Source organism: Lissotriton vulgaris, chromosome 8, assembly GCF_964263255.1.
Source record: "Lissotriton vulgaris chromosome 8, aLisVul1.2, whole genome shotgun sequence".
Classification (NCBI taxonomy): domain Eukaryota; kingdom Metazoa; phylum Chordata; class Amphibia; order Caudata; family Salamandridae; genus Lissotriton; species Lissotriton vulgaris.
Window position 1 is genome coordinate 1110222081 of NC_141696.1, and position 136449 is coordinate 1110358529.

Consider the following 136449-nt stretch of genomic DNA (forward strand, 5'->3'; position numbering starts at 1 on the left):
GGAGTCAAATGAGCGGCGCTGTTTCGATACTTCCTGGCTGTAATCCGGGAAAATCATTATGGTTGTATTCTCCAGACGGATCTCTCCCAGCTTCCTGGCTTCTCGTAGGATTAAATCTCGGTCCGCATAGTTCAGGAATCTCGCCATGACTGGCCGCGGTCTTGCCCCCTCCGGTGGTTTGGCCAGAAGAGCCCTGTGTGCCCTCTCAATAATGAAGCACGTGGAGAACTGTGCAGTCGGAAAGGTAGTCTTCAGCCAGGCGTGGAGGAAGGAGGCCATGTTCTTCCCCTAAATTCCTTCTCTAAAGCCCACAAAGTGAAGGTTGTTGCGCCTCGATCTATTTTCCGCATCATCCACCTTCCATTGCAACTGACGGTGCGAGGCCTGTAGCTCCGCCATGTCTTTCTTCAGGGCTGATATCGATGCATCATTTTCATTGACTCTAGCTTCAGTTGCTGCCACCCTGTCCGTCAGGTTCCGAAAATCCTGTCGCAGCAGTGTTATCTCGGAGCCCACTTCTCCTATCTTCACCTCCAGGGCTGCCCGAGATTCTTGGATGTCACTCCTGGACGCCTGGATGGCCGCCAGCAACATTGCTGTTTCCGTCTGCACTCCGGATATCCCCGGCCGCTGCTCCGCGGCATGTCTTGGCGCCGCAAAGTTGTCCATGGGGCCCTGCTTAGTGGATTTAGGCAGCGGGTCTCTTTTCCCCATGGCTGCCCGTGTCCTGGGAGGGGTCCCGCTGTGGGTTGCTTGCCACCAACTTCTGAAATGCCCAAGGCGTGGGTGAGGCCAATCAGGGGGCAGCGGCCGTCTGTCCTGCCGCACCGTGAGCCGTAGTGTTGTGCAATATGGTGTCCCTCGGAGTCTCCTCACAGCAGGACCCTTGCCTCGTGCCTCCCCTCAAAACCGTGATCTCTGTCCCGAATCTCCACACCGCTTGAATCGTGTTAGATGCCTCTTCGTGCACCGCGATGACCACCTCTCTTCATCACCGGCCGCCAAAGTCCTCCAAAATCCGTTCCTCCCGCTATTCCTGCGGGTGTCTCCTAGATCAAGGGCCCAGTTGCCAGAGCAGCGTTCCAATGGCGGGGGGCACGGGCGAGGGGGGGGCGAGGCGGGTAGAGCCGGAGGGCGAAATCAAAGGCTCTCACCCGCCGGCCTCCGCTGTTGCTGTGCGTCCCCCCGGGCTATCTCCACTTGCCGCTGCCAAACTAGTGCAGCTGCCCCGGACAGCCGTGGGCGTCTCAGACTCCTGCGCCTCGCTGTCTCCGCTGGTCGCCTCCTCCACCTGCGGGTCACACACCGCTCCTCTGCTCTCAGCCTCCGCCGTCCCCCAGCCCCGCCTCAATGTGTGGACGGCAGCGAACGGCCTCCGCCCCCCGTCACTGGGTATCGGTCGTGCCGGCCGCCATCTTGGTGAAGGTGGCCGGTCACCGGCAGCACCTCCGATCCCCCTCCGGGCACTCCAGTCGCGGTTATACTGGACCGCTGGGCGGGGCTGCTCGTAGCGGTGTCTCCACTTGCGGATTTCTTCTCTTTAGGGTTGCGGGTGTCCCATAGACCAAGAGCCTAAGCATGGGCGGAAAATCCGTTTCGCTCGCGGATTTTGCGGATTTTCGGGAAATTCGCAATCCGCGAGATTCGCGAATCTCCCGCAAAATCCGCAAATCCGCGAGCAGCGGATTTTGCTCGCACTGCTCGCACTGTTCGCGTGAGTTCGCGGCTTCCCAGTACAACTTCGCGCCCCGCGAATAAGTGCAAAATTGCAGAAATACGATCTAATCAAAACTGAAACTACTTACCAGGTTCAAAAGTTCAGGCTCATCATTAGTAGCCATTTCCTGTAGTGCTTGCTGAGGGGCCCCTCCAGAGTTCAGTTGCCAGTTGCAACTATTATGTGACCCTGCTCTGAACCTCAGAATAGTTACACATATGCCACAAAGGTCCTGAATTACAGCTAAGGGAGACAAGCAGGAGCCAGGCTGGCAGTTCAAATCCATTAATCAGCCCCTAATTCATTATTGTCAGTTGGGGCAGGGCAGGTGTTGTAACTAATTTTGCAACAATGAAAGCACTTAGCAAGTGCAAAAGTTCACTAATCAGGAAGCACTAAGGAAGCAGGTGCCAGCTAAAAAAATATTCTGTGACACATTAATCAGCCCCAAATTAATTCAGGTCACTTGAGGCAGGGAAGGTGTGCTTGCGTTGCCACAATAATGTACACTGACTGGACAACCAGAGGGTGCTGTGATGAAACAGAGGGTGGCATGGGTGGGCCAGAGGGTGGCATGAGTAGTCAGAGAGTGGCAGTGGTGACAGAGAGTGGCAGTGATAAAGAAGAGTGTCCCAAACAGGCTGGACACGTAGAAACAACAAGTTCGCGAAACTTGCGACCCGACAGGTAAGTTCGCAATTTGAGAAAGTGTACAAAACCCTCGCGAACTGGCAGAAACCCGCGCAAACACAAAAAAAAAAAAATCCGCAAATTCGCGAGAATTCGCGGATTTTGCGGATTGCGAGTTCGCAAATCCGCAAAATTTGCGAACGCGAGATTCGCAAAATTCGCCCATGCTTACAAGAGCCCAGGTGCCAGTGCAGTGCTCCGGTGGCGGGGGGGGCGGGCGGGTAAAGCCGGAGGGCTAAATCAAGGGTTCTCACCAGCTGGCCGCCGCCGCTGCAGTGCGCCCCCCCCGGGCTACCTCCATCCGCCGCCGCCACTTCAATGTAGCTCCCGGGCGGCCGTGGGCGTCCCCGACTCCTGCGCCTCGCGGTCTCTGCTGGTTGCCTCTTCCACCCATGGGCAACGCCACCGCTCCTCCGCTTCGCTCTCAGCTACCGCCGTCCCCTAGCCTCGCCTCAATGCAGGGACGGCTGCGAACGGCCACTGCCTCCCGTCACCGGGTATCGATCTTGCCGGCCGCCATCATAGTAAAGGCGGCCGGTCTCCGGCGCCACCTCCGAACCCCCTCCGGGCACTCCAATCGCGGTTACAATGTACCGCTGGGCAGGTCTGGACGTTGCGGTGTCTCCGCTTGCGGATTACTGCTCTTTCAGGGCTGCGGATGTGCTCCTCGGCGCCTCCGCATCAGCCGGGCGTTGCGGCCGCCATCTTGAGCTCACAGGGTTCTCCGGACCCGGCTTATTTTCTTTCTTTTTTCGGGCGGCCCCAGCGTGTTTCCGCCATCCCGGTGCGCTCCCCAGCTGCTAGCACGTCTCGGGCTCCGCTGGGTAATGTCCGTGCTTCCTGGGGTATATTTTCCGTCGGATTTCGATGCATCTCGGCCGGAGCTCCGGCAAGGCACGTCCTAGCCGGCCATGCTGCTGGTCACGCCCCCCCGGTCCTAGGATGCTTGATTCCGGTCCAGGAAAGACATGGCTTGGCAGTTGGGGCTGGACTGTTCCCCTGAGGCACAGGGTCAAGGCTGATTTGCATATGGCCATGTCTGAACTGGGGTGGTGTGGAGTGCAAAAAAAAGATGGATTTAGACCCAGATCTCTGTACCGGGGTGAATGTATGACATTGTTCTGCATTCTGTCCATCAATTGTTGTTTTTGCATTTGTCTCCTCCCTGCTTGAGCACAACTAGTCGGGTACAACTACTAAACCAAAGCCAAGTCAACAACAGTTTAATTTTGAACCTATTTGTTGTTTTTATCCTGTTACATTTTATTATGCTCTGGTTATGTACAAGTGCCACTTATTTTCCTTGAGGACAACAGAAAGTGATGGGTGGATTGCTTGAATTAATATCACTATGCTACAGACAGGGAGCATCCATATGGAAATCAGCCGTGGTCCTGTTCCTATAGGAATAGTCCAGCCCGAACTGCCAGTCCAGGTCCCCTGTGAGCGGGTAGACAGGGAGCAGTAGATAGAAGCACTGTATCAGAGGGAGCTTGAGCTATGCTGCATTGTTTTGTGGTAGGATTGCATGCATGCATTGAAAGAGGCTGAGGGAAAGGAGATAGGTGCTCCAACTTTAGCTTGGCAGCGAGGGTGCCAGCACACTGTGGATAAGGCCAGGGCTTTAAGTGAGAAAAAAACTGGGCCTGCTAGCTTTTTCCTAAAATGGATCATTAAATGAGCATTTGAAAAATGATATCAAGACTCAGCGTCTGTGTGTGAAGACACTAAGAGAGTTGTCTAGTTTCTTCGATTTGGATGGAATTGACTTACAAAGCGGTGCTTTTCCATATTGGACAAAAAATTGACTTTTGACCCCAGGTTTGGGTGATGCTCTTAGGGCAGGGAGCATTTGGAAATAGCACGCTAGAATTTGAAGACTAACTTGTGTGGTGAATTCAGGATTGGTGCTTTCCTTTTCGCTTTCTTGACAGGTCCACTGTACAAAATGTTGCTGTATAAATTACTTAGAAATCTATTGCAGGATTTCCCAAAACCCTTGCAAATATTCACTGTGTCTATTTTGCTGGGGTTTCTCACAACAATTTTCTTCAGCAGACCTTCTACCTTTTGCCAGCCAACTCTTTACATGCAGCTTTGCGTCAAACATTTCAAATGGAGGACCACTGAGTTTTACCCATGAGCATGAAGAAATGGTCTCTACAAGAAGAGAGGCCCTTGTTGGACAAGCAATTGTTCATTGCGCTAAAACCTCTCTCGCAATCCGCATTACTTGCTGGCAGGGTTTCCATGCAAACTAATAACTTTTTTAATGCTACACTAGTAACACCAAACAAACAAAAAAACAAGACGTCTGCCTTTCTTTGACCTTTGAGGCCTGAAAATAGAGCCCCCTAGAGCCCCCTTTCGAGACCCCCCCCCCAAAAAAAAACTGGGGGGGCTTAGCCCCCCACTAGGGTGACCAACTGGCATTGGTGCAAATTCAGGACGGTGAGGGTAAAAATTCAGGACAAAGGGTCAAAATTCAGGACACAAATTCAGGACAGAAGGTCAAAATTCAGGACAAAACTTCAGGACAATTGGATAAGTTTTACAGACACATCAGAGGTTGCGCAATAGTATATAAGTAAGCCCAGCCATATCCAAACATAGTCAACCATTTGCAAACCTATCCATCATGTATCCTTCCATCTATCCTTTCACTCATCCATCCCTTCATCCATCCTTTATCCATCCATCCACCCTTTCACCCTAGCCATCTGTACACTCATCCATCCACTCTTCTACCCATCCATTCACTCATCCATCCAGCCATTTACCCTTTCACCCATCCAGCCATCCTTTCACTTACTCATCCATCCACCCATTCACCCTTTCAGTCATTCATCCTCCTCCCTTTCTCTCTCCATCGTCCCTTTCACTTAGCAGTCCTTCCTTCCATCCATCCTTCCACCCATCCATCTACTCATCCACTCATGAGTCCATCCATTGATCCTCTCACTCATCCATTTATCCTTTCACTCCTTCACTCATCTATTCATCCTTTAGTCCATCTACCATCCCTTTCACTCACTCATCCATCCTTACATCCACCCTTTCACTCATCTGTCCATCCATTCACCCTTGCACTTATCAATTCATCAATCCATCCATCATTTCACTCATCCATCCACCCACCCACTCACTCATCCACCTTTTTACTCATCCATCCTTTCACTCATCCAGCCACCCTTTTACCCATCCAGCTACCCTTCCACCCATACATCCAGCTATTTACCCTTTCTCCCTCCCATCCTTCCACCACTCACTCATCAATCCACCCATCCTCTTTTATTATCCATCTATTCATTATATATTCATCCATTCACCCTTTCACTAATTCATCCAGCCATCCACCCATCCCTTCACTTACTCACTCGCTCCCCTTTTCATATTAATTTTGAGCTGAGCCTTTTTGAGCTGCAGGAGCCATTCCTCGACTGGGTCCAGGAGCCACCCAGGGCAGAGACAGGATCCACCACAGGTGGGGGGGGAGGGGGGAGGGACAAGAGCCATCACTGGGGGGAGGGTGGGAAGGAGGGAGTCCAGGATCCACCAGGGTGGGCGCAGGGGTGGGCATGCGGTATTCTAGTATCTTCTTGGTCTCTTCCAGGGTGGGGTAGGGCTCCTCACCCCCTCCTGGACAACACAACGAGAAGTCAGTCTCTCTTTCCAAAGTGTTACTTTTGCCAGCCCCCACTGTGATGTACAGCACTTAAAGGAGCTACTCCGAGAGAACTGATTTAACTGATTGTCCTCCATACTTTGTTAATCAGTGTGGGTTCGATTGTGCCATTTCTTTATTTTATTACATTAAAGACTTCATGTTTAAAGAATCGAGGTTTGTTTACAATTTAGTGACAGTAATTAAGCTCTGTGCTGTGATGAGAACCACGTGCTGCTTCGGTGTAATCCATACCGGTTGTAGGATGTTTGGGGCCCTGGCAGAAAGGGAATGTCTCACACGAATTGCAGATACAAGACGCATTCAGTGCTGTTTGCATCTGAATAGATGCTCCCTGCTCCGGAAGCTGCACCCCCTCCCTCTCAGTCACCTTCAAGCACCGCTTAACAGCTCATCAAGGGTTGGAGGTGTGAGGGGTGGGGGCTGCAGCTTTAAGAGCAGGGGCATCTATTCAGATGCAAACAGCCCTGAATGCGTCATGTCAAGTCAAGAAGGGAGGTTAGTGGAAGCTGTGCCAGCTTTAGGGAGGTGCGACCGGTGCCCGGTTAAAATTACGGACAAATGGCGTCCGTTAAAGAATCCTTCACGGACAACGGACAGACGGCCGAAATTACGGACTGTCCGTGAAATTTGTAGTGCTGTTAGCACTCTAGTGTACGCACGTTGCACGCATCCCCACATCCGCAGGCCAGGCGTGGCCTGCGGGGTTGAATAAATGGAGGGCGCGCGCTCGAGCACGTCACTTCCGACTAGCACTGGGTGTGAGGCTCACTGGTTGCTACTGCGCGCTGCCACCCCTGCGCAAGCGACTAGGCCGCTGGGAAGGTTCCCCACCTCACCCCACAACATTGGCGACGAGTGGAGGGAGCCCAACCCTCGCCTGTACGCTTCGAACCTGCTAGTGTGGCCTGCTCGCCTGCGCGGTGTCTACCGCGCGTGACCCGGCGACTCCACTTGCCTCACGGGAGCCGACACACTCCTCCCTGCCGGGCCCCCGCCTGCTGCGCGGTGCCGGTCCGCCACGAGAGCTCTTCGGTGTGAGGCGCTCCTCCTGCATGCTGTGTGCTTCGGCCTGCTGAGGCCTGATAACGCCCGGACGAGACGTTGAAGTCGAAGCCCCCCGGAGAGTGGACCCGGAGGGCTTGCCGACCACGAGGCGCGTGGTGTTAGCGGTGAACGCCTATTTGCCGCCATGGTGGATGCTGATGCTGCAGCACCCATTATTAACATCCCTTTCCAACACGCTGCGGCGGGGGTGCTACCCCCATTCAGTGAGGCGAGTGATCCATCCACGGCCTCACCTCGATGGAAAATCTGGCTGGAGAGACTAGAGAACTACTTCGTGGTCACGAGGGAGACGGATGACGCGGTGAAAAGATCCCTACTACTCCACTACGCAGGGGACGAGGTATTCAGACTCTTCAAGCACCTCCCCAACCCGAACGCAACGACCACCTATGCTGCTGCAGTCACTGCGCTCAATAACCATTTTTACCCCCAGTTAAATGTCGATTTTGAAGTCTTCAAGCTGGGACAAGCCCGCCAACGGGAAGGGGAATCCATGGATCAGTTCCACACCAGAGTAAGGGAGCTGGCCAGCTCTACCGATGAAGACCAGCCAAGGGCCATACGGTGTCAGTTGATCCAAGGCTGCCGCGACAAAACACTCAGGGGCCACATCCTGCGGAAACCAGGGATCTCCCTGGAAGACATCCTCATTTTAGCTAGAGCCCATGAACTATCAGACGCCAGAGCGACGGCCATGGAGCAGGCCCTGCACAAAACTCCCGCCAAAACTGAATCCATCAAAGTTGAACGCGCCGACGCAGTACGGCCTCGAACACGTGGCCAGGCGCCCAGAGGATATCGCAGGGACCCGCCCTCATCACGCTGCGGATACTGCGGCCATGAACCTCATGCGGCCAAAGACTGCCCAGCTCAGGGGCAAACCTGTGGGAACTGTGGGATCCCCAACCATTTTGCATCTGTCTGCCGGAGAAAGAACCAACCCAGAAATTCCAAAAAGCCGTGGACACCCTCCAAAACCGTCCGCCAGCTATCACTGCAAGACTCGCCACCAGAGAGGCCGGAAAAACACCCAACCAAGACTTATGATGACTCGGACGAGGAGGACGAGGAAGCGTATGTGATCTCATTTGCCAGGGAACTTAAACAGAGGCGACGGCCACAACCAACATGTGTGGTGAAAATGGGGGAGAACGAGGTAAAAGCTATCATCGACACGGGCGCCACTGTCAACGTCATGGGGCTGCAACAGTTTAATAAGCTTCGCCCCCGCCCTGAGGTCCTGCGCTCCAAGACGAGAATCTTCGCCTATGGAGCAGATACCCCACTACCCCTAAAAGGGAAAATTGTGATACCCATTCGGGCAGATGAGGCGGAAATATCAGCAACAATACACATCATTGACCGGGAGGCTGATACCCTGTTAAGCAGCCACACGGCTGAGGACCTAAAACTGATTGCATTCGCTAACCGGATCAGATCCCATCAAGTGGACGAACTGCTAGAGCGGTTCCCTGAATTGTTCAAAGGACTAGGCTGCATCAAGTGCGACCCTATCAAACTCCACATCGACAAGTCGGTCACTCCCAAGGCACTACGTCACCGGCGGATCCCGTTCCATCTGCGGCCGCTGGTGGAAAAAGAACTAGAAAAGCTTGAGAACCTGGGAGTTATCGAGAAGGTAACGGGGCCCACCCCGTGGGTTTCCCCCATGGTCATAGTGGAGAAACCCAAACAGCCAGGCGAGATTCGCCTATGTATCGATATGCGGTTGCCGAATCAGGAGAGAAAGACACCTGACACCCACTATGGACGACATAGTGGCCGATGTAAACGGCTCGAGATGGTTCTCAAAAATCGATCTCAACGCAGGTTACCATCAACTACCCCTTGCGGAGGAGAGCCGTTTTATCACAACATTCAGCACTCACCTGGGCCTTCGACGATATAAGCGCCTCAACTTTGGAATATCGTCAGCGGCGGAGGTATTTCAAAATACCATCAGAGAACTGCTATCAGGTTTGCCGGGGGTGATCAATGTTAGCGACGATATCTTGATCCATTCTGCCACCGCATCTGACCACTGTAAACACCTGCGGGATGTCCTGAAAAGACTGAGTACACATGGAGCAACTCTCCACAGGGACAAGTGTCAATTCTTTCAATCGTCGATTGAATTCTTTGGCTACGTTTTCAACCAAGAGGGAGTTCAAATCGACCCAAGGAAATCAAAATCCATCAAGGATGCCCCCGCCTCGAAATCACCAACAGAGGTGAGGAGTTTCCTCGGGATGGCGACGTATTGTGGCCGGTTCATACTAGGCCTAGCAACGCTTAGTGAACCTCTCCGAGCACTAACGAAAATGGATGCCAAGTGGCAGTGGGGCCCGAGAGAACAAGAAGCCTTCCAGGGGATAAAGGAGGCCCTCCTTGAACATGCAACGCTATCCTATTTTGACCCCGCCAGACGGACTGAGGTGATTGTCGATGCCAGCCCGGTGGGCCTCGGGGCAGTTCTGACTCAAGAACACGAGCCTGGCCAATGGACGGCCTTAGCTTTTGCCAGCAAGGCACTGACACCGACTGAAACCAGATACGCTCAAATTGAGCGGGAAGCCCTGGCAATCAAGTGGGCCTGCAGTCATTTCCACTTGTATCTACAAGGCCACTCCTTTGTCATGGTGACGGATCACCAGCCTTTAGTGCCCCTCTTCAAAGGCACTGCCCCACACCCACCACCACGAATTGAGAGGTGGGTGATCCAGCTTCAAGCCTATGGTATGGAAGTGGTATACAGACCGGGGGCCAAGAATCCGGCTGACTACCTGTCGCGCCACCCGCTACCTCCTGAGCCAGCACCCGTCGACGACGACTGCGAAGAATACGCCCGGTGGGTTGCACTCACCTCCTGTCCCCAATGCATGACCATCGAAGAGATCAAGGAGGCCGCAGTGGACGACAACCCATACATGAGGTCACTGAAAGCAGTACAGGAAGGGTCCTGGACCAACTACCTACACCCCCCAGACACATGGACAGCCTCAGACAAAGAAGCTCTCACGAAATTCTGGCACGTCCGCCACGACCTCAGCGCCACGGAAGAGGGTATACTGCTGAGAGGAACACGACTGGTGATACCACAGCGCCTTAGATTTCGGGCCACTCAACTCGCTCACGGCGGTCACCAGGGCTCCACGAAAATGAAGGCACGCATGCGCGAAAAGATATGGTTTCCTGAATTAGAAGCAATGGTAGAGGATTACGTGAAAACCTGTATGTCCTGCCAACTAACCAGTGATCCCGAGAGGCCAGCCCCGATAATCACTGAGGAAGCATGCACAACTCCCTGGACCAAGATCAGCCTGGACTTCAGGAGCTTCCCGGGGGAAGGACACACCCTGGTGGCCATTGACTCGTACTCCAAGTACCCCCTGGTGGAAAGGGTGCCCTCAACCGCCTTCACACACGTGGGGCCGGCGCTGGAAAAACTATTCGCCATGTTTGGTTATCCGGAGGAGATAAAAAGTGACAATGGGCCACCCATCCAGGGAGCAGAGTTCGCCACCTTCCTGAAAATCAGAGGCATCTCCCACCGACGCATCACACCTCAGTGGCCACAAGCCAACGGGGAGGCAGAAAGATTTATGCGGACTCTCAACAAAATGTTTCGAATAGCGGTGGTGGAAGAGGCTGACCCCGAACAACGATTACATGAATTCCTAAGGGAATACCGAGGAACTCCCCACTGCACTACCCAGAAGAGCCCGTGGTCCCTGATGTTCCAGGGCCGACGCCGAGACCTCCTCCCTACGGCCCCGGAGTTGGTGCCAAGCCCGAACAACACGGTGAGATCCAGGAACGTAGGCGCCAAAATAACCAGCGGGCGAGCCGACGGCGCAGAGCGACACTACGCCGACTACAGCGAGGGGATCAGGTGGTTATAAGGAGCAGACGCCCCGGAGGAAAGTTCCAGACCTTTTATGAGCCAGGGCCATGGACGGTAACAGCCACGAAAGGGACCATGGTGACTGCCAGAAGAGAAGGAGAAGAGGTGTCAAGGAACACGTTGTGGTTCAAAGTGGTCCCCCCTGGGCCGAGGATGGACATAGGCGACGCAGACAGAGTCGAGGAGTCACCCCAGCCCCGGACCACGACGCCCGAGGAAGACGAAAACCCAACCACGGACCATCGAGGGTCAGTACTGGAGTCGGCGGGTGGAACACCGACGATGCAGACACCCATCCGGAACCCATCCCGCAACAGAGAACAAGAGCCAGATAACACCCCAAGATACAATCTGAGACCCAATCCACCCCCAAGCCAGAGACTAATGCCCAGATGCATCAACCTTTTTAGGAAGTGCAAACGGTGCGATTCGCATAAATCGGCCTTTTGCACTTCCTAAATTGGTTACTGGGATGCATCAAGCATTTTTTGGAAATCGCTTTTTTTGCGAGTTCCAAAAAATGCGATTGCTGTTAAGGAATCGCACATTTGCGATTCCTTAACAGCAATGCATCATCCCCAAAACATTTGCGATTTCCAAAATTGCAAATGCAAATTACCACGAAGTTGAACTTCGTGGTAATTTGCAAAAATGTTTAAAAACGCATGAAAATGCATTTTTTAAACGTGTACGTTACAGGCACACATGTCCTTAGGACATGTGTGTATGTAACTCACATGTAAATGTGCATTTCATGAGTGCAGGGGGGGGTCCTTTGGACCCCCCTCTCCACCCTTGAAAGGCTTTGATGCATTCCGAATTGAAATTGCGAATTCGCAATTCCCATTCATTCCTATGGGCATTTCAGCCCATAGGAATGAATGGGAATATCGGATTCGCTATTTGGAACTCGCAATTTTATTGGAATTCGGTAAAAATTGCGATTTTTACCGAATTCCAATAAAATTGCGAATTTAATGATGCATTGCCATTTGCGAATCCTTAATTGCGATTCCTTATTTTTCGCAACTAAGGAATCGCAAATGACAACGTTGATGCATCTAGGGGTAAGAGACTATGCCTGTCAGCTGAGACCCTGAAGTCGTCATCCAAGGGACACGCAAGTACAGAGCACTGTCTTAGAAAATGTTGAATTGTGATAGACATTTATAAATGGGATATTTGCAAAATGTTCACGAAGTTGGATAGTGATGTAGTGCTGTTAGCACTCTAGTGTACGCACGTTGCACGCATCCCCACATCCGCAGGCCAGGCGTGGTCTGCGGGGTTGAATAAATGGAGGGCGCGTGCTCGAGCACGTCACTTCCGACTAGCACTGGGTGTGAGGCTCACTGGTTGCTACTGCGCGCTGCCACCCCTGCGCAAGCGACTAGGCCGCTGGGAAGGTTCCCCACCTCACCCCACAACAAAATTTACGGACGGTTGGTCACCCTACCCCCCACAGACCCCCCCCACTTAAAGCCCTGGATAAGGCGGATAAGGGAGACAGCCAGCAGTGGGTAGAGTTGCCGCCTGATAGGTTTACTACCGGCACCAACGGTATTCTGATATCCCTAAGCAAAATCACCCAAAGCCGGTATTTTTAGCCTCTACCTGTGCATACTTCAAACAGCACATATAAAAACAAACTTCTTTTTGAAGTGTTCTAGAGCTTCGTTAGAGATCCATGACTACTAATTAAAGTAAGTAAAGACAGAAAATTCACGTTGCAATAACATATATACGATTGTGTTTACTCTCCTATTTAGCATCGTACGGGCCTTTGCAGACTTAAAACAACAACAAAAATGTCTGGCATGTTTTCTCTTGGAAAGGTGGTACCATAGCAGCGGGTATGGAAGCTTGGAAGGCAGGAGGGGTACGGCTGGCAGGGGGTGCACTGGAGGGGGTAGGAGGCAGGACTTTGACGGACAGGCGCTGAGGGGGCCAGGGCGGGAGTATTTGGGATGCGAATGATTGAGCAGCGCTAGCAGGGATGGGAGGGGCGGGAGTTGGGTTTGTGACGGACAGGAGAAGTGGAGGTGCGCTGGAGGGGCAGGGGCCGGAGGGGGTGGACGGAGTGGGCGGGCGCAGCTCGGTGCACTGCGGGCAGAGCGGGGCCCAGGCTCAGACCCGGAGCTGCAGCCATGGCAGACAGTTCAGAGAAGGTGCCCATCGCCCTGGCGGGGCCCGAGGACGTGGAGCAGTGCCTGCCGCCCGTGAGTACCGCCGCCCGGGGGCGTGCACGGAAAGTTTCATAGAATGTGTGTATCATTTACAGCCTGAAAATCAAAGGCGCAGAGAGGGCGCCTAGAAGGCCGGCGTGCGACTCGCCGAAAGCACAGCTATATTTCTACTGCCCTTTGTGCGTGGTGCCTGTTGGGACGCCTTGTTCCCCGGACCCCGGTGCAACAAGAGCTAGATCCTGGGGCAGATGATACGAATAACGTCTGTCAGAATTCACCCCCACTTTAGGGGAAGGTGGTATTTAGGTTGCGGTAGCGAGGGGTAAATTTACTACATCGTGTATTGGAAAGTGCCCCCGAGAAGCGAGGAGGTGGGGGCGGGGGTGGATGGATGGACACGGGGTTCCGTGACAGCCAGAGGTGCGGTTTGCAAAGGATTGTGGTTGTCATTTGTATTGTGATAAGCTTAATTGAGGTGAATGAAGTGAGCGGAGATTCACTCCTTAAATTACAAAAAAAGTGTATTTGTGTCCGCACGTCGCTGCGGAGCTTCACCTGTCATCTCTGAAGAGGTTACGGGTGGGAACACGTCTGAGCAGCTCTGTGCTGCGGGGCCAGCGAGCAGACAGGCGCGCGCTCGCATACCAAAAGCAAAGAGCGCCCGGGCTGACGGTCAGACTAGAAATACAGTTCACACCCAGACAGTAATAACAGGAACGACAGCGATCAATGAATGTATTTACTGTTTTAGCTGCTTACTCGGGGTTGTTTGCAGATGCCCTTTGACAGCTTGGCAGCTGAGTTACTCAATGCTGGTACTGCCCCTCTGTACATACATCCATTCTGCCTAGGGCAGGTGACATGCTGCCATTAAACAAGTGTCAGCTCTTTTGGTGAGTGTTGACACCGCCCATTTTAAATGTCCGGCGCCCTGCCGAGGAGTGATTTTAATGAGAGCGCGCTCGCACGCCTCACAGCTCTGGGATAGGGAGTACACGCACTTTTATGGTACTGGTTCCAGCACCGGATATTGCCCCTAATAAACAAGCCAGTTCGGATGAGGAGTGTTGATACTGCCACATTAAAAGTCTAGAACTTCTTCTGCTGCCAACCGGAGTACATGTTAATACTTACTGCCCATTCAATAACTGGCACCTCTGTTGATGAGTGTGCCCTCGGCTCGCTTAAGTATGCGCAGGCCTGTGGAAATCATAGCTACTGCTCATTTACATTTCTGCCGATGAGCGTTGGTGGTGTCACATCATATTTGCCTGGTGTTGGCCCTGCCCACCATACCACACGCAGATCATGCCAATTATATACATATGTGTCAGTTCAGCTGAGGGATTTTAAAGCAGGTACATTGGAGGTGCGCAGGCATTGATTGTCTCATTAAATATGCGACAGTCACTCTGACGAGTGTACAGTGCTGCCCCGTGGCACATGAGGCAATCCAAGAATTGACACACCACATTTGTGGTTTTCTGGCCAGGCATGTGGATACTCGGTGTGTGAGGTTTGGGGGTGACGAGCGGTGGTTAGACTGGTGACCTGCCTGCGTATGAGGTGAAGTATGGTGCGTCCTACATGAGATGAGGTATGGTGTGCTCTGCGTGTGGTGAGGTATGGTGCGCTCTGCATGAGGTGAGGTATGGTGTGCTCTGCGTGTGGTGATGTATGGTGAGCTCTGCTTGTGGTGATGTATGGTGCGCCCTGCGTGTGGTTGCGTGTCGTGCGCTCTGCGTGTGGCGAGGGATGTAGTGCGCTCCTTGGGCGGTCATGTTTCTTGTTATGTCTGCCTTCTCTTCCAGGCCTACACGGCGGTGTCGATGAAACCCCCCGGCGGGGGTCGCCTGCTGAAGATAGGGGCCATAGCGCTAATCTCCGGGGCGCTGCTGCTGCTCTTCGGCGCCATCGGGGCCTTCTACTTCTGGAAAGTCAACGACAAGCACGTAAGTGACAAGGCCGCCGAGGGGTGTACACTGGCGAGGTATATTAATGGATGACGTCGGGGTAGGTGCTTGCTCAGAGGCCCATGCCACCCTGTGCAAACTGTAGGTATGCAGGGCGGATGGATGGTCTCCTCGGCTGCGCCAGGGCCGAGAGGTGTTTCTTTCGGAGCGTGCCTGCCCTGGAAACAGAGGGCTCTTTCATACCTCGAGAGCTCGTGTTTGCAGGTAGGAAAGCCGGAGGCAGACTTCTTTCAGACGCTCCCCTGGCCGCGGACCCTTCATTACTCATAGGTCACACATTCTCACACTCCACAGAAACTCTTTCACCGCAGGAATAAAAATTAATTAAAAATTCATCTTCAGAATGAGAGCAGGGCAGCGGGAGTTTCCTCTGCATACCAACAAACCCACAGCCGAGAGCACGAAGATCCCACACAGGAGCAGGCGCCCTTCCTGTCCACTCTAAAGCAAACGCGCGCAAGGAATCCATCCCCACAAACAAGTAAAAACAACCAATTACAAACTATTGCATATGGAAGGGGGAGGCGGGGGTTAGGTAACCTGGCAATGAACACCGTTTTCTCCGCCCAAATGAAAATTAAATGCTGCATAATGTGAATCAGTTGGGTCCCCATAATTTCTAGTGGGATCCCATGTGGCCCGTAAAAGGCCCCTTTGCTTAAATGGAACCATCACACAACATCAGTGACGTAAGTATAAAACAAGTGTAGGTTCACATCGATTTTTTTTATTGGAAACAGTTCAAACATTTATCGAGGTCACGATGGCTTTGTTTAGAATTAATTTTTCATGGGATCTTAAAACGCCACGCATTTCTGGAAGTATACATGCTGACGAATCCATGCTGAGGCGACTCATGTAAGAAGCGCAAGATTCTCCTACCCACAATGCGCAGAGAGTGCCAAAATTTCTTGCTGCACAGTAATAGAATTCGACAAAAACCTCCCCAGCTACCACAAGCAATCGTTAGAAGGAACCAGAGACTAAGCTGGTTAAAGGTTAAGTGGGGGCTACGGAGCAGGAGCAGTAGCAGTCTGTGTCAAGGGACTAGGACTCCCCTGTCATCAGTGTCACACAATGGAACTCTTCGAAACACCAACATCAAAGCTGCTTGCATCCCAGGACGCCTAGTATGCATTAAGCAAGCATGCAGAGGATTTCAAAGTGCATCCAGGGTGAGCAATTATTAAAAACATCGTGCACGATCTATTATTATCTATTTCTGAAAACTAAGGGTCCTATTCACAAACTGCATTTTGCGGTACTTAGTGCTACAAAAGTTCTACTAAATTACTAAAAAATGCTATTCACACAACCCCCACATCGCTTGTTTTTTTAGTGCAGCGATCTGTTCCCCGACTGCGGAGTCTCTTCCCCCATAAGTATATGTTTTAGTAGTAAATGTGGGAGGGACAGAGGTTAGTGGCAGGAAAACGAGGAACACTCAGGACTAAAGGGAAGGGAATAATGGGGTTTAGGCAGTGCTATGCATGGATTTAGGGAAGTGTATGCATCCACCCACACAAGAGTTAGCCCATTACTATTTCCAATATTACTACGGCTAAAAAGGAAAGCATTGAGAAAAGACATTGTGTTATACTAGGAAGATGGAAAGACCTGCAAAACATGACTATATCCTCAGTGTGTTTAATTGGTAACAAGGTATTCAGCGGTCAATCCTAGAATTAATATAGCAGTGTGTAAGATGTTGGTTGATCCTGCTAAAAGTTTTTAGAAACTGGGCATCCATCTGGGCATCCAAAGCAACGGTCTTAACTGGATCGCCTCCTTCTTTTCCAGCCGAACACACAGGATCCACTTACCACCCTTTTCCTCTGAACTCAAGAACATCCTCTGCATCATCCCACTGGGCTCCTCCCTCCACCCCACCCTCTTCAACACCTACCTGATGCCTCTGGCAGACATCACCTTCACCCACAGACTCAACATCATCTCATGCGCAGATGACACGTAGTTCATCCTTTCCCTCACAGAAGACACCGACACCATCAGAGCCAACTTCCAGAACACCTTTACTGACGTTGACAGCTGGATGAAGGCAAGCTGCCTGAAGCTCAACTCAGAGAAAACGAAGGTGCTCATCTTCATAAACACCCCCCTACCCCCCTCCTCCCCGGGATGACTCCTGGCGGCTCACCACACTCGGCCTGCTCCCTCCAACCCTGAACGCAACCTGGGAATCATCCAGGACAGCCAACTAACCATAAAGAAACAAGTCAACGCCGTCTCCTCCTCCTGCATCCACACCCTCCGCATGCTCCGCAAGATCTTCCTCTGAATCCCCATCTCCACCAGGAAACAGTCACCCAAGCCCTCATCTCCAGTCGCCTTGACTACAGCAACGCACTCTATGCTGGAACCACTAACCCAGCCGCCTCTAGACCATCCAGAACACCGCCGCGAGACTTGTCCTCAACCTCCTAGGGAACCAGCACCGCCCACCACCTCCGAGCCCTCCACTGGCTCCCTGTACAGAAGAGATGTCTCTTCAAGCTCCTGACTCAGGCCTACAAGGCACTCCGCGAACCTTCGTCTGCCTACATGAACCACCGCCTGACATTCCATTGACCCACCAGGGAACTTTACTCCTCTTTCCTCCCTCACTCTAACCCATACCCTCACATCTGCCGGAATAGCTGCAGAGATCGTTCCTTCTCCTACCTCACCACCAAGTCTTGGAACAACCTCTTCCTTCACCTATGCACCTGTCCTTTACTGGAAGAATTCAGAAAGAGGCTCAAGACATGGCTCTTTGACTAAGGATGTCAGGACCTAGCGCCTGGAGACCCCATGAGGAGAACAGTCACACTCTACAAGAACCCTTTGATTGACATAGGAGCATAATAACTTTTCTAGAGTAAAGAAAGCAACAATCTCTGACTACCGAAGACTCCATGAGGTTAGCAACAGTGAGTGATTCTGAAGTGACATTATACCCTCAAACTTTGTGCCCAAAAAGCTCACAGCAGAATAATGGCACATATTGTTCATAAAGTACTTGCAGATTGTCCCAGTTCTCCATTAGTTTTCCTGAAGCAAAACGTTTTTCTAGATGTTTTGGAAGCAGTACTACTTTGAAGAAGCATTCTCATGTCAAGACTGACTTCTCGAATTCCAGTTATATGTAAGAGGAGCTGAACAACCCAACTGGTAGAATCACTAGAAATGTTCAGTACCATATTGCTCACTGCTATTTTTGGTAGTATGCAATAGCTTTCTCTTTCTCAGGACCTTCTCACTGTTCATCCTCAAGAAGGTAGTTCCACAGGGACAGTCTTCAATTGCAGGACACTGGCCTCCTCCTTCAGTCCAGTGGGTGAGCAGGAACCTGATGCTACCAGTCATGGAACACAATCGTCATATCAAAAGTTCTGTAGGCAACTCTGGATAATGGGATCGCTAAAGCAGGAAGGGATTATGCAATGTGGCAGATAGGGTCAGCTTCTCTTTCTCGTGAGTGGGTTGTAGGATGGTATAAATACTAAAAAAGTCACTGTTTGGCGATGAGATCTAGCCAATCCAATTACATTTCCAGGTTTCCTATTCCTAGTTGTTCATCAAAGTGATCCCTTTCCTGTCCTGTGCATCTGCTGTGTGGTATCAAAACTATGCCGTATCCTTGCAGCAAAATCCCAAATACTGATGCCTGGTCTCACTGACAATCTCATCTCTCAACTACCAGGAAATTGATCCTCAGTGGCACTTGGCCTAGGCCTCCCGTGAATCCGGACATTATGTGAAAATGTTTATCTCATAACCTCGAAAAACATATTCTACAAATAAATCTCCAAGAAAAGCATAACCATAAATTCACGCAGAAAGCTGTGTATCATTGGAATGCACCACGTCTGAGGTGAAGTAGAATTTGAACTCTATATCATAATTGCTCTAAAGGGATTCAGTAACTGAAATGTAACTTCTCCGCTCCTGTTTTCAGCATGTCAGTCATTTCCCAATCAAAAGTTACAAATTAGATGCCACAGAACTTCTGTTTAGCTGTTAAGTTGTCATCTGACAGAGATTGACAATAAAAGTGATAGAATGCAGTGGCGTCACTGGGGTTGGTGTCACCCGGTGCGGGTAACTCATGGTGTCACCCCCTCAGGACTTACTGCATGGACCACCTCTGTCGGAAATGTACGGCGCTAGGTACTGTCTTACTCCCTCTAGCTCCCTCTCTCTGTCTAGCTCCCTCTCTCTGTCTTACTCCCTCTAGCTCCCTCTCTCTCTGTCTTACTCCCTCTAGCTCCCTCTCTCTCTGTCTTACTCCCTCTAGCTTCCTCTCCCTCCGTCTTACTCCCTCTAGCTCCCTCTCTCTGTCTTGCTCCCTCTAGCTCGCCCTCTCCCTCTCTTACTTCTTCTAGCTCCCTCTCTCTCTGTATTACTCCCTCTAGCTCCCTCTCTCTCTGTCTTGCTCCCTCTAGCTCCCTCTCTCTCTGTTTTACTCCCTCTAGCTCCCTCTCTCTTGCTCCCTCTAGCTCCCTCTCTCTCTGTTTTACTCCCTCTAGCTTCCTCTCTCTCTGTCTTACTCCCTCTAGTCCCCTCTCTCTTACTCCCTCTAGCTCCCTCTCTCTCTTACTCCCTCTAGCCCCCTCTCTCTCTGTCTTGCTCCCTTCAGCTCTCTCTCTCTCTCTCTCTGTCTTACTCCCTCTAGCTCCCTCTCACCCTGTCTTGCTCCCTCTAGCTCCCTCTCTCTCTTACTCCCTCTAGCTCCCTCTCTCTGTCTAGCGCCCTCTAGCTAACTCTGTCTTACTCCCTCTAGCTCCCTCTCTCTGTCAGGCTCCCTCTAGCTCCCTCCGTCTCCCTCTCTCTCTCTTACTCCCTCTAGCTCCCTCTCTCTCGGTCTTGCTTGCTCTAGCTCCCTCTCTCTGTCTTACTCCCTCTAGCATGGACCACCTCTGTCGGAAATGTACGGCGCTAGGTACTGTCTTACTCCCTCTAGCTCCCTCTCTCTGTCTAGCTCCCTCTCTCTGTCTTACTCCCTCTAGCTCCCTCTCTCTCTGTCTTACTCCCTCTAGCTCCCTCTCTCTCTGTCTTACTCCCTCTAGCTTCCTCTCCCTCCGTCTTACTCCCTCTAGCTCCCTCTCTCTGTCTTGCTCCCTCTAGCTCCCCCTCTCCCTCTCTTACTTCTTCTAGCTCCCTCTCTCTCTGTATTACTCCCTCTAGCTCCCTCTCTCTCTGTCTTGCTCCCTCTAGCTCCCTCTCTCTCTGTTTTACTCCCTCTAGCTCCCTCTCTCTTGCTCCCTCTCTCTCTGTCTTACTCCCTCTAGCTTCCTCTCTCTCTGTCTTACTCCCTCTAGCCCCCTCTCTCTTACTCCCTCTAGCTCCCTCTCTCTCTTACTCCCTCTAGCCCCCTCTCTCTGTCTTGCTCCCTCTAGCTCCCTCTCACTCTGTCTTGCTCCCTCTAGCTCCCTCTCTCTCTTACTCCCTCTAGCTCCCTCTCTCTGTCTAGCGCCCTCTAGCTCACTCTGTCTTACTCCCTCTAGCTCCCTCTCTCTGTCTAGCTCCCTCTCTCTGTCAGGCTCCCTCTAGCTCCCTCCGTCTCCCTCTCTCTCTCTCTTACTCCCTCTAGCTCCCTCTCTCTCTGTCTTGCTCGCTCTAGCTCCCTCTAGCTCCCTCTCTATCTTACTCCCTCTAGCTCCCTCTCTCTGTCTAGCTAGCTCCCTCTCTCGCTGTCTCACTCCCTCTAGCTCCCTCTGTCTCCCTCCCTCTCTGTCTTACTCCCTCTAGCTCCCTCTCTGTATTGCTCCCTCTCTCTCTGTCTTGCTCCGTCTAGCTCCCTCTCTCCCTGTCTTACTCCCTTTAGCCCCCTCTCTCTCTGTATTACTCCCTCTAGCTCCCTCTGTCACCCTCTCACTCTTACTCACTCTTACTCCATCTGTCTTCCCTGGATTTGTATAAACAAGAGTGCGAGCAACTGGTGGCACTGTAGTGAAGAGCAAGCTGAAATTTGGAACTGGTTCACTGGAAAACTGAAGACTGTGCAAGATACTGAAAAATAGGAAACCATGAACCCTCAGAAGAGCTAGGCTGCTATAGAATTGCCTTGTGAGCAAATAAAATTGCAGTCAAGCATTGCAGATCTCCTGCGATACGCTGGCGAGTGTGAACAGCATGAGGAACAGGCAGAGCTCTTGACTTAAGTTGGTATATCCAAAAAAGACATGAAATGTTAGGACCCCACTCGAGGCCTGCCCATGATTGCAACAGTGCCTGCCACATAATATTCAAAGATTGAATCTCTATCTTTATTAACACACCTGCATACAGTCCGCTGGCTTCAATGAACAAAGCAACCTTTCCCCTGCCGAGAGCTTAATAGGCACGCAGCAGCTCATTAACAAGCATTTACAATGCAATGGTCTCGGCAATATTATAGGTAGAGCTATTAGAATTGCTCATTATTTTTTTATCTTTTTTGTATCCCTAAATAAATGGCATTGTCATTTGTATTGGCATTAGCTTTGTTTTTGCATATGTGATACCTATTGCATTAGCAGAGAGAGAGTGAGGTAGTAAGATAGAGAGAGCGAGTGAGGTATTGAAATAGAGAGAGAGTGAGAGAGAGTGAGGTAGTGAGATACAGAGTGAGGTAGTAAAGAGTGAGGTAGTGAGAGGGATGTTGTGAGGTAGTGAGATATAAGCATAGAGTGATGTTGTGCTGTAGTGAAATAGAGAAAGAGGTAGTGAAAGAGAGTGAAAGTGAGTTAGTGAGATAGAAAAAGTGAGGTAGTGAGAGAGAGTGATTGAGGTAGTGAGTGAGTTTGTGAGGTAGTGAGATAGAGAGAGGTCGTGAAAGAATGAGGTAGTGAGGGTGAGAGTTGTTGTGCTGTATTGAGATAGAAACAGAGCGATGTTGTGAAGTAGTGAGCTAGAGTGAGGTAGTGTATGAGAGAGTAAAAGTGAGTTAGTGTATTTGAGAGAGAGAGAGAGTGCGGTAGTGAGATAGAGAGAGTGAAGTTGTGGGGTAGTGAGAGAGTGATGTAGTGAACTTTACAGAAAGTGTGTCGTGATATAGTGAGGGAGAGATAGTGAGGTAGTATATAGAGAGAGTGTGAGGTAGTGAGATAGAGAGAGTGAAGCAGTGAGTTAGAGAGAGAGAGTGAAGTTGTGAGGTAGTGAGAGAGTTGTGAATTTTTGAGAGAGTGTGTCGTGATATAGTGAGGCAGTGAGAATGAGATAGTGAAATAGTAATAGATAGAGTTAGGTAGTGATGTAGAGAGAGTGAGGTAGTGAGATAGAGAGAGTTACGTTGTGAAGTAGTGTGTTAGAGAGATATAGTTCCTGTGGTAGTAATATTGTGATGTTGTGAGAAAGAGAGTTGAGTAGTGAGGTAGAGATTGAGGTAGAGAGAGAGTGAATGAGAGATAGTGTAGTAGTGTGAGAGATAGTGAGTTAGTGAAAGAGAGAGTGAGGTAGTGATAGAGAGAATGAGGTAGTAGGGACGGTATAGTGGAGCTGAGGAGAGAGTGAAGGGATGGTGCAGTGAGAGGCTGAGGAGAGTGCATCAGTGAAAGGACGGTACCATAAGAGGCTGAGGAGAAAGTGCAGCAGTGAGTGATGGTGCAGTGGAGGAGTGAGGGCTGCAGCCTGGATGGGGGGCGGGGCTGAGCAGAGAGTGCAGCAATGAAGGGACGATGCAATGGGGGGCTGAGCAGAGTGCAGCAGTGAAGGGACAGTGCAGGGAGAGGCTGAGCAGAGAGTGCAGCAGTGAAGGGACGGTGCAGGGAGAAGCTGAGGAGGGTGCAGCAGTAAAAGGACGGTGCAGTGGGGGCTGAGCAGAGAGTGCAGCAGTAAGAGGACGGTGCAGTGGGGGGCTGAGCATAGAGTGCAGCAGTGAAGGGACGGTGCAGTGGGACTGAGGAGAGAGTGTAGCAGTGAAGGGATAATGCAGTGAGAGGCTGAGGAGAGTACAGCAGTGAAGGGACGGTGCAGTGGGGAGGAGGAGTGAGTGCAGCAGTGAAGTGACCGTGCAGTGAGAGGCTGAGGAGAGTGCAGCAGTGAAGGGACTGTGCAAGGAGAGGCTAAGGAGAGAGTGCATCAGTAAAGGGATGGTGCAGGGAGAGGCTGAAGAGAGTGCAGCAGTGAAGGGATGGTGCAGTGAGAGACTGAGGAGAGTGCACAAGTGAAGGGACGGTGCAGGGAGAGGCTGAAGAGAGTGCAGCAGTGAAGGGACGATGCAATGGGAGGCTGAGCAGAGAGTGCATCAGTGAATGGACGGTGCAGGGAGAGGCTGAGCAGAGTGCAGCAGTGAAGGGACGGTGCAGGGAGGGGCTGTGGAGAGAGTGCATCAGTGAAGGGACGGTGCAGGGAGAGGCTGAGGTCCTTATTTTTTCTAATTTGATTTGCCTTCTCAAGCTTTTGATTTTTAAGAAACGTACTGGAGTGGAACCCCAAACCAATTCCAAGCGCCTTGAAAGAGTCACCAGCATCCCCAGCAGCCACTGCCTATTGGAGCAGTACCAGGTCTGTCCTGAATATCTGGAGTGGTATAGTTGGCAAACACACATGTGGGCTGGCAGGGCGGTAAGTGGGCCGGGCCCCCCGAATCTCACACGAGGTAGTAATTAAAACTAATTTTGAAACAGGTCACCATTGGGCCCTATATTCAGGTCCTTAACTTCACTGGCTAAAAACACTGATTGAGTTCTAAATAATTCATGTAAAAAAATGTAAGTAATCCATGTCAGTATTTTAGTTCTTGTTTCTATTTCCCGTTTAACGTTCTTAAGAAATGCAAGATTAAGTAAACTATTTCCAGGGTGCTGTGTTTCTTTATTTTTCCATGAAACATTTACTCTTGAGTAGGTGTTTATAGCGGGCACAATTGAGAGCGCTGAAGGTGAGGCTGAAAGCAGTGCGAGTTTAACACAGTGCTTGTCAGTGACTTCAAAAGGTGTTCGGAATACGTGGCCATCCAATGCTTGGCCTCTTTGCAGGGTGCACAGAGCAATGGGCGGGTATTCCCGTTGCAATTGTAATTCTGTGAAAATGTGTGAGGAGGTGCACAGGAGTCTAAATATTGAGGTGGCGACAGTAAAAACAATATTGTCAGAACACAATGTAGCCAGCTCAAGGCTTTGTATGCAGTGTGCGAGCTGTGGCCTTAAATTCTTTCAATTGGACCAACTGGATTAACCTTCCGGAGACTAATGACTTGTGCACTGTACTCCTGTACTGTGCATACGCCGCTCAAACCATTAACATAACAAGAAGCGCCTAGAAGCACAGAGGGCTGAGCGCTTTACAAATATCCTCCTTGGGCACTCCCGGTTTTACAATAGTTAAGCACCGCAAGAAATGGGAAATATCCCTCCCCTCCGGTGGGTTGGAGTTGTGGGGGGGGAGGGGGCAGGTCGGAATTAGGGAGAAGAAAAAGGAGATACGAGATTGTAGGGAAAGGAGGGGAACCGAAGAGACAAAGAGTGTGGACAATGCAGAGGCAATAGAATGATGGAGGGAAAAAGGTGCCAGATGAGAGTGTCAGATAGATATGGGGAGAAGTGACAGGGGCAGGGGAGGAGGGACCAATGCACAGGTGACAGCAGATGAACCTGGTCAGAGTGGGAGAAACAAAGAAAACGATACAGAGGGTGCAGGAGAGAGAGCGGAAGGAGAAGTAACAAGTGGGATAGACAGAGAGAGGTGGTAATGCGGAGGGATGGGGGAGAAGAGGCCGCCAGAGCAGAATACAAAGAGAAAGAGAAAGAGAGAGAGAGAGAGAGAGAGAGAGAGAGAGAGAGAGACCTGTAGAGTGGGTGGGAAGAATAGTGTGACCGAGGCACAGTGGTGGGAGGGAGCGTTAGAAGCCCAGTAAAACACGTGTCTGTTTATTGGAATACACAAAACGTCTGCTGAGTACGAGCACAGCGTGCGACGTACTTTGAGCCTGAGGCCGCTCTGTGATGGGGGAGAGGGAGGGGCAGGTGTGAGAGGCGCCATGACAACAAAGAATGCAGGAAAAGCAGATGGTGCACGCACGTGCATTCATGCTTGTGGCCAGGAAGCAGAGGCTGGGTGGCACTTGAGCTCCCCTTTACAAAATGTCGCGGAACAAACGGCGCATGCGCTGTTTTAGCTCAACGTAAAAAGAGAGATGTACTAGACTTCCCTATTGGTATTCTGTGGTGCCATCCATGTACAATATTTTCTTTTGTGATGAAATGCTGCATTATAAAGATTTCATTTGTGAGGCTGCCAGGTCAGTAATGACCTCACTGTTGGCTAAATTAGATCATGTTTATACTGTTTATCTTAGACACTTTTAAAGAGGAGCCCCGGGCGCACTGGATAGTGCACGGCTCGGGGCACCTCTAGGACGCAAACCCACTCGGAACACCTGCCCAAGCGGGCAGGAAACAGGTGAGCCCAACCCCACGGGGAGGGTAGTGGGAGGGAGCAGGATCGAATCACGAGCTGAAAAGCGGGGAAATCAAATGCGGTCCGATGTGATCTTTAGCACGACGGAGGAGAGCTGCAGCAGAGGGAGGGGGAGGGAGGCGAGAGCGCGACGGAGGAGGGCAGAGGGAAGGGAGGAGGCGAGCGGAGCCGAGCAGCTCCTAGGGAGGAGTGAAGAAGTGGACCAAATGCGGTCCGATGTGATTTTTAGCACGACGGAGGAGAGCTGCAGCGCAACGAGGAGGGCAGAGGGAAGGGAGGAGGCGAGCGAAGCCGAGCAGCTCCTAAGGAGGCGAGCAGCTCCGAAAACACCACCACGTTTCTCCGAGGCAAGGAGAAAATGCCTTGGAGAAACGCACGGCCATTTTCGGATTTGGGGGCGTGTTTTGCTGTGCTGAGTGTCGGATGACGTCACTGTCTAAAGAACAGCAAAAATTACGCCCCCAAATCCGAAAAGGACGGGGCTACATCGGAGTGATGGATCTCTCCTCCAATGGCTGGCCTCCGTTTAGGAAGCCAGCCAATTGAGGAGAGGTCGAGTACAGAGGCGGGTTCAAGCTCCATACTCAAAATCATTAATTCTCTGACCGGAAGCTGGCAAGCCAGCATTTCCGGTCCGAGACCTAAAAACCAACCCATCGATTCCCTGCTGCCTTTGAGGGTTAGAAATCCTCGAAACCGGCCGCACGCTTTCTGATATAATGCAGCAATTTTGCAATGTTTGGCATATTTGGCAATGCAATAAAGGCCCTGGAAGCACTGGAGGGTGGGGGATGGGCTGGGCAGGGGCAGGCTACCTCGACGAAAAGGGCATGTGTGGGGCATAGGAAGAATTTAGAAAGCCAGCTTGCACCCGCCGAAGAGGGCCCTCAGGGCCGTGTTTTCATTTGTGTGCCACTGCACTGCTTTACTACTACGACAGTCTCATGTCATGCAGTCAGTATTTATGATAATGATATACAGTATATTATACATTAAAATTATACTATTCTCTATTGTCTCTACTACTAGTGACAGTCAGCAGTCTCTCACCGTTCCAAATTTGAAGGGGAGAGAAGATAGTACCTGAGTCGGACTCGCAAAGGCTCGGACTGGTGTCGTCGTCGTTCTTTTTAAGTTTATTCTCACGACGCACAGTATGCACTCTCCCTGGCGCTGGTGGGCGCCTGACCGCCGTGACGCGTCAGAGGCTAAGAGCAGCATGTGCAGTTGCGCACTGCGCACAGAGCGCGGGGGCTGTCCCAGGCCGGCACGTCATTGGTAGTAGGGCTAGATTGACGGCCCTGGGACCCAAACTGCTGGGCAAGTGTCAGTGAAACCAAACTGCAAGTCAACGATGCCTGCCTGGTATATGCATAACTGGGTTTGGTTTGGCTTCTGTTTCGTTTCGACTTTCGTCACAGAACAACAATGCAAACCCAAACCCTTGACTGTTGACTACTTGACTTCTGTGACCCATCCATTCCGTGCACGTGCAGAATGCAGATGGCGGATCGTGCCCGTAGCTACGGCAGGCCGGGTGCGGTGGTGGTGCGCTTCTTGCACTAAAGCAGGACGCAGGTAGACTTTTCAGTGTAGATTGGTGTCACCCCCCAGATGGGGTGACACCCGGTGCGTTCCGCACCCCCCGAGCCCCCTAGTGACGCCACTGATAGAATGCACACTTCTACATTTTCATACTTAAGCAATTCTTTTACTCAATTTTTTCAAAACTCTCTAAGGCTTGAGTTTTGGCGTGCAACTCCTGGTGCGAGCTCTGCCCTGTGCCCACTCACCAAATCAAAGCTGGTGGCCGGGTGGTTCAACAGTCCCAAGGTGCACAGCCTGTATGCAGGCCCATAGACCACTGAATCCCATAGTAATCCTAATTATAAACCTTTATCCATTCTGGTCCCGTTTTAAACACTATGAATCGACGATGTTCAAGATTTCCATTTTTCTTGACAACTTGATGATTCCAATGTTCAAGATTCACGATAAAAACTACTAAGCTTGGCTTCTATCTATGTCACACTTCAAAGTGCATCCATGTTTGTGAAACCCAAAGCATTTCGGGAAGGATCCCTTCATCAGGGGTTACTGGAATGTCAAGATTTAAAAAGGCCTGTCAAAATGAGCAATAAATAACATGTCTGCAACAAATAACGCCATACCCCCACCCCTCCAGCGCCTTGAGACCCTCACAGGTAGTAGCGCACTTTACAAATGTTGTGTGCATGTCATGCAACTATGCATGTATTAACACCAGAGACGTTTAAGGCATGGGCAAAGTGGGCTCTGGCCCAGGGCCCCAGACTTTCAGGGGACTCCAGGCTTTCAGGGGAACAGACTTTGAGGGGACCCCCTTATGGAGAGTCTTACCCAGGCATGACCCATGCCGGGCATTATACTGGGGCGGTGACGTCAGGCAGGGGAGGGTCAGGGTGGGGGGATGTAAAATACGGGATAAGGACCATTAGAGGTAAGTATCGAAAAGAAAAAAAAAACAACGAATTTGGTTGCCCACGCTGCATCACATTTGGCGATGCAGAGTGGGCAACAATTTTTTTTTTTTCGATACTTACCTCTAATGGTCCTTATCCCGTATTTTACATCCCCCCCACCCTGACCCTCCCCTGCCTGACGTCACCGCCCCAGTATAACGCCCGACACGGGCCGTGCCTGGTCTTACCTTGATGACCTTAGGTAATTCTTAAACAAATTGTTTAAAATACCGCTTTACTATAATTTATTTTTAATGTGGGTGATGTGAGAGAGTATATTAGGGACATTTTGAGGAGAAATGTTGTCTTTAACTTTTATGCAACATCCATAAAAGAGGTTATTTTTGCTCAAAACATGACCTCACATATTAGAAATGGGAGGGCGCCACAGAGCTTGCTTGTAGTAATATTAGTCAGCTGCTGCTATGTTAAATATTGAAAACACAAGTCACGATCCCTAAATATTAGATGTAAACACATTTAAAATGTGGACGTGTGCCTGTGCGCTGTCAGTGACCTGGCCAATGGGATCATGAAAAATCTGAAATTAAATCTTAAATTAAAAGTTGTTCTGAACAGGGCCCCCCGAAATTCTTTTGGCCCAGGCCCCCCGAAGTCCTTAAGATGCTTCCTATCCACCCGCCAAACGACATGCATAACCACCAACGGTTTAGTAATAGATCCTATAAACCGAGATGGACTCCACCCCATCACAATGAACTACACCCAGCGTAAAAATAAGACCCAGATAACCCACATGCAAACTGCTTAAATCCAGTGCTCACTCTGAAAACGAGTTTACCACTTATTTAAAATGTGCCTATGCTTGTGAAAAATAACCCTTACAAACAAACGCGGCAGAACATATAATGCGATGCTGATTATTTAAAACAATTAACTTACGATGTGAGGGGCATATTACCAAGCAATAGCGATAATTATCGCTATTGCTTGGTTAGAGACAAAAATTTACCGCTGAGCTGCGGCGATTTTTATCGCAAATAAACCTTGGTATTACCAAGGTTTATCGAAAATGCGATAAAAATCGGCCGCAATGCATGAATATCGCTGAAAAGTCAGCGATATTCATGCATTACCGAGCTAATGCTCTTAGGCATGTTATCCACCTCCCATTGGATAACATGGCTAAGAACTGCTCAGGGCAGGTGTTAGCTTTTGGAGATATTCGCGCTTAACGCGAATATCTCCAAAAGTTGGTAATAGGAGATAGCGATGTTAGCGACTGTTTCCAGTCGCTAACATCTTGGCACGCCCACTTTGCATGTCATTAGTGATAAATATCACTGACATGCAAAGTGGGGCCCAAGATGGTCGCTATCTCCTACCAGCTGTCGCTAACTGGTGTTAGCGACAGCTAGGTAATAGGGAGATAATTTTATCTCCGCTTTCTTGGCTTTTAAAGCCAAAAAAGCTGAGATAAACCCCCTTGATAATATGCCCCTATATGTCTTACTCACAAGATCTCCTGGCGCCTGGAGAACCAGGATGCCGGTTCCATCTCGGAAGAGTACAATGCAGAGATCGAAACAACTTCCACTGCAGCCACATCTCAAATACTGTCCCAGTGAAACTGGTGAAAACATGAGATCTGGATGCCAACATATAACCCCACCAGCGGTCATGCTGTTAACAAAGCAAAGAGTAGCCCATACCTGTGTGTTTTGAAGTTAATTAATACCACGTGATCCGCAAACTGACCTAAAACTTAACTGGAATAAACAAAGTGTACGGAGAACCCAACGCCGAAAACAGAGGTTGGCAGTAAAACATGCAATCTAGAATCAGATGGTATATTTTAGAAACAGGTGGGGAAAATAAATTGGCCACTCTTGCTCACAGACCGCTGCTATTCCTGAGTGACCATTAACGACTATTGGGAAATAAAACAGGGCACACTTGGCTGGCACAGTCAAAACACAATTGTTAAGAACAAAAATATCCAAATGATGGCTTTCTTTATAGAGCGCACAGAATTCACGGTTACCAGTGAATTGTAATAAAATGACAGGTGTAAACAGGAGAAAATGTGGCTTATACAAAGCTCTTAAGATTCCCTGTAATTATTCTGTCAACCCTCCCTCATGTAGAAATGAACTTTGCATAGTCTTTCAAACCTTTCCCATGGTTGAGGGGGGAGATCAGCATGTTGTATTGTGGAAATATACTGCAGGAGTTTAAACTGCACCAACCTCCCTGCCAGTAGATGGTCATAAACAGAGACTTTAAAAAGCCTCCAGAGTTTGTGTTCTCCCGCTGCTACAGTGAAAGGCACTTCACAAGGAGTAATTTTTTAAAAATAGAATGCAACAAGAATTACCTGCATTCTTCCACACTCAGTGGTACAGCCCCTGGTTTCCTCTTACGCTAATGACACCTGGAGATGAGAATAACCACAGGAGCTGTGGATGTAAATGATGAGCATTTGTGGAAAGCGACAAATATAACTTTAATATTAAGTGGGTGTAAGAAATTGGGTTATTCGTTGGGGAACACATGAGGCCTTCCCAATATTATGTCCAACATTTTGTCATATTCAACACACAAGTTCAATAAAGTAATTCTGAGCTCAACCCCTGGTAACTATGGCACAGAACAAACATGTCTAACTTAAGGAAAAGTGCTAAACGTTTTTAGCAGTACCAAAACAATTTAAAAGTGAATACTCCGCTCAATAAAAAGCACACTACTAATTTCTAAATATCAAGAAAAATGTAATAAGAGAAATGACATCAAACTGTTTAAAATCCGATGGGGGACTCTGCGATATGTATTTTTAAAGTTTTAGAGCAAAAAGGGCCAAGAAAAAGTAAAGTGCCAATCAGAACTCAATGTGAGCTTTTGAAGAGGACTTTGGTGCAATCTCAGGCTAACCATGATGGAGCAGAGATCGGATAGACCAAGCGGGTAGTTCCGGTCAAAGTTTTTACCTTCTGATGTAGTCTTTTTCATGGAAGTCAACATTTTCCAGTGTGGCAAGGTTGAAGGCTGTATCTGACTAGGCCCACTCAAAGTCAGATACCCGCTGGCCGTGGCCCCGCTATGGCCAGTTTTGGTGGAAAAGCTAGAGTGTGAAAATGTTAATTATGCACCCACTGCAGTCCTCTCATCGGCGGGTACTTTCAAACATTTGTCTGCTCTATATTTCTGGGAGTTAGTCTTTTTTTTTTAGCTTAAAAACCTCCTGAGGGATAAGCCTGGACACTGTGGCTGTGAAAGCCGCACCAAAGCCAAATATCTTAGCAGTGAGTGTCCACTGAAGTCTTCTTTTGGGCCACAAATCTCAGAGTGGGACAAACTTGATTCTCTTTGCTGCTGAAGTCACACCGTGGGCAGATAGTCATGATTTGTTAGCTTTCGTCCTCCAAACGGTGAACATTTTCTGATTCCCAACTTTTCCAGCTTTTTAGAGTAGCTCCTATTGGTCACTTGTAAGGCTTCCAGGGCCCAAGGAACAGCATATGGAGCCTTGGACCCACACCAACACAGGCCACAAGCACAGTTCTTTACAGGTCCACCAACCACTGGTCAGCCGATCACTTTAGGTAAAGGCCTCTTTCAGATTTCGATGTCCTGTAACCTCACAGGAGGTCAGCCAACTGGCCCTTAGGGTTCACTTCTTTGTCCTGTGTTGAAGTGGGAGCAGGCCCAGCCCTTCAGGTCTCCACACAGGTCAAAGACAGCTCATCCAGTCCTCAACTGTTCTTCTGCAGGTCCAGAAATATTCTGAGTAGCTTAGGGTGAGGTTCACCTTTTGTACAATTCACTAGCCAGTGGGTATGGATGACTCCTTGCCACTTCCTAACCAATAAGAAAAATGTTCCCAAGGGCAAACCTTCACCCTTTATCTGTTTTACTGCAAACTATCCCAAAACACACTATTCTAAGTGAAAATGACCCTGGAGGAGGCTATTGGCCCCAGTAAGGGAGTGTCTAGGGAAATGAGCAGTCCCCGCCTCAACCAAACTAAACTGGTTTTGGGATCAGCTCCCCCGCTCACTGTAATGGTGCCAGGATGGCTATACTGTGCCCTAGGACCAAAAGGTCTCACTTTACACTTAACTCTGAATTGGCAGGTCTCACCCTGGTGACTTATAAGTTAGGTTTCTGAGCACTCCCACAATTACACTGCACACACCTCACACCAGGGTCACACTACCAAAAGACTCAGACCATTGTTTCTGCTGTGGGAGCACTGACTTGGGACAGGTGATGGCAGACTAATGCTACTTAGCCCACTGAAGCCTCAGGCAGGCACATTTTAACTTTATAAAATGTACTTTTCCTGTCTATTTATTAAAAATCCAACTGCATCACTGAACTGGATTTTAAATAAATATTATAATGATTGGTTGAATAACTTTTGTAGCTGAAAAATTAACAAGAATAATATTTTTAAGTCACTGTAGGAACATGCCAACCTGAAATTCTTATATGTGTCATGTTTACATACTAGGTACCATACCTTGTGGGTTACAAGGTCTACTTAGAGGTGATTTACTTAATCATTTATAAGTAGGGATCTTTCCTGTCAAAAGGGTTATTTGAAGGTTTCAAAGCAGCAGCAGTCAGACTACACATGCAGGCCAGAGGTCATATTTTCCTTGTCAGCCTAGTGTATGTCACAATAGGTACTGCTGTCTACAGTTGGTATTCTACTTTCCATGCACAAGTATATTTTCCTTCACTCTATACTACGGCACTACTGAAAAGTTAAATCAGCTCAATTAGTTAGATTAGCTGTTTTTACCATATTTTAGGAGCTAGGGCAGATACACTGGAGACTCTAGAGGAATACCCACTACGTGCAGAGTTCAAAAGGGGCAATACCAGTCAGCAAAAAAATGGGGGTGACCACGCATCAGGAGGGGTTTTTCTCACAGTAGGATATTGCATGCTGATATTATGAAGACGTTTCATGATGACTTCATAAACATTTGGTGTTGATTTGTTCAGAAAACATTCAATGAGTGATGTGAGAGCAGTTGGACACTGGTATGCGGCCGATTCATGGTTTCTTTACACAGTAATATGCCTGTCAAATCACTTAAATAATGCACAATTTAGCCCTTTGGCAATTATTGTTAGGCAGAGCTTCCATCTACCCTTTTAACAATTACCTGTGGAATCTATCCAGTTGTAGCCAAAAGATTGACCATGAAATGCTTTAAACATCAATGAACTTCTTTGAAGATTCCAAAAGTTCTTTCAAATTTTCAAACCTTTTTTTCTACTTTACGTTTCAAGGGCGTGTAGATTGGTTCTTATGCCTTTTTTTTCTGTACTAATGGTTGTTTTGGTATATTTTGGACGATTTTCTTACCATTGACAAATCATAAAATAAAAATGCTCTGATTGGCTTGTAAATGCTGTGCTGTCTTGCCCTCTACATGCATTCATTCGCCCCAGGGTTGGATCATCCCATTACATATGAAACATGAGAGTTCACAGTACATGCTCCATCTTTTACTGTCTCACAGTCATAAACAAGAGCAATCAGATATACTACTACACAATAACCACTGGCTGCAACAACACACGAGAATCCTCACGCCAAATACAGGGTCCAGAATAAAAATGCTTTGGGTCCCACTCGTATGGCACTTTTATTCTACTTTTTCCCATCTATTCTTAATACCTCAACTTTATTTCTGGATCAACACTTTTAACCGCAATTCAGTGCTACAAGGGATGTTACTATTACTTGTTACATTTTATTTGTAAGCTGGAGAAAAATCACACACCATTCCACAATTGTTTGCCATCACACCAACATGATTGTTCACACCACTTCAAAGCATCTCACATGGTTTTATGTGAGACTATCATAAGGAGAAATATCGCCTGGGATATAATTGTGTCCTCAATATCGTTTACAAAAATATCATGCCATCGAGTGTAGATATTTTATTTTTAATGGCAATGGGCGATTTTTTGTAGACGATAGTTAGAAAACAATATATATGTCAGACGATGTTCTGGAACTACACCATCTGACACACACTGCACATCATCATACTCATTTCATTTCAAAATCTTTTATTCGATTAATCGTGTAGATAATCATAAAAAGTACATCATAAATTTAAATACATCATTATAAAGTAAGACACGTTATTATTATTACATTATACACTACAAATTTAAAAGATAAAAATAAAAAAGGAGTGCACTTTAGTTCATAAACAGACTTAATACAGATGATCACAAATTCAACTGGGCATCATTTCTATAGCTTTACGTATTGTTAAACAAGATTTCAGAAACATGGCTACATTCTTTGCCACGTATTGTGTTTCAAGTTGTTGTAATGCTAGAAATGCCGGGCGACAGGTCCTCAACCCCATCTGGCGCAACACTGGTAAGACCCAGCGTTTATGCACTTCAACGTAATAATGACAAAACAATACTACATGCATAGTCGTTTGAGGGGAGGCCTTGTCACAAGGGCATTTTACTAGTTCGTGTGACCAGTTTAACATTTTTGGGAAGGTGACCAATCGAAAAAACAAATTAAAACGGAACCTGGTTAATAAGTACTTTTCGTGATTAGATAAATGAAATGTAAGGTAAGGCTGTATACCCGGAGACACTTGGGCCATCAAAATGTGAGCGTTTGTTTGCTTGGATATTTCACCAGACAAACGCAATTCCCTTAAATGGTTTAGACATTGGAATTTCAAGGCTTTTCTACTTAACTCAGTGATGGATGGTGGCTCAATAACATACTGAATGAGATCTAAGTCTTTCAGGAAGTTAACCACGTACACCAACCATGGGATGTTTTTCCAAGATGTCAGCTCTAGGCATTCTGTGATCAGGGCACGTGTCAGGTGGCATTGCGGTTTGGTCCAAATACGTGCCATAGGAGAATTGGTTGACATTTGATGTAATCTGCTAAATAGTCAATCCCAAGCTCGATATGACAACCGTACGTGGGCGCACTCTGTGGGAGTGCCAACAAATATTTGGCAAAGCCATTTTGGATTTTTTGCAAGTCCGCCACATTTGCATAGCCCCATACACCGGCTCCATATGTGGCGATGCTCTGACATTTAGCTTGATGGATTTTGAGCAATACAGGTGGGGTGGGTTTTCCCATTTTTCTAGAAAATGAGACAAGGGCGGAAGTTGCACGCTGGTAAAGCAGTTTTCTAGTTACCAATGCCCTTTTCCAAGTTAGTTGTTCATCTATTAGAATACCCAGGTAAGGGTATTCCCTAACTCGTTCCAGTTTGGAATGCTCAATGTGGAGATGTCTAGAGCTTTTTACCTTGGGCCCTGTTTGCATGACGAAGGTCTTAGTCTTGTTTACTTTTAACCCAAGTGAGAGCATATAATTGCAGTATTTATTCAGCTGTTTTTGGAGCTGTACTAGGGTCCTAGCAAAAATTACGGAATCGTCAGCGTAGAGTAATGCTGGAATAGGGCGATGGTTGATGGTAGGTAAATCCTGGCTCCCTTCTAACATGGCTGCTTCCAGACCGTTGGTGTATAAGTTAAACAAGAAAGGAGCCAGGACACAGCCCTGTCTAACTCCACGGGTTATTGGAAAGGAAGATGTTAATTCTCCTCCCATGCCATATCTCACGCATGCCGAGGCGTCAGAGTAAAGCTCGCGTAGAAATGTAATGAGGGGAGGATCAACACCCAACTCCTCCAAAATAGACCACAGCTTGGCGTGGATTACACAGTCAAACGCCGCGCTGAGGTCGACGTAGACCATAAATAAGTTACCCCGCTTTGCTCCCACATACTTTCCAATTAAAAGTGTAAGGTTTAGGGCCTGTTCAACAGTACCCAGTCCCTCCCGGAATCCGTACTGTAGGTCGGTTAAGATGTTCTTGTCTGCCGCCCAATCCTGGAGGCGATCCAGAATTAGGCGTCCCGCGACTTTACCCAGTGAATCCAGGAGGGAGATGGGCCTGTAGCAGGCAGGATTGTTTCTTTCACCCTTTTTAAAAATTGGAAGGAGTATGGACGAGGACCAAGAGTCCAAAAGGCCAGTATTTAAGACTGCCGCCATAAGCTGGGTGACGATTGGGGACCATAAGTCAATGTTAGAGACAAATATGTCAAGGGGGGCACCATCTGGGCCGGGAGCCTTTCCGGTTTTTGAGGAGGATAGTGCACGTATGACCTCCCCGAGTGTGAAATGGAGATCTATTGGATAGACCCCTTTTTTGGCGGGTGCAGTTATTGGATTGAGCTGTTCGACGTTTACCGAGTGTGAGTCACTAAAGATCTTAGAGAAGTGAGTCACCCACTCGTTCGCGGTCACAGCTACGTCCAGATGTTGATGTGAATTTGCCTCGAGCAAAAATGGAGATTTGACTACCTGCCAGAACTGGGAGCTGTCCTTACTAAAGCAACTCTCATGTAGTTGGGCCCATAATTTGTTCTTATGGTCTTTTTTACAGCTAATTTGGGCTTGTTTGTACTCGGATCTTAGTTTGGCTACTTTATTTTTGTCTCTGATAGGGTTGTGTAGTTCTTTTTTTAGAGCAGTTAGAGCTTTCCGACATGCCGTGTTGAACCATCTTGGCTCAGAGTGGTTACCGGATTTGTGAGTTCGGAATAGTTCATTCTGGATAACTATCAGGATTTCCCCGAAGCTAGAAATAATTTGCTCGGGGGGAGAATCCTCCTCAAGACAGATGTTTATCCATGGGAGTGCCTTAGATATGACCTTAGTTGATGTTACTAGTGGATCAATCCTTGACCATTTCACAGAATAACCATTGGTTCTATCCATACTCAGTGTTTTTTGGGTCAACAGGCTCTGCCTGGTAAGATGAGGAATATTCATGGATAACTTAAGAACGATACTGTTGGGGAAATGATCACCTGAGATTTCTGCTCCTGTATTGAACTGACAGAGTGTACCCTTTAAAGTATAAGAACACAGTATGAAGTCTATAGTGCTCGAACAACCCCTGCCGTGAAAAGTAGGATTAAAGTCAACAGGGGGGTCTACAAGTTCATTGGCGTAAGTCATTTCTAAAGACATTAAACTGTCATTAAAGGAGTCTCCTGCGAGGGAGTGGGTGAAATGTGTCAGCGGACAATCATTCTCATCTAGAAGGCCACAGTTGGTTTTCTTGTAATTAGGACACAGTTGAACATTAAAATCCCCTCCCCATATTACGTTACACGTTGTTGGTAAATGCTTAGTACACTGTTCGCTTAAAGACAGGGAAATTGCAGACACAGTTTTCGCACATTCTACTGGAGATAAGTTGTTATAAAAATTAATAAAAGTATATGACGTACCATTTTTAAAAGTAACCATTAGAATTTGATAATTCGATGTGGTACAAAGGGTAGAGATTTTCCTTGCTGCGAGGTTGTTTGAAGTGTATACCACAAGACCCCCCATATGTCTGCCATGTGTTGATGGGCAAGCTGGAGAATGGAATGTTTTATAGCCTAGTATATGAAGTGGGTCAATTGTCCAGGTTTCTTGCAGACAAATTATCTGATGTGTGTTAACAAATTCCAGCCAAGGTTTAATTAAGATCTTTGATCGGAGACCTGCTACGTTCCAGAATAATATTGGTACTAGGAGGGTCGACGAGGTTTCATTGGTGAGTGCTGGGCTTCCTTTTTGAGATGGAATTTTTAAGGGTAAACAGGGATCAGTATTAAGAGGGCAGGGAAGGGTATCACCTCGACTGTCACATATAGTAAGATGACGGGGCTGAATGTCATCACATAGAGAAGAATATGCATCCACTGTATCAGTTAAGACCACTGAAATGGGTGACAGCATCAGTCTAGTTGCTGGAGTAAGAATTTGAAAAGAACGTGGAGGCATTGTTGTTGGTTGACCAAGTGGAAATGAATTCCTGCCGATCAGAGGGGTGGGCGATGGTGGTCAATCTACCATCTCCAGGCAGTCAAACCTATTATACGTAGGAACGCCCCTCCAATCAAGGAGTGGCATGGTGTCTCTACCTCCTTGTCCCGTCCAGTTTGACCAGTCTAGGTTTCTGTCCCAGCTTCCTACCTGGGTCCAGTTCCACTCTGGGCCTGTTGGTAGGGATTTGGCTGGAGGATAGAAAAAGGCTAGTCTTTTCGTGCCAATTCCTTCAGGAGATGTTTGGGGACCCCATGAGGAGATATATTCAACTGTTTGGGGATCCTCGAAAGTTATTATTATGCAATCTCCTGAGATCATTTTTGGCTTCTTCCCTACCCAGGGGACTCTGCGGACTGAGACAACTCTATTATTAGCATAGGGAGGAAGTGGCCGATTCAACGATAACCAGTGGAGTACCTTATTTTTTAAGGACCATCCAGGTTCTTCAGAATTGATGTGCAGCGCTGGGACCCCAGTCATGATGATAACGAATGGGGTTGCTTCTGGGGGAAGATGAGCAGGTCGAGCTCCATTACGTTTCGTGTTGTAAGCTGCGTTTTTTGGTGCAGGTGTTTTTGCTGTAGTCGATGTTTTTGTTGGAATGGAGGGTTGGCCTGTTGGTACAGGAGGGACGGGAACGGAGGAATTAGCGGGCTTTTTTGCAGCTGTATTAGTTGTTGTTTGCTGCACAGATGTACTAGTTGTTTTTTGATGGACTGCCGCTGTGGTAGTCACCTGTTTGAGAGCTTGGGGCGTTTGATGGGGAATTATTCCTCCCACATTTTTTGGTTTTGGCTTGTGTGACTGGATCGCAGGAAGTGAGGGTGCAGGGATCGGACTTTTCTTAGCTTTTAAATCAGATGTTATTAAAGCTAATGATTTTTCGATTTTTAACAGCGATAGTTCGATCGGTTTTAGGTGTAGTTTAATCAATGTCTCTATAGAGGCTAATGTATGAGTGTCATTAGTGGTAGGATCCTGCCCACTACATACATTACCATGTGTGTCAGATGAAAGGTTTATTATATCTGACGTTGTGGTGGTAATCTGCTGTTGAAGGGTCAACGGTTGGGAAATGTGCTGGACTGGGGTGGGAGAGTGCACAATAAATTGTGCCAAGGATTCCTGTCGAGTGTCGGGATTATTTTGGGGAGATTTCTTATTTCCTTTTTTCCCCTTCCTCTTTTTGGGAATAGCACCTTCCCTCTGACCCCTTGTGTTGGGAGAAGAAAAGTCCTCCTCTGGTGGATTTGTAAAGAGGATCGGGGTTCTCTCAATTGATGGGGAAAGATGGGATGTGGGAGAGTGTGATATTTGTGTTGCTGAAAGATCAATAGACACTGATAAGTCCACAGTACCTGCTACCGTTAGATGTTCTTGTTGCAAGCCAGGGTCTAAATTGCGTTGCGGAGTTTTGGCTGCTGCCAATAGACCCAAGGATGAGCGTTTGGCTGCAGCTAGGTCCTGAGAGACCCTCCTTTCTAGCAGGAGAACACCTTGGTTTATGGCGTCATTCGCTTTGGCGACAAATTGGTCTATTGGGCCTATAACCTGGGCAGCATGGGTAAGTTTACTATTTCTGGTGATTCTGGGTGACATATTTGCAAAATCAATGAACACAGTATCAGAATACAATACAAAATGTCCGGTTTAGGCAAAGTACTGTTGTTTAGAAAAAGGGTTGAACGTAAAAGGGAAATGAAATGTCAATAAGGTGGCCCAGTCCAGTCTTACCCGGTCTTGAACGGGCTTAAACGGCCCCGCCCTTGGCCCGGGCTTCGCCCCGTGCTCCGTCCCGTGCTCCGTCCCGCGCGCGTCCCGCGTCGCGGTTGAGCTGGTGCCAGTAAAGTACAAGGAGACTGGGGGCGTGGCCGCCGGGGGAAGAGGCACCAGCTGTGTGAGCTGAGGCTGCTGGTTCTCGCAGTCCCCCGGTAGGCTCCACGCGCTGTGCAAATTGTAAATGCCTCGTCCTGGGAGCGCGTTGGCTCTCCACCGACTGTGGAGCCGCTCACACCAGGTAAGGCTGAGTCAGAGTGCAAAATGAGCGGCACCCGCGAAGCGGGTGTCGCGAAAGGTATCCGGTTAGGCTGGGCAGCAGCAAACAGAAGTCTATCTCACTCCGTGGTTCAAGGTAAATCCCAGGAGGCACCCACTCGATCAGTGGACCCAGGCGTAGTTAACAGCGGAGGCTGGGGGCGTGGCCGCCGGGGGAAGAGGCACCAGCTGTGTGAGCTGAGGCTGCTGGTCCTCGCAGTCCCCCGGTAGGCTCCACGCGCTGTGCAAATTGTAAATGCCTCGTCCTGGGAGCACGTTGGCTCTCCACCGACTGTGGAGCCGCTCACACCAGGTAAGGCTGAGTCAGAGTGCAAAATGAGCGGCACCCGCGAAGCGGGTGTCGCGAAAGGTATCCGGTTAGGCTGGGCAGCAGCAAACAGAAGTCTATCTCACTCCGTGGTTCAAGGTAAATCCCAGGAGGCATCATCATACTCTAACACACACTACACACAGGCACTCATGCACTGTCATACAAATGTTATAATTCAAACCTGCACTTAGTGAAGCTTGCAATGTAGTGTACATTCTAAATCTATACATGTGTTAGAGGAATTCTGCACTGTTGACTTCTATTCCAAAGAGGTTCAATGTATGTAAAGGAAGCTATATCTACTGCCATGCATGCTATATGTCTGTGTGTGTGTGAGATTGTGTGTGTGATCAAGCATGCACAGTCACTTTCTATGATATACTTATGCATCATAATTAAGGCTCCCTGTTCTCCATTTTTACAGATTTTTACAGATAAATACAGACATAAAAACATTTATTTTTCTGTTTGCATGTATTTTTAAATGTGGATAAAAACGGAAATTGGGTTGTTTTTGAGGGATTCTAAATGGTGTCAATCATGACGGCCAGGCCACAAGCGTGCAGATTGACAGGCAAGGGGATAAAATAATAAAGGAATTTTAGTAAAGAGCCTTAAACAGCAGTAGATTTGCACAACTTTGATACTAAAATGTGCATGTTTTCTTATAAGTGATGTTTTATTTTCTGAGTGTGTGTACATTAACTGGTTAAATAAACGCAGAAATACACACATTTCAGCTTATTTTTTGACAAAACCTATGGATAACTGCAGGAAAAATTAGCACAAAATAAAAATGGATAAATACAGACAGAAATGACAAAAATATAAATACCCTAAAACCGAGAGCCCTGATCATAATTGCTGGAAGCTTACAGAGGTACTGCACTCTTACTATCATGCTGTACCCATGAGGTTGTATGTACCTGATGCCACCTGCCCTAGACCTGTTCTTTGTGTTGGGGAAACTTGCACTGCTTCTCCCAGTGCTTTACTTGTGTTGTGTGTTAGTGAAGCTTGGTAAAAAAAACGCTTCTCAATACACAATACAAAATTACTGTTGTGTTGCCCATGGTTGTTTCAATTAGAAGCTGCAGGCTTCTTCGCTACCCTTTACCCCAGTATGTATGCCTCTATTTTAGCACACAGTGGGGCATATTATCAAGGAGGTTTATCTCTGCTTTTTTGGCTTTAAAAGCCAAGAAAGCGGAGATAAATTAACTCCCTATTACCTAGCTGTCGCTAACACCAGTTAGCGACAGCTAGTAGATGATAGCGACCATCTTGGGCCCCGATTTGCATGTCAGTGATATCTATCACTAATGACATGCAAAGTGGGCGTGCCAAGATGTTAGCCACTGGAAACAGTCGCTAACATCGCTATCTCCTATTACCAACTTTTGGAGATATTCGGGCTTAGCACCTGCCCCTGAGCAGTTCTTAGCCGTGTTATCCATTGGTAGGTGGATAACATGTCTAAGAGCATTAGCTAGGTAATGCATGAATATCGCTGACTTTTCAGCGATAATCGCTGACTTTTCAGCGATATTCATGCATTTCGGCCGATTTTTATCGCTTAGGAGATACACCTTGATAATAGCAAGGTTCCTAAGCGATAAAAATCGCCGCAGCTCGGCGATAAAAATATCGCCGCTAAACCAACATAGTGATAATTATCGCTAGTTGTTGGTAATATGCCCCCAAGTTTCTGTCAGGTTATTCATACAGAAAGTGATGCGGCAGTGCCCTGGCACACCTTAATATTGTGAGCGATAGTGTATTTGCTACAGCTGACCCAACCTGCCCAGTATTGAAGTCATGTTCAACGCCTTTCGGTGTGAAACAAGTTCGACCCACATATGCTTATTTTCAGGGAACCCTTCGCCTCCCTTACAGTCCACAAAACCTCCAGAGACACCGCGAGACGCACATTCTCAAGCGCATTCATTTTACTGCACTGTGGGTGCAAGCACGCTCTGCTTCACTGCATTTACCCAGCGTGCCTCAGTTTATCTTCCTGCAACTAGGTGCATTATGCGTGAACCATAAAGACAGATACCCACATTTAATCTAGGTGAAGTATTTGTTTTCTATGAATAAGAAGATGTCATTATGCATTTGGTTGATCCAAAGTGCACAAAAACGTTCCAACACATAATATCCGGAAGCAGGTTGACTAAAGTATAGGGTTGATGTATTTCTGTAGCAATGTCGATGTTTCTGCTTCAAAACCTGGGTGCACAAATACATATATCACTGCCTGGGAAGGTGTAATTACAGACTTGAGAGGCCTTCCTGGGAAAGAAAGGAAAAATCAATAAGTATTTCTCGACGAAGGGAAATTATATTTATTCTGTTAATGGAGTTGGCAGCATCCCATTACACATTTGAGAAAGTAGTGTAGCCAGTCGTCTCCTAGCAGCAGGGTTATACTGGGACAGAAGTAGTCCCGGTAAATAGGCCCAGGCACCAAAATAAAAGTGACCCACATTAAGGAATTAGAAAGCGAAAGAAATGGCCCACATTTGCAAACTGGGGCAGTTTTGAACTTGTAAAGACACGGCGTGTAAGTTTTGCAAGGTTTGGGAGACTGCATGCATTTGAGCTTGCTGCAGGCAATGTTTGTTTTAATATCGGGAAAGTCAACAGTAAAGGCCTTCCCAAAAGACCATAAAACTGGTCCACAAAATAACCAGCCCACACACTGACCTGTGAGAACAACCAGTAGGTAACTCGTGTGATTAATTATCTTCCTGGAGAGAGATCAGCATTTTGTATAGTTGAGGTTTTGTCTTATGTGAAGGAAGTGCAGAGGGTTAATATACCTGCTGCAAAGAATGTGATTACAGAGTGCATATAATGTAAACAGATCAGTAGGTTACTGCTTTTAAAAGAGACCTCATTTTGATTCTTACAATTTATAACTTAAAGTCCTAATATTCAACAGTGAGCTATTAACTTTCACCATAGACCTGCTACCAACTGCAAAGTATACATTAGAACATTGATGTTTCTTACAATTTATAACTTAAAGTCAGTGGCGGTGCGTCCATTGGGGGCGTTGGGGCGTTGCCCCCCCGCCCGCACCTGTAGCTCCCTCGGCATGACGTCTCTGAGTCTGAACTGAAGTAAACAAGTTCAAAGACGCTGCGGGACAATGCCTGTCAGTCAGCATGATGCAGCAGGACCGCCCACTCTCTTCAGAGTCTGAAGTGGGTGGGCGGTCCTGTGTCATGTTGACTCACAGGCATTGTCAGGGGCAGGCAGCAGCACAGGTGCGCAGGAGTGGGGCCGGAGGCACGTTTTTCAGCCTTGCCCACGCATGCGCACTTGTGCCTGGTGCATGCCCATTAGAAGAGCGAAACCTCGCTCTCCTAATGGGCAGGCGGGCAGAAAGCAACCATGCCCTGTGTCAATCCTGGCGCTGCTCCTGCGCTAGGATTGGCTGAGGACGGAGGGCGGGATTTCCGCTCCAGTGAAGCAAGGCGCCAAGGTCCCAGAAGATGCGGCGCTGCCCGGGGGTCAGGTAAGTTTTCTTCTTTTATTCTAATTCCCCGGCCGGCCCCCCACCCCCCTCGACCCCCCACCAGTTGACTATCGTCGGGACTCGGGAGGTAACGCAGATGCACTGATGATGCGTGAATTAGTTCAGGTGGGAGGTCCGCGCGTGCCTGCATGCACAGGATCTAGCGAATTCTTGCCCCAGATTAATCAGCGTGGTCTTCTTGTTTAAACGGAAATCCCTTCGATGAACCTATGTGAAACCGGGCATACATTTTCTAAAATTCGTGAAATCCCAGCGCTTTGATCATGTTACTTTTTTTCGAGAGGCAGCCCCAAGCAATCCATCACTGGGTGACTTAAACTTTGAACACGCAGCTACTGGTTAAATGGCAAACCAGGATTTTAAACGTGTCAGAGTGAGCTGTGTGTAAACCCCCAACCACAACACGCCTCACGCTGCCCGGTTCCGTGTAACCTGAAGCAGCTGTTGGTGCCGGGCCCCCTGCAGCACTGCTGGCCCTCATTCCTGGACACAATCGGGTATTCTTAGAAGAAAGTGCAAAGGCATTGGCAACTCAGGGCAAGACTCCTTGAATTCCGTCCGCCGCCTGCCAGCACCCTGTCAGCTTCCCGCGCCAAACATTTTTAAGAGATATTGTTTTAGCATGAATTGTAGACTATCTAACGTGATATAAAAGCAAATGCTTTTCATTTCAAATGACGAATGATCTTTTTTTAAATTTAGCAACTGATATGTTCTTCGTCTGTCTCCGCGTTCGTGCATAATTTTATGAATGACTAAGTACGTTTCCATGTTTATAATAAAATAAGTTTGGGTGACATCATTTGAGTAGCAGACAGAGTGATGAGAGGTCTAAGCAAACAGCGATTGTGTGCATGCTTCTGTGCGTGTGCCTCCCAATGTTTTTTATGGCTGATGGCAACGAGGGGCAAATGTTAAGGCATAAGCTTACAATATTCCATATACAATACACACCGTTTGTGTCCTGACCGGAAGGATTATGATCTAATATCATGGCCAGATATATCAACTGTCTCACCATTCCTTGGGCCACCTGTCAGTGATGAGTCGGCCATTGTGTTTTTTTAAATATTTATTTTGCGCTATGGAATTTGTAGGCCAGAAAACAACTTGGACACGATTGCCTACCCATGCATGAATTTCGGAGTCTCGAGAGTTCTATAAATCATACGTGTCATCTGTTGGTCCAAATGGTTCCATGAAAGCACATAAAGTCACTGAATGCAATGACTTGTTAAATGAAGGGTCAGGACTGATTGATAATAACCATCATTACCAGTGAACGAATTGAACCACATTTAATACCTAAAGAGATTCTAAAATGTGACATGCATTAATCTGTGAGATAAGGTTAACATAATGAACGGCAGCGAGCGATCAGGGAGCTGCAGCCTGCTGGTGTTTGTTAATACCATAAAGTGACTCTGCTGGTTGCTACTTTGACACGGGGCACCTCAAACACAGGCCTTCCTTGATGCGAGCTGCGGACTCCATAGATTATGCCTTCCATGGACGGGGTGTCAAACGGTGTTCTACAGACCGAAAATAATGATGTCCATGTGTTTTTTTTTTGCTAATGTATTACAGCAAGTCCGGTCTTGTTTGTGTTCTCTGTTTTTCTGAAGTAACAACAAGTTGTTTTTTCGTCGTTGCTCCGTCAAATGTGTGTGCCTCTCTGTTTTGCTTTTTAAGAAACTCATAGAAATGTCTAGGTCTATTCCATTCGGGCTGATGGAAAAATGAAATGATTAAGTACATGTTTTCATGCACCAAAAAAAACGGAAGAGTTTTATATATTTTGATTTCCTCTGCTAACAGTATATACTTTTGTGTATTTATGCTGTCCACGTGTTTGCTTTTCTCAGATGGTGCAGAGAGATGTGTCTTTACGGGTAGGCTGTGCTGTTATTTCACAGTGTGAATTTGATTCTGTGACTTGAATTCACAGTGCATTGTTTATGCTGTTCTCCCATGATTTTACTGCTGGTAGTTTCTGTACACGTTTGCAGCACTTGCACACTGACATGGTATATTTTTGTGCTGTGGGGTCACAGTGAGCTATTACTGTTGGTTTTCTAAGTTATATGTCTGTCTCAGTAAAATATTGTTTCTGTAGGTTCACTCATACCTATGGAGTTTTTACGTAACGCTGGACACGGGCAACAGTAGAAGTGTAGGGCATTCCTTGGCGCTTCTGGCAAAGATTGTCCTCTAGAGCTCATAAAAATTGGCAATTTCTTAAATGACATAATTCAATTGTATTGCTTTATTAACCTTCCTGCTTTCTCAAATTTGCTTAAAAATGCACCATTTGTCCACTCTTTTTTCAATATGTTCTCCCCCGAGGCCCCGGAGGTTGTACAGGCTCACTTTCTACGCTCGCTTGCTGCCATGTGGGCCGGCAATAATTTTCCGCCCCACCACTTTCAAATGTCACCAGCCGCCACTGCTTAAAGTCCTAATATTCAACAGTGAGCTATTAACTTTCACCATAGACCTGCTACCAACTGCAAAGTATACATTAGAACATTGATGAATGTTGCATAAAGGGTTAATTTGGATAGAAATCGATTCTTACTATTAAAGAAAACTCCCATCTATGCTGTTTCTTTTTTGACTCTGAGTTTGTGCTTCTCCACACCAAGCACTCTTAGGCCCACATGCATCAAGGTATTTAGGAGTCGCAAACGGTGCGAATCGGTAAATTCGGCCGTTTGCGATTCCTAAATATCTTTTTTGGATGCATCAAACATTTTTTGGAAAATCGCTATTTTTAGCAAATTCCAAAAATGCGATTGCTTCTAAGGAATCGCAAATTTGCGATTCCTTAAAAGCAATGCATGATTGCATTTTCAATTGCGAATTCGCAATTAGGGGGTGCAAATTACCACGAGGTTGAACCTCGTGGTATTTTGGGAAAAAGTTAAAAAATGCTAAAAATTGCATTTTAAACACTGTAATGTTACAGACACACATGTCCTTAGGACATGTGCGTGTGAAACATGCACTTAAAAATGCATTTCAGGGGTGCAGGGGGGGTCATTCGGACCCCCCCTGCACCCATGTAATGCATTAACATTTTGCGAATCGCAAATAGAAATTCGCAAAATGTCAATGCCTTCCCATTGATTCCTATGGGCCTTTTAGCCCATAGGAATCAATGGGAACTGCGAAATTGCAATTTAGAATTCGCATAATGCTTGCGATTCGGTAAAAATTGCGATTTTCACCGAATCGCAAAAATTATGCGAGTAAATTAATGCATCCCATTTTGCGATTCCCTATTTTTCGCAAATAAGGAATCTCAAAATGTCCCGATGATGCATGTGGCCGTTAAACTATATTGCCTACCAGTATGGATTACATATGACTCCTACACTTTTAGTCCTTTGGCCATTACCTATACACTGATTTATTGAATGATTGATTGCCTCTGTGTAATGTGTGTGTGATGCAAAGTGCTCGGACACCCTACACTGGAATGAGTGGCGCTATATAACTAATTCAATGCATCTGAGAGAGTGTGGTTATGGAGACTTGGTCACTGTTAAAGGGTGCTAGTGAAGCAATCCATGGTGGAGGTGGTCATTGTGGGGGGCGGCAACAAACATTGTCGCACAGGGCGCCACCAGTGCTAAAGCCGGCCCTGCCTTGAAGCGTCCAGTAGGATCTATGGCGTTTCTTCAGGACCGAGGGATCCTCATCTACTCTAGCAGGGACGGTCAAAAAACGTGGATTGAGAGATCGGGTCCCCCGTAATCTGAACTCGTATTGTAGTCCTGAGTGAAAGTGAAAGTTTGGAAGAACATTTTTGATATACAGTCTACCTTCTGGAGGACACCTGGAGGAAAAAAAGACAAGTAAATTAACATGGGTAAATGATCAGTCACATCTTGTTTAAAGCAAGTACGTAGCCCAAGGGAGGGCATAGTACAAGGCATCAGTTAAAAACATATGGGTGCAACTTCCAAAATTGTAGTGGATCTCAACGGACATGCAGAACACACTCTATGCTTGATCATGCATTGTGTGCGGCAAAAGCCACAGAACATTGTTATGCCTGGAACTGTTACTAACCTTTTACTGTGTTTTTCCTGTAAATATATGTAGGTACATAAAGGCAGTATGCACAACGGTTTAGCCATACGTATGGTTTGGCACATAGCCTCGCTTGCAGCAAAGCCAGCAGTCAATATACAATGCAGACGGTGAAGGCCATACGTAGCAGGGTTTGACTGCATGATGGGTCAACACAGGACCTGACCACAGGTCCTGCCATCCTCCCCGGGCATGGCCAAAGACCAAAGCCAGCATGGGGATGATCATAATGGAGAGTACTTGCAGGGCCTAGCAACACGCCAAAGATGGCCACAGGCCAGTCCCAGGGTCCAAAAGGTGGGTCTGGAGCAGACCCTGACCACTGGCTGGGCTATCCAGCTCACCCCCACTGCATAGTACCAGTAGCCATATACAGTGGGTCATTGGCCTAATGGATGAAGGCCATGTGCGGCAGGGATTGACTGCATGTTGGGTTTACAGAGGGTCTGGCCTCAGGCCCTGCCATCATCCCCCGCTGGTGGGGCATTAGCCGAATGAGAGTTTGGTTGCCCTGCCTTCTGTAGGCCAGTCCCTGTGGCCGACTCTGGTCTGCAGTTTGCATTTGGCACACACTGGGATAGGCACAGAGCTTGGCCACAACCAGGCCCTTTGGTAAACTACCGATCCATATGGCCGAAGACCGGTCACAGAAGTGAAGTGATCAAGGAGGGTTGTGCTTAGTGAATATAAATTTATGGGAGTTTGATGCAGTATATTGTAAAAAAGAAAAAAAAACTTTATTAAGGGTAAGTTACGGTTTCTTTTGCTCTTAAGGCAATATATGTTTTGAAAAAAGTACACAGAAATATCCAAAAAGCACAGGTGACGCTCTGGTTATGAATCAAAATCACTGATCACCTTGGCCATGACAGCACTAATGACGTCTGAAATTATGTCATTGAAGAAATCACATATGGCATCACTGCTGAGGACACGGTTCTAAGATGACATCAAAGCATATATAACAAAGAAATCTCTCAGTACACAGAATGAGGGCATTTTTCCACTCCCACCACCAAGCACACAATATGGCCTGCACTAATGGTATGTATTTCAACTTTTCTGTAGTTTTTTTTATGTCGGTTTTGTTTCATAATCATGACAACACTTCACCTGTGTCTTTTTCAGCGTGCAGAGTGTGGTGATATTTATGACCATTTACTACCATTGTTGAGTTTGGGGGAAGGCTATGGCTCACAAGAGGTGCAGCCTCGAGTCGGTGATGAAGCCCCTCCCATCCTTCGCTCAGTGGATCTGCATGCATGCTTTGACATATGTAGGAGTTATAGACAAAGCTATACAAACGTATACACAGCACACAGGCTCAACTCTGTGCAATGAGATAGAATCACACCACTTTTCTTCAGTCAACTTCTTCTAAAATGAAATCTGTAAGACAATACTCATTGTTCACTCAAGTCAGTTAAGCTAAACGGTGCTAATATGGGATTTCACCTTTTCACTGCAATCATAAGTAAGAAAAGGGTATTTTACTGCTAAACTTAATCAAATAACATTCTCTGTCTTCTCTCACTCTCTCCCCCTCTCGCTTCTTTTTTGACTCTCTCTCTCCCATTCTTTCAGATAGTTTCGAGAAATAGACAATAACATATGTGATATGTTTGCCAAGTTGCAATGGCGGGTTTTGATTGGCTTGTTCGCTGTCACCTGCTGGGCATTACAGCAATATCGCAAAACTTATTTTATGATTTACACACTCATAACGTACACCCTTCGATAATAGCTTATACAAAACAGAATAGATTCACATCAACCTCTGCTGAAATAAAAGTGTAAGAGAGCCATAATTACTATCCCTAACGCCGGTCACAGACTATTTGATTGATATCAGGCACAAATTGAATGTATCACAGTGGATACGTGGGAACCCAGAAATATTTTAAAATAAGTCACAAACTGTTTGAGGGGGAACGTGTTTGATTACCTCTGAACTACTCCTAAATCTATTATTCAGCGTCGCCCCCGCAAGCAGCCTCCAAAAATGGAAAAACAAAATGATAATAAAACTGGTTTATTATCGTTTTATTTATCAAGTTCTAGGCCAGGCCGATTCTTGAGGGCGGGGCCATCACGGGGCAGTCACCAGGAGGAGTGGTAGGTGCACTGCTATCAGTGCGCATGTCGGTTTGGCTGGCCGTCTTAGGTCTCCAACCCAGCTGCGTTGCCTGGTTGGAGACAGCAAAGCTCAGGCTCCCAGTCTCCGTGGGAGCACAAATCGAGGGCCCTCAGGCCAATCCTGATGCTGCTCTCATACATGAGAGCAGCGTCAGGATTGGCCGCAAGGGAGACTGGGAGTCTGTGCTGCAGTGAGGAGTAGAAGAGAGGCGATGCGGTGGGCAGCAGAGCAGGTAAGTTCTATTTTTTGTTTTGTATTGTCACCGTCTGTCTCCCTATCCCCCATGTATGCTGCATTCTGCAGCACACATGGAAAGAGGAAAACGCCTCTCAGGATTGTTTTTGCGCAGGAAGGTGCCCCTTTGTGCACAAAAGCAATTCCGCTTGCAACGCAGACACCCTTGCACCAAGGCGCAAGGGTGCCTGTGTTGGCGCTAGGCTGCAAATTGTGCGCCGCCACAGGGGAAAATGGCAGGAATGCATCGTATTTCATAAAATCAATGCATTCCTGCCCTTTCACATTGGCATTGGGCAGCGCTGCAAGAAAACTTGCAGCGATGCCCTACACCAATTCCCCACAAATGAGGACCTAGGTACCTAATCCCTGGTTTACCACGTTGCACATTGTATGACTGATCGGGCCTCACTTCCTCCCACCCCCCACACTCCCACTAAAACAGTGGCATTTACCTCTAGAGGCCAGTCGCTGGGCCTCCTTATTGGAAGCATCCTTACCCAAGTTGTGGTGTTCTGAGTAAGCTAGGTATTGCAGAACAAATATGTGTTTTTTAATGTTGGCTTCACCTTGTGGCCAAACTGTGTGCTCCTGTGCAGTGACATTTCGAAATGATTCATTGACTTCTGTTTTTTTGTGTGTGCTAAGATTGAAAGTACTTAGGGGCATATTAGTGAAAGAGTGGTGCAGTGCAGTGCAGCAGGTCGCCTTGCTGCGCTGAATCACTGGGAGAGGGCAGGGATGTGCCATATTTAAGGCATATGGCCCATTCCTAACTTTTCCCCCTGTACTGGCGCACAATGGGATGCCTTGCGCCAGCGCAAACACCCTTGCACCGTGGGGCAAATGTGACTGCAGGATTGTTTATGTGCCGTCAGGGACACCTTCCTGCACAAAAACAATCCTGGGAGGCATATTCCTCTATCTATGTGTGCTTCAGAGCGCAGCACACATAGAAAGAGGAAGCAGCGAGAAGATATTTCTCCTTGTTACGCCTCTCCTGGGGAGGTGTATCTTTTTGGCACATTCTCAGGTTTACAAGGTCTTATAAATCTGGGAACACGTCAAAACCCATGAGAGTTGCATGGGACCACCCACGCAACGCCCATGGTACGCCTTTCTAGGGCAGAGAAATGCAACGCAGCGATTTGCGTTGCGTTACTTCAGATTTCTGGAGCCACACAAAGTGGCTTTGTGTGGCTTCAAAAAAGTGACTTGCGGTTAGCCGTGCTCTTGCACCACGTCATGTGGTACAAGAGAAATCAAACTGGGTCATAAATATGGTCCTTACAATCATGCTAAGCACTGGTTGGAAGTGTATGCTAGGAAAACTGGGATTAGGCCTATCCATGAGCCGGTTTGGGTCGCTCTTGCACCACTCAACGTGGTGAACGAGTGACGCAAACCTTACATGTGACTTATGAAGCCATGCAAGGCCACGTTGCGTGGCCCTGAGTGGCTCCATAAATATGGGGTAAGGCAAGCAGCACAAATTGTTGAGATTCCTTTCTCTGCCCAGGGAAGGCATTCCATGGGCGTTGCATGGGTGTTTCCAGGCAACGCCCATTTCTGTGACCCGTTCCCAGATTTACCAGGACTGGTAGACCTGGGTATGTGCCAAGAAGAAATGCCTTCTCAGGTGAGGCGTAACAAGAAGAAACATCTTTCTTTCTACTTATTACTACCTCTTTCCATATGTGCTGCATGTTGCACACATATAGAAGAGGAATATGGAGGAGTGTGGTGTCGAGGGCAGGGCGTTAGAATGGATTAAATCATACTTATCCCTACGCACCTTCCAGATCACCTCTGCTGAGGCCTGCTCGGATGTCTTCTACTCTCCCCATGGTGTACCACAGGGATCTATCCTGAGTCCCCTGTTGTTTAATTTGTATCTTCGTCCTCTAGCCAATCTTGCAGAGAACTTTGGTCTTATTTTAATGACATATGCTGACGATTCTCAGATTTTGTTCTCTCTCTCTAAATCTGATACGTCTGCTCCTTCCGCACTCAGAATAGGCCTTCATGAGATATTTTGCTGGATGTCGGCTAATCAACTTAAATTAAATGGGGACAAAACAGAGGTCCTCCTTTTAGGGAATAATAAGGATCTTTGGAGTGATCCCCACTGGCCGACATCACTAGGCAAGCTACCGCCCCCAGCCACTCAAGTCAGAAATCTTGGGGTCATCATTGATGACAATCTCTCCATGACATAGCAAGCCAACAAAGTGGCGGGCACCTGTTTCACTATTCTCAGATGGCTTCGTAAAATTGTTTGGATGCTGCCACTTACCACCCAGAAGACCGTAGTCAATGCCTTAGTAACTTCTCGGCTTGACTACGGTAACATCCTGTACCTGGGTGCAAACAAAGCAGTAGTAAGACGCTTACAACTGGTACAAAACGCCGCGGCCAGACTGCTTTGTAGAATACCCAGACACGCCAGGATCACTAAACATCTTAGGGATCTACACTGGCTCAGGGTTGAAAACCGGATTCGTTTCAAAACCCTGAGCTATCTGTTTAAAATTAAAGCTGGGACCGCTCCCAAGTATCTCCAAGATCTTGCCAAGCCCCACTTTCCCAATCGCAATCTTCGTTCAGCTACATCAGCGACCTTTGCGGTTCCCAGGTACAAACGGGCTAGAATGGGCGGGAGATCGTTTTCATATCTGGGTCCAACCCTGTGGAACACATTGCCCATCCAAATACGCAAAGAGGAAAACTATAGGAACTTTAGAAAAAGTGTAAAGACCTGGTTGTTTGACAAATAAGTACCCTCGGATTTTCTCTCTCTCTAGCTGTGCTCGTGACCCGCTTTTTCGGCGCCGGGAAACCCTTTGTGGGTAGCTGTGCGCCCTACAAATGCTATAAAAATAAATAAATAAATAAAAATAAATAAATATGGCTTTCATGATTGTTTTTGTACAGGAAGGTGCCCTCTCCTACACAAAAACATTGTGCATGCAACTGAGGCACCCTTGCACCATGGTGCAAGGGTGTCTGCGCTGCCGCCAGGCTGCTAAAAGGGTGCAAGTGCAGGGGAAAAGGCAGCAATGCATTATATTACATTACATTTGGCATATTCCTGCCCTTTCCCTGTCGTGCAGGCTGCACTGCATGATATTCTCGTAAATAGGCCCCTGTGGATGTCGCCTCAAGGGATGAGAGTGCCCACTTTTGTAGTTTATTCGCAATGAAAAAGTGAATCCTTGTAAAAAAAAGTTCTTGATTCTTGGATCTCCTAGTCACCAAACTGTTTGATCTTGAGCATATTATGTTGTTCCTATCCTGTTGTCCACTTAACTGCCCAATGTGTTTTTCATTCATACACGGTCATAATATAATTAGTTTTATGGTTAAATGTGCATAGTAGACAGGTAACATACATTATTTATAGTTCTTAAAAACAGCAGAAGTGCAATATGAATAGCTATATAAAAACACACATCATTATTATTAATGATTAGACTCAAATTCTGTCTCCTACTATACATTATGCTGACATACCTACATGGAAATTCCACCTTCCAACATAGTTGTGATGTAAAATCGATTCCTGAAGTGACAACGTTTTTTTTCCTTTTTGTACAGAGTGTAACATTGTCTAAATTATTTATTCTGCATAACAAAGTGTATGGAGGCTTGGTAACTAGCCCCTGGGTGAGCCATTAACTCAATTCCACTAATGTAAAGGCTTCAGGGCAGCCCCCTGCTGGTTTATGGCCTCTCCTCTGCCGGTTCACATTTATTCTTATTAGCCTCTCTAAACCTACATTAGACAGGACACCTGAATGCAGCAGCTTCTTAATCCCATAAACAGTGGGACATTTTTACAGCTTCTATTCATGATTTGTCGGGCTGTGTGGAGGGCTTCCCAAAGGGTTCCTTTAAGCTTTCATCATGCAGCTCAGTGTTTCTGTTTACTAAGGCGCCTTGGAGAGATGTGTGGGGCCTGATGTGCTTCCCTGACCCTACAAGGAGTACCCGGGCATTAGAGGCATCAAATATAAACCAATTGGCAGAGAAGGTGATCAGTGAAATGCCACTTCACCAGGGAAGCCGGAAACTTTGCGTGGACCCTGTGTCCACCACCAGGTCCCTGTAAAAGTCAACCGAGGCGTCGCTGACCCTCAGAGTCCTGAAACATTAGTCCAGAACACACAACTCACTCACAATTCCACATCATATGGTTTTAGAAATCTTAGAAACAATGTATGAATGATGGTGTTCAGATGTCAACTAGAGTCATGCACCAAACAATGAGTCCACGGTTGAGCCCTGCTGGACGGAGACTGGGTCTGAGATGTGGCTGCTCTTGAGGGAAGGGAACTTGATGATTAGTCAGAAACAAAGCCCAGCAGTGTCTGCTCTGTTAAAGCTCCTTGGGTTTCTTTCCAGGTGTACAATGTCCACTACACGATGAGCATCAATGGAAAAGTACAGGAAGGCTCCATGGAAATTGATGCTGGGAGCAACCTGGAGACATTCAAGACGGGAAGCGGAAGCGAGGAGGCCGTCGAGGTGCACGATTTCCAGATTGTAAGTTACCCACACTTTTTTTAAAGGTTTAGTTGGCAGTCGGTGGTGGAAAAATCCCCCCCCCCCCCAGGTTATTTTGCACTTCAACAACGGATGGGCACATGCATTGAAATGCCTCTCTAAGATACCTCTACTTAGAAGTAAAGGCTCCTTTTTCTATCCGTAACCACCCCGCATTTGTCATATGTATATGTTTGGTCTGTACTTGAAGACAGGTGCGATTGTTTGGATTACTTGTGCTGATTATGTGATATCGAAATGTTGCAGAACAAAGTTAAGTTTTATGTCATGAGAATACGTTGTTTCTCTTTTTGTCTCAGTCCCAGTCATTTTCCTATACATTGGGATTACAATGGCCCACAGGGGCAGACGCGTATAACAGGGGCAGATGCAGAGCAGCTGCCATCAAAGTGCAGAAGGACCCCGGAGACCGAGGCAAAAGCTAAAGTTTTAATAAAGAAGAATTGTGCCTCTTTGCTCCATCGCCAATTCTCCTGGGTGCTTCTACCCCCTGTCTGTGCCATCTCTCCCATTCCAACTGTGCCATGCCTCCCGCGCTCCCTGGGCCCATACACGTGCGCCCTCACTTGTACCTTCTGTATCATCTTCCCTGTGCCCAGTGCACCGCACCACATCTGCCCTCAAGCCAGCATCCTCACCACCATCGCCAACCCGTGCCTCCTGTGTGAACAGCATTCAGGGGGAGCCTCTCTGCAGCAGCCCAACTGATGCTCTGCTGTGCTGTCCCAGTGCTGCAATGACCTGAGATCAGAAGCAGGTGTGACCCCAGCCTTGCCCCTTCGGGCCACCTCTTGAAAAACAGCAAGTGCTTCCCGCACTCTTGCCACAGAACACACAATCGCTGAGAAGAACCTAGAATAAAAATGTGTTCCCAAGCAGATACACGAGCAAAGAAAGGAGTGACAAAAGAGGATATAAATAGCACGTGGTGGCAAGATTTCTGTCTTCCTGTAGACCTGCAGCATGAGATATGCAAAATAAGGAAGAGGCTGAAATTGATTCATGTCCAATCGAGTCTCTGGTCCCAGAGGGCTTGATATTATCATCTGTGGAACGTCCATCAGTTCTTGTCACAATATGGCAACATTGTGTTCTGTCCATCTTATAGATTCCGAGTACACCCTCCACACATTGCTGAACATGTACATTTTACTGAGCCCTTATAGATGCCAGAAGTGCTATGTTCAATGGAAGTGACTTTGTTGAGGATTTGCATAATCGTATGGACAAGGTGTCCTATCTGAAGATCCTCATTCAGCCCATTGCAGTTTTCGAGGGAAAATCGATCGCAAAGGGAAAGGGGGAGTGGACCATAAAGAGACAAATGTGAATAAGTGTTGCTATAGTATCAGTCAATGTGCTTACAGCAGAAGTTTTCAAACTGTGGGGTTGGTCTACAAACTGTTGGACTCTCTTCCCCTGAGGGCTCATGTATTTATGTCAATGGATGCCAGGCTCTGGACAAAACTAGCCATTAGTGTGCCCCTGGAGAGAGCAGCTAGACTTCATGCTGAAAAGCAGCACTGTGATTTCATTGAAAGAAAAGTGTGGTGGTAAGACACAGGGTGATGGGCAGTCAGTAACTTTTTCAGTGGTGTTCTGGCTGGAAGTAGGTGTCAACGAAGAGAATCTATAGAAACTCCAAGGTTTCACATGCTCATGTCTGATAAAGATCATACTGAAAATACTTTTAGCGTGACATCACCTAGGATCTGGAACAACACCCCTCTATCCAACATACAGATACAACAGGAGTGAATAGATCTCTCTCTCCAGGCATATGGCCGTTGGGTCTGTTTCTTATCTACCTGAGACCGAGGATTTGATTTCAATGCTGTACCTCAATACTGGCTAGAAGAAAAGATGCCATAACATGTCTCAGAGAGTCTTCCAGCCATTGTATCATAAAATGCGAACAATGAATGATGAACTGACTGATGGCTTGATGTGTTTTTAGGCAGAAGTTCCATGTGCCAGTTCTATCACATTTGGGGTGGAAGGTCATCTGGATTTATACATTTCTGCCACTACCCCTGAAATATCTCTATTCACTTTGGGGCTTAATATTTCAGAAATTACACTATGTCCATGTGGTATTATGTAATTGTCAACATCGTATTTGGGTACAGGAAATGTACCCCCAAAGCATGGGTACATTCCCAGTGCCCACATTGCAAATGTCTCGGTTTGAGTGTGCTTCTATTACAAGTGAAATAGAATTCAGTGCCTGGTAGATTCATAAACAGAGTTTTACTGGACTAAGAATTACCAAAATCCGCATGCAACAATGTACTTCTTTAACAGATTGAATAGCACCATTATCATGCACCATAAGCAAGAAATCACGTGACTAGGTCAATTTATTAGCATGTGTCAATAACTTGGTTATTTAATTGGAATGAAATAGTATCTGAGGTCTCAGGACACCAATGGCAAATGACAGTGGCAAATGGGTTCAACAATAGAGGGCTCCGATTGTCCAGGTTCAATGTCTTTTCAGGTCGAGCATTCGAGCCCTCTTGTATATACTTTAGTATATACTTATATGTGTATGTACTTTGTGGGCTCTGGAGATCAGCCCTAAGATGTGTCTAGTTCCGCTTACGGACTTTTTTTCAGTTCAACTCCCTCTATTTAACTGTCTTGATAGAAAACGACCAGCAGAGGTCAGTAAAATACCAGAATTGCTTTCTGCTGAGGGACTTTAAAAAAATAAATAATTCTGGCAACTGCCTCTATTTAATTTTCTTGATAGAAAACGACCAGCAGAGGTCAGTAAAATACCACAATCACTTTAATATTCTCTAGATTCCAGTCTATAGAAACTGTTATCCTCGAGCACCTGTAAACAATAATCTTTTTTTCAAATCTTGTATTTTCATTGATATGACAACAAAGGCCCTGATTTTATATTAAAAACAGAGCTTTGGACTATACCATTTCCCGCTGAAAGCCAATATTTCTCTCCATGTGTTCCCATACCTGGTGTGTCACGCAGTTTGGTGCTTACTTTCCCTCCATATTAAAGAACAGTAGATGTTTCAGCACAGAGGCTAATGTGCTGCATAGTTAAATACATTTAAAGTCCCAAAGGCGAGACCGATTGCATTGCAAACGCTTGTTTACTTTGCAAGGGCTCAGCCATTGCAGGTTGTGGTTCACACAGAGCGATGCAGCCAAAGCTAGAGGAGTTTGATTCTCAATAGAAGGTAAATCGGCTAACAGTGAACCTATAATGATTATTTTTCAATAGGAAAGCTGGAGTCTGGGTCGGTCTGGCCTATAGGAGAATGATTCAGTGCCCAATGGATTGGTCTCAGAGATCAGTGTGTGGGCCGGTTTCTTGGGCAGTTTGTGAGCCTGTTTGCTGGCCAGGTGGGCCGTTGATTTCACTGATATTACCAGAAGCATTGCCTGCAGCAAATACAAATGCATGCAGTCTCCCATAGCTTTCAAAATACCCACACAGCATGTCTTTTCAGTTTCAAAACTGGCCTGATTTGCATAGCTGGGCCACCTATTTAGCTATTTAATTCGCTAATGTGGACACTTTTATTTTGGTGCCCGGGACACATTTTTTCTCCCAGTCCGACCCTGGCTGTAGTGGATTACTATGTACAAGAAAATAGACACTAAGGCGAGATTTACTAAGATTTTGTGCTGTGTTATCAGCCCAAAATCTTATTTTTCCAATTTACTTTCGCTGGAAATAACGGAAAAGTAACGCAAAACAGCGCATAATGCTGCTTTGCATTACTTTGTGCCATGGGAGCGTACCAAGGGTGGAGCATGGGGCGCCCATGCTACCACCCAAGGTTTCTCATGCTAAACCCAATTGACTAAATAAAGTAGATTGTGTTTTAGCGTGAGAAAACTGCACACTTTTAAAGTAGGCGCAAGGAAGGAGAAATGTTGTCATTTCTCTTTCCTTTTCCGACTTTGCATGTGTACTGCACTGTACAGCAGACATACAAAGAGAGAAAAGGGTTGAAGAGAGTCTCAGCATGATATTTTGTACTGGAAGTGTTCCCTCCCAGTGAAAGCCTATTTTAGACTCACAGAGACACCCTTGCTCCATGGCGCAACAGTGTCTCCGTGGTGCACTGCAGCTGATTTCTTTCTTTAGATAACTTTATTTCGGTCGTAGACCATAAAAGTGCAGATAAAATACATACAGAGCACAGTAATAAAATCCATGAATATAAACAGTTAGATTAGGTGGTTAAAAAGTTATTAAACAGTAAGTTATCAAAAGAGACTCAGGTGATTTCAGCACTAGTGCTAGTGGGAGGGGAGTAGAGTGCCTTATTTTAGTAAATAGGGCGCTCTCCTCCTCTCTCCTTTTCCCGCAGTGCAGCATTTGTGGCTGCCTCAGTGCGCTGCGTGAAAAGTTGGTAAATCTCCCCCTAATAATGTTGGTTGAATGTTTAGATGTTTAGGAATTTAATTAAATAAGGGTTCATATAAATAAGGGTGGGGCAGGTGGACACTGCAGATTGAGGCAAATTAGCCTGATGCAGAGATGGTTGATCTGGGCAGAATTTGAATATTAATTCCTCCCAGTGTAGACTGCAAATGGTGCCTACATGGCAGTCCCTGCTGCCTTGTAATAGCATGGCTGCTGCGGCTGGGCCTGCCGCTGTCGCGTTGGCTTGAGAATTGAGTGTCCTCGGTGTGCAGCCTCGGGCTCCATCATTTAAAGTCCTGGCTGCTATTACCTCATGGCCCTGACGTCCCATGTTATGATTCATGGGGAGATTACAAAGCTGGCCTCCAGGGCTGACTGACAGATGTACTGTGCACTGCATTAATCTCGGCCGCGCTGTAATTTATTGCGTTCCCACTGACGCTTCGAGGTGTTGGAAACAACAGCCTATTTCTCTCATTACATTTCTTTGTGGATCTGTGTCGCCCAACATATAATTTACGTCCTTTGGGTTTTCTTACACGATTCAAAATATGCGGAAGAATTTTAGATGATATTTAAGAAACTTGTCGGAAAAAAACATTTTCATTTAGATGGTATATCACAGAACCTTTAAAATGGTTAGGTGAGCATCACCAACCTCAAATTCATTGTGGCACCGCCTTATCCACCAACAAATGGCCAAATTAGACATGTAATTGAACCTGTCTGGAACAAGGTAATTGTTGGATTCGGTCAAATCCACCGTCACTAACAGTTCTATTGTGTTATGTTATGCTATGCTATGTTATGTAGTTTTTTGGTATGACGCTCAATCAGCAGGAAGTGGCTTTGTGGCGGTAAAACCAAGCCTGGACTACACAAATAAGATGGCAGTTTGCCAGAGTGACCAGAAGTGGCTGTTAGGTACATGTTCAGTATATGTACAAATCCCAATTAAAGAAAGACATACATAAAAGCAGCAAGTTGTGTGTATTCTAGAGGCTGTTCCAGAGCACGAGAAGGTAATCCGAAAATGTGTTGAAGTAGTGGGAGTAGAGGGGATTAGATTTCAATGGTACAGTGGCAGAGAGTGTTGTAGAGTGTCGTAGAGTGCAGTGTCAGAGTGGAGTGGCGTTGAGTGTAGTGGGGTGGGACAGGGTGAATTGAGTGAGTTGAGGCAGTGGGGTGGATTGGCTTGGTTTGGAGTAGATTGGGGAGGATTGGATTGGGGTAGAGTGGGTTGGATTGAGTGTGGTGTGGTGCAATGGAGTGAGTAGACTGGATGGGATGAGTGTGACTGGATGGGGTTGATTGGGGTGGGGTGGTTTGAAATGGGGTGAGGTGGATTGATTGGGGTGGATTGGAGTGGGGTAGATTGGTTTGGGGGGGTGGATTGGATTAGAGTACAGTAGTTTGGAGTGGGGTGGTGGGGTGGATTGGACTCTACTGGAGGTGGTGGGTTGGATTGGAGTGGGGTGGTGTGGAATGGAGTGGGATGAATTGGAGTGTGGTGGATTGGATTGATGTGGGGTGGGGTGGGGTGGGTGGATTGGAGTGGAGTAAATTGGATTGCAGTGGGGTAATTGGATTCGAGTGAGGTGGATTGGATTGAGAGGGGTGGATTAGATTGAGTGGGATGGACTGGGTTGAGTTGGATGGGGCTGGGGTGAATTGGAGTGGGGTATATTTGATTTGTCTAGAATGGCGTGAGTTGGATTGGTGTAGAGTGGATTCGAGTGAGGTTATTTAGGTTGGGGTGAGTGGAGTGGGGCAGATTGGAGTAAGGCAGATTGGAGTGGGGCAGACTGTTTTGGACTGGAGTGGGGCAAATTGGAGTGGGCATATTGTCTTGGATTGGAGTGGAGCAGACTGGAGTGGGGCAGATTCTTTTGGATTGGAGTAGGGCAGATTAGAGTGGGGCACTTTGTTGCAGATTGAAGTGCAAAAACAACAGTTGATGGACAGAATGCAGAACAATGTCATATTGCTTTGAATTGGAGTGGGGCAGTTGTTTTGGATTGCAGTGGGGCAGATTGCTTTGGAGTGAGTGAGGCAGATTGTATTGGATTGGTGTGGGGCAGATTTTTTGGGATGGGAGTGGACTGGATTGTGGTGGATTGGAGTGGAGTCGGGTGGATTGAGGAGAAAGTGGGGTGGATTGGATTGGGGTGAGATGGATTGGATTGAAGTAGGGCAGATTACATTGGGCAGGATTGGATTGGTGCAGGTGAATTAGATTGGAGTGGGGTGGATTAGATTGGAGTGAGGGGTATTGGAGTGGAGTGAATTCGGATGAGTGGGTGGATTGGGGTGAGGTGGATTGGATTGAGTGGGGCGAACTGGAGTGGGCAGACTGTTTTTGATTGGAGTGGTGCAGATTGGCGTCTAGTAGATTGGAGTGGGGCACACTGAAGTGAGGTAACTGGAGTGGTGCGGAATATTTTGGATTTGTGTGGGGCAGATTGGGTTGGGATGTACTGGAGTGGAGCAGATTGTTTTAGATTGAAGTGGGGCGGATTAGAGTGGTCTGATGGTTTTGGATTGGAGTGGGGAAGATTGAAAATTGGACTGGGGCAGATTATTTTAGTTTGAAGTAGGGTGGATTGAAGTGTGGCAGATTGGGATGGGGCAGATTGCTTTGGATTGTAGTAGGGCAGATTGTTTTGGATTGGAGTGGGGCAGATTGGAGGGAGGCAGGAGTGGAACAGATTGTTTTGAATTGGGTGCGGCAGAATGTTTTGGATTTAGTGGGGGACATTGTTTTGGACTGGAGTGGGGTTGATTGCTTTGGATTGGGGTGGGGAAGATTGGAGTGAGCAGATTAGAGTGGACAGATTGTTTTGGATTGGAATGGGGTGGATTGGAGTGAGGCGGACTGAAGTGGGGCAAATTGGAGTGGTGCAGATTGTATTGGATTGGAGTGGGGCAGATATGGGGTGGGATCTGGAGTGGAGCAGATTATTTTGGATTAGTGGGACCGATTGGAATGGGCCGGATTGGAGTGGGCAGATTGTTTTAGATTGGAGTGGGGCAGATTTGACTGTGGTAGATTGTTTTAGATGGGAGTGGGGCAGATTGAAGTGGGGCAGGTTGTTTTGGATTGGAATATGGCAGATTGTTTTAGATTGGAGTGGGGCAGATTCGACTGTGGTAGATTGTTTTAGATGGAAGTGGGGCAGATTGAAGTGGGGCAGTTTGTTTTGGATTGAAATATGGCAGATTGTTTTAGATTGGAGTGGGGCAGATTGGAGTGATGCTGGAGTGGGGCAGATTGGTTTGAATTGGAGCGGGCATAATGTTTTGGATTGAGTGGGGCAGATTGGAATGGTGGCAAACTGTTTTGAATTGGTTTGGGGAAGATTGGAGTGGGTAGATTGTTTCGGATTGGAGTGGGGTAGAATGTTTTGGAGTGGGGCAGATTGTTTTTAATTGATGGGCAGATTGTTTTGAATTGGAGTGGGGCAGATTGGAGTGGGGTGGGTGGTAAGGTTTTGAGTGGATATAATTGGAGTGAGTGGCTTGGATTGGCTTGATCTGGAGTCGACTGGATTGAGTGAAGCAGATTGGTATGGGTGAGGTGTGGTGGGCTGGCATGGATTGGAGTGGAGCAGCTTGGAGTGGGGTGAATTGGGGTGTACTGCACGAATATGTATTAAAGCATAATTTCAGAAATTACACAAAAGAAATTAACAATGTCACTTTGCAATTAATAAAAGACAACCCTCATCCTTTGAGAAAATTGCCCACGAGCAAAAACAAAAGAAAACATGAGTGCAATGTGAGAAAAGAAAACTTGGCAAAATAAAAGAAAGTTAATTACATAAAATAAAACTTTGAAATTTTGTTTGTCCTGTTGGGCATGTTTTCGCCAGTCACCCGCCTTCTGTTTGAAGGGCACTGGAAGTTAAAAAGAACAAAATTGTACATCGGTCACAGCTCAAGTCGGGAGCAGCGGACTGGTATTGATGAAATTTAATCAATCAGTGTTTGGTCAATGCTCCACAGAGAGGAACGGAAATTATGTTAGGCCTGCAGTGACGAATTGCAAGGTTGTAAAGAAGAGTGGCACACAAGCCAACAAATGGGTAAGGAAAGCGTGGGCTCCAAGCCCTTTTTGGATAAAAAAGTGTCTCGCAAGTGAGACGCATGCGCTAGTGCATGATCTCTCAGACACCGACCTGAAAAAAAGTCGGAATTCTGTAGGAAAGATGAGTTGTTGTTAATGACAAAGTACCCAAATCTTTTCTTAAACGTCTCACACAGATAACCACGATTTGACTGACTCTGTATTTTTTTATATTCCAAATTTTTTTTGCCATTCAAATTACCATAAAACAGTTCGAAGATGCATAGGCATTGCGTCATACAGAATGTCTAACATAGTACCATATAATTCATTGTATTGCAATACATAGAACATAATATGGGTACAAGCATAACATATTACCCAAAATAGTATAGTACAGATAATATATAAGACAGGCACATACTTCAGCCCCATATAGGCCTAGATAATTGGTTCTGATATCTAAGAGTCAAACTATCCTAGTCTTGCAGTGTATTTTTAAATAATGTTTTCTTTTTTGCATTTATTAAGTGTCTTGAAACTGTGTAGAATATACTTTTCATAACAATAAATCCTAATAACAACAACAGCTACAACAATAATTATAATATTAATTTAAATAATAATAATAACAATTATTATTTTTATTATTGTGAGAAATCCCCGCCCATGTCTTGAGACTCCAGAACTGGCAGTCTCAGTCCTCAGACTGTCCTCCTGCCTGCTACTTCCTGCAAAAGATAAACATGCACCTCATCTTCATATTCCTCTATTCTACAAGCTGACTCCGACTTTCCTCATGCTTCCCGCCTTTCTAGACAATCCCGAAGTTCCCCCATCTCAACATTTCCTGTCCCCGTCACTAGTAGCTATTGTATTTTTGTACCCTTAGCTATGATGGGCCAGACTTGAACAGACATTACCAAACATTTTGTGCTGGGTTTGAGTCAGAAAATTAATGCAAGCCTGTGCAAAATGTTTTTACGGATTTACCTTGCAGTGCAAACTTGGGCTAAAAATTTGCCTGAAAGTGAAGCAAAGCAGTGCAAACCGCAACTTTGCATTACTCAGCTTCAAGGGGCATTCAATTGGTGGTACATGGGCGTTCCCATGTAGCCACCCATGGTTTTTAACTCAAAACCTTATCTACTGACTATAATAGACAGGGTTTTGCTCCAATAAATACCACCTCTTGACAGCAGGCATTAACAAGCACTTGCAATGCAATAGGTCTCGCATTTACACGAGTTTAAGCTATTGGCATTGTAAATGACAATGCCTATTATTTTTGTTTTTTAAAACGTAAATAAAATGCATTGTCATTTACAATGCCAATACCTTAAACTCGTGTAAATGTGAGACCTATAGCATTGCAAATCTTTTTAAGTGTAAAACTGAGCGCGGTGCCGCTTCAAGGACACCGCACTAGTTTTCTTTCTTTTTTTTAAATTTAACACTGAGCTCGGTGTCCTTGAAGCAGGTGCTGCGCTCAGTGTTAAAGTTAAAAAAACAAAAAACAAACTGAGCGCTGTTTCCCTGAAGCGGGCACCGCGCTCACTATAAAAGTTAAAAAAATATTAAATTAAACAGAGCACGGTGTCCCAGAAGTGGACGCCGTGCTTAGTATTAAATTAAAATATATAAACAGAGTGCGGTGTCCCTAAAGCGGGCGCTGTGCTCACGATACAAATAAAAAATAAAATAGCAGCTGCCATGGTCCCAATAAGTGGACATTAACAAAATAGTGCTCACCCCTAGATAAAGCCTACTGTATACGGAGCTAAGTAAAAGATCCAGTCGTCATGGGCGGTCACAAACGGAGACAGGGAGGTTACAAGGAGGTACTAACAAGCCTCATAATGAATCCGAAGCCATCATTTACTAAGGACAATGACACCAGCCAATCAAAAATATGGGTGGAGAGAAGGCGAGACTTATACAGCATACTCGACTACTGCATGCCTCGCAGAGAGAGCAGCACATGCGCACTGCCGCTAGGCTCGACCTAAAAATACTCCCACACCCAGTACATCTGACCAACAAGGCACCGTAAACACATGACAGGAAAGGGGGTGGGGGGATGTGCATTCATGTCTGATGAGTTATGAATGCCCAAAGCTCTCAGTTGCAAGGGATACTCTATTATGAATGTATAACTCTAATAGGGGGCGTATAGTGTAATGGGAAACAGCAGTCTCTTTATTCAGTCTTGCATCACTGACAGTCAACAATAATCATTCTAGAACGCACCTTTAATTATGCCTGCTAGGGTTTTGAGACATTTTATAACTACATTACCCAGAGGGGCCTTTAATATCACTGACATCAGTCACATTAACACCAGACTACAGCTTCCAGGACTGAGAAGCTTATGTTAGAAGGACACAGTCTCCCATGTTGTGATTAAGAAAGTCCATTTATTTCATTTTGATGAAGTTCAAGCCCACCCCATTATTGTCCACATGAAGGTCAGCTTGTTCTACCTCCGCTGCAGGATTCCCCTCCCCCTCCCTCCATCCCAAGGGGGCGAACCACTGAAAACTCAATCCAGATGCCGACTCTGGCTCCCCTCAAGATCCTCGTCAACTCAAGCCTAAAATGAGCCATGGTTCACAGAGGCGATGTGTCCTAGTGGCCACAAATGGCAATCAGGTTAAAGTCCAGGCCTCAGCTCAGCATCCTGTGTATCCAGCAAACCTCCCTAAGCCCAAAAATTACCTGTAGCATAGTCTCTGTCTATTATGACGGGGTCTTATGTCCCTGAGCACCATATATAGGGTGCACACACAAGACAAGTGACTTGCATCTTAGTTGACTGGTGCCATTTTCATCAGGGCATGAGTGGAGGGAAAATGTAATGTTTCTGAGTTCATGATTGAAAACTCAAATTTTTAAGAAGTACTTTTCAAATAATCTTTTCAAATAATCTGATATTCTAAAGTGAAACGCTTCCATTGTTATGGAAAAACACTTCCCTGAATTTAGAAGACACTATCATATTGTAACATTATATTTGCTGCATGATTTGCATGGAAAATATTTTAAAGGCTCGGCTCCTGCACGGGCTCTTGGCGCAGCTCTCCATGCTGATTTGCTGTCTTGTCCACCTCTTCCTCCCCACAACAGGTCCTGTGATTATCTTGGGCTCAGCTGCCTCTGTGCCATCCTACCCTCGACTTCCAGTGCACTATAATCCAAGTGTCCGCATTCACCTGAGAAATGTTGCTTCAGTAGTACAGGGGTCACTGAGCTGTGGCCCACTCAGCCTCCAAAAATGAGCCCCGAGTCTTGTTCCACCCCTCCATATGATACAAGATGGCTGCTGCTCTTGTAATGCTACCCATGATGGTGGGAGGTCTGGTACCTACTTGCTCGTGCTTCTCTGCCATTCTCTTGTCCACCTACTCTTATGTCGGCCCCAACCCTCCAGCGCATCAAGGCCTGGAACTCTGATAGTTATTGTAGGCTTTTTAAGCTGTATCCCCATGCAATACTTGCATTAGTTTCCAAGTGTCATCGCCGCAGTCCTGTTAGTGCCGGTGCATGTGCAACACTCACAAAGCTAGCATAAGTAACAAATGACAGTACTGTCTGGGATTGTTACACTCTCCATTCTGTGTCCTGCTCACTTTCAGTGGAAGGAGCTCAAGCAATATGATGCCTTGTGTAAATGGACTGTGTGTCCCTGAGGTGAAAGGTTTGAAACGGCCCTTCCAGTGTCACTGGTACACTGACGCAAGTAGCAGGTTGGTCCCAATTATCAAAATTGCACAGTAAATACATAACTCTGTCTAAAAATCCTGTTCATTCCACCAGGAAGGGGAAAGACAGAATAAAACAGTGAGCATTGAGCTGTACAGGGGCGCAGTGACTGGCCTCTACACACACAGAGGGTGGGTGCGTGATGCACGGCGCAACAAGTGTGGCATGAGGGATGCATGACATCACGTAGTAAGAGGTCGGTAGTGCCAGGGGTCCTCGGCCCTGCATGTGAATTGAAGGAGTGCCACTTCTCATTCAAGAAAGCAACCACGCACCACCACACTCAACAGCTACCTCACCACTTCTGGGGCAAAATCACCAAGAACCAACTGACCTCCGCCCTCGCCCTGGACCCTCCAACCGACCCCACCGACCCAGACACTGCCGCCCGAAACCTCAGACAGTGGATCGAAGACTGCGCCAAAACACCCTCGCCCCACTAAAGAAGCCCTCCATCAAATACTCCAGCAAGAAAGCCGCCTGGTTCACCGAAGAACTCCAGACCTCCAAACACACATTCTGGATGCTAGAGAAAAAATGGCTCCAAGACCGCACGTCAGACAACCACGCTACCCACAAGGACGCCGTTCGCAGACACCACCAACTCATCAGAACAACCAAGAGATCCTCCTTCAAAGCCCGCCTGGACAACAACGCACAGGATTGCAAAGAGCTCTTCAGCATCGTCAAGGAACTCTCCAACCCCAGCGCCAACACCAACAACATCCCGCCCTCGCAAGAACTATGCGACTCACTGGCCACCTTCTTCCACCGCAAGATCATCGACATCTAGGACAGTTTCAATGCACCGCCAGCCCCGACCACGGTAGATCCCACCCCGAACACCACTTGTACCAACCAGCTGACCTCCTGGGCCCACGTCAATGACGACGAGACACGAAAGATCATGAACTCCTTCCACTCTGGATCGCCAGCAGACCCCTGCCCACACCATGTGTTCAACAAAGCAGACGCCACCATCACACCCCAACCACGAAAGATCATCAACATCTCCTTCGACTCAGCGACATTCCCGGAAAGCTGGAAGCACGCCAAAATCAATGCCCTCCTCAAGAAGCCCAAGGCGGACCCCAAGGACCTCAAGAACTTCCACCCCATCTCCCTGCTTCCCGGCGTAGGTTACTGAGAAAATCGCCAACATACAGCTGACCCGCCACCTCGAGGACAACAACATCCTAGACCTGTCGCAATCCGGATTCAGACGTAACCACATCACCGAGACAGCCCTCATTGCCGCCACAGATGACATCTTTTTTTTTAAAACTGTTCTTTATTCAGTTTATTTTTGCATTAGTCCCTTCCCAACTTTAATCCCTCCCCACCCATGCCCAGCCAGCATATACACTTTTTTGGTCAATAATTTCTTTACGAAAACATAAATATATACACTTATTTCACTAATTCGTGCTAAATGTGGTAACATATAATGAATGACATACTAGCACATTGTTAAAGAAAAAAGGAAAGGAGAAGAAAAGATAAATAGCTAGAATATTAAATCCATACATTATAAAAGTTAGGGATGTTTATTTTCTATTTCCATACTCATTCGTCCATTTGTTTGCATACTATTAAGTCATGTTATTTTCACATGACTTATAAGTTATTTGTTCTCTATCATTATTCGTTATTTTGCAGCCAATTAATTAGTGGGCCCCAAATCTCGAGACCCCTTTTTTTCTTATGTATCCCCTTCCTCCTGTATATAGCTATTTCCAGGCTATAGCTAGCTAGAAGTCTTGATCGCCACTGTTGAAATAGCGGAGGCGTTGGATCCAGCCATCCAGTTGCCAAACAGATCCTAAAGAGGGCCATAGATATAGATATCAAGCCCTGTGTTTCCCTGGATCTTAGACCTTGTTCTAATCCCAACATTATTTCTGTTGTTGTGATAACAATTGGACTTTAAAAAATTTCAGAAAGAAATTTAGAAATTTCTGATCTGATTATATTTAGTGAGTGACATGTGGCAAATATATGTACTATATCGGCGGCATGTGTAGCGCATTTTGGACAATTCGTACCTTTACCCATACTCCATTTGGCAATCTGGGACGGTGTGTAATATAGTTGAAAGAAAGTCTTATAGTATTGAGCCTGTAACTTCGTAGATATTAGTGATGTTTGAGAGAGTTGAAATGCTGATTGTACACCGTCTATAGTGATATTTAGTTTATTTTGCCACTTAAGACTATGTCTATCCAGATCATCTGGTAGTAGTGAGATTAAAGTTTTATAAATATCTCCTATTTTCATAGGGGTCTTACCTATAATATCTTCTATAATCGGGACTTTGTGAAACTCGGCCCTGCCTCCCCCTTTTTTTATTATAAAATCTCTAATTTGAAGATATTTAAAAAAATCCCTATGTTCAAGCCCAAATTCCATCTTTAGTCCCTCAAAAGATTTAATGGCCAATGGTGAAAAAAATACCCCCAAATGTGTAATCCCAGTGTTGATCCATCTGATCATGCATGTATCATGAAATATTCCTGGGAGGTTGTAATTTCGGATGAGATAAGTATAATAAGAGTATCTGCCTATTCCTAGTAATTTCCGGATGTTAGACCAAGCGCTGCAGATACCTAACAGTGTTTTAAATTGTACTTTTTTGAAGTGATTGTCGTATGTTAGTCGCCATAAATGATCACCAGTTTCTGCTCCCAGAATAAGTCTGCGCGGAGAGGGGACGTCCCCTTCAATAATCCGAGAATCATCCGACATAAGTAATCCTTTGCTGTAGCTCAGCAATGAGGCCCACCAATATATTTTAAGATTTGGGGCTGCAAGACCCCCTCTCATTCTTGGGAGTGAGATGTGCTTATATGCTCGACGTGTCTTTTGATATCCCCATATGAATCGAGAAAAAAGTGTTTCGATTTGTTTGAATATTAGTGTATCGAAATTTAAACATATAGTGCGAAAAAAATATAAAAACTTCGGTAAATAAATCATTTTAATTACATTGCATCTCCCTATAAGAGTTAAATGTAAATTATTTAGTCTGCTCAAGCTGTCCGATGTTTGTTTTAGGAGGGGATCTATATTGATTTTGACAAGTTCGTTCAGATTAGAGGTGATATTAACGCCGAGATATGTAGCATTTCTGACTATTCTTTCATCGCTTAAATTTATATTCTTGTTGATTATTATCTGGGTTTTGTTTTCGTTTAATTTATTCCCCGAGATTTCTCCAAAACGTAGGGCCTCTTCTTCTATCAGCTTTATTGTAACATATGGATTGCTTGTGGTGATCGCGATGTCATCAGCGTAAGCTAATATTTTAGTATTTCCGTTCGGTGTTTTTATTGGTAAAATATTTTGATTACATTCTAGTTTATTGATAAAGGGATCAATGAATATTGCAAATAATAAGGGTGAGCATGGACATCCTTGTCTGGTTCTCCTAGTTATTTTAATCTTGCCCGTCATTCCGCCATTTATCATCACTACGGCTTCTGGTTTATAATATAAACTCTGAATAGCATTGATGAATTGCTCTACAATTCCACTTTTTTTCATGGCTGTCCAAAGATATTGCCAGGAGACCCTATCGAATGCTTTTTCTGCATCCAATAATATAAGTGCCATAGGGTCTCCCGTAACCTCTGTTATATCGAATAATGTAATCACCCTTTGTATATGATCTGAAGTTGAGCGACCGGGGACAAATCCATGTTGTCGTACCGATACAATTTTATGGATGATCGGAGCTAATCGGGTAGCTAACATCTTGGAATAAATTTTTGAATCGCAGTTACTCAAAGTTATAGGGCGGTATGATCCGAGTTCAGTTGGATCCTTGTTTTTTTTGGGGAAAATTACTATTTTTGCCATTGACCAGGATTGAGGTGGTTTTCCTGTTATAAATACTTGAATCATAAGGGCCGTGAGTATTACTTTAAGTGGTTTATAGAATTTTACATAAAACTCGACTGGTATACCGTCCAGTCCTGCGGCTTTCCCCGAGGGTAAGCTGTTAATAGAGAGTAGAATCTCGATCCATTGGGGTATAGCTTCAAGGCTGTCATAATCATTTTGTAAGAATTTAGGTCTTGATTCTTGGTCTAAGTATGTGTTGATTAGATGTTGATTTTTATCAGTCTCTGTATATAAATTTTGATAGTGTGCCTGGAATTCTGTTTTTATTGCTTCTGGGTCTTGCGTTAATAGGTTATTTTTTTCTTTGATTTCTTTTATAGTATTGATGATATTTTGATTTCTTGTACGGATAGCTAAATGGTGCCCTACTTGTTCATTTAATTCATATGCCTTTTCTTTTGTTTGAGGTAGCTTTGTCAATAGCTCTTGTAGCAAAGATTTCAATTATTCTATTTTTGGCTATTGACACCTTTTGTAGTGCACTGTCAGTGTTTTGACCCGCTACAACAGTATTTACAAGTTCCTCCTCCTCTTCGGCTAGTTTCTTATTTAATTCAGTTATTATTTGTTTTTTCTCCTTGTTGTATCTTATAGAAAATCAGATTGTTTCACCCCTAATAGCAGCTTTAAGTGTGTCCCAGACCACATCTAAGGATGTACTGCCTATATTATCTTCCAGAAATTCTGGTATCCATTTTTCCATCATTTGGCAGTATTTTTCATTCATTAATAGTGTCCTTTCAAATGTCCAATTAACCTGATCTTGCGGTATTTTATCAATATCTATTGTTAAAAGTAATGGGTTATGATCCGAGAACACCATAGGGAGTTTTTCCAAGTGGGACTTTGTTATAATAGTATTTGAAACTAGCATATAATCACAGACGACATCTGATGCCAACTAGATAACGGTGAAACCTCAGCCCTCATCCTCCTGGACCTGTCAGCCGCCTTCGACACGGTCTGCCACCACGCACTAAGAACACGCCTCCAAGACGCCGGAATTCGGGAGAAAGCCCTGGACTCCCCGACAGAACCCAGAGTGTCCGCCTCCCACCCTACCGATCCAAAGCTACCAACCTCATCTGCAGCGTACCCCAGGACTCATCCCTCAGCCCGACGCTGTTCAACATCTACAAGGCCCCTCGCACAAGTGGCCCGCCAACACGACCTGAACATCATCTCCTACACCGACGACACCCAGCTCACCCTCTCCCTTACCAAGGACCCGCATACCGCCAAAAACAACCTCCACGAGGGTATGAAGGCCGTCGCCAAGTGGATGAGGAGCAGCTGCCTGAAACTGAACTCGGACAAGACGGAAGTCCTCATCCTCGGCCTACCCCGTCTGCCTGGGACGACTCCTGGTGGCCGACAACACTAGGAACAGCACTGATGCCCGCGGACCACGCACGCAACTTGGGATTCATCCTCGACTCCTCCCTCTCCATGTCCAAGCAGGTCAGCGCCGTCTCCTCCTCCTGCTACAACACCCTCCGCATGCTTTGCAGGTTCTACAAGTGGATCCCGATCGAAACCAGAAGAACGGTGACCCAAGCCCTCGTCAGCAGCCGGCTGGACTACAGCAACGCACTCTACGCAGGAATCCCGACCAAACCCCTACAGCGACTACAACGCATCCAGAAAGCCTCGGCCCGCCTGATCCTCAACCTCCCCCGACGTAGCCACATCACCCCCCTCCTCAGAGACCTTCACTGGCTCCCCATCAACAAGAGGATCACCTTCAAGCTCCTCACCCACGCACAAAAAGCACTCCACAACTCCAGACCAGCCTACCTGAACAACAGACTCAACTTCTACACCCCCGCCCGCCAGCTCCGCTCCGCCAGCCTCGCCCTCGCGCCGAGTCACGAATCCAGCGTACCACCTCCGGAGACAGATCCTTCTCCTTCCTCACTGCCAAGACCTGGGCCACCCTCCCCACCCACCTGCGGCAGACCCAGGACCTGCTCACCTTCAGGAAGCTCCTCAAGACCTGGCTCTTCGAGCAGTAGCAGCAGGTCCCCCTCCCCCCCCCCCCTCAGCGCCTTGAGACCCTCACGGGTGAGTAGTGCGCTTTACAAGTTCAGTGATTGATTGATTGATTGATTCAGCAGAGAAGAGGGTGACACACCGGATGGGCCTGCGAACGCTCTCGGCCAACGAGTCCACCATTTTAACTTCCCTTGTATCCTGCGCTAGTGAGCCCTGGATAACAAGGAGGTCAAAGTTGCTTGACTGCATAAAGTGTTAAAATACAATCGAGGTGAAGACAGATATGGCCAAAAAAGCGCTTCTAGGGCAAAGCGCTGCATGATACTGCAGTCAGGCTCTGCCGCTGTGTTTTACTCTGCAAAATCCATCTCGAATGCAGAGGAGGGGACCCAGCTCTGTTCATATTTCATATACAACCAGCCAGAAATCACTAGCCGCCCCCCACAAGCAGCATGAATCAGAAACAGAGAAGCAACAGACACTCAGACAGAACTCATCACCTCAAAAATAAAAGATGCTTCGACAAAGATGACCTTGAGAATTAGTAGGCGACACATCACCAGAAGTTCAATGGTTTGGACAAAAATATTGAAGCAGGAAATACACTTTTTAATGAATGAGTGTGTTGGGCAAGACACTAAATGAGATGTGATGAAAAGTTGTTACCATCCAGCCACACCTTGTGCTACAGAGGGTGGCATTTGTGGGCTGTTGTGTGATTGCACAGACCTACACATCCCAGCCCTACGCCTGTTTGCAGAGGCTTATACGACGCTATCTTACACTGCAGAGGTGTCCTGGGGGAGGCAGGGGAAGCGCGCTCTTCTCTGCGTTTGGAAATGCGGTCAAGGTCAAGCCCTGACATCGGAAATGCAACGCTGCACCTGTCAGAAATGCAAGCGGAATCAGTGGGTTTGGTATCACCGAGTGAATATAACAAGGTGTCGCCATTTCGCAAAGGCAGCCGCTTGTTTATATTTGCATCACGTTTTTACTTTAACAATAGCTGCCGTCCCACACAGCACTCACGGGGTTGGCCGGCAGCTATTGTTAAAGTGAAAGCGCGATCGAAAAATATACACTCGGCCGCCATTGCCAGAGCCGATTGAAAAAAAATAGTGCTTACCGACTAATGAAGGAGACCGTGTAACACCACAAGTAAAAGATCAAGTCCTCATGGGAGGTATCAAATGGCGACAGGCCGGTAACAAGGAGGGACTAACAAGCCTCATTATCAATCGGAAGGCAGCTTTTCCCATGGACAATGACACCAGCCATTCAAAAATATGGTGGAGCGAAGGCGCGGCTTCCACAGCATTCGCAGAGCAAGCAGCGAATGCGCGCTGCAACGTTAGGCTCGACCTAAAAAGGATAAATGTTTTTGTTTCTGCTACCATTTTATTCACTTTGCATGTGTGGTGCACTGTACAGCACACATCCGCAGTGGGAAACGTTTTTAAGTTTCTCTAGGCATACTATTTTGTACTGAATGGGCACCCTTCCAGTACAAAGAGTATGGTAGACTAATACAAACACCTGTGTACTACGTTGCAAAGATGTGTGCATACATTAACGCAGACCTGATGCAAAGTCTACTAGTGGGATATGCAATCCAACGCAAATAGTGATTTGTGTTGAACTGTAACCTAAGTAATGCAATGCAGCACAACGTGCTTCATTGAGTTGCTTTGCATCAAGGGGCCTTTCTTTAGATGGTGCATGGGCTTATAGCCACCCATGGGTTTCGACGAACTGTTGCAGACAGGGATTTGCATAAAAATTGTGCATCTCTCGGAGGTAGGCGTAACGAGAAGAAATGTTTTAATTTCCCCTCCTTCTTTTTTTCTTCTTTGCCTCTGTGCTGCATTCTACAACACACATACACAAACGAAAATGGCTTAAAGCATAGCTTTTGCATGGGAAGGTACCCGTTCCTGCACAAAAACTATGCTGACCACAATGCAGACACCCTTGCACTATGGCGCAAGGGTGCCTGTATTGGTGCATTATTGCCAAAAGTGTGCCACTGCAGGAACAGAGCAGAACTGCACCACTTCTTAGTTGAGATGATACAGTTCTGCTCTCTCCCATTCACACAACGCAACAAATTTACTTGCTGCACTGTGTAAGCTCGTAGTAAAGCTGTCCTTAGATAAAAAACTAAGGGGCATATTAACAAGGAACAGGGAAAATTAACGCTAAGGGCGTATAACATTAATTTTTTTGACGCCCGCTATCGCTGGATGATATCGCCTGGTTATCGCGTTATTAACAATGCTTACCACCTAGGCGATAAAAAATCCAGCTATAGCGGCATTTTGGGAGGTTATCGCTGGTAATGCAGCGATAAAACTACAAGGATAGGGATATCCGTGTTGATAGCCAAGTAATCCATCTCCCATTGGATTACATGGCTAAATCTGAAAATTACTAGCAGACATAAAAAAGCAGCATTAACCGTGGGTAGCGCTGCTTTTTTTGTCTCTAACAGGGTTAGCGTGAAGCTTGATAATAAGAGAAATGTCGCTTAGCGACATCTTTCCTATTATTTTGCTCTGGAATGGAGATTCAAAGGGAAGCGTAGTGAAAAAGGGTGCTAACATGCGATTTTACATGTTAGCACCCTGTTGTTGATAGGGTGATATTTTTATCTCCGCTTCTTTGGCTTTTAAAGCCAAAAAAGCGGAGATAAAGCCCTTGTTTATTTGCCCCTAACTTTATTCACAACCGCCCTCCCTGGGCTATCCCTGGTTATATGGCTTCAGCCAATTAAATTCAAAAAATATAATCAGTGATAGTACTGCTTTTCACATGCTTTAAACAGTTTCCAATATAATAATAGTATAGCTTTTTATACATTGCACCTTTTAGACGGTTATATGAAAAAACACTATAACATTGTTTTATTAAATCCCTTAGCATTAATTATATGCTCTAAAATATGGAGAAAATTCGCTAACGCAAGAAATTTCGAGCAAAATATTTAAATACGCGCGTCTGGTCTTTAATAAATATAATCAACTTTCATGAAGTATATGTACCACGAATGTTAGTAGTCCTACACAAAGCATGAAAAACGTTTAGGGAAACTCAGACATTAAAGTTTCTACTGCATCATTGTAGGTGGCTGCTTGCTCTGTACCAGAGAGACATTTTCTAGGCTTCCTAACTTTGGGACATTATGGTGGCTGTCAACCCGTTTTCACCACAGGAAATTTGAAAACTATAAACATCACATTTAATGCTTCACTATGAAGATATCACATCGGGTAGATGTGACACTATATACAGAATCTGTAACTTATGTAGCATTTTGTGAGGACATTTTAAACAGGACACAGCTTTTGTTTAATTATTAAATTCACAGAATTGTTCAAGTCAACGAAAAATATCTAGAATAAGGGAATGATTGGGTATGTAAGTGGAGTGTTGCGAATTTCATAGAGTGGTATTTACAGTAAGGAAGATTAAAGAGGAAAAGATGGATTTCACAATCACCTCCCAATTAAACATTTGGTGACGTCAAAAATGTAAAAGAGTGCCCTACAGCAAAGCAAACATTTGCATTCCTGGGTTTTATTTCTATAAATCCTTATTTTCAATTGTGTTTGTTCCAATGGCCTGGGAACGAAACCCAAGTAAAAGATTTATTCCGTTTTCACACAATGCAGAACGGCAACCAAAGTTTATACACTGCATTGCATGTAAGGGAGAGGGCAGAACAGTGCTGTTTTTACTAAGATATGGTAGTTTTGTTCTCTTCCCTAGCACTGGCACACTTTAGGGTGCCCTGCACCTATGCGCACACCTTTCACCATAGGGCATCATAGGGTTTGTACTGGAAGGGAAGGTCCAGTACACAATATTATGCTTAGATATAGTTAAAAAGTGTTCAAACTTTGCATGTGTGCTGTACAGTACAGCACACAATCAAAGTTAAAAAGTTTTTTTAGAAAAGAAAACCTTTCTTACATGTCTCACCTGCCTCAAGGAGGCACATTTTTTATGCAAATCCCCTTCTACTTTTTCAGTAGATATGGATCTGCATCAATGACCATAGGTGGTTGCAGTGGAACAACCATGTTCCACCCAAGGTACGCCCATTAGACCAAAAGTAAGGCTGAGTAGCAAACTTTGAGTTACTTTGGGGCTACTTTCCAGCACAATACTTGTTTTGTGACAGAAACCAAATACTAAAACAACATTTTTTGTGACTTAAATCCGGTGGAAAATGTTCGTAAATCTAGGCGACATGGCTTTTGAGTGTGTCTCGGAGACACGGATTCACCCAATAACCAGTCGCTGCTCCTGCAGGTAGGCGCGATGGGGCAGGGCGGGTCCGGGGGAGAGCGACAGACGATGGACTAGGGAAAATTTAGTAAATTCAATTCGGTCTTCTGTCGACTTGAACCACGCTTACCTGCAGAAGCTGAGGCAGCAATAACACTAACCTCACATGAAATTGGGTCTAAATGCTTCTTTCGAAGCCAATTATCATTTTGAATATGGCTAACATAAATGTATTGACCTCTGAATTCAGATTTAATATGTAACTACCATAATAATGCCTGACGTGCAATATCATAATTTGATTGCAGTTTTAATTTACAGCAAATAAATTAATCTATCTAATTACAAAGTGTTCCTTGTTTTTAGGGCATAACAGGGATTCGCTTTGCTGGAGGAGAAAAATGCTACATAAAAGCACAGGCGAAAGCACATATTCCAGATGTTGGCACCATGACAAAAGAGACACTCTCCTTTGATTTGGTATGTATCTCTAGTAACTAACAAATGTTATTTGTACTGGATCTGTTGTTCACCTTTAAGGGACATGTGTAAGGCATTGTGAATGAGAGAAAATCTTTTTTTCGTTTAAATTTCTTTATTAATTTTACATATTTCCATGTATCACAGCAGTACCAAATAACTGAAATTGCATGTTTGCATCATTTACGATCATTACTTGTCGCAGATGCTGAACCCGTGCATGGCTAGCTATAAGACTGATCCCAAAGAAACAATCAGGAGATAACACCAGCCATGAATGCATAAGTTTGCTTCACAAACAGTCTGGTAGAATGAACACAACATTGCTTGTAATAACATGTTAACTCGCAGGGGGGAGGACAATATGATGGGGGAAAGGGTTGGGCGGGAGAACGCATTTCAAAAAATGAGTATACGGTGTGCAGATGGGTGAATGAGAGAAAATCATAGCATTGAATTTTGAGCAACAGCAAACCTCAGAGTGTGACGAGAAGAAAATGCAGCCCCAAAAAGGCAGAAAATGTCAAACCTTGATTGTATTTTTCGGGCCATAACATTTTCAATCAAATGGACCTCAAGTGAACATTTATACTGCAGTTTAACTTTCCTCTTCAGTTTCACATTTAACAGTGAGACTAGCAGTGCGCTTTTAAATCATTTGCATTTGCACACCTCTGCTTGTATCTTGACTCCCTTCCCCCTCCACACCCTGCCATTTTAAAATGTAAATTCTGACAACAAATGTCATGGTCATAATTGTGCTTGCATTAAATGTTGGGATTCATACTTTTTCTGCTGTTTGGATAATTTAGGGGCATGTATACGTTATAACATGATTGGAGAACGTTTCCGATAAGGTACAAACCGAGCTTGCACAGGACCACAAAGCCTTCCTGTGTCTTATGCCGCCAATATACGTCTTGAGGCGCTTGTCATAGGAGAGCCAGAGAGGAGAGCCATTCTTAGAATGAAAGGGTACGCATGAACATGTCACCCGTTTGCATTGACTCCTTGTGAAAGTCAGAATGGATGTCAAAGTACTGTGATTACTCCACTGCCTCTGTGGAATAGGAGCCCACAATACCTTAAGATATCCATCACCAGATATATGTCTAGTAGACGTCTTAGGTCAAACAAGAGCTTTGAGCCAACCACTCTACAACGGCCGTCACCACAAGCGGCCTGACTGATGTCTTCAGCTGGGGTACGATTCTGGGCCATCCTGAGGTGTTTCAAGGCTCAGGACCATGGGGTCCAAATACTGGACCCAACAATTCCTGCCCGGAAACAATGGACATGGGTACGGGCTTCTGGAGCTGTGGACATTTGCAGAACATTGCCCACTTCCATGTTCTTCCTGTACAACCAGGGGAGCTGGAAACACCCTGTAGTATTACCCGCTGATATTTAGCCCTGTTCCAATTTAGTAAATTCCAGCAGAAAAGGGCCTTGTAATGGGCTTCTAATTCTGAATATAAGTGGGAGAGGATCTGGCAAAGCCTAGTCCACAAGCTCTATCATATTCCAGACTCATTATCAAATGATTGTGTGAATTTGGTGCGAGGATAACGGCTGCAATCAGATATTCCAGCGCCCACTACTCCTGCACCAAATACCATATTATTTATAAAGAGTTCCAAGGTGAAAAAATTACGGAGGATAAACAGTTGCCTGTGATGAAGAAACAATTTATGGGGGAACACTAGAGCCCCTGAAGGAGTCCAAAGGCAGACTTGTTGAACAGGCTTTTTAAGTAACTGGTGTCCAGTTTGTATTACGGCATCATTCATCCGCTCTGCTAAGGGCCAAGGTTTGCTTCTTGAAACAATCTCATAGTTACATAGGGTGCATTAAACAAACCAAAATTAACCACCAAAGCCTACTCACAGTAGCTGGGAAATATAGATCAGGGGCCCTCATCTACGCTCCATTAGTCTAAGGAAAAGTTTAGTTCAAGATGTCTTGCAAACTATATTCCTGAAACTGTAACTTGTTGAGTGAATTCAATGGGAACCTGAAGATCCTGCCTGTTTCCCAAAATGAAGCCAGCAAAGGAAGAAGAGAAAAACTGGAAATACAAAATTAGAGAGAGGGGGGACACAGGGAGCTACATCAAGGTCCAGTGACTCATGCTCCTGAGGAGAACCTTACAACCAACGAGAGTCACTGTTCCTATCAGAAGAGAGAGAAAGTTATTATTTATTATTATTTAGAGTTTGTAGAGCGCGTAGTCACCACGGGGGTATCCCAGCGCTAGAACCCTGTTACTCATGAGGGGGAGCGGATAGGTAAGAGACCGGATTAGGGGAAGAGGAGAGTTTTGAGGGTTTTTCTGAACCGAAGTAGATCAGGCTCTGTTCTGAGGTTCAGAGGGAGTGCGTTCCACTTGAGTCCGGTGTTTACCGAGAAGCGGCGGCCCCCTATCCGGGCCTTTTTTACCATGGGGATCGTGATAAGGTTTCCGTGCTCTGAGCGAAGCGCTCTCATGGGTCTGTAGGGGGTGATCCAGTTATTTAGTATGGGGGGGCCGGTGTTATGGAGAGCCTTGTGGGCCAGGCAGAGGGCCTTGAAAGTGACCCTTTCTTTGATCGGGAGCCAGTGTAGCTTCCTCAGAGCGGGTTTGGCCGATGATCTGGCCGGGGTGCTTGTTAGGAGTCTGGCGGCGGCGTTCTGAGCCTTTTGCAGAGTTTGGAAGGTGGATTCCGGGGCGCCCAGGTAGATGGCGTTGCTATAATCCAACCTGGATAGGATTAAGCCCCGGATCAGCATAAGGCGCGACTGGAAGGGTAGGAGAGGGATTACTTTCCTGCAGGATTTAAGTAACCCGTAGCAGGTTCCGGCCGTCTTTCTGGCCTGGGTCCGGAAGGTAAGGTCGGTCTCCAGCCACACGCCAAGGCTCTTGACCTCCTTTTTGGGAGTGGGAGGTTCGCCCATGCAGGCGGGCCAGAAGTTGGAAGGGATGTTAGTCGTTTTTTGTCCGAGGACCAGGATCTCTGTCTTGGAGCCATTAAGCTTCAAGGCAGAGTCGCTCATCCACTGATAAACGCTGGTAAGGCAGTCGTGGAGGTTGGAGGGCTCGAGTTTGGGGTGGGAGAGAGTGACCACCAGTTGCGTGTCGTCGGCGTAGCTGACGATGGTGACTCCGAAGGGTGAGACAAGTTCCTCCAGTGGGGCCATATAAACGTTGAATAACGTAGGGCTCAGGGAAGAGCCCTGTGGCACACCGCACTGGAGGGGGATGGAAGAGGAGCGGCTTTCGCCTTCCCATACTTGATAAGAGCGTCGGGAGAGAAAGGACGAGAGCCACTTCAGGGCTTTGCCCTTAACTCCAACAGTCCCGAGGCGGTGGATTAGAACCTGGTGGCTGACCGTATCAAAGGCCGCACTTAGGTCTAGGAGGACCACTGCCACTGATCCTCCTGAGTCGATGATTTCCCTGGTTCTTTCCACTGCCACAAGGAGTGCAGTGTCTGTGCCTTGGCCAGGTCTGAAGCCAGTCTGCGAGTCGTTGAGAAGATGGTTTGACTCGAGATATTGTGACAACTTTTTGTTAACTAATTTTTCGGCGACTTTGCCTATCCAGGGAAGAAGTGAAATGGGTCTGTAGTTGGAGAGGTCAGTGGGGTCAAGCGACGGTTTCTTGAGAAGCGCTTTGACTACGGCTTCCTTCCAGGTGGGAGGGACCACTCCTTGTTCCAGTGAGATATTGATCAGGGCAGTCAGTTGAGGGACTATAGTCTGCATGATAATTTTAGCGAAACGTATGGGGACCGGGTCGCTAGGGGCTCCGCTCTTGGTTGAGGCAAATGTGATTCTTACTTCTTCTTCTGAGACCGGGCCGAGCGACTCTAAAAAGGGTGTGTCTACGGGAGGCGTCTGCTCCTTGGCTCTTTCTGAGATGTTGGAGTTGGCAGGTGGGAGGGAGGAGAGTATTTTTTTTATTTTTTCATCAAAGAAGGAGGCCAACATGGCGCATTTTTCCTCGGCTTCTTTGGGGTCCATGGGTTTCTGGGGGGGGGGCAGGGACACGGAGGAGTTCTTTAAAAATGGAGAAGGTCTCCTTGGATGAGCAGGCAGAGTTTTTTATCTTTTCCTCGAAATAAGTCCTTTTTGCGTCATGTAGGGCTTGTTTGTAAGCTTTCATGGAGCAGAGGTAGACGCTTTTCTCTTCAGCTGTTTTGTATTTTCTCCATAGGCGTTCTGTCTTTTTGCAATGCTTTTTGAGAGAGGCAAGGGCGGGTGTGTACCAGGGGGAAGGACTAATTCTTTTCATGTGTTTTAGCGAGCTAGTCAGTGGAATGGAGCTGTCTAGAGGTTGGACTAGCCAATCCATGAATTCTCTGTCCGCGGTATTAGGGTCCGTGGACAAAGGGGGGATGGTATTGCGTAGTTTGGCTTCCCATTCCTCTGGAACTAATTTATGCCATTGTCTGGTTTGTACCCTGGTTTTATAAGAAGGCCCTGGAGATGTGTCGAGTGGCCAGAGCATGGGAATCAGCATGTGGTCTGTCCAGGGCAGGGGGGTGGGGTCCTGGGCGTACAGGTTCGCAATGTTAGAGAAAATGGGGTCTAGGAGTTGGCCCTTCTCGTGGGTGGCTTTAGGATTTTGCAGGAGGAGGTCGGCTGTGGTGAGATCAGCAAGCAGGTTTGCTGCGGTATTATTCGTGGGGTCCAAGAAATGAATATTAAAGTCCCCTAAGAGGAGGAAATTAGAGACCGAGATGGACTTGAGTAAGATATGGTCAATCAGAGTGCTGGTAAATTCCCCTAGGGATCCTGGGGGTCGGTACACAAGTATTCCAGAAAGGGAGGTGGAAGGAGAGATCTGGATTGTGAAGTAGCAGTTCTCACAGTCTTTAACAGATCCGGTCTCGATTCTGCATTTAAGGTGATCTTTGAAGAGTATGGCTAAGCCTCCGCCTCTACCGATTGGCCTATTAAGGCAGCAAATTTGGTAGCCGGGGGGAGTTGCATTGGCCACATCGAAGTCGTTGTGCGGGGTTAGCCAAGTTTCTGTCAAAAATAGCAGATCTAGCCGCGAGTCCTGGACAAGGATGTTGATTTCATGGGCATGCTTTACCAGGGATCTGCAATTCAGAAGACCGAGCCGGAGACCTGGGTGGTATTCCGTTTCCTCGAGGTTATTACAGAGGGTGCATCCTACATAGGGTGTGTCCTCCTTGTGGATATATTTGCACTGGGGGTGTTTTCCACGGTTCCAGGCAAGCAGTGAGTCTCTGGGGTATGAGATGCCATTTTGCCGATTGGGCATAGTGGCTAGGCCTAAGGCCGTCTTGGCCCGGACGGGCCCAGACGGGCTTGCCTTTGGCGCGCCTTCGGCGCGCTGACGGCGCGCCCGCTGCGCCCGTCCGCTGCGCGTCCGGTAGTTGCACATCTTAAATGTGCAGAAAAAGGGGCGGGTGGGCGTGGCCTAAGTGGGCGTGGCCTCTCTCCCTCGCCGAGAATGGCGGCAGGGAAGATTGTTTGATGCTTAACGTTGCAGCGAGGGGGTCGCTGTTTTAGTGACTGAGAGCCCGCTTCAGGAGGAAAACGGGTGAGTGAGGTTCAGTTAAAAGTACAAAGTATTTCGGCGAAATTAGTGACACAAATGCAAATTTTTAAAAATGAAAGGTTTCTCTCCCGGCTTCCGCCTCAGGAGCTGTCAGGAATCTAAACAAGTTGCGCTGAAGGCAGCGTTTAAGTACCGAGGGCGGCGGGTGGGCGTGGCCTAAGTGGGCGTGGCCTCTCTCCCTCGCCGAGAATGGCGGCAGGGAAGATTGTTTGATGCTTAACGTTGCAGCGAGGGGGTCGCTGATTTAGTGACTGAGAGCCCGCTTCAGGAGGAAAACGGGTGAGTGAGGTTCAGTTAAAAGTACAAAGTATTTCGGCGAAATTAGTGACACAAATGCAAATTTTTAAAAATGAAAGGTTTCTCTCCCGGCTTCCGCCTCAGGAGCTGTCAGGAATCTAAACAAGTTGCGCTGAAGGCAGCGTTTAAGTACCGAGGGCGGCGGGTGGGCGTGGCCTAAGTGGGCGTGGCCTCTCTCCCTCGCCGAGAATGGCGGCAGGGAAGATTGTTTGATGCTTAACGTTGCAGCGAGGGGGTCGCTGTTTTAGTGACTGAGAGCCCGCTTCAGGAGGAAAACGGGTGAGTGAGGTTCAGTTAAAAGTACAAAGTATTTCGGCGAAATTAGTGACACAAATGCAAATTTTTAAAAATGAAAGGTTTCTCTCCCGGCTTCCGCCTCAGGAGCTGTCAGGAATCTAAACAAGTTGCGCTGAAGGCAGCGTTTAAGTACCGAGGGCGGCGGGTGGGCGTGGCCTAAGTGGGCGTGGCCTCTCTCCCTCGCCGAGAATGGCGGCAGGGAAGATTGTTTGATGCTTAACGTTGCAGCGAGGGGGTCGCTGTTTTAGTGACTGAGAGCCCGCTTCAGGAGGAAAACGGGTGAGTGAGGTTCAGTTAAAAGTACAAAGTATTTCGGCGAAATTAGTGACACAAATGCAAATTTTTAAAAATGAAAGGTTTCTCTCCCGGCTTCCGCCTCAGGAGCTGTCAGGAATCTAAACAAGTTGCGCTGAAGGCAGCGTTTAAGTACCGAGGGCGGCGGGTGGGCGTGGCCTAAGTGGGCGTGGCCTCTCTCCCTCGCCGAGAATGGCGGCAGGGAAGATTGTTTGATGCTTAACGTTGCAGCGAGGGGGTCGCTGATTTAGTGACTGAGAGCCCGCTTCAGGAGGAAAACGGGTGAGTGAGGTTCAGTTAAAAGTACAAAGTATTTCGGCGAAATTAGTGAGACAAATGCAAATTTTTAAAAATGAAAGGTTTCTCTCCCGGCTTCCGCCTCAGGAGCTGTCAGGAATCTAAACAAGTTGCGCTGAAGGCAGCGTTTAAGTACCGAGGGCGGCGGGTGGGCGTGGCCTAAGTGGGCGTGGCCTCTCTCCCTCGCCGAGAATGGCGGCAGGGAAGATTGTTTGATGCTTAACGTTGCAGCGAGGGGGTCGCTGTTTTAGTGACTGAGAGCCCGCTTCAGGAGGAAAACGGGTGAGTGAGGTTCAGTTAAAAGTACAAAGTATTTCGGCGAAATTAGTGACACAAATGCAAATTTTTAAAAATGAAAGGTTTCTCTCCCGGCTTCCGCCTCAGGAGCTGTCAGGAATCTAAACAAGTTGCGCTGAAGGCAGCGTTTAAGTACCGAGGGCGGCGGGTGGGCGTGGCCTAAGTGGGCGTGGCCTCTCTCCCTCGCCGAGAATGGCGGCAGGGAAGATTGTTTGATGCTTAACGTTGCAGCGAGGGGGTCGCTGATTTAGTGACTGAGAGCCCGCTTCAGGAGGAAAACGGGTGAGTGAGGTTCAGTTAAAAGTACAAAGTATTTCGGCGAAATTAGTGACACAAATGCAAATTTTTAAAAATGAAAGGTTTCTCTCCCGGCTTCCGCCTCAGGAGCTGTCAGGAAGCTGTCAGGAAGCTGTCAGTAAGGGAAAGGAACTCTTGTTTGTCCTACATCTCTGTTTGTGGGGGACAGTGTGTCCTGATCTTGATGCCCTCACACACCCGAAGGATGTCATGCTTCATCAGCTCTGTTGGCAAGGTATGAGAGGGCTCACTAGGATAAGCTTGAAACCCTTATGCAACATTTGCCAGACAAATATAAGACCAGTGCTTCTGACTTAATACAGGAAGAGAAGGTTATAACTAATACTTCCATCTGTTCCGCTTTGAATGCTGCTGATACAGGCTCAAGAGCAATAAATACAGGCATACTTTTATGTAGACATGCCCGGCTGCACGTTTCTGGGTACAAACCAGTATTCTTAATCAATCTTTTGACCAGCAACACCTTTTTGGTCCTACTGTTGATACTTCCCTAGAAAAAATGAAGAAGGATACTGACACTGCAAAGTCCATGGGAGCTTTACAAACTCAGACTCCCAGAGCGTCCTTTCGTCGCTCCTCTTACAAGGCCGCCTCCAGAAATTTTCCAACAGATACTGCCTCCACTTCTTACAAAGCACCCACCCAATCCTCACCCAATAGAGGTTATTACAGAGGAGGATACAGAGGCAACAATACTAAAGGTACAGTCAGAGGTAACAACACCCACACTGCCTCCACTCCCAAACAGTGACTTCCCTCCCTTCCCCCCAGACCATTACACTCCTGTCGGGGAGAGATTATAACAGTTTCTACCTGTCTGGAACTCCATCACAACAGACAGGTGGGTGAGACAAATAGTTCAGTCAGGTTATTGCCTGGAGCTCACTTCCACTCCTCCAACAATACCACCCAGACAGCGTCCCATGTCACAAGAGCATCTCACACTCCTAAAACAAGAAGTGGCCTCTCTACTACAGATAAATGCAATAGAACCAGTTCCTGTACACCATCAAAACACAGCAGTTTGCTCCATATTTTTCCTTATTCCCAAAAAGGACGGCTTCCTCAGACCTTTATTAGACACAATCACATTACAGCTGGTCCTTACTCTGTTAAAATAAAATGACTTCCTTGCTACCCTAGATCTCAAGGACGCCTACATCCACATTCCCATTCACCAAGCTCACAGAAAGTACCTTCGGTTTGTACTAAAAGGTCAGCATTACCATTTCAAAGTCCTCCCTTTCGGAGTGACTACAGCACCCCGAGTTTTCACAAAGTGTCTCACAGTAGTAGCAGCACACTTGAGAAGGGAAAACCTCCATGTCTTCCCATATCTTCACGACTGGCTAATAAAAGCCAAGTCATACCACCAGTGCGTGCAGCACACACACCAGACCATTCACCTATTACACAAACTCAGGTTCACTATATACCAAACAAAGTCACATCTCCAACCATCCCTGTCTCAACAGAATGTGGGTGCCACATTAGATACCTCCATAGCACTTGCATCCCCCAATCCAGCAAGAATACAAGGTATGCAAGCTCTTATACAAAAATTCCAACAACAACACTCACTACCAGCTCAAGTGCTCATGCAGCTAATTGGAATGATGGCGTCTTTCATCTTCGTAGTACCGCACACAAGACTCCAAATGCGCCCCTCTGCAAGAGTGCTTAGCAAGCCAATGGAACCAGGCTCAAGGTCAATTAACAGATCTGGTGGTGGTGGACGGCTGAACCCATCGCTCTCTGCAGTGGTGGAACACCAAAAACCTTTCCAAAGGACGGCCATTCATAGAGCCAGTTCCACAGGTGGTGCTAACCACGGACGCATCCCTAACTGGCTGGGGAGTTCATTTGGCAGAGCACACAGTACAGGGCAGGTGAACACCACAGCAACAGCTACTCCACATAAACCATTTGGAGTTGCTAGCCATTTTTCTCGCTCTAAAGTCATTTCAACATTACCTATCAGGCAAAGCTGTCTTAGTCTGCACCGATAATATGACAACCATGTACTTCATCCAAAAACAGGGAGGAACACACTCCTTACAGCTCTCCCGGCTGGCGCAGAGCATATGGAGTTGGTCCATTCCTCAAAGATCTTCCTATTAGCAGAACATCTACCAGGAGTTCACAATCAGGTTGCGGATCTGTTAAGTCATCAGAGACAACAGATTCACAAGTGGGAACTTCTTCTGCAAGTTCTTCAACCTTTCTTTCTACAGTGGGGACAGCCAGAAATAGATCTGTTTGCCACACACCTCAACTCCAAATGCCCAAGCTTCGTCGCCAGGTATCCACACCCATTGTCCAAAGGCAATGCAATATGGATGAGTTGGTCAGACAGATTTGCGTACGCTTTTTTGCCTCTCCCACTCATTTCATTAGTGGTACGCAAGTTACAGCAACACTCCCTCAAATTGATTCTCATTACACCAACATGAGCAAGGCAACCGTGGTACACCACACTACTCGAACTCTCAGTGGTACCACATCAGAAACTAAAACTCTCTCCATACCTGCTAACACAAAACCATGGAGAAAACATGCATCCAGACCCCATGCAGCTCAAGCAAGAGATTTGGCTCCTGAGTTCTTAGAATTTGGATATCTCAATCTCCCACCTGATTGCATGAATGTTATCAAAGAAGCTAGATGTCCCACCTCTAGGGCATGCTATGCAGCCAAGTGGAAAAGGTTTGTTATATATTGCACCAATAACAACATTAACCCACTAGATGTTTCCATCCCAAAAATAATATGCTACTAGCTCCATCTACAAAGATGCAGTTTAGCATACTCCTCAATCAGGTTACATCTTGCTGCTATAGCAGCTTACCTTCAAAACAGACAGCATCTGTCATCATTCAGAGTTCCTGCCATCAAAGCCTTCATGGAAGGCCTCAAAAGAATCATTCCTCCCAGGATAAGACCCTCTCCTGAATGGAATCTAAACATTGTTCTCACTAGGCTTATGGGTCCTCCATTTGAACCCTTGCATAAGTGTGACTTACAATTTCTTTCATGGAAAGTAGATTTTTCATAGGCTTCATGCACCCGCACACACTCTTACAGACACACGTGTACACAAATGCAAATCTGTGAGTAGACGTGCATTCGTGTACACATAAATGCGCATGCTCAAAGGAGCAAATTGAGTGCTGGAGTGTGAGGCAGTGTGCGCCCACTCCCCTCCTATTTGAAAAGTCTCCCTTGAGCTACCCAGCTCTGGTTGATGCACCTGCGCCCAGCGAGTGGTACTGAGACCTGAGAAGACTTTGGGCAGCATCTCCAGCACCCCTCAAAAAAGTGTTGTTCTCTCCTGAAGAAGGAAAATTATCCTGAAACACATGTCTAGAGATACACAGCACTGGCTGCACCAACAAGGGTGAAAAGCTAAAGCCTGACACAGAAGAACGTGTTATCATGCACTGCATTTATTATGATGCATTGGGGCAAACTGAGTGCTGGATCGTGAGGCTGGATGCGCCCACCCCCTTTCCATCTTTCTTTCTCAAGTATATTGTAATCCCTCCTCCATTTACGTTCCTGCCTGCTGCAACTTTGTTTGAGGGCTCTTAGTGTATCATTAAAGCAGGGTGCTGAGGGCTTACGTCTGTTGTCTATCTAAGTTTTTAGCCGGTGCAAGCTTGGTAACAGCTGAAGTAAGCCTGGCAGAGTAATTCAAGGATAGTTGGTCTGGATTATTAGTGATCACTGGCAGGTATCCTGCTAGAAGAGAGTTTAAATTTGAGGCCTGATGTTTATGCCAGGCATAAACTGCATGCGTACTACGTGCCGTTTTCGCAGGGAGGGTTTTAGGTAAGAGCTCTATTTCACAAGACATCACTATGATCCGTCCAGGTAAGTGGGAGGGTATCCGAGTTTGTAACGCAGGGATTGTTGGTAAAGACTCCACTAAGGGAATGGCTTGCAAGATGTGTAGGATACACCCCTATCTGAGAAACACCAATGCATGCCATCGTGCCTGCCAGAGATTCAATATTCTTATCTAAAAAATTCTCTAAGTGAAAGTTAAAATCACCTTGACCAGGTGGCCTGACAAATTTACATTTTACCAGCATTATACCTATGTAAAAAATGTCTCTCTTGTGCATTGTGTTTCTTCAAATTTAGAATTCATTTTGTGGCTGTTGACATCTCTTTGCCCTGAAGAAGACTCTGCCCATTCAAGCAAATAGTGGAAGCATTGACATGATTGTTAGAGATTTTTAAGGTTTCTCAAAAGATCATTAACTTACGTGTTTAACTGTAACTTCTCACTTTCAATGGGCCCGATTCACAAAAGTAATCTGAGATAAAATCCTAACTTTACGACTTTCGGTATTCACAAAGCGCATTTAGGAGTAGTAAAGTTAAGAATCCTAACTTTACTACTGCTAAATGCCCGAAGTGAATACCCAAAGTCGTACAGTTAGGATTTTGTCTCAGATTACTTTTGTGAACCGGGCCCAATGTGTTTTTTATCTATAAAGATTTATATCACATCCGGCACTCGTCACTGTGTTGTACTGATTTCCTTTACCACCACTTGTTATTATTTAAGGGAGCTCAGGTTAAATATTTACAAATCTGTACATTGAGGCCTGTAGTGCCATCTTGTGACTTATAATGGAGGGACACTAATAGAATTTGAGAGCTCCTGACCTCCTTTAATGAGCTTTTAAATTATTCATTATAGATATCCTGAGTAAGCACTGCTTTTAGCATATCGAAATGGACCACCAATGTACATCAGAAAAACATATATTTAAAAATGCTTGCATACATGAATTTAAACTGTATACTTTAAAACTGGATAGTAGCTAAATATTTTTATGTACTGATATATTTTTTCAAAAGGCGGCTACTTTCCAATCGAATATGTAGCAGATAATATAATTAAATTAGAAGTGCCTAAGGGAAATGATACTGTTCCAATAAATATTTTCACATGGTTTACAACATTTATAATGTAGAAAATTATCAGGCAATTTCATTTCATGACAATAACCCAAGGGGAAAGTAATAACTGCTCGTGCATTTATCTGAATTTGCGATGTAATGGCAAAGCCGCCCACAGGCTAACTGCAAACCATGAAATGTAGAAGGGTAAACTGCTTGAAAAATTATCAGTCTATGTAATACGTGAAGGACTTACTGAAATCAGAATCAACATTTAGAATTACAACCTGGAATTATTTGTGCATCTCAATTCTACACAATTGTTCTTCCATGAACAGAATAAGGCAGATATCCTTGAGGGCAGTAAATAAGATATATGTTCACCACGATTAAAGAATGCAAGATGTGAAAAATACTGAGTGGTTTTAAAATCAAGGCGTCAACTTTAGCTTGTCCTTTTGGTAAATGTTGTATAAAACTTTATAGAGTGTGAACTTTGTCCTTGCTGTGAACAGGCAAGGATAGTTGCAGAACATAGATATGCAAACAGTCCAGTGTTTTGAATTCTCACATTACAAGCGTGTGCTCTTTTCCAGGAAGACGAAATTATGCCAGCTAAGTTTGATGAGAATTCTCTTATTTGGGTAGCTGCAGACCAGCCGGTCAAAGACAACAGCTTCCTCAGTCCCAAAATCCTAGAATTGTGCGGCGATCTCCCCATTTTCTGGCTGAGACCAACATATCCTAAAGGTAAGAACCCGATAAAAATATTTATTTGTTTATTTTTGAAGGACTGTTAACCCTACATATATTTACTTTACTGTTGGCCAGGTCAAGATTCTCGAAAGGTTTATAATTCAGTCGTCCGTTTACTTTTGAGGTTGTACATTTACACCTAAAACAGAATTTAAGCAGAACATAATGTGCAGCAATGAACTAGAAGGCCGTTCCTTCTGAATGTAAGAAACAATGGGGCATATTATCAAGCATGGCGTTAAAATTATCGCCGCATTGGCGGCAGGAAACTGCCGCTAAAGCAGTGATTATGGGCTTGGTAGTATGCCTTTGTGAATTCCCATAGAAGCCCATGTTCACACCAGAACATGGACTTCTATTGGAATTCTCAAGGGCATATTATCAAGCCCATTATCGCCGCTTTAGCGGCAGTTTCCTGCCGCTAAACTGGCTATAATTTTAACTCTGTTTCTTGATAATATGCCCCCATGTCACTTCCGCATTTGCAAATGTTATTGGTATGCTGATGAAGAGGGTGGCATGCTGATTGGGTCATGCCCTTTTTCTTGGTTTTGACTTCAAGGGGTATATTTACCATTCTTTTACACCGGGTGTGCGTCCCAAAAGTGACAAAAATCACAACAAAATGTTTATTTGAAATGTACTTTCCAGCGTAAAATTTGCTTTGCGCTGGAAAGTCGCTGAAAAGAAACGTAAAGCAGTACCTAGCTGCTTTGTCGTTTTGACATTGGCGTTATGGAGGAGAAATGCTTTTATTTCGCCAATCTTTCCTGCCTTTGTGTGGGTGCCGCGCTGTACAGCACACATACAAAGTAGGAGAAGTTTTAAAGTAAGTCTAAGCATAATATTTTGTATAGAAAGGATACCCTTCCAGTACAAAACCTATGCTAAACATCACACACACACCCTTGCAATAAGGTGCAATGGTGTGTGCATGGCGCTAGCAGCCTGATTGTGCAACAGAGCTGGGGAGAGAGCTTTCTCACACAATGCAGTGCAGCAACTTTGGTTATTGAGCTGTGTTGCGATATGTTTTAGGAAGTATTACCCTAAGTATTTTTTGAAGATGCAGTTAAAAAGACCCAGTACGTGTCCAAGTTACATCATGTAAGATTATCTTTTAGTAAGACATGAAAACGTTTACAATAAATCGACCTACTCACATTTTATGGGTTTTCACAGTAGATAAAAACTGTGGTCTGATTTGTGTGTCCAGTCACTCAGATGTGTGAATAACATGCGCATAGTTGGGCTTCCACTGGGCTAAAAATTATTTCAGCATTTGAAAGCAACCCTGTACCATAGATGATACATATATATATATATATATTTTTTTTGTAGATTAGTTTTATTAATTTTGACACAATGCAATCATTAACATCTGCATGACAACATGATCCTACATTGACATTACAATGGCAATAAATTGAGTGTCTTAGGCGCAGCGAAGATGATATTTAAACCTTTAAATCCGAAAAGAAGTGCAGCAACAACAAACTTAAGAAATACAGTAGTGTCGGGAGGAGCTTCGCGGGCAAGCAAGATGGCCGCGTAAGCTCGGAGCTCCGGAGACCCTCCGACCCTCCGCATACATCCTGACTGAAATCCTGATCCATGGTGGTGGAATCTGGTTGGTGAACGGTCGTTGAGACGGGATCCGCTGTCCGATTTAAAATCCGACGCTCCCGGACGGAGTTACACCGTGCTGAAGAATCATGCCAGGGATGGACTATTGTCTCTGTGATGGCCGACGACAACGACACCATGACGCATGAACAAAATGCTGTGTGAGTGACTGCTACGTCGGCCCTGCGGAGCACACGAATTTGCAGAGTGGCCTTTCGCTGGACAACTATCGGAGGCTGCTACGCTTTGTAATCGCTTCGCTTAACCGGAGTGGCCTTGGTGTGCCACCCTTTGTTCAATTCCCTGGCTCCAACATGGCGGGCAAGGGCGAACCAGACAGGACGGCGAGCCGAGTTAGTAGGAAGACTACTCAACCCCAGTCGAATAAGATTGACCGCTATGCCCAACAGAGGATCTCTCCGAATGCGGCTGCCCGGCCTAAAGACTCCCATCGGGAGGGATCGCCAGACACGTCGGAGCCGACCCTTCGAGATGTTATGGGGGCCATAGCTGGCATCAAGACGGAGATGCACAAACAGCATGAGGTCCTAACACACAAAGTTGACACTCTGGCGATCGAACTTAACCTGATTAGAGCTGATCTGGGCAAGACTAACGACAGGGTTAAATCGCTGGACATAAAAACTGCCAGCCTCACAACTGATGTCTCGGACCTGCAGACGGAGGTCCGGGACCTGAGGTCTGCCAACGATCTCTTCTCGAGGCGGCTGGAAGATTTTGAGGGACGTGCCAGGCGGCAGAACGTTCGAATCATCGGTGTACCGGAAGGGGCAGAGGACTCGGCCACTGATCTCTTTGTGGAAGACTTGATACAAACTCATCTGTCCCCTGCCGGCCTCAGCCGTTTCTTTTCAGTAGAGCGGGCCCACAGAATGCCGGGGGGGCGTCCAAAGTTGGGCGCCACGCCGAGACCCATCATAGCACGGCTGTTCAACTTCAGAGATCGGGACGTAATTCTGCAGGCCTCGAGACGTAATGGGCCCCTCAAATTTCAGAATGCGGATATCAACTTCTACCTGGACTTCACTAGGGCAGTTCAGCGCCAGCGTCAAAGCTTCGCAGGAGTGAAGAGACGTCTCAGGGACTTAGGTATGAAATACTCGATGATGTTCCCCGCGAAACTACGTATCGAGCATGATGGCCGTGCTGTATTTTTTGACATGCCTGAAGTGGTCAGCGAATGGCTGGACACCTTGCCGCACAGACACGAGGAACGAGGAGAACATTCGGAGGGCGCCTCGGGGGGCCCTGAGCAACAAGAGTAGACTTCACTTTTACAACTTTGTCGGTCGGTGGCCCTGTTGACAATGACCAATGCCAAACTGCTGCACTTTAAGATGTATATCCTTCTTCCTGTTATGGAGGGTGGCAGGGGGGACTGTGTGATCTCCTTTCTCCTCTAGGGTCTTTTTGTAGTTTAGTTAATGGGGCGACAGGCACACTGCTGGTTGGGGGGGCTTTTTAGTCTGATGCAGGGGTGCAGGGTGGGGGAGGTTTGATAGTTGGTTCTGTTTGTTTTCTTTCTCTCTTTTTTCTTCTTTTAAGGCACAACAAGGACTGTTCTATTTCTGTTTGTGTAACTATGAGGCCTGCCGGGGGAGGCAAGGGCTCATGATTTGACGATGGGGGGTAGGAAACTAAAAGTGCTGTGTTGGAATGTTAACGGTTTGGGTGATCGTATCAAGAGAGGGGTGGTTCTACAACTGTTTAAGAGATGTATGCCTGATGTTATTCTGCTACAAGAGACACACTTGGTGGGAAATACGTGTCAAGCGCTTAACAGGAAGGGATTCAAGATGGTGGCACATTCAGGGTTCTCCTCGGGATCTCGGGGGCGGGTATCATGGTGCGCGCGTCTCTCCCACTTGAGATTAACTCTAGCATTGTTGATGAGAGGGGGCGGTACGCTGCTGTCTCCGGGAGATGGGAGGGACGGTCTCTGGTTCTGGTTTCAGTTTACGTCCCCCCTGGGTTGCAAAACAACACTTTTCAGGATCTTGGAGGCGCCATCTTGAGCCTACCCGAGGGGTTGCTTATTGTGGGGGGCGATTTCAACTCGGTCTGCTCAGGGACCTTGGACAGACATCCGCTCAGAGATCTCCGAAGTTCGCAATCCTGGCTGCCCGATTTCCTTGACACCATGGGGCTGATTGACTGCTGGAGGCTTATGCATCCTACCCAGAGTCAATATTCATTTCACTCCGGGGCACACGGTAGTCTCTCCAGAATTGACTATATCCTAGCCCTAGCGGCCCACGCATCGGCAGTTTCTGAGGCCCGATTACTAGCGAGGGGCATCTCGGACCATTCCCCGGTCTGGGTGTCCTTCGACTTTGATATTGTGGTTACTGAGCGGGTGGTCGTAGTCAATCCATGGTATTTTCGCAACCCGAAGACGCGTGGACTCATGGCCAAGGCTATTGAGCTCTATTTTGCTGAGAACGCGGGGTCGGTTGCCTCGGCCGTCACCTTGTGGGAGGCGTTTAAGACAGTCTTGAGGGGTGAGGCGCTCTCCCTTATTGCTGAAGTCCGGAGACGCAGAGATGCCGACGTAGTCCGTATCGAAGCTGAGATTAAGGACCTGGACTCCCAGCTGGAAGTCGGCCCGACACCTGAATTGCTACATATCCTCTCGCTTAAACAGTCAGAATATCGAGACATTGTCTCCGATACAGCCAAGACCATGGGTAGAGAGCAGCAGGGTAGGATTTACGACGTCGGGGATAAGGCGGGCAAGCTCATTGCTTGGCTGGACAAAAAGGAAAGGGCTAGTCGGGTGGTTCCAGAAGTGTTGGGGGAGGACGGCTTGACCGTCACCGATCCGAGTGCAATAGTCGAGACGTTCGCAGACTACTTTGCGGCCATTTACACCTCGGTCTCTGACAGGTCTGAGGCCGACTCCGGAGAGCTTTTGGTGGAGATGGATCTCCCGTGTCTGTCGGAGACGGACCGGGACGACTTAGATAGGGAAATTACCGCAGACGAAATAGCCCTCGCCATTCGCTCCCTTAGATCTGGCAAGGCGCCCGGTCCCAATGGTATACCAGTGGAACTTTATAAAATCAAACCCGATGTCGTCTCTCTGCCCCTGCGGAACATGTTTCTGGAGGCGCAGGAGAAGGGCATGCTTCCCCACGACCAGAGGCTGGCCACCATTGTGGTCATCCATAAGGAAGGGAAACCCAGAGACCTGTGCCGATCGTATCGTCCCATCTCTCTGTTGAATGCTGAGCCTAAGATTCTGGCTAAATTGCTGGCCAACCGTTTGATTGGCGCAATTGGCGACTTGGTGCACCCAGACCAGTCGGGCTTTATTCCACACCGCAACACTGCCCTCAACCTTCGGAGACTCCACGGAGCCCTTGCCAGGGCTCACACACTCAGAGAGCCGGCCGTCCTGGCGTCATTGGATGCCACGATGGCGTTTGACTCCCTTGAATGGAACTACCTATGGGCAGTGTTAGCGAAGCTCGGATTCGGTCCGGAATTCGTGGGGTGGGTCAAGCTTCTGTACGCCGGCCCGCTGGCCAACGTAACGGTCAATGGTCGTATTTCCGCGTCCTTTGCTCTCCACAGGGGCACCAGGCAGGGTTGCCCCCTGTCGCCCCTGTTGTTTGCATTGGCACTTGAACCGCTGGCCGCGTGGCTACGACACCACCCTGATATACATGGAATCTGTTGGTCCCCTGGATTCGAGGACAGAGTGTCACTATATGCCGATGACATCTTGCTGTACCTCACCTCTCCTTGTAAGTCACTTATTGTGGTGTGTGACATGCTCCGCCTCTTTGGTAGGCATTCTGGCTTGGTCAATAATTGGTCGAAGTCGCACTTATACGTTCTGGGAGGGGGGACGCCTCGACTTCCAAGTGACTGTGGCATACAGGTTGCGAGACAGGGATTTAAATACCTGGGGATTTACATCTCAACAGACCCCAAGACACGCTACATGAACAATTTACTTCCCCCCCTCCTCCGTCTCCGACGTGACGTAGAGGGTTGGCGTAAACTCCCACTCTCCCTTCTTGGGCGTGCGGAATTATTTAAAATGATGTCCCTGCCCAGGTTCCTGTATGCTCTACAAAATACCCAAGATCCGGTCCCAGCTAGTTACTTTAGGGAGATCGAGAGCTTGCAACGTGCCTTGCTCTGGGATGGTAGACCACGCATTGCCATTACGAAGCTTACACTCCCGTGGTATGACAAGGGTATAGCATTACCTGACGTTCGGAGATATTACTGGGCCTCCCAGCTGGCAGCCCTAAACCACGGCCTCTACGGTCCTGCAGAGAGCCCGGGCTACGCCATGGATCGGTGGCTCCTTGAAGACGGGAAATACCACCGGGCGTTGTACTCGAGATCCCTGGATGGTCGGATGTCTGGGCCAACGAAAACGGCTGTGCACATATGGAGGACGATCACGAAGTCACAGGGGTGGAAGGGTAGGCTTACAATGGCTACACCTCTCTACGATTCTGAGATACTAGGTAAATTGTGGCACACCAAGGGCTTCGACAAGTGGGACATGATCGGCATATCCAAGGTGGAAGATATGATAGTGAAAGGGGAGGTAAAATCTTTTGCTCTTCTGCAGACGGAGTTCCAGCTGGGCGGTACGGAATATTTCCGGTACGCTCAGCTGCGTCACGCACTTCTGGCAGCCATGCCGGAGGGCGAGAAAATCCCTGAATATCCCCCCCTGGAAGATAGGGTACTAGACGGCCACATGCCTGATAGCGCTATCTCCTTAATCTATAAAAAACTGATTAATGTCCGCACTGACCTCCTTTTTGGGGTGAGAGACCAATGGGTACGAGACGGGATAGAGCTCGATGACGAAGACTGGCAATGTGCGGTGTCCTCACCCAAGGAAGTTGCTATTCCTGCCAGGTTGCGGCTGGTACAATTAAAAATTCTACATAGAGTTTATGTTACAGGTCCCAGGTTAATACACATGGGGCATTCAGTGGATGGCCTCTGTAGGCGTGGCTGTGGTGCTCTGGCCACCTTTATGCACATTATTTGGGAGTGCAGTGCGATAGCTTCCTACTGGAGGCGGATACACATGGTTATGAGTGAGGTGACCGGGGTGGAAGTGCATGCGGAGGCCCGGCGCTGCCTCTTGAATATCTGGGGCCCAACTGATCATAACAATGCACAATCCCAATGGGTTACCCTGGGAAACATGGTCGCGAAAAGGGACATTGCACAGATGTGGGGAGCGACAACAGCCCCAAAGGTGGTACAGTGGAAGGCCAACATGGACTGGTGTATGTTCCGAGAGAAGACGGTGTACGTGGCCAGGGGTAAACCCAAAAAATGGCAGAAGATATGGGGGGCCTGGAATGAGTATAGGGGTGACATTTGCATACCACCTGATACCGCCCCACTGGAGGAATGCTTGACTCCGTAACCTATAAATCCAACACGTGTTCTGATTGCATAGCTATCCTATGTTTCCCCTCCCCCTATGGTTCTAAATATTAGTACTGTTTTCTAACTGTAACTGTGGCTATTGAGCCTAGCCGACTTCGTGATCAGGCCCTGTTGCACAACTGTCTTAATTGCCTTACTTCTTAGCACTAGTTTTGGTGCCTTCTTTTCTGTATTTGTTACCTTTTTTACAAAAAAGAAAAACAGAAAATTGCAACCTTGATGTGTTCTGGTACCTTGCTCCTTGCACACTTGACATCTGGTTACTGATTTGCTGCCTAGCCTCCGGGATGTAAGGCTAAATAGCTGTGTGCACTGATTTGAAAATAAAGGTTTTAAAAATTAAAAAAAAAAAAAAGAAATACAGTAGTGGAGACAAGTATCCACAATGCAGCCTTAAAGCCAAGACTAAGGCCTCAGTTAAGGGTGCCCTGGAGGATACTGTAATATTTATTGCACCATGTAAAATCCTGTATCGGGGGTCTTGACCGGCTATATTCAGGGATCTTGGACCTAGAATGTGTGGACTTGCATGACAAATGGGCACTAGACAGAGCACACTAGCAGTGGTATTTGATAATGCAGCAGACTGTGAAGCTAAATTATACATGTGTGTTTGCTAGAAAGTATGGTGTGAGTGAACGGCCAGCTGAGACCCTTGCCTGGCGGATCTGTGGGTGATTGAAAGCATGGTGGTAACAAGATGAGGAAGGCCAGGTGCATTATAACACATATATATCTTTAATGTGTCTACCAAGAATGATCTCATTCGTTCTTGTCTGGATCTACGGTGGCAAACAGTGATACCCTGGGTTATCTGCACATTGCATATCACATAATTTATGCACCATATGTGCTTTATAACACCTTCTACAGATAGAGATACAGACAACAGCTCTCTTCCTGGATTCTATAGAAGCATTTGACTCACTGGGGTGGAACTTTGGGGCATATTTACAATAGAAGTGAAGGAGCGCAACGTTAGCCTTCTTGGCTTAACGCTGTGCACCTCCACTTCTGAAACGCAGAGCTGCTCCATATTTACAATACTATAGTGCAGCCCTGCAGTTCCCCCTGTGCTGGCGCTAAATTTAGCTGCCTAGCACCAACGCAAGGCACCCTTGTGTCTGCGTTGCAGGGTAAAATTATTGATGTGCAGGGAGGTGTCCCTTCCTGCACATAAACAATCAATGGCAATTTTCACAATGCAGCACACATGGAAACAGCAAGAACGAGGATAAATCAAACATTTCTCCTCGTTGCTCCATGGTAAGACCAGGTTTTACCTGGTCTTAATTTTGAAGCTGCCCCATATTTACGACACCCTTGTAAATATAGGACAGTGTCAAAATCAATGGTGTTGCGGTGGAATACCCACCCCAACACCCACTTCCCACCCCCTTTCATGCTAAGGATAGCATGAAAGGAGGCCTCATTTACAAGACAGCGCCTAGCCATGTTAAGTGGCCTAACGCTGCCTTGTAAATAAGGTGAAGCCCCTATTGCCACCACAATGCTGTGAAAAGTGACGTTATGGTGGTGATAGGGGCTGGTAAATGTGCCCCTGTATGTTTGAGATGCTCTGGAGACTTGGTTTGAGGATTGATTATGTTTGCTTTGTATCGCTTGTAGTCCAACACAATGATTCGAATGAGAGTTTACTTAATTTCAGACCCAATCACAATGCCTTTGGACACTCGACAAGGGTGCCCGTAATAACTTATGGCCCTTACTTTTTGTATCACTTAAGCTTATGTCTTGTGCACTGCAGGTTCAGCCCTCACTTAGAGGTATACCATTCAGCAAATGCAGAATTGCACTGTCCTTATACAGAGATGATATTGTTCTTTATGTGAACAGTGCATCAATTTATCACCAGTCATTTAAGAGATTCTTATGTTTGGGGGTATGTCAGGATTCCACATCAACTTAAACAAATCCTGAATATTCCCTCTGATTCCAGAACTGCCAACAGAGAGTTTAATTTCCACTTACAATTGTGCATAACATCAGTCAGCTACCTTAGAATACATATCCATAGAAAGACATACGTTATCCTTAAAAACAATTACAGCCCAGTGATGGACAGACAAGAGTTGTGGTGAACTGGTGGATAGTACTCCCACTATCCAAATTATTAGTAAGGCCCTGCAAAGTTCAGTCACACTCAATTGACTATTTGGTTTGATTGTAAAATGTAGTGATGAGTTAGTGCATTCCTGATTGGTAGATAGAGTCAACTGTCCCACAGTTAGGTTTGTCTATATATAAGCTAGAATTAGATCACCTGTTTCAAGGCAAGAATTTGCTAATTCATTCCTTATAATTCCTAAAAATGCAGGTATCATGTACAAGACAGATCCAAGCAAATGTTTTTATTTCTCCACACATATCTGACTTTGCATGTCCCTTGCACTGTACAACACATGTACAAAGTGGGAAACGTTTTAAAGTTTATTGAAGCATAGTGTTTTGTACTGTGTACTGTGAGATTAACCTATTCTAGGCATCATGCCGACACCCTTTAACTTTGGTTCAAAGTTTTGTGCATGGAACTAGGCTGCCTGATCGAGCACCAGCTCTAGGAAAGAGAACGGGAATTCTATATCTTAGTAGATATGATGCTGTCCTGCTCTTTTCCTCTCACACAGCACAGCTACTCTGGTGGCTGCACTGTGTTGAGTGACAACTTTGTAAATCTGCACTATTATCTGCTCCTGAATTCCTACTTTGTCTGAGCCCGAGGACAGCATCCAGCTCACTAAACCAGACTCGTCTACAAGTGGCTCATAAATCCAGATGGACTCCTATTGACACTGTCACGATTTAATATGCAGTGGACACTTACTTTTGCTCCCAACTTGAATCTGTGTTGTAGGCTGTGTGTCACACTAAGAGACATATTTATCAAACTTTCCCGCAGCACAGTAAGCAACCTTGCTGTGCTGCGGGAAAGAGAAAGGAATGCACTGTGTTTACCATTACATAGTGCATTCCTGGTACCATTACATAGTACATTCCTGTCCTTTCCTTGCGCTGGTGCCATTTTGGCTGCCTCGCACCACCACAGGCACCCTTGCATCATGGAAAAGGGGGCCTGCATTGTAGGCAGGATTGTTTTTTTGCAGGAAGGGGTACCCTCCTGTACGAAAACATTCTTCAGAAGCGTTTTCCTCCTTCTAAGTGTGCTGGAGAATGCAGCACACTTAGAAAGAGGAAATAAGGAGGAGAAATAAAGCTATTTCTCCTTGTTGTACCTCACCAGGGGAGTCTTAGTATTTTGGCGCATTCCGAGGTTTACCAGCGTTAGTAAATCCGGGAATGCTGCAAAATCCATGGGTGGATGTGTGGGATACCCACACTTCACAATGCAGTAATTTGCACTGCATTGCGTTACCTCAGTTTTATCAAGCCACAAAGAGCTGCACAAGTTGGCTTTGCATGGCTTGATAAATCTTACTTTAGTGTTGTGTCACCCTTGCACCCGCCCCCCCCCCCCCCTGCATGGCACAAGGGCGATGCAACACGTTGATAAATATGTTCCTAAATGTGTGATATCCATTATTCCTGGCTGAACCCCAGTCCATGTTGCATTCGCAGTTTATCAATGGACCTAACCTGTACCAACTAGTTTCACACATTTATATTACTGTACTCAGTACGTGAGAGAAAAGGGGTGTACCAGTTAGGTATCTCTGGGAAATTCATTCGGCAGTGAATGAACAGTGATGGTTTTGCAGTGCTCAAATAGGGGGAATCTGCTTTAACAATGGAATGGGGAAATACCCATATGGCTGGATTATGGCAATATAGTGTACAATGGTTCTCCCGCATACGCCTTCCACCGTCTCCAGTTAGTCGAAAATCAGGCTGCCCGCCTGATTTACGGGCTGCACAGATTTCATCACTCTACTCCGCTATTTAAATCTCTGCACTGGCTGCCTATCAAGGAACGGGCTCTCTTTAAACTAGGCTGCACTACCTTTCAGGCTATAGCAGGGACTGCCCCAGCGTTCATCTCATCGGCCATCAATGTCTATCGCCCTAATAGAGACCTTCATTCCTCTACCAAATTCCTTCTTTCTGTTCCCTGGTTCAAAAAAAGCAGATCAGGGGGTTTGAAATTTGCTGTTCTAGCCCCTACCTTTTGGAACACCCTCCCCCTGTATATTAGATCCATCTCCTGCTACCTTGAATTCCGTGGGGCACTTAAGACTTTCTTTTTTCACATGCCTTCCCTTCCCAGTAATTCCTTGCTCCAGCCCTCGGTCGGCATCCTCCAGCGCCATGAAACCGCTTGGTAGACGTGCGCTATATAAATGCCTGTAAATTCAAAATGGTAGGGGACCCAGCCCCAAGAGTCTCCATCTGGATCAAGGACAAGGTTTAATGTTGATGACACGTGGGAGATCTTTGTTACCATGATGCCGCCAATGGCTTGTCTTAGAACTATATCGGGCCCCTTATACAGTGACGTATTGCAGCACGCGCTGGCAAAACCTGAAGGTTTTGCCTTTTGGCTTTGCCTATGCAGACCTGTTGGCGTTGCCATTGCTTTTTGACAATGCTATTTAGCGCCAGCAAAAACAAAAAAAACGTGGTTATTGTTGTATTGCCAATGATGAGCATGACCAGTAAAACTAAGAAAAAAAAACATGCTAATGCCTAAGCACATGCCTCATCCCGCCATGATGCTACGATGGGCAGTGTCACCAGGCATGCCCTTGCATGCTTAATGACACAGTGGCCATTTTGTTCCTTGTTTTCGTTTACCGTTCCAAGATGACAGCTACCCATCTTGGATCTTTAAATGTACAAAACATATACAAAATGGCCAAAGCATTGTTGTTTTTTTTTTTAGAAAGGAGTGCAAATTGCAGCTGCCTCACCCTCCAAAAAAGATTAAAAAATTTTTTTTTCAAACTAAAAACCTGAAAGTGGGGGAGCAATGGTAGAGCAGGCGAGGAATGGACTAACGGGCTATGAGCGGCCAGGAGGAACCGGAGGGGGCGCAACAGAGTAACTGGGTCATGGTTGTCCAAAGAAAAACAAAACAACAAGTATACACAAAACCGAGCAGGGTGCAGACGGGCAAAGGAAGCAGTAGCAGGGGAGGTGAGCTACATGGAGACCATTTAAGGGTGGGGATTTCACTCATGAAGTATCGCAGGAGGGAGAGAGCTAGGAAATACATGAAGCGCTGGTAGAAAAAAAGTAGTTCCCTTGTGTGGAGATTTGCAAAAAAACAATCCATCCAATTAAAAGGATGGTAAAGAAGCTGTGCTCCCAGGGATAGACAAACACAAAAAAATCATTCAATTATAAGCAAGCAATTTGACAAGTAAGCCTAACAATGGTAACAATAGGCTGACCCAAAGCCTACGGAGATTATTTGCATTGTATGTAATAGGTTTTCAACAACAGGCAGCAAAAAGCTGCCTGTAGATGGTGCCTAAAAGGGGGAGGATTTGTCCTCAAAATGTATTGTAGTACATATCAGATCATTTTGCTGACTCAGTTTCTCTTTACAGGAAAATATCTTCACATTATTCTAGACAGGCTGCCCACATGTTAGAATATTTCTTTTGATCCATATGCAGCAGCTAGATTGGTCTATAAGATGTGCAGGGATTTGTATTCTTTGATTTAAAATTGCTGTGTCTTCCAGAGGCCTGATATGAGAACGTTAGTATCTATTTGTCAAAAAAACTTACACATCCCTAGGAGAAGGACTTAACTATCTTGTTATGTTCACTTGGAAGTCCATCAGTGCCTGCTGCATTGCAATTCAAGAGGCTGTTAATGAACCCTTGGTAAAGTTATTTGCCTCAAATTTCTGTGTATTTTTACAGCAGATTTGGATTGAGAGTGCGAGAGCATGTGCTAGCGCAGGCTTCTCGCTTGTGAGACACTATTGTATACACACAGGGATTAGAGCCGCCAGGTGCTTACCATTTGTTGGCTTCACACCAGTCTTCTTTACAGCCTCCCTAATTGGCCAGTGCATGTGATACGTAAGTTCTGGTCATTTCTGTGGAGCAGGGACCAAGCACCGATGAGTTCAAGTTAATCAGTGCCCGTCAGATGCTCCCGAAGTGAGTGAGGTACTATTTCCCCTCTACCACTCCCCCTGCCTGCTGCTCCCTCCTTAGCACTTGCGCTTAGAATTCAAATATTAATAAGGCCATACAGGCTCTATCACTCATGCGGTTTATAAATCTCTCCCTCTACATAGAGCCCACCATGATGCATCTTCCTCAGAGAATGACGCAAAATTACATCCTCTGCTGACAGCATGTGAAATGTTGCCTTAACCGGGAGTGCAATCAAAATTGCTAATTTGTTTTCTCTTTTTTTTTTAATATCATATAACGGTAAATAGACTCAAAGGTATTGGAGCGCTTTACACAAGCACCACTTGCATGACACAAGGACACATTCATTTTCATTTTTTGAGGCACGGGGAGATTACGCGATGTGCCTGTTTTGGCAAGGCCGGCTTGAAAGTGAGCTCTCTCTCCAGAAACATGAATCAAACAGTTTGAATGCAAAAACCACAGGTGATGGACAGAATGCAGAACAATGTCATACATTCACCCCAGTACAGAGATCTGGGCCTAAATCCATCGTTTTTTTGCACTCCACACCACCCCTGTTCAGACATGGCCATATGCAAATCAGTCTTACCCTGTGCCTCATGGGAACAGTCCAGCCCGAACTGCCAAGCCATGCCTTCCCTGGACCGGAAACAAGCTTCCGAGGACCGGTTTCTGGCATTCCAGCCGTCTTCAGCTCGGCTTGCTTGAATCCAGTGGTGTGGAGTGCATGGGACTCACGTCTGAGCATACCCATCCCACTCGGGGTGACAAATGCAAAAACCACAGGTGATGGACAGAATGCAGAACAATGTCATACATTCACCCCAGTACAGAGATCCGGGCCTAAATCCATTGTTTTTTTGCACTCCACACCACCCCAGTTCAGACATGGCCATATGCAAATCAGTCTTAAACTGTGCCTCATGGGAACAGTCCAGCCTGAACTGCCAAGCCATGCCTTCCCTGGACCGGAAACAAGCTTCCGAGGACCGGTTTCTGGCATTCCAGCCGTCTTCAGCCCGGCTTGCTTGAATCCAGTGGTGTGGAGTGCATGGGACTCACGTCTGAGCATACCCATCCCACTCGGGGTGACAAATGAAAAAACAACAGGTGATGGACAGAATGCAGAACAATGTCATACATTCACCCCAGTACAGAGATCTGGGCCTAAATCCATCGTTTTTTTGCACTCCACACCACCCCAGTTCAGACATGGCCATATGCAAATCAGTCTGACCCTATGCCTCATGGGAACAGCCCAGCCCGAACTGCCAAGCCATGCCTTCCCTGGACCGGAAACAAGCTTCCGAGGACCAGTTTCTGGCATTCCAGCCGTCTTCAGCCCGTCTTGCTTGAATCCAGTGGTGTGGAGTGCATGGGACTCACGTCTGAGCATAACCATCCCACTCGGGGTGATAAATGCAAAAACCACAGGTGATGGACAGAATGCAGAACAATGTCATACATTCACCCCAGTACAGAGATCTAGGCCTAAATCCATCGTTTTTTTGCACTCCACACCACCCCAGTTCAGACATGGCCATATGCAAATCAGTCTGACCCTGTGCCTCATGGGAACAGTCCAGCCCGAACTGCCAAGCCATGCCTTCCCTGGACCGGAAACAAGCTTCCGAGGACCGGTTTCTGGCATTCCAGCCGTCTTCAGCCCGGCTTGCTTGAATCCAGTGGTGTGGAGTGCATGGGACTCACGTCTGAGCATACCAATCCCACTCGGGGTGACAAATGCAAAAACCACAGGTGATGGACAGAATGCAGAACATTTGCAGAATTTGGAGGAGCTGCAAGGTAGCCTTAGACATACTGTCATTGTCTGCCATCTTCTTACAGAGCTTCTACAAAAGAGCTTGAATGTCTTCTTAGAGCCAAAAAATTAACTCCTCAACACTCTTTTGAATGCGAGCAAAGCATGGGAACCTGTGTAGACCTACGTAGTGGGAAACAGGGAGTATCGATTGTAGTATTTCTGAAGCTTCTTTCGGAAAAAATCAGGAGTTCGTCTTTTTACTCGCAAAGGTAAGGAAGGTTAGGAATTCACCAAAAAAGTCCATCTAATTTTTACCAGGTCAGAGGTCCCCCCCCCCAACGACTCCAGAGCAAGCGAGTGCTCATACTTCAGTGATCCCAAGGGAACCTTTTCAAACTCATTCCATCTAAGTGTTTGCTAACCAGCTTCATAGAAAAAGTCAGGAGGATATGGAGAGGAGATAAAGAGAACCTGGATTGGAAAAGAAAAAAGTCGTTTTGGAATGAACTTAAATAACATAAAGGACAGGCAAATGTCATAGCTAAAGTAACATATGTGACTAGAGAAACCATGAAACTGAAATTTGCAAAGACGTAACTTAGCCTACTCCCATTATCTTTTACATTCCTTGTTTGAACAAATTATTCTACACATCTATGCTGTTATAAATACAGCTTGATCCTATCCACTTCCAAACTCTATATTGCCTAGCTGCAAGTTCCACTCCAGAAAAGGAGTAAAAGTAACAGTAGGTTCACTAAATCTGTGGAAGTTTCTTCAACACGAACCCCCTCTTGCCGTCGCAATGGGTCATCAGGAAGAGCTTGTGTTAACTTAAATTGAGCAGGATATAAGACATTAGTAGACCTCTTTATTTGTCATGTAAAAATTCTTGAATTAGGGCCATTTTTAATATTTTTAATGACTACGGTTTTCAGAAAGCCAGAGAAAGAAAAGAGACGTTGGGAAAAAGCGTCGGCAAGCACAACACCAAGACCAGTTGAGCCAATTTGAAGCTGCCGCTGAAGAGGCAAATACCAGACGCCGTGGTAGCCAGCCGGCTCAACCACCTGCTCGGCGAGCAAATGCAACAAGTCCACCCTTCAATCCTGAAAACCCTTATCACGTAAGTGTAGAGAAATATTGCTATATGTATCTGAGAAATAAGAATAAATTGTATTTTGTAATATCAGGTATGTCTATCATCCAAGTCGGTTGCAATAAGTTAATTAACCAGATTTGATGAGAAGCTAACATCACCCAGGTGGGATTCAAATATGTACCTTGAAGAGGCAAAGACAGGTCTGTAGCAGGTGCTTCTCAAGATACTGCTTATTTTATAGATCACTGCATATTTATTATTTTTCAAGTTTATCTCATTATGTGATTTTCGTTCACACTTTGTTTAAATAGAAGCAATAAAGAGCTGTTGTGCATCTCAGCATGTAACACATATCTAATAGTATACAATTTGAAAAACTTGACTCTGTGTTTTGAAGTATTTTATATTGTGTTCATCCAGGGTCATAGCTTGGCCAGTAAGATTGGGGGGTGGAGGGGGGAGAGGTTGAGCTTCAGGTTTTCCAACATTCACACTGGCATGCAATGTTAAAGTTCATTATACGACAAGGAGGGCACAAGTTAAGGGGTGGGTGGAATTCACGTAGTCGCGCCACGCAAAGTCCTGCGAAACGGTAAAAAGTCTCCGCGAGCACACAGAGTTCGGCGAACATGCGGAATTGCTTGTTCCTCCAGTTCGCGATGCTTTTTTCCTGTTTGCGAACGCTGTTTGCATGCTCGGGGGGGGGAAATATCTTGTGAACACACATTTTGAAAGCTCGAACAAGCATAAAATTCTGCAAAGCCACAGGTCACGGAATTTTTGGCAATTCCACGTTCTCCACGGAACGCGAAATTACCCAAATTCCACAAGTGGAGCGGAATTTACCGCCCAGGCCTAGGCACAATGGAGGGACTAAAGTGGCAGTGGAAACAGAGACAAATGCGGATTGGCAGAGTTGTTAAGTGAGAGGAAACACAATATTTTGTAAAATATCCAACACTTTGAAAGCAGAGAGGAAGAGAGTATGTTTGCATTTTTGTCTGTGTTTATGTAAAGATTCTTGTTCAAATCTGACAGACACCTCACCATACTGACTAAAATCACCTGTACCCAATTATTTACCAGAAAATACATTTATTAGGGGGTGTAACACTCCAAACACATCCTGAAGCTACACCCCTGTGTCTACATTAGTAACCTTTAGCTTCTGGTATTTATTTCAGTATTTCCTGTTGTGCCAAGACATTCCCAATTTGCGTTAGAGTGTTTTACACATGCAGATAAACTTTATCTAGCATCCAGTTTTTTTGGTTGGGGGGGGGAGATTTTGTTTTAGGTTTATTATGTCTTTTTATGGACCCAAAGAGAGGTCACAGTGTCTATATACGTTGAGTCTACAGGATGATGGCCATATGAGCGGGTCTGTGTGCTAGCTCCCCCCTCACTGCCTTAAAGCTTGTGCTTCTTTTCATTGATATGCCCTGTGTGTTATCTTTAGCCCTTCCATCACTGTTTATTTCTGTGGCTGATTTTATGTTGCATTGTATTTTTAATTTTGTATCTTGTATTTTGCTGAATCTCTGTGCAGCCCACCTCGCCGCTCGTTTTCTCACCATTTGTCGCGCCCGCCTCCCACTTCCCGCCTCCTAGCTCTCCTCCTGCTCACACAACGCAGGACACACGCTCAACCCTATTTTCACAGCCAGCGAAAGAGTCAAGTACAGCCATGTCACTGAGCTCACATGGAAGGACCAATCTATCATCTACTTTACCATCACAGAAGCCCCCTGCAATGCCACCAAGTCACCCAGCACCTCACACTGCAGATGTAACAAAGTATCTGAAAAATAATGGACTGATGCCCTCAACACCTTACACCCTGGAATCACTACCAAGCTTGAACAGGCTGTCGAGAACTTCACCACCTGGATCACCGACAGAGTCACCCCCATCAAACCCACCAAACTCAAGAAATCCACCAAACAGGCAAGTTGGTACACCCCGAAACTGAGAACCACATAAAGCAACTAGAATGGAAATGGCACACCAGCAAGGAGCTCACACACTGCATCATCCTCAAGACTTCACATAATCACTACCACCAACTCCAGAAAGAGACAAAAAAGAACAACCTGGACGACTGCATCGAAGCCAGCTCCAACAATAGCAAAGAACTCTTCAGTATCGTCAAGGAGTTCTACAACCCATCAACAGCCAGAGATATCACCCTTTCCAAGAAATTGGTGACACCCTGGCAGACTTCTTCCAAGAGAAGATCTCCATAATCTACAAACACTCCGAACTCCAACCCTCCGCCTCCGACATCCTCAGCTTCCTCGCTCCCACAGATGCAAATTCCGACCTCCGCATCACCACTTGGAACCAGCTCACCAAACTGAGCACCACAGCCATCATGCACTCTGTTCACTGAATCGTTTTGTCCACCATAAGCGTGAAAGGGCATACTCAGATGTGAGTCCCTTGCTCATTGCACCATCAGGATTCAAGCAAGCCGGGCCGAAGACGGCTGTAATGCCAGAAACCGGTCCCCGGAAGCTTGTTTCCTTCCCAGTAAAAGAATTGGCTTGGTAGTTTGGTCTGCCCTGTTCCCATGACGCACTGGGCCAGGGACAGACTAATTTGCATGTAGCCAGGTTCTGAGCTGGGATGGTGCAGTGAGCTAAACAACGGTGATGGATCAAGCCCTGATCTATTGACTGGGTATGAGTGTTCTGTTTAATTCAGATACTCTGTCCATCACCACCCCCTTTTCTGAATTGCTCTGTTCACTCAGGGGCACCCACTGACCCCTGTCCCACCACTTGTTCAACCTCGGAAACAGGACTATCAGCTACAAGCTCACGGCCATCTTCAACACATCCATCACCTATGCCACCTTCCCCGAAGAATGGAAAAATGCTGAAGTCAAACCCCTACTCAAGAAACTGTCCACCAACCCCAACAAGCTCAAGTACTACTGGCCCATCTCTCTGCTCCCCTTCCTGCCAAAGTCCTCGAAAAGGCCATCAACCATCAACTCACGGAATACATGGAAAACTACGATGTTCTGGACTCATCACAATCTGGATTCCACATGAACCACACCATTAAAACCGCCCTGATTGCACCCACCAACGGCATAAGAACCAGGAAGAAACAGCAGCCCTGATCCTCCTCGACCTCCCAGCAGCCTTCAACACCGTGTTCCACCACACCCTTATAAAGACGCTTCATCTGATTGGAATCCAAGAGGATGCCCTCAAATGCATCGCATCCTTTCCCACCGGAAGAACTCAGAGAATCCTCCTACCACCTTTCACATTGGAACCCACAAACTTAATCAACGGCATCCCTCAAGGTTCAGCCCTACTCTGTTCAACGCCTGCATGACCCCACCCCCCGGCCAACATCGTCAGACTCCATGGATTGAAAATCATATTTTAGGCAGATGACACCCAGCTCATCCTCACTCTATCTGATGGCCCATCCACCACGAACAAAGCAAACACAAGGAGATGATGGACGGAGCGCTGAAACTTTTCAGACACTCACCCCCAGTCACAGATCTGGTTTGAATCCATCATCATTCTTTAGCTCACTTCGCTACCTTAGTTCAGACCCAGCTATATGCAGACCCTGTGCCTCATGGGAACAGTGCAGCCCGAACTGCCAAGCCAAGTCTTCCCTGAACCGGAAACAAGCCCCCTGAGACCGGTTTCTGGGTAACACCCTTCATCAGCCAGGCTAGCTTGAATCCAGTGGCAAATTGAGCAAGGGACCCACGCCTGGGCATACCCTGCCAACTTGGGCCAAACACAAGGAGATGATGGACGGAGTGCTGAAACTTTTCAGACACTCTGTACTGGGGTGAATGTATGACATTGTTCTGCATTCTGTCCATCAATTGTTCTTTTTGCATTTGTTACCCTGAGTGGGATGGGTATGCCCAGACGTGGGTCCCGTGCTCTCCATGCCACTGGAGTCAAGCTATCCTGGCTGATGAGCCCTGATAGCCAGAAACCGGTCCTAGGATGCTTGATTCCGGTCCGGGCAGGACCTGGCCTGGCAGTTCGGGCTGTACTGTTCCCATTGGGCGCACGGTCAAGACTGATTTGCATATGGCTGGGTCCAAACTGGAATGGCATGGTGAGCAAAAAAACTATGGATTTAGGACCAGATTTCTGTACTGGCGTGAATGTATGACATTGTTCTGCATTCTGTCCATCAATTGTTCTTTTTCCGTCCACCACGAAGGCTAACTTCCACTTGTGCATGACCAGTGTCGCTGACTGGATGCAAAACAACTGCCTCAAACTCAACAAAGACAAAACGAAGTATTGATCTTCAAGAACAACACCTCCCCATGGAACGACTCCTGGTGGCCTGCTGAACTAGAACCCTCACCTACTCCAACAGATCACAACCAGAACCTCAGCATCATCCTAGACAGCAAACTCACCATTAAAAGCCAGATATAGGCAGTCTCCTCCACCTGCTTCCTCACTCTCTGCATGCTCTGAAAGATGTTTAAATGGCTCTTTGTCAGCACCAGACATACCATCACTCAAACCCTCAACACTAGCCACTTGGACTATGGCAATGCACTCTACTTGGGAATCACCACACACCTCCTGAAAAGGCTGTAGACCATACAGAACTCAGCGGCCAGACTCATCCTCGCCGTCCCCAAATGGACTCACACCACCCCACACCTCAAGAAACTCCACTGGCTCCCTATTCACAAGAAATGTCAATTCAAGATGCTGATACACACCTACAAATCCCTACACAATCAAGGACCAGCATACATCAACCGTCTAAGCTTCCACCAACCCTTCAGACACCTGGTCTTTGCTTCCCTCTCTCTCGCTCACATCTCTTTCATCCACCAAAGCAACAGTGAAGGATGCTCCTTCGCCGCGAAGTCCTAGAACAGCCTCCTCGTCCACCTCCTGACCTCACCCTCTCATCAGGAATTCAGGAAGGGACTCAAGAGCTGTTTGTTCAACTGATGCCTTTGGAGCAGCATGGCTCTGAGCACCTGGATACCCTCGCAGGTGAATAGAAGTGCTTTATAAATATTGGGGCAGATCTACAAGGAAGTGCAGAGGCGTCTGACCGCAAGCTCTTTAGCTGCGCCACGCTGCGGCACAGGGATGCAACATATTTATAAGAATATGTTGCATATATGTGCTTCCCCCTGCGCTGGCGCACAAACTGCAGCCATGCACTGGCGCAGGCACCCTTGCACCATGGTGCAAGAATGTCTTCGTCATGGGGAGATTTATTTTTGTGCACTTTCCTGCACAAAAACAATCACTACAGGCATTTTCCTCTTTCAATGCGTGCTGTAGAATGCAGCACGCATTGAAAGATGAAAAAATGAGGAGAAATGAAAACATTTCTCCTTGTTGCGCCTCGCTACGCCATCTCTAGGGTGGTGTAGCATTCAGACTCATCTCCTGATTTATGATTTCTCGTAAATCTGGAGATGTGTCTTGTTCCATGGGTGTTGCGACACTCACAGCAACACCCATGGAACACCCCTTCAACGCAAAGTGCTGTGTGTGATCGGGCCGTATTTACAAGGAGAGCAAAAGTCACGCAGGGTGGTTTTTCCTCTCTTTGTAAATATGGAGGAGCCCCCTGCGCCACCAGTACGTCACGAAAAGTGATGTACTGGTGGCACAGGGGGCTTGTAAACCTGCCCCCATGTTTGTTTGGTTGATTGAGTCTATATTTCATATATGAGACCCAAAAGTGTAGGATTTTTATCTAGCCAAAATGCAGGGCATTATATGAGACGATAAAGAACTGAGATAAAAAAAAATTAATACATTCTTTGATTAAAAATACAAAGAGAAAGGAAATTGTCAAAACAATTGCATTTTATTTAATGAATTTTATGTTTGTGTTAGCAATTGGGGTTCTGTTTGGCTTAGGTATGCACACAAGCCAGGCATAACCGACAAATCTAGTCAGAGTAAGTCAAACACACCACAGAGATAAACCTTTGCTCACCCTCGGACAGCTTGGCACAGAGCAGGCAGGTATCAACAAAGGCAATGTGTTAAGTGTTTGTGCACCACACAAAAATCACAACCACAAAAAGACTCCACACAGGTTTAGAAAAATAAGAAATATTTATCTGAATAAAATAAGACCCAAACAACAAAAATCCAATAAATAAAGATTGCGGTATAAATGTTTAAAGTATATCTTTCATCAAATGCTGTTTACAGTATCTTTGTCCCCACAGTTGCTTAAAAGTTACTAATGATAGTGTTTAATCGTATGTTTGCCACTACAATGTTTCAAATTTAGTCACAATGTGGCTGAAGGTTGATAACTCTACTGATAGACCAGGGTAATGCACCAATGACCTATTTGGTGTTCTCCTGAGAGACATGATCCTCAACTGTGAGGTAACAGTGGTCCAAACAGTCCCCTTTGGTCCAAGGGATACCGCTGGTTAGTTAGGCCAGTGTTACCTTGATTCAGCCTTACGAAGGGACTCCGAGGCAATTCAGGGGTTGTACATGCGGGTGCCCAGACCATCAATGCTGCTTGGCGGGAGGGGGCCTGAACTGTAGCATGCATGCCACATTGGACTTCCTTTTCTGGGGGGTCCACAACCGTTGCAGTCGGGACCCCATCACTGACTCCACCTAGCATAATCTAGGCAACACATAGCCGGAGGGGTCTTTAGGGGGGTAGTTAGTGTGTTTACAGCACTTCTTTGTATCATCAGGCTGAATCCTTACTCATATAGATTGAGTCAAAAGTCCATTTTTATGAAGAAAAAAGATCTTTATTGATTCTAGTAAAAACATGAACAGCCAACACGTGTTTCGCCCCCTTTGGCGATTCGCACCAGGGCTTTTTCAAGGCTGTAAAAGATCAGAGTTACATGTATATGTTTAGTAAAAGTTGCCGAAGATTGACCTTTGACCCCAATACAAGTAAGTAAAGTGTTGTAAAAGAAAAGGGAAAGTGATTAAGGTGAAGCGAAAAAACTCCAATTTCATAAGTCTATTGCTTTCATGCACGATGTGATTTATAAAGAAAAAAGAGGTGCTCTTTTAAAGATTTGTGATGACACTTTCAAATTGGAGTTTCTGATTTTTAATCACTGTAAGGGAGAGCCATAGTGACAAACTTAAAAGGTAAGGGAAGAGGTTGATACCAAGCGGAAAGGAGCGTTCACCTATGTGGTTTTAATACTTGGGTGTTTTAAAGATTGTCTATAAAAACAACAGGTGCAGTGAGTTTAACTATTAAACAGTTAAAATTCAGGAAATCAAGTCAAATCAGATAGGACAAGCCATAAAGTTCCAAGTGATCAGATTAACACGACAGAGGAAGATAGAACAGTCCAAAAAAGCTCATCGTTAATACTGCATACCTATTTACATATCAATCTGCTCATTGCAGTTCTTCCTCATTATTGTGCTGTTTTCCAACAATCATCCGTTTTTTCAAAATATAAATCTGTTAATACAACATTTTCATTTAGAAAAAAAATTTTGTCCACTATATTCATGGATTTGTACACAAACACTTTTTTTCATTAACAGAGAGAAATGCACTTTGTACAGTATGAGCTGTTGCTAAACTGGCTATTGCCTTGTCTCTGCGAGACTAGTTATAAGAAACATTGTCTACACTGTAACGTCTTTAACATAGCCGGAGGGGCCTCACTGAGGTGTTTTCTCCAAAGCGCAGCGGCTGTCTTTCGGCAGAAATGCAGTGACTTCGGTCAGCACACAGGTTTTAGGTGATCAGTATGTCTCAGGGAGGACTCGATTAGCGAGCACACATGAGGCACTGGTGTTATATGACCTCAGCTGCTGGGCGGGCATGTAGTGAAGAGGCCAGGGGCCTTTAGAAACAAAATAAAGTCTTTGATGTCCCTAAGACTCTCTTAACAGTGGGAAAGACCTTGGAGTCACTCTGGGTGTTAGTCCTAGGTCCAGTAGCAGGGCAGAGGTCAGCAGCAACAGGGCAGCTCAGCAAAGCAGGGAAGCAGTTCATTAGAAGAGTCAGGCACAGCAGAGTTGCAATCCCTCAGCACAGCAGTCTTTACTCCAGAAGAGTTCTTTCCAGGTCCAGTAGTTAGGATAGGGTCAGAGCCCTACTACTTGTACTAAAAAAAATTATTTCATGTACGGATTGACTTTAAAAGGAACTCTCTGAAGTGCACAAGGGTACATTTCAGCCCAGCGCTGGCTCCAGATTACCAGTAGGGGTAACTCAGCCCTTTGTGTAAGGGCAGGACACAACCTATTCAAATATAAGTGTTAACCGCCTCGCTCTCTCCCTTCCCAGGAAGCCTGTCAGTATGCAGATGAATCCAGGTGTAGCCCCTGTCACACCCAGCCCTTCCTGTGTTGTGACTGTCTAGAGAGTATGCACAAAGTGTATCTGTCACCGAGCCTAGGCGTGTAATGGAGGCAGGGCTGCAGGCACACAGAGCAACGTTAAAAGCAGAGAAATGTTTACTGTCTAAAAATGGTATTTCTAAATTGGTAATGTCAAATCCAACTTTATCACTAAAGAGAATTTATCACCACCATTCCAAATATACTAAACATGAATAAGATACTCCTTTTCAATCAGGAATTACAGCTTAAACTGTATTTTAAGGAATCCCCAATGCTAGCCTATGGAAGGAGTATGCCTCACAGCAGTGAAAAATTAATTTAGCTGTTTGTCACTATGAGGGCATTTGAAAAAGACATGTCCTGCCTTTAAGTTACAAAGCATCTTGTCCTAAGGGTCACTTAGGGCTTACCCTAGTGGTGATTATGTATAATAAATGGGTTGTTTTAAGGCTTGGATAGTGGTTTTAAATGCCAATTCTAAGTGGTAGTAAACTGCACACACAGGCCCTGCAGTGGCAGGCCTGAGACAGGTTTGAAAGGCTACTTATGTGGGCGGCACAACCAGTGCTGCAAGCGCACTATTAGCATTTAGATTACAGGCCCTGGGTACATGAGGTAACACTTTACAAGGGACTTACACATAAATATGCCAATCAGGTATACACCAATGTCACCATGTTTAGAGGAGAAGCACATGCACTTTAGCACTTGTTTGCAGTGGTAAAGTGCTCAGAGTCCTAAGGCCAAGAAAAAGCAAAAAGTAGAAGGCAAAAGATAAAAAGTTGTGGGAAGACCACCCTAAGGATGACCGGTCTGACAATTTGTACCAAAGGTCTTGAGTTTTAATATAGAAAGAGGATACAACTATTTGTTCCTTTATGTGGCTTATTGATTTTCTTCATAGTAGCTTTCAAATGACAACATTTCTTAATATGGAAAATAACTTTGGGTGTAGTGTAGTGTTGTCGAACATGGTATAATTGTATTTAATCGGAAAAATAAAAGTGTTTGGTGTTCTATGTGAATTGATTATTTTGATATATATCAAAGACAATATTTTACACTGATTACATGATTATCTCATTTACTTAAACCGATCTCACAATTTATGCTTCTGATACAGGCACATAAAAACATAACACAACATAGCTAAAATAATCCATTCACATAAAACAGCAAACAGTTGTATTTTTGTGATTAAACACATTTATACCATGTTCTACACTGCTACACACACAGTAAAAAAGCTACATTTTAAAATGCGACCTCAGCTTAGTAATCAAATAAACTCTTCCATATTCTCTCAGAAACCTCTATATCTAAGACGCTGTTATTTTCCATATTTTGAAATTCTGTCATTTGAAATCTACTATATATGCATGTGTGTTTTATATATATATATATATATATATATATATATATATATATATATATATATATTTATTTAACGGAGGCATGTGTCACATGCCTCCGTTAAAGCCTGGATAGGCAACGTTTGCCACTTGAAAATGACGAATAAAGAAATCAATGCGCAAACATGCTGTCTCCGTTGTGGTGAAATATGAAGAACGATGCATGATTTAAGATATTGGACTAACATTGATAACCAGATAATTATGATGTAACTTTGAAGGAAGTGCTTCACGAAGGAATGATTTCCTGTTTCGCAGTGCGACAGTCGGGTGCAGGAGAGATGTGCCCAATTGGAGTATTCGTAAATAATATGTATAGCATACAACAATGTCTCAACAGGAATTAATATAAGACAGTTTTTACTTAAAAAATAGCCTGCACATAAGAGTTGCAAAAAAAGAAGGAAGCAGGGAGACAAGAATGGTTGAAGCATGTGAATACTAGGATCAATCTACAACAAAGGAGGTTAACAAGATTAGATAAGGACAATATTGCGGCACTCAATTACATTAAATGCATAAGTAACCTGTGAGTTGTGCACAATAGTGCTCCTGAAGAAAAGTAAATGGTGCAGGTGACAAGTGAAAATACTATATACAGTGATAAAACGGCACAGAAAAAGTAGAACACTATTATCAATATATACAGAGGGCTTAGAGTGGTTCTCATATGTTAGTACATAGTTAGGCATGCATTTATTTTCGTTGAACCACAAAAGTTGCGCCAAAAGTTGCGCTGAGGGGTTGACGGCGTTTCAACCTGTATATTGGTATGTTGTGTGCTTTATGTTAATAGCTCCGTTGTCAGTGATACTAGGTCTGCGGCTCTATGTAAATTTGTTATTAAAAGAGAAGCCCATGGTTTACCATTCATTCTCTTGTGTTGCCTGCTGTCTTAACATATGAAACGCAAAACGTACTGAGAGTTTTGCACATTGATACTTAAACACACATATTTATTTTCTTTTCAGCAATTAGAGGGTGAGGATAGTGGCATGACTTTTGATGTTATGCTGGATCACCAAGGAGTCTGTTGTATTGAGTGCAGACGCAGCTACACACACTGCCAAAGGATTTGTGAACCTCTCTATGGCTACGAGCCTTGGCCCTACAACTACCAGGGATGTCGCTCGGCCTGCAGAGTCATCATGCCATGCAGCTGGTGGGTTGCACGTATCTTGGGTGTCGTGTGAGATGGTGGCCAAGAGAAAAGAAAACAAAAAGAACAGCAAGAGCAAAATAATAATAAAGGACCAAAGATCTATCAGAACGTTCACATTTTGAAAACTTAGATGTGTCACATATCAAACATTCTAGATGTAAATAGAGCTTTCATTAAGTTAACAGTGTACCTATTGAAGATGTAGTGTGCAACGTGTGCACTTTGAACTGTACCCTGAGATTAAATGTGCAATATCAGACTTAGAAACTATTTCTTAATTGTTTGCATAGAAACAGATTTATGATGATGTAAACAGTGTTTTCTTGTACATTCCATGTGAACACTATGATAAACTGAATAAAAAGACTGGAATTGTATAACTGGGAGTGTACCTTCCACTGTGTAGCTTTTTTAAATAAATCATATGCTAAGTGGCTCCGCAGTATGTGGTTGTTGATAGGTTCAGAATCACCTTGTATTTCTATAAACCAATTATTGGCGGGTCTCGGTCTTCAGGCTGAGAGATCATACTTCTGGATTACTTAAATTTCCATGTGTTTCGTAGTCTGGAAAACCACACATTTCCAAAAATTCCAATATCAAAGTTAGTGGAGTTAGTTTTAACTCATTAAATTTGTTAATGATGGTATAGAAGACAGAAGCTTTCCGGTCGCCTGTGGAACAAAACCAGAAAATGGTACACAGGCTCCACTCTGTTTTGGGATTTTCCACTGTGGCTTCCTGTAAGTTGGCAAAAGGTGGATGGGCACCTGGGGAATATGGCTCATTGCAGAGAGGCTGTTCCAGGTCAGGTACTCGCACTATTTTGTGGAAAATTTAACTTTGAACTGCTTTCTGACCAGCTGTGATACATTCCTTTGAGGAGCCCCAAAAATAGTAAAATAAGTATCAGGAATTACACAATTTCTCCAGTATAGTATCATTCATAGATTAACATGTTTGAATCCATCCCCGTCGTCGAAGTGGGAGTCCCACGGTATCATAATAATGCAGTATGTGCCATTATTATAGGCTATAATGACAATGAACAATGACTTAAAAAGCCTATTTATGTCCTTTTAAAAAATTAACCAATCTCCAGCCATTCAGGCAATAGCATCCTCTTGAATACTCCTATGCGAGACTGAGTCCCTCAGATTTTCTATTGCACATTGTCTGAAGGAGTCTTCCTGAGCTCTGCTCAGTTTTCTCCCAAAAACAGTTTTTGAAAGCTACTCGACTGCTTCTGCCATGTCTAAGACACCGAAAAAGGACGAATATACTTCATTTTTCTGCATTCTTATTCCCCACAGAGAATTACAACACGTCGTTACAACGACCACGTTGTAACAACGCATACCATTACCCCGTAAGCTGTCCCAACAACTTGGGGGGGCACTGGATATTGGAATAGTATGATTTACTGTTCCAACTCCAGTCTGTGCAACAGTAGGGAAGGTGTTGGATTTTAAATCCAACACCTTCTGTCCCCTCCACAAGTCATTGTTCCGACTTGCGGAGTAATGGTATGCGTTGTTACGACAGCGTTGTAATTCTCTGCGGGGAAAAGTATTTGAGGTAAAAGATGTTTACCAAAAAGGGCTCTTCAGCCTTGCAACACATACGGTAAGAAAAGACTTCATGTGTATGATTCCCACAAGGACTGTCTGTACTGCCTCTATGTTCAAAACAAGGTAAAAGACTGTAAAGACTGCTGTACTTTTTCCACCAAAACCGTGAAGGACAGGGAGGGGAGGCTTCTTCGATAGCATCAGAAAGCTAAGTCAAAGATACTTCCCACTTCTGAAGAAGATAGTGACACCTCTTCCACATCCCAGAAGAGATCACATAAGAGGGAACGTTCCTATGACCAAGGGATGTCAGAGGAATCCAGAAAGGCCCTTATAAAATCTCATCATGGGTCTGCCAAGGACAACTCAAACAAGCATTAGAAATGCAATCGGGCTCGGATTTATTTGAATTTGAGCTAATGGCATTGTAAATGCCAATGTCTTTTCGCCATGTGTTATGGAGTGTGTGCATGTGGTGTGTAGTGGAATTATGTGGGTTGGATTGTAATTTTAACAATGGTGGCATGCTGTGTTTTATATGAATATGTTTAAAAGTAAAGTGTACCATACTGCGATTGCTTGGTGAAAAAGTGCACTGCCGGCTGGAGGTGTGTGTGCCTGGTGGAAGGGTGCATTGACGGCTGGTGGGTGTGTGCTTGGTAAAAGCGTGCACAGATGGCTGATGGTTGTTGGTGTTTGTGCATGGTGAAAGCATTCATTGACGGCTGGGGGTGTGTTGTTCTGTGTGTTGTATTCTGTGTACTGGTGAGTGTGTGGCGGTGAGTCTGTGGGAGTGAGCCTGGGGAGTGAGTGTGGTGACGAGTGTGTTGTGTTGAGTGGTGACGAGTGTGTGGTGTTGAGAGACTGAGGTGCACGCACCGCCACTCTGCACATACCGCCACTCTGCAAGCACCGCCACTCTGCACGCACCGCCACTCTGCACTCACCGCCACTCTACAAACACCGCCACTCTGCAAACACCGCCACTCTGCACTCACCGTCACTCTGCAGTCACCGCCACTCTGCAATCACCGCCACTCTGCAATCACCGCCACTCTGCAGTCACCGCGACTCTGCAGTCACTGCCACTCTGCAGTCACCGCCACTCTGGAGTCACTGCCACTCTGGAGTCGCCGCCACTCTGCACACACCGCCACTCTGCACTCACCGCCACTCTGCACTCACCGCCACTCTGCACTCACCGCCACTCTGCAGTCACCGCCACTCTGCAGTCACCGCCACTCACCGCCACTCTGCAGTCACCACCACTCTGCACTCACCGCCACTCTGCAGTCACCGCCACTCTACAGTCACCGCCACTCTACAGTCACCGCCACTCTACAGTCACCGCCACTCTACAGTCACCGCCACTCTGCAGTCACCGCCACTCTGCAGTCACCGCCACTCTGCAGTCGCCACCACTCTGCACTCGCCGCCAATCTGCACTCGCCGCCACTCTCCACTCGCCGCCACTCTCCACTCGCCGCCACTCTGCACACACCGCCACTCTGCACTCACGCACTCACCGCCACTCTACACTCACGCACTCACCGCCACTCTGCACTCACGAACTCACTGCCACTCTGCACTCACCGCCACTCTGCAGTCACCGCCACTCTGCAGTCACCGCCACTCTGCACTCACCGCCACTCTGCAGTCACCGCCACTCTGCAGTCACCGCCACTCTGCAGTCACCGCCACTCTGCAGTCACCGCCACTCTGCACTCACCGCCACTCTGCACTCACCGCCACTCTGCAGTCACCGCCACTCTGCAGTCACCGCCACTCTGCAGTCACTGCCACTCTGCAGTCACCGCCAGTCACCGCCACTCTGCACTCACCACCACTCTGCACTCACCACCACTCTGCAGTCAGCGCCACTCTGCACTCACCGCCACTCTGCAGTCACCGCCACTCTGCAGTCACCGCCAGTCACCGCCAGTCACCGCCAGTCACCGCCAGTCACCGCCACTCTGCACTCACCGTCATTCTGCACTTACTGCCACTCTGCACACACCGCCACTCTGCAGAACACCGCCACTCTGCACACACCGCCACTCTGCACTCACCGCCACTCTGCACTCACTGCCACTCTGTACTCACCACCACTCTGCACTCACCGCCACTCTGCAGTCACCTCCACTCTGCAGTCACCGCCACTCTGCAGTCACCGCCACTCTGCAGTCACTCTGCACTCACCGCCACTCTGCACACACCGCCACTCTGCAGTCACCGCCACTCTGCAGTCACCGCCACTCTGCAGTCACCGCCACTCTGCAGTCACCGCCACTCTGCACACACCGCCACTCTGCACACACCGCCACTCTGCACACACCGCCACTCTGCAGTCACCACCACTCTGCACTCACCGCCACTCTGCACTCACCGCCACTCTGCAGTCAATCTGCACTCACCGCCACTCTGCACTCACTGCCACTCTGCACTCACCGCCACTCTGCACTCACTGCCACTCTGCAGTCACCGCCACTCTGCAGTCACCGCCACTCTGCAGTCACCGCCGCTCTGCACACACCGCCACTCTGCAGTCACCGCCACTCTGCAGTCATCGCCACTCTGCAGTCACCGCCACTCTGCAGTCACCGCCACTCTGCAGTCACCACCACTCTGCAGTCACCGCCACTCTGCAGTCACTGCCACTCTGCACACACCGCCACTCTGCAGTCACCGCCACTCTGCACTCACCGCCACTCTGCACTCACCGCCACTCTGCACTCACCGCCACTCTGCAGTCACCGCCACTCTGCAGTCACCGCCACTCTGCAGTCACCGCCACTCTGCAGTCACTCTGCACTCACTGCCACTCTGCAGTCACCGCCACTCTGCAGTCACCGCCACTCTGCAGTCACCGCCACTCTGCAGTCACCGCCACTCTGCACTCACCGCCACTCTGCACTCACCGCCACTCTGCACTCACTGCCACTCTGCAGTCACCGCCACTCTGCAGTCACTCTGTACTCACCGCCACTCTGCTTACTGCCACTCTGCACTCACCGCCACTCTGCAGTCACCGCCACTCTGCAGTCACCGCCAGTCACCCCCACTCTCCACTTGCCGCCACTCTCCACTCGCCGCCACTCTGCACACACCGCCACTCTGCACTCATGCACTCACCGCCACTCTGCACTCATGCACTCACCGCCACTCTGCAGTAACCGCCACTCTGCAGTCACCGCCACTCTGCAGTCACCGCCACTCTGCAGTCACCGCCACTCTGCAGTCACCGCCACTCTGCAGTCACCGCCACTCTGCAGTCACCGCCACTCTGCAGTCACCGCCACTCTGCAGTCACTCTGTACTCACCGCCACTCTGCTTACTGCCACTCTGCACTCACCACCACTCTGCACTCACCGCCACTCTGCACTCACCGCCACTCTGCAGTCACTGCCACTCTGCAGTCACTGCCACTCTGCAGTCACCGCCACTCTGCAGTCACCGCCACTCTGCAGTCACTGCCAGTCACCCCCAGTCACCGCCACTCTGCACTCACCGCCACTCTGCACTCACCGCCACTCTGCACTCACCGCCACTCTGCACTCACCCCCACTCTGCAGTCAAAGCCACTCTGCAGTCACCGCCAGTCACCGCCACTCTGCACTCACCGCCATTCTGCACTCACCGCCACTCTGCACACACCGCCACTCTGCACACACCGCCACTCTGCACACACCACCACTCTGCACACACCACCACTCTGCACTCACCGCCACTCTGCACTCACCGCCACTCTGCACTCACCGCCACTCTGCACTCACCGCCACTCTGCAATCACTGCCACTCTGCAATCACTGCCACTCTGCAGTCACCGCCACTCTGCAGTCACTCTGCACTCACCGCCACTCTGCACTCACCGCCACTCTGCAGTCACCGCCACTCTGCAGTCACCGCCACTCTGCAGGCACCGCCACTCTGCACACACCGCCACTCTGCACACACCGCCACTCTGCACACACCGCCACTCTGCACACACCGCCACTCTGCACACACCGCCACTCTGCACTCACCGCCACTCTGCACTCACCGCCACTCTGCAGTCACTCTGCACTCACCACCACTCTGCACTCACCGCCACTCTGCACTCACCGCCACTCTGCACTCACCGCCACTCTGCACTCACCGCCACTCTGCACTCACCGCCACTCTGCAGTCACCGCCACTGTGCAGTCACCGTCACTCTGCAGTCACTCTGCACTCACCACCACTCTGCACTCACCGCCACTCTCCACTCACCGCCACTCTGCACTCACCGCCACTCTGCACTCACCGCCACTCTGCACTCACCGCCACTCTGCACTCACCGCCACTCTGCACTCACCGCCACTCTGCACTCACCGCCACTGTGCAGTCACCGTCACTCTGCACATACCGCCACTCTGCAGTCACCGCCACTCTGCAGTCACCGCCACTCTGCAGTCACCGCCACTCTGCAGTCACCCCCACTATGCAGTCACTGCCACTCTGCACACACCGCCACTCTGCAGTCACCGCCACTCTGCACTCACCGCCACTCTGCACTCACCGCCACTCTGCACTCACCGCCACTCTGCAGTCACAGCCACTCTGCAGTCACGCCACTCTGCAGTCACCGCCACTCTGCAGTCACTCTGCACTCACCGCCACTCTGCACTCACCGCCACTCTGCAGTCACCGCCACTCTGCAGTCACCGCCACTCTGCAGTCACCGCCACTCTGCAGTCACCGCCACTCTGCAGTCACTCTGCACTCACCGCCACTCTGCACTCACCTCCACTCTGCACTCACCGCCACTCTGCACTCACCGCCACTCTGCACTCACCGCCACACTGCACTCACCGCCACTCTGCAGTCACGGCCACTCTGCAGTCACGGCCACTCTGCACTCACGGCCACTCTGCACTCACCGCCACTCTGCACTCACCGCCACTCTGCACTCACCGTCACTCTGCACTCACTGCCACTCTGCACTCACTGCCACTCTGCACTCACCGCCACTCTGCACTCACCGCCACTCTGCACTCACCGCCACTCTGCAGTCACTCTGCACTCACCCCCACTCTGCAGTCACAGCCACTCTGCAGTCACCGCCACTCTGCAGTCACCGCCACTCTGCAGTCACCGCCACTCTGCACACACCGCCACTCTGCACTCACCGCCACTCTGCACTCACCGCCACTCTGCACTCACCGCCACTCTGCACTCACCGCCACTCTGCACTCACTGCCACTCGGCACTCACTGCCACTCTGCAGTCACCGCCACTCTGCAGTCACTGCCACTCGGCAGTCAACGCCACTCTGCAGTCACTCTGCACTCACCGCCACTCTGCACTCACCGCCACTCTGCACTCACCGCCACTCTGCAGTCACCGCCACTCTGCAGTCACCGCCACTCACCGCCACTCTGCAGTCACCACCACTCTGCACTCACCGCCACTCTGCACTCACCGCCACTCTGCACTCACCGCCACTCTGCAGTCACCGCCACTCTGCAGTCACCGCCACTCTGCAGTCACCGCCACTCTGCAGTCATCGCCACTCTGCAGTCACCGCCACTCACCGCCACTCTGCAGTCACCGCCACTCACTGCTACTCTGCACTCACCGCCACTCTGCACTCACCGCCACTCTGCACTCACCGCCACTCTGCACTCACCGCCACTCTGCACTCACTGCCACTCTGCAGTCACCGCCACTCTGCAGTCACCGCCACTCTGCAGTCACTCTGCACTCACCGCCACTCTGCAGTCACCGCCACTCTGCAGTCACCGCCACTCTGCAGTCACCGCCACTCTGCAGTCACCGCCACTCTGCACACACCGCCACTCTGCAGTCACTCTGCACTCACCGCCACTCTGCACTCACCGCCACTCTGCAGTCACCGCCACTCTGCAGTCACCGCCACTCTGCAGTCACTGCCACTCTGCAGTCACCGCCACTCTGCAGTCACCGCCACTCTGCACACACCGCCACTCTGCACACACCGCCACTCTGCACACACCGCCACTCTGCAGTCACCGCCACTCTGCAGTCACCGCCACTCTGCAGTCACTCTGCACTCACCGCCATTCTGCACTCACCGCCACTCTCCACTCACCGCCACTCTCCACTCACCGCCACTCTGCAGTCACTGCCACTCTGCAGTCACTGCCACTCTGCAGTCACCGCCACTCTGCAGTCACCGCCACTCTGCAGTCACCGCCACTTTGCACACACCGCCACTCTGCACACACCGCCACTCTGCAAACACCGCCACTCTGCACACACCGCCACTCTGCACACACCGCCACTCTGCACTCACCGCCACCCTGCACTCACCGCCACTCTGCACTCACCGCCACTCTGCACACACCGCCACTCTGCACACACCGCCACTCTGCACACACCGCCACTCTTCACTCACCGCCACTCTGCACTCACCGCCACTCTGCACACACCGCCACTCTGCACACACCGCCACTCTGCACTCACCGCCACTCTTCACTCACCGCCACTCTGCACTCACCGCCACTCTGCACTCACCGCCACTCTGCACTCACCGCCACTCTGCACTCACCGCCACTCTGCAGTCACCGCCACTCTGCAGTCACCGCCACTCTGCAGGCACCGCCACTCTGCAGTCACCGCCACTCTGCACACACCGCCAATCTGCACACACCACCACTCTGCACACACCGCCACTCTGCACACACCGCCACTCTGCACACACTGCCACTCTGCAGTCACCGCCACTCTGCAGTCACTGCCACTCTGCAGTCACCGCCACTCTGCAGTCACCGCCACTCTGCACTCACCGCCACTCTGCAGTCACTCTGCACTCACCGCCACTCTGCAGTCACCGCCACTCTGCAGTCACCGCCACTCTGCAGTCACTGCCACTCTGCAGTCACCGCCACTCTGCAGTCACCGCCACTCTGCAGTCATCGCCACTCTGCACTCACCGCCACTCTGCACTCACCGCCACTCTGCACGCCTCATGTCCCACGAGCAACAAAGACAGACGTAAACACACTCACAGCAAACGACTTCCGCATTCTTAATGAGGTAACAAGCTATGGAAAGGATGTATGAATGCAGCCTTGTGCTGATGAGGCTGGAGGCATAGCCTGGAAAAACCAAAAAGTTTACTAATATTCTATATTGATTTTACAGGTGACAAAACGTAATTATTAGTACAATTTTTAAAGCAGACACATGCAAACACACAAATTGTATTGCCGTATTCCAATTCAAACTCAAAAGAAGAATGGAAAGTTAAGTGATAGACCTCTGCTACCAGCGCCTAACCCACTGAGCTAGCAGCACTGAGTGTCTGGCAGCAGAGCAGAGGTGAGGCTGAGGCTGCAGTGCAGAGTGAGCCAGCGCACGGAGCGCTGCTGAATGGTGAACGCGCCCTGCTGAATGGTGAATGCGCCCCGGCCGTCTGCATTCACTTAAAGAGGCACCCTGACAGCTCCTAATTTTTATTTATGGACGCCCGTGCGCGAAACCGCAGAGAAAATGCCCACAATGGCGGACGCAAATCACATAAAGCCTATCGCGTCAAGGCTACTACAAAGACAGCACAGCGAAGACGAATCACTATGCAGATGCCATAAAACAGCCACGCGCACTAAGGAATGTTTGGAATGTTTCTGGCCAGAGCCCTAAAGAAACCTTTTTTTTTTTTTATAACAATAGAGCTCGAAGCTCCGCCACACTTCGTGGTGACGGAGGCCGAGCCCTAAAAAGGAGATAAAGGAACAAATCTCCTCAGAGACTGCCAGATTTGAGCCAAGTACTCCATCTGTAAAAAATTTAGCTCATCCTCTAAAGTCCTCATCAGAACTGTTGATGGTGAAGCCTAAAACTGTTTTGAAACTCTTGTCGATGGCCAACTCTCAGTTGAGAACATCATCATCGATGATGACAGTTACCACAATCACATTGGTGATGGCGTCGATGACAGCAACATCAACGATGCCATCCATCTCCACGTCAGCGTCAATCCTGTCGAAGATATCATCGGTGAAGGTTCCATCGTCAACAACACCATTGCTATTGTTGATGCCGGCACCGTCAACGACTACCACACTGAAGAGAAGTACACTGAAGACGCTGACTGTTGCTCGGCAATCCCAGCAGTTGGTATCTGCTGCCATTGGCTCGACAACAATGTCAATGACACTGAAAGTTTCAAAAACCTTACCCTTGCCTGAGCCTACCTCACCAAGCAAGGTATCTCCTCTCAAGCCATCTTCTGGACGTGTAGGAGTCAGAGGATAAATAAATAAATAAATGAAGGCCCTTTCAGGACAGCCCACCCAAACTCCACGTAAAATATCAGGAGGAGGAAGAAGAAGAAGAGGATGAACACTACTAAGGAGAATACGACAACCCACAACAGACAAAATATGTGGATAGACCCAGATATTAGGGGGGACTTTACCAGCAATGTGGCAAATCGCCTTCTCGTAAGGGTATGGCACAGTTACTTATGTCTCTATTTCAATACCTTCAGACAATGTGAAAAGACTTCCATAAAAGGTTCCCGGAACCTCCAAGAGATCATCTTACTGGTCCACCTCCACCTCCGTCTCCCAGAACACCGGTGCCCATCCCTCTACCCGTAACACCCAGGATGACGCCTGCATCAAACATTACGGCGCCTCATAGGGATAAACTGTCGTCATCAGATGATGACAGAGAGGAGTTTTTTTTTTTTTAATCCTTACACTCGTCTTGCCAATAACTCCTGTATTGAATTTGTAATTTTTCTGTAATTAATGTGAAATTTCTGTAACTGGTAACACGCTGTTTCCTTATGGAAAGCGCTCTGATACCTCAGGGTCTAGCTAGCGCTATATAAAACTCTAAATAAATAAATAAATGGAGTGCTAAATTCCTGAAAATCATCCCTCCCACAACGAATGGGATGATTACTTGATCCATCACCTCCTGCACTGCAGCCTGTGGATTAACATCTAGAGGATGTTGAAATTACTTGAGGTACAGTGGTTTGAAGTAATAAAGAGGTTTATTCAATATTACAACCCTAGAGGCAACCAAGGACCAACTTCCTCAGCAACAGTACATCTCTGCTCTGCTCCCTGGATTCCACACTCTAGAATCCAGTGAACATGGCATAGCAACATAGAATATTAAAGGAACAACAAGAAGAATACCAAGATACAACATATCTCCCTTCCTATAAAATAACCAAAATAAAATAACATTAAAAAAACAACAAAAACATATGAAAGAAATAAGATATAGCACTAGACAAAATTCTCAAATTAAATGCACCAAGACTACTAGCATTTATAATCTTTCATCCATATTGGTTTAAACTTAGGTCGAATGTGCCTTTCCTTCACTTCCATATTTGATTCAATGACTAAAGGTTTGAGAGGAACAGATACATCATCCCTCTTCACAACAGATGTTTTTGGAACATTACTTCCCTGACTCAAAATATGTTTGCATTCCAATTCATTACATCTCGTTATGCTTCTCACATTCCATTGCTTACCATCATCCAATTTCACGATATTTCCTGCAGCATAAATAATTTGTTTTGGTCTAGACCATTTTGAAAACCCAGGTTTTTGATTCCCCATCAGCTGTGTGCGTACCCACTCACCAACTCTAAATGATCTTACAGAACTATTGACTTTAACATTATGATCTCGAACGTATTTGTTCTGATACACCTGTACCTTACTCAAAACATCCTTACCATCAACTGCTTTTGTGCTATTATTTTTTGACATCCAAGTTAGTTTAACTTTAGACCCAGCCACTCGCCCCTTTAATAAAGAAAAAGGAGACACTCCCGAAGCTGTATGAGGAGTATTCCTATAGCACCATAACATTTCCTTGACAGCATCTTTACAATTATCATCATTGTTACTGGCTAGTTGAATACATTCTTTTAACACTCGGTTAAATCTCTCTACTAAACCATTTTCTCTTGGATTGTAAACAGAGGTGGTAATATGTTTCACACCCACCATGTTAAGATAGGCAGCAAATTCTTCTGCCACAAACTGTGGACCATTGTCTGATAAGATCACACTTGGGTATCCCTCCCTACGAAAAATTTAATCACAAAACTCAATCATATTAGAAGCCTTAATATCCCTTACAAAAGCGACTTCAGGCCACTTGGAGTGAAAATCCATCAGAACTATAGCATATTTATTCTCAATCCCTCTTACATGAAATGGACCACATATATCAATAGCGACTTTGTCCCAAGGTTTATCAGGAAAGGAAGTTGCAGATATGGTGGTTTCCTGAGACTTGTGAGATTTATCACTGCACATATATGCTACACAATTCCGAACACATCTATCTATGTCTTTGTCCATACCAACCCACCAAAAATCATTTCTAGCCCTCCTTTTCATGCTGGTCATTCCACTATGTCCTTCATGTAATAGACTCAACATCTTATCCCGTAGTGTTGAAGGTACAACTAATCTGTCACCTCTTCTAAGGATACCATCAAAAAAAGATAACTCCGACCAAACCATTTTATAATCAGCCAGAATAGTCTTATCCAAATATGATAAATCAACACCTACATGCAAATTATTGATTATTTGTTGTAACACACCATCATTAGCTACAGCTTGAATCCATTCTTGCTCACTTAATGCACTATTGCACGATTCTTCAATACTTGCTACTAACCATTCATCAACATCTTCTATTATACTATCCATGTCACAAGGCAAAGGAAGACGTGACAAACAGTCTGCATTGATGTTTTTGTGACCTGGAACATAGTTTATCTGAAAGATGTATTCTTGTAGCCTGTACAACCATTTTGCTATTCTAGGTGTGGCTCTAGAAGCACCTTTTGTGGTAAAAATGTCAATGAGAGGTCTGTGATCTGTCCTCAATTCAAATGCTGTTCCCCAAATAAATGTTTTAAAATGGTCTACACCCCACCAACACGCTAAAGCCTCTTTTTCGATTACAGAAGAAGAAGGTTCCGCACCTTTGAGCGTGCGAGAAGCAAAAGCTATAATCCGTTCAGCTCCATTGTGTCTTTGCATAAGAACAGCACCTAGACCATATGCGCTGGAATCTACAACAATAATAGAAGTATAATTAGGATCATAAGGCTTTAGAGCAACTGCTTTTGTAATATCCATTTTGATGTTATCAAATGCCTGTTGACACAAGGTGGACCAAATAAAAGAAACATCCTTTTTCATCAATAATCTCAATTCATGAACCTTATCAGCAAAATTTGGGACAAATTTGGAATAGTATTCTGCAAGTACTAAAAAATGATCGTAATTGATCTTTATTGATTGGATGGGGTGCCTTTTCAAATGCATCCAACAATTTCATTTTAGGTTTAACACCCTCATTGGAAATGGTATGTCCAAGATAATCAATTTGTTTCACACCAAACTTACATTTCTCACCACACACAGTCAAACCAGCATCTTGTAGTTTATGAAGAACACTATGCAATGCTTTGTCATGAGAAGATGAATCTTTACCCCAAATAAGAACATCATCTTGAAATACTCTCACGTTCACTTCATCCTTTAAAATACTGCACATGACTCTCTGAAAAACTGAAGATGCGGATGCTAATCCGAACGGCATTCTGAGATATTGAAAAGCACCCTCAGGTGTAATGAATGATGTTAAATGCCTAGATTCCGCATGCAATTTGATCTGGTGGTATGCATTGGACAAGTAAATTGATGAAAAATACATGGCATCCTTGATACTGGATATCATTTCATTGTTGTGTGGTAGAGGATGGCGGTCAACCCATATATTTCTATTTAGATCTCTCAGGCCCACACACATCCTAATTTTGCCATTGGGTTTCCGAGCCAAAACAATGGGACTAAGCCATTCAGAGGCTTCAATAGGTTCAATTACCTTTGCATAGCACAACCTGTTTGACTCTTCTTTTAATAAATTTCGCAATGCAAATGGCACATTTCTTACTTTATGAACAGTCGGTATACTGTCTGCCTTAAGAATAATCTTGTGTTCATATTTAACTAAACATCCAAGATCTTTGCTGAACAACTTGGGAAATACAGATTCCCACTTTGATGAAGAATTGTCATTGGTTAACAATACTTGATGAGGATAATCATCAGATAACAACACTTGATCAGGATGATTGGGATTTAATATTAGCCCCATTTTTTTAAGATCTTTCCATCCTAATAGGGCCCGTCCTTGTTCAACAACATAAACTTTGCTAACACATGATCTACCTTTAAAGGTTAATTGAGCATCAAAATAACTCAACATAGGTAATTTTATACCGCAATACCCTTTGGGTCGTACATCAGAGGATATTAATGTTGTTTTGCTCCCATTTTCCCACATACTTTTGTCAATAATAGTATATGGTGAGCATGAGTTTGCCCAAAGTGCCATGTTGTCATGGTTTATTAGTACATTACATTTAGGAGGATGATAATCTTCAGAAATATCATTCACAGAATCATCATGCACAACCATTACTTCAATATTAATTTCATTGTTTTCATTTTCATCATCCTCACTATCCAATTGAGGTTCAACAAGATAGACAGAACGTTTCCAATTGCTATTATCACCAGTTCTGCACCACTTAGCAAAATGACCTATTTTTTTGCATTTCATGCATGTGACTTTAGTAGCAGGACATTTATTAAAATCTGCAGTATGTTTTTGACAACCACATCTGAAGCATATATGTTTGTTGAAATAGTTTTTGCTTTTGGTAACATTAAATTTCACATCTTTGTTGTCACTTTATAATTCTGTTTTTTTATTACTATTACTTAAGGCATTAACGTTACTAGACTCATCTTTATCTTTCTGTTGTAAAGAACTTAATTCTTTAACGTAATGGGAGGTGTTTTCCATTTTTCTAGCAGTATCAAGAGTTTTTTGCAGAGAAGGATTTTTAAGTTCAAGTAAACGTTCTTGAATTTTAATGTTCTTAATTCTATTAATAAATTGATCTCTAATTATTTCCTCATGCAAATCTTTGAATTTACAAGTGATGGCTAAAGTTCTTAAACAAGCTACATACTGTTGCACGTTTTCTCCTTGTAACTGTGCTCTAGAGAAAAATGTGTGCCTTTCTACGACAATGCTAGTTTTCTTCCCATAGTTTTCTTCTAAAGCTTTTAAAGCTTCAGAATATACATCTACAGATGTGTCATTTGAACTCGTTTCACTAGTTTCACTGCCTTCATCAACAGTATGAACAACTGTTGAAACAACACGATTTACTACAGGTAAGGTTTTTAAAACTTTCCTCCCTTCAACTCCTAAGTTGTGTTTCAATAAAGCCAATTTCCTAGAAGGTAAAAATACATCGCCACCAATAGCTTCTAGATAAGTTTCAAAAGATTCTGCCCAATCTTCCCAATTCATTGAAGGAGGACCAGGGCATTGTAAAAATTTAGGAGGAGCTGCAATAGAAGATGAAACATCCATACTAACTTAACAAAATTAAATATAAAAAATTAATACATTCACTGTATATATAAGAAAGATAAAAAAATGAACTAAAATAAATAATGTAGTCACCGTTGTCTGAATACTGTTGTTTGAATAATTCAAGTTCACTTCACCTTTTCACACTTCACTGTATGCAGAATGCTAATCCATTGTGCTTTGCACGCGTGGGTTCGAATCCCATCCTCGTCGCCACTGAAATGACTTGAGGTACAGTGGTTTGAAGTAATAAAGAGGTTTATTCAATATTACAACCCCAGAGGCAACCAAGGACCAACTTCCTCAGCAACAGTACATCTCTGCTCCGCTCCCTGGATTCCACACTCTAGAATCCAGTGAACATGGCATAGCAACATAGAATATTAAAGGAACAAGAAGAAGAATACCAAGATACAACAGATGTGAGGAGATTTAACAATTTTATGGACAGGGCTGCAAGAAGGTTTCAACTGCCGATGTCAGTCAAGCAGTCTGACTGCTTCCTCTATGATTTTTAAGAACAGGCTAAAAAATCAGTGCAAGCGACCCCCATCGTAGACTACATATGGGAACTGGGGACAAAAATCTATCTACAGTAGCGGCAGTGTAGCTGTGTAAAGATAAAAAGCACAAAGCACCAGCAGACTCACCCTTAGCTGAACTCAGTTTATTTATTTATTTAGAGTTTTATATAGCGCTAGCTAGACCCAGAGGTATGGAAGTCATTTCACATTGTCTGAAGGTACAGTTATCTCTCAAGCATCATCGTTCTAAGAACACCTCCCTTTCTCGGCTTCTCCAGACAAGGAGGACAGGTACTTGGACAATATAGGGAAGAGATTCTCAACCATGTCTGCCATCACAGTTCATGTGGCTGACTCTGGCCATAGTGGGTGAAAAGAAAGACAGATGTGGTCTGACATCAGCACCCTCATAGACCTTGTACCAGAGGAGAGAAGATCAAAGGCAAGGAAGATCGTGAAGAAAGGGGAAAGCACATCATCATATATCATTGACTATGCAATGGACATAGCCTGGACTGGATTTTGGTAGCTAGCGGGAGCTGCAGTTTTATGACAACAAGGATGGCTCAAGGCAGCATTTTTCTGTCCAGAAGTGCAGTTGAAAATTCTTGATATGTTCAATGGCGGAGAAACCCCTTTATGGCAAACACGTAGATGATGCCTTTCAGGCCATCAAGACAGACACCGACACTGCTAAATCGCTGGGCACCTTGCCAGTTTGGAAAGTATCCTTTTGTGGAGCACACGGAAGAGGTTTCCCATTATACAGATGAGGATATCAGTGTTTCCAGTAATACAAACCCTTCCAACAACAATATAGGTCCTCCATTAAATGACATTTTATTCTTACAAAAATGTGTTTCACATCATAGTATCGAGTGCCATTTAAATGATGTTGTTTAGTGCAGTGTTGTAGAGTATAGCAAAGGACAGTGTCGAACAATATAGTGTCATAGAGTCTAGTGTTGTGGAGTGCAGTGGGACGGCATTGCGTATAGTGTAATAAAGTGTTATATATAATAATAATAATAATATGGTGGAGTGGTGTGTCAGAGTGGAGTACTGTAGAGTGCAGTGGCATGTTGTACAGTGGAGTGGCGTGTCATACAGAACAGTTGAGACTTGTACAGTGGAGTATTGTGAACGTTAGTGTCATGAAGGAAGTGGAGTGTTGTCTGGTGGCATAAGGTTGAATAGAGGGTTGTAGAATCATACAGAGTGGACTAGAGTGTTGTACAGTGTAGGGGCTTACTGTGTAGTATGGTGTTGTACAGTGTCATATAGTGTAGTAGAGTGCAGTTGTATAGAGTACAGTAGAGTGGAGCGATGTACATTAGAGTGGCATACAGTTAACCATGGGCGAATTTTGCGGATCTCGCGTTCGCGAATTTTGCGGATTTGCGAACTCGCAATCCGCAAAATCCGCGAATTCCCGCGAATTTGCGGATTTTTTTTTTTGTGTGTTCGCAATTGTTTCTGCCAGTTCGCGAGGATTTGGTACTAGTTCGCAATTGCGAACTTACTTGTCGGCTCGCAACGGTCGCGACTATGTTGTTTCTACGTCTGGTTCATCATCACCGCCTCCCAGCACCCTCTGTTTCACCACTGGCACCCTCTCTTTGACCCATGCCACCCTCTGTTACATCAATGCCACCCTCTGGTTCATCATCACTGCAGAAGATGGGGGGGGAAAAGCAAGCCCACCTGCCCTGCTTGAACTGACATGAATTAATTTGGGGTTAGTTTATTAACAACACCGGCCCGCCCCAACTGACAATAATGAATTAGGGGCTAATTAATGTGTCACTGAAAGAATTTCAAGTTCCAGCCTGGCACCTGCTTGTCTGCTCCTTTAGCTGTAAATCAGGACCTTTGTGGCATACAGTTAAGGTCAGAGCAGGGTCACACAATAGTTGCAAGCAGGCAACCGAATTCTGGAGGGCCCCCTCAGGAAGCACTACAAAGAATTGTTACAAATCATGAGGTTGACCTTTTGCACCTGCTCATTGCTTTTGCTTTTGCTGAAATCGTTTTTCGTTTTTTTTGGCGCTATTCGCGGGGCGCGGCGTCATGCGAAACCAACCGCGGAAGCCGCCAATTCGTGCGAATGAGCATTTTTTATTTTTTTGCGGCTTGTTGTTTCGCGAGTTTTTTTGCAGTATTCGCGAGCCGCTTGCAGCGCAACACGTGAATTTACCCCAAGGTCGAGTACGGGCGCGGCCATTTTGTTTGCGTGACGTATTTCCGTTTCCGCCCGCTATGTATAATCTCGCGCAGTAAGCGCATTGCGAGTAGAGGTTCGCACGAGATCGCGCGGGAAATCTAGAGGTTCGCACGAGATCGCGAGGAAAATCTCGCGCGAACTTACTTTCGCGCTCGTGAACGGGCGCCGGCCATCTTGTTTTTCATTCATTTCCTGTGTCTGGGCATGGTGTTTAATCCTCTTGGTATCTTTGCCATCCTTTGCTTATTTTCAGTTTTTTTTTTTTACGATTTTGCTTCTTATCTATCCCTCTCTTTTCCTAGCTGTATATTTTTGTCTTTTCTGCTATTTTTCTTTACTTTTAAACTACTTTTTTAAACTCTTTTCTTTTCTTCTTCCCTATCCTATTCTTTCTTAATTTTCTACTTCTTCCTACCTTACCTGCCCAGACCATGGTCAAGCCAGGCGCCGTGAAGCTGCCCAGGCACTTGAGAGCCGCAGCGGCGGCGGGGAGTAGTGCTGGACCCAGTGCCAGGACAGCATGCGGGAGATTGAGGGGGGAGAAGGTGACTCGACGGGAGATATTCAGCCCGGAGGAAGTGGGCGCGCTGGTCTACTTCGTCCAGCGCCGCCTGCCCAGGACCATCGCGGGAGGCGGCAGGATCGCGGCCGGCGGCTACAACATGCGGGAGCGTCGGAAGCGGTGGGAGAAGGTGTGCTGGGCCTTATCCCACCTCTACGGGGTCCAGCGCACCTACAGCCAGGTCACCCATCGCTGGACGGACCTCCTGGACCGCGAGCGCGACCTGCTGGACCAGCTCGGCTTGGAGATCCCC

The 136449-nt window shown here is 46.6% G+C and overlaps 1 protein-coding gene across 1 annotated transcript; it reads left to right on the plus strand.

The window, feature by feature from the left end:
- The first annotated feature begins 13156 nt into the window (after positions 1-13156).
- On the plus strand, positions 13157-118298 carry CNMD (chondromodulin). Its single transcript, XM_086934915.1, has 7 exons — positions 13157-13283; positions 15062-15202; positions 54791-54931; positions 77743-77856; positions 90739-90892; positions 106780-106967; positions 117672-118298. The coding sequence occupies exons 1-7, from the start codon at positions 13212-13214 to the stop codon at positions 117891-117893; spliced, it is 1032 nt and encodes a 343-aa protein (XP_086791041.1). The 5' UTR covers positions 13157-13211; the 3' UTR covers positions 117894-118298.
- Positions 118299-136449: the final 18151 nt, after the last annotated feature.

Coding starts and splice junctions, on each gene's coding strand:
- CNMD (XM_086934915.1), top strand. CDS start 13,212: ATGGCAGACAGTTCAGAGAAGGTGCCCATCGCCCTGGCGGGGCCCGAG. Junction 15,203..54,790: donor GGAAAGTCAACGACAAGCAC/GTAAGTGACAAG, acceptor GTTTCTTTCCAG/GTGTACAATGTCCACTACAC. Junction 90,893..106,779: donor GAGACCAACATATCCTAAAG/GTAAGAACCCGA, acceptor TACGGTTTTCAG/AAAGCCAGAGAAAGAAAAGA.